Source organism: Poeciliopsis prolifica, unplaced genomic scaffold (assembly GCF_027474105.1).
Source record: "Poeciliopsis prolifica strain line A6 unplaced genomic scaffold, Auburn_PproV2 SCAFFOLD107, whole genome shotgun sequence".
NCBI lineage: Eukaryota > Metazoa > Chordata > Actinopteri > Cyprinodontiformes > Poeciliidae > Poeciliopsis > Poeciliopsis prolifica.
Genome location: NW_026562482.1, coordinates 186,550 through 326,562, shown reverse-complemented (window position 1 = coordinate 326,562; position 140,013 = coordinate 186,550). Strand labels below are relative to the sequence as shown.

Below are 140,013 nucleotides of genomic sequence, written 5' to 3'. Positions count from 1 at the left end.
AACTTTTGTGGTGACTTTCACTGTGTGGCAATTTAAAATAAGTTTCAGATAAATATTCTCTTTCGGTTTTCTAAATGTTAGAAAGATTCTTTGACCCACAGGGAACTTTAGGAAACTTCATATGAAGTTTAAACAGAGTTTAAAATCCAGGGAACATTCTCTGAAGGTCGAATGTTTTCTTCACAATCAGAAATGTTTCAGTGAATGTTTTCTGAAGGTTGATTGAAAGTTAATTTCTACTTTCATGTGGTATTTTTATGTTATTAATAACTGTTTTAAGTGATTTTAAATGGAGATTTTGTGTGAATTGCATGTTTCTGTGAATGTTGTCAAAGTTAACTTTCTTCTACTGACAATCAGGGAACCTTCTGGGAACGCTTACACAGATTCACAAAACATTCATTCACCTCAGCTGATGAATGAATGTTTATTTCAACACCTGATCAGTTCAACAGGAATAGAACTGTTAGCATGTTTAACAGTAGAGCTGTTAGCATATTTAACAGTAGAACTGTTAGCATGTTTAACAGTAGAGCTGTTAGCATGTTTAATATTAGATCTGTTAGCATGTTTTAACAGTAGAGCTGTTAGCATGTTTAACGGTAGAGCTGTTAGCATGTTTAACAGTAGAGCTGTTGGCATGTTTAACGGTAGAGCTGTTAGCATGTTTAACAGTAGAGCTGTTAGCATGTTTAACAGTAGAGCTGTTGGCATGTTTAACGGTAGAGCTGTTAGCATGTTTAACGGTAGAGCTGTTAGCATGTTTAACAGTAGAGCTGTTAGCATGTTTAACAGTAGAGCTGTTAGCATGTTTTAACGGTAGAGCTGTTAGCATGTTTAACAGTAGAGCTGTTAGCATGTTCAACGGTAGAGCTGTTAGCATGTTTAACAGTAGAGCTGTTTAGCTTGTTTAACAGTAGAGCTGTTAGCATGTTTAACGGTAGAGCTGTTAGCATGTTTAACGGTAGAGCTGTTAGCATGTTTAACAGTAAGCTGTTAGCATGTTCAACAGTAGAGCTGTTAGCATGTTTAACAGTAGAGCTGTTAGCTTGTTTAACAGTAGAGCTCTTAGCATGTTTAACGGTAGAGCTGTTAGCATGTTTAACGGTAGAGCTGTTAGCATGTTTAATATTAGAGCTGTTAGCATGTTTAATATTATATCTGTTAGCATGTTTTAACAGTAGAGCTGTTAGCATGTTTAATATTAGAGCTGTTTAGCATGTTTTAATATTAGATCTGTTAGCATGTTTAACAGTAGAGCTGTTAGCATGTTTAACGGTAGAGCTGTTAGCATGTTTAACGGTAGAACAGTTAGCATGTTTAACAGTCACAGGTCTCCTTGTCTCCAGTGGAAGGCTGTCATGGTGAGACCGTGTCACCTGGTGAAACCCGTCTCTGCCACCCCGGTGGCCGGCAGGTACCTGAGCCACCAGAGGGGGCTGCCGAGCCTGCCGGTACCCCCGCTGCAGCAGACCTGCGAGCGCTACATCTCGGCCCTGGAGCCCATCGTGGAGGCGGAGGAGCTGAGGCGGACCCGGCGGCTGGTCCAGCAGTTCCAGGAGGCCGGCGGCGTCGGGGAGCGGCTGCAGAAAGGCCTGGAGAGACGGGCGAGGGACACAGAGAACTGGGTACGTTCAACGCTCAGACAGACGGCTGTTAAACCGCTGCATCATTAGATTCTCCTTATAGAGCTGAACTCAAACTGGAACAGTTTCCACATATTTAATTTGGTGGATTTCATTTGACATGTCTGAGTAGAAAAAAAAGTTTCTACATTTAAAACACAGAAATTAGTTCCAGGCCTGTTTTAAAATGATTCAGTCCAAATTATTCCTAATACAACACATCTTTGTGATTATCTGATTTAAAGTTAATGCAAACTCAGTTTTTGTATGTTTTTATTCTTCTATTTGAGCCTCTACTACTTATAGAAACAAAGCACAGAAAAAAATATTCCGTCGTCTCTCTGCAAGAAGCTCATGTTATTTGGTGCCTGGTGAACGGGCCATTTGAAAAACCTCCCTGTTGTTTGAGTCACACTTTGCCGTTACCGAGCAACCACAGTGGGGTTCTGCCTGTTACCTAGCAACCTCAGTAGAGTTCTGCATGTTACCTAGCAACCCCAAAACCTTTGGTCAGCTTCATGTTCTGTACAATGGCTGCTGTAAAAGACAAGAGTTTTGTTATTGACTTATATCCAGAAACCTCTTGCTGCAATCTGGTCGGTTGTGCAGGAGGCTCTACTAATGCTTTTCAAAGATGTACAGGTTTTAAATGCATGTGCGTCGCAGCGATTTTCACGTGTGAGTGTAAACCCTGAGTTGGGGGCGTGGCCAACAGCAGATTATCTGGATTTTTAAACTCATGAACTTCTTTCCTTAATCTTCACGTTTTTTCATCCTGCAAAGACCTTGAAAGTCCTTGAATTGCTTTGCTTCCTGCACGTTTTTCCACCTTCCTGTGGTTCTGCTCGCAGCTCTCCCAGTGGTGGGTCCAGGTGGCCTACCTGGAGTACCGGCTGCCGGTGGTGGTCCACTCCAGTCCAGGCCTGGTTCTGCCCAGGATGGACTTCAGGGACAAACAAGGACAGATCAGGTGAACAAACAAACGTTTCTACTGATCCTGGTGGTGTTGGGCTGAATTGACCTTTAGTACCTGAAATGATTTACTTCTCAGAGAATCAACCTTTGGTTTGTTCCTCGTTCCGTTTGTTTTAGCCAGTTTGTTCTGTTTGTCTCTGTCTTTCTTGCCCATTTTCTTCTCAGAGTTTAAAATGTTCCTCTAGTCCTGATGAGTCTGGATGGGAGTAAAAACTCAAACTGACCTGTAGTTTTATTTCCAGGCTTGAACTCCGACCCCAGAATGACCTCTGTCTCTCTCTCCAGGTTTGCTTCCAAACTGATCGCTGGAGTTTTAGACTTCAAGACGATGATCGATAAGTGAGTCCTGCAGCCGTTTTTGTCTGATTTCTGGTCATCAGATGAGTTTGAAGGTTTTCCCAGTGTTTGATGTGTCAACTGGTTGGTTTCCAGTGAGACTCTCCCAGTGGAGTTCCTGGGCGGGAAGCCGCTGTGTATGAACCAGTTACTACGAGGTTCTGTCGTCCTGCCGGATCCCCGGCGTCAGCAGAGACTCTGTGGTGAACCACGCCAGGACGCCCAGCCCCCCCCAAACACATCACCGTGGTCCACAACTTCCAGGTGAGGATCGCTGCTGGGAACACTGGAAAGCTGCTGGGAACACTGGAAAACCTGCTGGGAACACTGGGAAAGCTGCTGGGAACACTGGGAAAACTGCTGGAACACTGGGAAAACTGCTGGGGGTGATGGAGGAGATGCACTTTGACTCAAAGTTCAAATCATTCTAGTTTTAGATAGAAACTCTGCCACCTGCTGGCGTTAGCTGGTATTTGGTTTGTGGACATTTGAGGTGAAAAGCAGGAAAACCTGAGAGTCTGTTGCTATGACAACAGCAGCAGGTCTTTAGTGATCTCCATCTGACAGAAGGCCGGCTTTGTAACCGTCTTTATGTGGTTCTGAAGGTTCAGGTCAGAGTTCATGATCTCTAGTTTCTAGCTGTAGTCACTGCAGCTCTAGATCTATATATAGATCTAGAGTTATAGATCCAGATCTATAACTCTGGATCTAGTTATAGATCTAGAGTTTATAGATCTAGATGATGGTTCCTCTTCAGTAACTTTAGTTTCTGTTCAGAATCTGGATCCAGACCTGCTGCTCCTTTGTTTCTGCTCATGTTAAATCTCTGTTCCTCCCAGTTCTTCCAGCTGGACGTCTACCACAGCGATGGGACGCCGCTGACCCCAGACCAGCTCTGTGTTCAGCTGGAGAAGATCTGCAGAGCTTCACCGGATCCCGGCGCTGAGCCCGTCGGTATCCTGACCACCCAGCATCGAGACGCCTGGGCAAATCCTACCTCAACCTCATCAGAGGTCAGGCAGAGAGGAGAGACTAACTCCTCTGCAGCTGTGTCTTTCTCAAAGGGACAGAAAAGGTTTTCTGTAATCTGCTGTAGTGCTCAACATCCACCACCAGAGGGCAGCGACGCTGCAGAGAATTACAGGTTGAGATGTTTAGAAATCAGCTAATTAAACCTGGAACATGTTAGTTTGTTTTAATAGATGTTGTGTCATCAGAACCAGCACTGATGGACTGGTTTCTACTGGTTTCTACTGGTTTCTACTGGTTTCTACTGGTTTCTACTGGTGAACTGGTGTAGACCAGGAGTCTTCCTGATGCGTTCTCCTCTCCGGCTCAGACCCGACCAACGAAGCGTCGGTGTCGTCGATCCAGAGGAGCATCTTCACGTTGTGCCTGGATGGATCCACATCTGGAGCATCTGGAGATCAGAGCCGCAGCGCTGCAGCCGTCCAGATGCTGCACGGCGGCGGCAGCCGGGCCCACAGCGCCAACCGCTGGTTCGACAAGACGCTGCAGGTGACCCCCGCGACCCCAAGGCTCCGGATCGCACACCGGCCGACCACAACGTTCTTTCACACAAATTCACACAAAATCAACAGAGCCCTTATTTTGTCATGCTGTTGCATAAATTATTTTTTTTTTCAAATTTTTAGCAAAAATGGTGAAAAACACTGGATTTAAGCGTAAAATTCAGATTTACCTTCACAAATGATCACAGATGTACCAAGCAAACAGTTTCTCTGCAAAATATCTCAAAATTCTAAAGTAGCACAAAAAGTCTGATTTTAATTCCAGAAACATAAAACGATGTTTTATTGATTCTGACAGAAACATGATGATTTTCCCTGAAATCATTTTCCTCTGAATTTCTGCTGATCTGTTTGTGTTTTTGTTTTTCAATATGTTAAAAAATGACAGCATGAAGCCTGAAGTCAGAGCTTAGTTTAACCAGAGCCGTCTGCAGTTTTAAAAGGGTTTTTAAGTGGAATGAAGTTTAGTTTTGCTCTGTTTCTGGCGTTCAGTTCGTCGTGGGAGAAGACGGGACCTGCGGGGCGAACTACGAGCACGCGCCGGCTGAGGGCCCGCCCATCGTGGCGCTGATCGACCACGTGTCGAGTTCACGTCAGTAGACTGAGTATCTGCCACTGATGCCTGATCTGGAATTATTCTCAGTATCAGAACCGATGCAGATATTGATATGTGATCAGCTCATTAATGCTGGTGGAAACGGAACATAAACCTGAATCAAAATGATAATCCAGATCATTTTCTACCATAATCTGAGGATAATCCAGTAATCTGCAGTTAATCTTCAGCTTTGTGTCGTTTGGACAGGAGGAAACCGGAGACGTCTTCGTCTCCTGCAGCGTCTCTTCCTGTCCCTCGTAAACTTCACTTCAACGTCTCACCGGAGGTGAAGAGGGACATCGAGGCGGCCAAGGTCAGCATGGACAGGTGAGAGCAGCAGCCTGGTTCTGTTCTGACCCGGTTCTGATCCGGTCCCAGTCCTCTGAGCCTCTGTCCCTCCACAGCCTGGCCCAGGACCTGGACATGCGGGTCTCTGTGTTCGGACACTTTGGGAAAAACGTGCCTAAGTCCCACAGGATGAGTCCGGACGCGTTCATCCAGGTCGGCCTGCAGCTCGCCTTCTACAGGTCAGAGGTCACAGCTGGACGTTGACGCTGCTGCACCAACCGAAGCACACTTTACTCTGTGGCACGATGCTTTCTGGGAACTTCTGCACTTTCCTGAGTCTTCAGGTTTTCCTGGATATTTAAGGAGCTTCTGAAACTTCCTGGTTATTTAACATGAAAGATCTTTTCGTTTCACATGGAAACAAACGTTTCCTCCAGACGACTGCAGGAGGAAATGCAGGTCACTTTAACATCTAACTTAGCAGGAAGTAAAGAGGCTGATGGTTTATTAATCCAAACCGAACCTGAACGCCTCATAAGTGACTTCTGGATCCTAAAGGAGTTTTTTTACAAACACTTTAGAGTTCAAAGGTCAGTTTACTGAAATTTTGCTGCCCAAAGTTTCTTCACATCTAACAAAATTGGTGTCAAAAATGTGTGCAGAAAAAATCTTTTGTGTTGCTTCTGCTTTCAAGACACTGATGATGAAAACTTTACGAATTTATTTAAACTGACTGCAGCAAAAACGTTTGGCACTGATTTTCACTCGCAGTTCAGAACGTGGTCGTCTAGTTTTTCCCTCCATGTTGTTTTATATTTCCCAGAATGCACTGAGGTTTGTCCTGCTTCCTGTTTTAACAGGAAGTACCGGCGCTGCTGCGCTACGTATGAGCGCCTCTCTGCGGATGTTCCGACTGGGCCGCACCGATACGATCCGATCGGCCTCGAACGCCTCGGCTTCCTTCGTTAAGGCCTTCGACGACCCCAGCAGGTCCAGACCCGGTTCTGCTGCTTTCAACGTGAAGCTTGGATATTTGAGTAGTTTTTAATTTGATTAAATGTTGTTTTTGAGCTCAGAACCTGGAGAAAGTGGATTTGATGGCGAAAGCTGTGACAGCCCACAGATCGTACACCAGCATGGTGAGAGGAAGAACAAACTGTTTTATCTTTATGGTGATGATGACATATTCTGTCCTTATGTTCTAACATAACGACAGAAATCTGATCTATTTCAGCGTTTCTAAACCTTCCCGTTTGAAACGAGTTTCTTCTGGACGCCACTGAGTGACGTTTATTTCACTAAACGAATCAATTCAAAGATTCTTTATCGATCCAACAGATGAACTTTATGCTGCTGTGACTCATATTAATTCAGGTTCTTCAGAGAGTTAATGTAGATGCTGTTTGATCTCCTGTAGCAGTCTGTGCTACAGATCTGAAGAAGCCTCTGACTGAAGAATGCTCAGGCTTACCAGTAATTTCCTTTATTTTTCACATTATCAATAATGATGTGAAAAGTGTAACAATGGGGAGAAATAGAAAAAGTTTTTCACATTATTAGTTTGATCCTTAAAAACAAGAAGTTTGACTTTCCTGATGATCCGGACCCATTATTACCGAACTCGGCCCGGTTCCTCTCAGCTGGGCCTCCGTGTTTAGATGTTTGTGTTTTTGATCAGGCGATCAGCGGGCAGGCCATCGACAGACACCTGCTGGGCCTGAAGCTGCAGGCGGCCGAGGAGAAGCTTCCCGTCCCCGACATCTTCACAGATCCTGCCTACGCTAAAGCTCTGCACTACCGACTGTCCACCAGCCAGGTACCACTGGACCGGGTCCAGGACCGGGCCGGGTCCAGAACCGGACCGGGTCCAGGACCAAACCGGGTCCAGGACCGGGCCGGGTCCAGGACCGGACCGGATCCAGGACCGGACCGGGTCCAGGACCGGGCCGGGTCCAGGACCGGGCCGGGTCCAGAACCGGACCGGGTCCAGGACCGGCCGGGTCTGGGACCGGGCCGGGTCCAGGACCGGACTGGGTCCAGGACCGGATCTAAGCCCGACTCTTTAACCAATGATGCTAACAATAAATTATCCCAGAAATTACTGCGGTAAACGATAATATTGTTGCTTTCAAGTAATACAATGTAAAGCTTTACATTTTAATTAACGTTTAACACTAAAACTGGAAAACATTTTAAATATGCAAAACCGAGACAAAATGAATCATAAAGTTTCTGTAAATGAAACTATCCTTCAGATTTAAAGTCCTGCTCTGCCGATGACTTTAAATCTGTTGGTGTTTGATGCCTTTATTATTTTCAACTGAAACACTGAATTCCACATCACATCTACATGTTGAGGTTTTCAAAGTCAAGCTAGCATAACTGAGCTACTTCCCTCTATCCTTTTTTAATTAAATGTTTTTCCTGACCTTCTCTTCTTGCCTTCGTCTCAATAATTAGTAGAAGCACTGCATCCATTTTATATCAGGTGTACCTTTAAGCTTTAGCGCCTTATTTTGATAACTTAGCAGCTAACATCAATGCTAATCACCGTTAGCGAGCCGCTAAAGCAGGAAGCTGGGGGCGGGATCTTGACGTGACGTCATGCTGTAACCCAAACCTCTCCTGGTTCTGGTTCCTTCTCAGGTCCCGTCTAAGACGGACTGCGTGATGTGCTTCGGGCCGGTGGTGACCGACGGGTACGGCGTCTGCTACAACCCCATGGACGACCACATCAACTTCGCCGTGTCGGCGTTCAACAGCTGCGGAGAGACGGACGCCGGCGGCCTGGCGGCGGCCGTGGAGGACGCTCTGCTGGACATGAAGGTTCTGCTGGACCGGACCCCCAGGCCCAAACTGTGACGGCTTCCTCAACCTGCAGGGGGCGCCGCTCTTATCAACACTCTGCACTTTAAGATCCTTTGACTCTGATTATCACATGAAGATGATTCTGATGAAATATCAGCTGCAAACATTTAAATTTGCCAGAAATAACAATTAGTTGATTTATTTCCTGAATTATTCAAAATGTTTGATAGGAATCGTTCAAGTGCTGCAAAATCAATCAGATGAAGTGAATAATCAATCATTTGAGGTAAAAAGGCCTTAAACATTTCACTGCATCTGTTTTTATATTTTCTGTTTCACATAATTTTGTTTAAAGAGTCAGAATGTCTGTTCACCTAAAGCCAGTTTGTCCAACATGTTCATAAACAGTTTGTGAAAAGTTACAGTCAAAAAGTAACAGCAATGATTTGGATTATTTAGTTATTGGAGGAAATTAATGTGTTCATTTTCAGTGATGTTTTCACCTTAATATTTATTCACTTATAAATTCCACAGTTTCAAACTAAATATTTATCAAAGTGTGAACTACATATTTAGTTTGTAAACTATGCAGTCAGTGAGCTAAGTCTCTAGTTAACTTAGCTTAACTGCATGTTTAGGTTGTAAACAAGATATATTAGCATAGCTTAGCATTAGCATGTAGCCTTCAGGTAGTTCAATATTTAGCTCCAAATATTTGGAAACTAAATATTGATTTGGCAAGATAAATATTGGTTAGCTATTTTATTAGAGATGAATATTTATCTAAATATTGACATAAATAAATAGGTAACTAAGATTTGCCTAGTAACTACTTACTATGGAGCTAACATTTTAAAATGAGTGAATAAAATGATGACAATGAGTATAAAAACTTTTTTTTCCTCTCATAAAATAATCCAAATTATTGTTTATTTTTGGTTGGCTTCATATAAAGATTTGTAGAAAAATGTTGAGTTGACAGTTTTCTGATCCAGTCTTGCAGTGTTAAGGGAAACTCGACATCATGACCTCTGACCTCTGGGTTTCCTTTAGAGCCAGGGAGGAGGTTCTGCCTCAGATTGGACCGGTTCCTGTCCAGAAACCAGCAGCTTGTTGGAAGAGAGATCTGAAGTAAAACTGGGTCCAGTTGTTGTTCCTCAGTTTGTATCAGAGTTTAGATCAGCTGCTAATCATGAAGGTTTCTGTTCTTTTTATCAAATGTTTCCTGGTTTACAGCAGCGGCCATGTTGTCTTCCTGCTGTCAGCTGCATGAAGACGTTCATTTGACAATTTACTGATCATTTGTGGGTCAGTTTGTTTTATTTTACCTGAAGTAAATTAATTCAACATGAAGCTTGTGTGTGCTAAAGTGATGTATAAATGGACTTTTTACCCTAAAAATAAATACAGAATTTCATTGTTACTCATTTATATTTTATCTGTATTTGAACTTCAAGTTTTTAATCCCTGTTGATGATAAACTTAAAAAAGTTTCTACAACAATGAGAGGAGATAAATAATTTTTCATGTGAAAAACAAAATATATTATTTTTTTGTCAAAATCATATTTAAAGAAAAGAAAAAACTAAATATATGTTGTTGAAATACAGATTTCTGCTTTCATTCATGTCAGTTTAGGTCCTCCATAATTATTTTTTTTTCTAAGACAACAATTTAGTGGAAAATAATAAACACCATAAAGAAGGAAATACAAGCTCATTAAATGCAGCAATAATGACATTTTTTCCTTCAGTGAGTGAAAGTCCAAACGACGCTTGGTGAACGTCAAGTCCGAACATCAAACGTTCTTTTCATAAAGTCTGAATTTCCGTATTAAATATATTTTTGAATGGTGTGGGGTTCATATTCTAATTTCAACGGTCTCGTTTTCATTACATGCAAGTGGAAAACCAAAAAGGTTTCCAATCTGCGTGTGATAGATCTATACAGTGTTTCTCAAGTTCCTGAAACAATTTAAAATATTTGAAAGTAATGCAATAAAAACAGATAATTTATTTCAGAAAAATAAAAATCAAATAGAGATGATTTAGATAACTAATGTTAATAAATCTGCTTTAAAAATATATATAAATGTTTGAGTTTATTTTATTTCGTGTTATCTTCCTGTCCAGTGGGTGGCGGCATTGCACTAACAGAGTTGGTCTAATACAAGAAGAAGAAGCTTGGCGCCATAATCCACCCTGCTGGAGGATTTTAGCATAGCAAGGCCCAGTCCGCCTGGATGTTTGCTCTGAGGAGCGCGACCAAGGTGATTTACCTGAAAACAAGTTTATTATTTCCCCGATGAAGTTAGTAGAGTCGCTTTTTGTGCTTGATAACCGGCCCGATCTCGACGTTTTGTTTGGCTGCTGGACTCACTGCAACATCTGAGAAACAAAAATGGCGCCAGGAATCAGCAGCATTGAGGATGGACTAGCCTGGTAAACAACACCGCCATGTTTCTCTTTCTACCTGTGTTGCAATGTTCTTTGTACCTCAACGAGTCTTTGTGTATTGTTTGTTTAATAATAATAATAATATATAAAATAAAATAAAAAACACTGCCATGTTTCTACACTTTGCTTCGGTAATTCGTGTGAACCTTTTAAAAGCTGCTATATGGCTAACGTTTGGCCATTTACACTGAAGAAATGACTCAAACAGTTTATAACTTGGCTTTTTGTTCAGTTTTATCATGATTTTATTCTCTTTTCTGCCTGAAACATTGAAGGACTAATTTTGGTCATTCCATGTTTCCACACTGTAATTTATGTTTGTTTGAATTGTGATTTCTTTGCATGTTGCTGGATGGGTCGACAGTGACATCTGGTGGACATTTAGTGTCACATAAAATCCAACATCCCAACACAGATTAAAGCTACAGCAGCTTCACTAAATCATAATTTAACCAATAATTTATTATGTAGCTGAAATTTGGTTAGCATTCATTGTTCAGCAGTTTAAAGCAATAAACATTTTAATTCTACAAAATGAACTGAAACATAAATTGTCTGACTGACAGGAGTAAAAGTGTTTCCCTTCCTGCAGTGGTTAATTTAACTTCATCTGATGGCGTCTTTATGAGACAGCAAGTAAAATCCTCCCTGATTCGCTTTGAGGAGCAGAAAATATCAGATTGTTTTTCAGCAAAGAGCCTGAATATGACCAGCGAGTCGTTTTACTGATGGTTCATTTTTCTTTAATGAGAGAAACCATAAAATCATCATCATCACTCTGATACATTTCCTGTCTTTCACTTCTTCAGCCAACTCAACACTAAAGCCACTGCGCGCACACACACACACACACACACACACACACACACACACATCTATGAACACAAACTGAATGCACAATCTTTTTCATTTGTTTAAAGTTTAAAATAATGAGTTTTTGAATCAGGGCTGTTGGAAGCTTTTGCAGTTCTGGGGGTTTTGGCCTCATATTGAAGTTAATAACTCAGATCTAAAAAGTTTGGATCTAAAAATTCAATTAAACCCAGATTAAATTAAAACTGAATCTGTATTGTAGGTTGTGGTGATGTGATGTCTGAGTTATTGGCGCAGTGAAGAACCATCAGAACCATGACCCAGATGGATCATGGGGGGTTCTGGTTCTGCCGGGTTTAAAAATTCAGAATATAATTCAGTAAATATTGTTTTGCTGTGAATTATTGATCTGATTAATTTGGGTTTTGTAATAATATTACTGAAACACTGAGTCACTGATCAGATCATCTAATAAAGTGTATTTTAAATTACATCATCAGAAATATATCAATATACATGTATTTATAAATTAAACCTAAAAGTAAATAAAATAAAATGATTAATGTAAAATGTCACTTTTATGAACATAATGACAAAAAACTAATGTAGTCAGATCTGACATTCCAAATACTGTCGATATAAAACTTATAAATACTTACAGAAGGTTCTGTGTGTATATTTCTATATATTTCTACGTCTCAGTTTGCAGTGCTTTTAGTAAAAATAACATTTAACCAAATCTTCTTGATCTAGAAATATAAGATAACTCTTACATGTAATTATTTTACCCAAAAACAGAAGAAGTGAAACTTTCTCATAAAGACAGGATTTTATTTCTGTTATCCTGAGTGGAGAAACTTTCTGACGTTTCCTCAGTGAAGCAGTGATTCTGCTAAATCAAACCGTTTCGTTGTAACAAATGAAAACATGCAGCAGGAAACCATCAAGTCTCCAGTATAAATCTATCTGATGATGGATTTTCCCAGCAGGCTGTGAAGGAGTCGGCTGGGCTGTAATCCGACCCGTTTGCTCTGGTTCTGAGGATCCGATCGGGTTCATGACTCACTTTCTTCTTCTGCTGATGGAATAAAGTTGCCAGCCGCTCTGGGAAACCAGCATCAAGCTAATCAGAGAAACGTGGATTCATTTCCACATGGAAACCAAGCAGAAGTTTAAACTTCTCCACTTTTCATCCAGTTTGTTTTACTGGGATTTTATGGGACAAACCAGCAGGAAGTGGCCCCTTTTACTCTGATGCCTCTAAATAAAACCCCATTGCTGAACTGTAGCTGAATTGGGGAAGATTATTAGTAAATAATAGTTATTTTAGTGACATTAACCAAACACTTAAGAGATAAAAAGTGTTTCTTCTGGAGGCTGAATTTGAAGGTTTTTATTTAATAGTAATATTCAGACTCCTTGTTTTCATCTCCAGGTTTATTCATGTTTTCCATAAACTATGAAGTTGCCAGAGGATTTTGCAGCCTGGTTATTAAACATTGATATGAAGGTACCTGCAGCTGATCTGATGCATAAATCAGGTTTTATTTGACGTGGAAACGTCCTGAGTGGTTCTGCTTTCAGCTTCCTGAACTGGATCCTTCAGTCGGAGGAAACTTGTAACTTCCTGCTTGGAGGAAACTTGTTGCATCATGAATCTGACTGGTTCTGGTTCTGATCCAAACCGCTGCTGGTTTTCTGTGGAATCAGATGTTCAGATTCTGGAGCATTAAACCTGCTGCTGTTGTTTTAGTTTCAGTCTGAATCATTTCCCGTCGCTCGGTTCTGCAGGTCCAATCCGGCCGCTCTGACTAACTGTTCCAGGAATGCAGCGGCTGCATTTCCTGCTTTGAACTCCTCATGGATTTCACAACTGCAACGAACTTCCAGGGTTTGATTGGCTACTGGGAGGAACACAACACTCACTGGATCCGCCTGCGCGGCTCGGTTCTGCCTGCTAACGGGTCAGAACCACAGCTGGAAGTTTCCCTCTGACAGCTGAATCTCTGCGGATCGTCCCGGTTACGGATCGACAGCATCTGGGAGCAAATCAGGATTAAAATGATCCGGTTCTGGTTTCTGCTGCTGGTTCTGATCCAGCTGAGTCAACAGAACCAAACCGGTGAGTTTCCCCGTCGCTCTGGATTGAAGGCAGAACGTGTTTAATGTTTTCACTGCTTTGAAAGGGAATCGACCGTCAGATCAGAAAAATCATTTATTTAGAAACGGATTCAATCGTTTCTACTGCTGATTATTAAAATGTTAAACATTTATTTATTTGTAAAACATATTTTTTGTATTTGTGCTGGAATTATAAAATTACTACTTTACTCACTAATATTATGACTTTTCTTATTATTTCAACTTTAGTGTCATATGAGTTTTTCTCAGATTTTTGCTTTATTCTAATGACATGGTGATTTTTTTTCTCATATTGTTATAATTTTATTCTTGTATTATTGTGGCTTCATCATAATTTCATTTTTTCACATCCTGGCTTTTTTTCTTTGTGGTTTTGTGAATATTTGTGGCTCGTTGTCCAGATTAAATCCAAGTTAGAGGTTTGAACTCAGCAGGTTTTCCCCAGTGCACTAAAGCCTGGCGGGTCACCAGCCTGGCGGGTCACCAGCCTGGCGGGTCACCAGGCTTTAGTTGTGCTCCCACCAGGCTGAGCTTTGTTTATTTATTCAAGTCTTTTTAAAATGTTGGCATTTTAAGACTTTATAGTTTTCCAATAATACATAATTATCAAGTGATATTTCCTGTCAACATTTTCTAACTCAAAAACCCAGCGGCCCGTCACCCGACCTGCCGGAGGTCAGCGGGTCACCGACTCGGCTCCAAACGCTGCTCAGTAAAAATGTTGATTCTTCAGTGGAGATCAAAACCTTGAGCTCTGGAGCGTTTCCTGTCCTTCCTCAGGTGTTTCTCAATGCGGGCCTCAGAACCTGACCGTCAGCCGATCGGACCAGACGGTTCTGGTTGAGTGGCAAGACGACGCGTCCTGCTCGGCTCTGAACGACCCGATTCTCTACAACGTGACGGTTCTGGTTGAGAACCAGGAAGTTCACTCGGTGAGTCTGACCCGACTGGGTTGATGAAGGCCCGTTGGGCCTGCTGCCTCTGACCCGCTGGGCAAACCTTTCAGGACGGAGTCTGGGTGGCGCCGGGCCTCATCGGGTCGACCCACTCCTGGAAGTGGACGTCTCCGCTGCCGATGGACTGCGCTGCTCACACCTTCAGGCTGAGAGCCCAAATCAACAACCAGACCAGCCGGCTGGACCAGGAACGGACTCTGCCGGGTCAGTACCTCAGAACCCAACAGTCCTTGTCAAATCAATACTAGAACTGATAGTTAAATTATCGACGCCATCATCAGCGTAAATAAGCAAACGTTCCAGGTACTGGATCGGCTCCGACCAGCCGGGTCCGTCTGGGTTTCGGCTGTTTTACAGTTTTCTGGTAGTTGGAGCATAGAAGCTGAATGCTGCCTCTCTGTGTTTGGTTCTGGTTCTGGATGCAGAGCAGAACCAGAGGGCCTGAGAGGGCTGGAGGGTTGCTATGGCAACAGCAGCAGGTCCTGAAAATGTTCTTCAGCTGATAGAGGTCAGAGGTCAGCCTGACCTCTGGTTCCTGGCAGATCTGTAGCTCTAGATCTGACTCAGACTCTGCGCTGACTGGTGGTCCGGTGACGTCACAAGGTTGCCATGGTAACTCATGACCTGATCCGCCGTGAGCCTGTAGGAAATGGACAGGAGGGTCCCGGGGCTCAGCCTTGCGGTACTCCGTATGGGCCTCCTGTGGTTTTACCCCGATCTTCTCTTCTGCAGACAAAAACACCTTCAGAGGAAACGTCTTCCCCCAGGACGCGCTGATGGAGGCTGGCAGCTTGGCCACCTTCTGCTGCATCGTCCCGGACGGTCAGTTCGACCAAATGCATCTGGATGGACAAGGCAACATCACCAAGATCAGCGAGCAGAGATACAGCCTGACTGTGCGGCTGGAACCCGTCATGGAAGATGTCCTCTGTAAAACCAAATCAGGAACAGAGTACGGAGCTGCCGTTTACATCGGCTGTAAGTAAGAAATGGCGTTCCCTTGAGTTCCCTCCGTTTGGTGAGAAAGCTCAGACTGGTTTCTGTGCGTTCCCTGAATCAGACCCGCCGGGAGACAAAGACCTGGAGTGTGAAACTCGGGATCTGGAGTCAGTGGAATGCTTTTGGAACGAAGGAAGAGACACGATGGTGAAATTCATGAATCCGACAAGTTATCAGCTGGATGGAAGGTAAAAGGAAATGATGTCAGTAGAACAATGGAGGGTCAAAGGTTAGCGCTGACCTTCAGTCAGCAACTGCACATCAGTCTGGGAAGGGTTACATCCTGACCAGCTGAGGACTGAAAGATTATTCTCCAAGAGGAAAACATCTCAGTCAGGATCAGTTAGCAGGTTAAAGGTCATGACCCTGAACCAGTATGGCTGCATAGTAGTGCTGAAGGAGAAAGCTTCTTCTCTCTAGAAACAGTATTGACCTTTCAGTCTCTGAGTCAACCAGAGACCGGCTTGCTAGCATGTTTGTCTAATATCTAACTGGCTAAATAACATGCTAATATGTTAGCCTGGATTTCTGTTCCTTTATAGATATAAAAAGTTATAAAAGTTAGTCTGTCTCACTGACTAATTGGTATTTTAGCAGATTTGAGAATGAAGAATTAGCAATTTAGCATCTGACAAGCTGTGTACTATGCTAATATGTTAGCATAAAATCAAGTTTGTGAAATAGCATGTCAGCAAGTCTACAAATGCAATAATCCCACAAAAACATGAAACAATGAAAATGATCCCAAAAACAGCAGCAAATGTGCAGCAGGATGACTGTGATGGCCCAGTCAAAGTCCAGACCTAAACCTTGTTTTGGTCTTGCAGGTCATGTGTCACCGGTTCGGAGTTTAGATGCTCTAAAAAGGAAAGGATTGGAGGCGGAGAGAGGAACTGGACTCTGACAGCTCAGAACGCTCTTGGAAAGGTGGAGCTGCACGACTCTGCAGATCTGACCAGAAGAGGTGCAGCTAGCCGCCGCTACCAGCTCAAACTTAAAACCAGCCGGCTAACGGTCTCTGTGTGTTTCAGTTCGCATGTTTGCTCCACATGATCTCGCCGTTGGTGACGTTAAAGCCAGGAGTGTGAGGCTGAGCTGGAGCTGGACGGTGCAGCAGTACCACAACCTGAACCTGAGCTGCCAGACCAACGTCTCAGACGGATCCGTACGTTTACAGGAAAGAGACGTCAGACAGTAAAAACATTACGTTTAATCTCTGATGTATCAACACAGATCAAATCGCAGATCAGACATGGAGTTGGACTGAAGACGGCAGTTTTAACTGATCTGAGACCAAACTGGAAATATGAGGTGAAGGTTCGGTGTGGAACAGCTCAACATTTCTGGAGGTGGAGCGACTGGAGCAGCGTTTCCTTCCACACTGAGGTGATGGTGAGTTTCTGAAGAAGACACAGAACTCAGCGATGAGTGTGAACAGTGAGTCACTGACCTGTGGGCTCTGCAGTTCCTGATGCTCTGGATGTGTGGATGCAGAAGAAGGGAAGCCAGACTGTGATAGTGTGGAAGGTGAGTCTTCAGCTTCTGCAGAGTGAAGATCTGCTAACGTTACGGTTTCAGACGCTCATGCTAACCCTGTTTCATCAATGTGAAGATTAGAAACGGCAACATTCAAAATAAATTCCTCAACTTTACTAAACTTCCCATGCTCTCTTGAGATGATTCTTTTAACGTTTCTGAGATGGAAACATCTCAGAAACACGTAGTCCTGACTTGGCTCACAGTGCCTTACCAGAGGCACGAAGCCCAGAGAAACGTCCAGATCGGTTTGGGAGATTCTTTGTTTCCCTGAGATGTTTGGTCCTTGCTAGTTAACCTCCACTTCCTGTTTATTGCAGGCATGTGCAGCAATCTTCGTCTGATGAAAAAACACGTCATTGTAGATTAAAACAACCAGAAGAGCCGCCTGCGTCTCATTCAGGCGTTGGAGCGACAAGCCCCGCCTACGTGGGGCGGCTACGTCTGCGGCGCTTTGGGGAAATTGTAGTCGGACATTTGGCAGAAGGATTATGGATTCGACATGTTTAAACACAACTATTAATGAACTGTGGTGGAGAAAACAAAGCATCCCCTCCGACCACTTCCTGTCGTCTTCTTCTGCGTTTCCACCAGTAGAAACATCTGATTTTTGATCATGTGACCCGTGAAAGTGGTTCTGAGAAACACTTTCTCAGGACCATATGTCACGCTGACAACAACTTTTTATCAAAGAACTTGATTTTTGTCAGTTTTCATTCAACAGATTTGCTTTCACAGCTTCAATTTGCGCAACTTTATTGTGAAAGGAAACTTTGCTGGACGACTTCCTGTTTCTGAGCGCATGACAGTCGATCGCTTTCATGTCGGTGTGTTTCTGGAAGCTGCTGGTTGTAGTCTGACTGCACTGCGGCTGTTTCTGCAGAAGCTTCTGGCCCATCAGAGCCACGGAGACGTCACCGGATATGAAGTAACCTGGACCAGAACCAGCGGCTCGGATCAGCTCCACAAGGAGGAAGTCAACGCCAGCGTTCATGAGTTCACTTTGAACGGGGAGGGTCCTGTCGTCACGGTAACAGCGAAGAACCAGCATGGCCGCTCCCCGCCGTCGACCGTCGCCGTCCCCGCCGCCGGTCCAGGTACGATGGAGCTGAGTCGGTGTTTTTATAGAGATGGCTGAGATCCGGGCTCTGAGACGCGCTGACCGTCTGACCAGTAGAGAAACACTCAGTTATTTTTACAATCATGACTCAAGTTTCTAAATCTCCGCTCTGCGTTTGTTCTCTGACTCAGACATTCTCTGTAAGCTTTAAAAGTTGCTTAGATCAACAGTTCTCCAGGCTCAAAGCTTTTGAAGGTTATTTTTCTCACACTTTGGTGATTTTTCCCCTGATCTTCAGTCATAGAGACGGCTTCAGGTTTGGTCTTTCAGTCCAGGCTGACAATCACAGCTTGAGACCCAAACAGCGGTTGCTGGGTTTGTCAGGAAGGCAGAAGTCCAGTTGGTTTCCAGATCCAGATGAAACCTTTCAGATTTCAGTCGTTCGGCTGTAACTGCTGGCTCCTCCTGATGATCAGAAAGTTCTGGGCCGTTCGTTTGTTTGTTCCTTTGGTCAGACCAGAACTTCCTCTTCTCCACATCTGACCTCCAGTGTCTCTGTTTTCAGTTGAAACCAGTATGAACCTGACCTGCTTCACTGGGAGTGATGGGGGACTCGACCTGTCCTGGTTCCACCGTCCAGAAGCTATCTGTGGCTACATCGTGGACTGGTTTCCAGCATTAGAGGGTGATCCTGTTGACTGGGTAAAGCTGCCTCCCAGTCAGGACAGAGTCAGGATAAAACCCAGTGAGATCCAGTCCATGATCCAGTAAAGTCCTCAGCTGGTCTGTCCGTCCCGTTGACATGTCCTCTGGTTCGTCCTCAGAGAACGACGCAGCTGGGCGCAGATACTTGGTTTCCATCTACGCCTGCACCAGCGGCGCTCCGCTGCTCCTGCAGAGGATGGACGTCTTCTTCACAGAGAAACGTGAGGCGTTAGCGGCTAGCAACGTTTAGCAGCGGCTAGCAGCAGCTAGCAGCGTTAGCAGCGGCTAGCAGCGATAGCATAGACGTCATTCCCTGACGCTTCACTGTCCTCTCAGTTCCAGAAAGCCAACCGAAGCTCTTTCAGTCTCTGTTCTACACTCGGCACGGCTCTGATGTGGAGATCTACTGGGATCCACTTCCTCTCAGAGAGCAGCCTGCTTGTATCCATGGATACGTCCTGCTGTATTACTCTGAAAACGGTGGTAAACGCATCAGCGTGACCTCAGGTAACGCTCGCTGTGAGGCGTCAGGTTCACTCTGAGCTGCTCCTGAAGGCTGATTTTATAAATCTGAGTTTTTTTTCATGTTCTGGTTCAGAAAACCCAGCGGACTCCAGGCTGACCGCCAGCAACCTGCAGAGCGGCTCCTACACCTTCATCGTGGCGGCGCTGACCGCGGGCGGAGCATACGGCAACACCACCTTGCAGGTTGTGTTGAACGACCAGGGTACGCCACTTCCTCCCACTGCAGCGCAAAACAAGCGGCCATGACGGTTTCCATGGTTTCTGTTTAGTCGGAAAACTGGCAGAGATGCTGCAGTAGGGGATACGATGCTGCAGTAGGGGGTACGATGCTGCAGTAGGGGATACGATGCTGCAGTAGGGGGTACGATGCTGCAGTAGGGGATACGATGCTGCAGTAGGGGATACGATGCTGCAGTAGGGGGTACGATGCTGCAGTGGGGGGTACGATGCTGCAGTGGGGGATACGATGCTGCAGTAGGGGATACGATGCTGCAGTGGGGGATACGATGCTGCAGTGGGGGATACGATGCTGCAGTAGGGGGTACGATGCTGCAGTAGGGGATACGATGCTGCAGTGGGGATACGATGCTGCAGTAGGGGATACGATGCTGCAGTAGGGGATACGATGCTGCAGTAGGGGATACGATGCTGCAGTAGGGGATACGATGCTGCAGTAGGGGATACGATGCTGCAGTAGGGGATACGATGCTGCAGTGGGGGTACGATGCTGCAGTGGGGGGTACGATGCTGCAGTAGGGGATACGATGCTGCAGTGGGGGATACGATGCTGCAGTAGGGGATACGATGCTGCAGTAGGGGATACGATGCTGCAGTGGGGGATACGATGCTGCAGTGGGGGGTACGATGCTGCAGTAGGGGGTACGATGCTGCAGTAGGGGATACGATGCTGCAGTAGGGGATACGATGCTGCAGTAGGGGGTACGATGCTGCAGTAGGGGATACGATGCTGCAGTAGGGGATACGATGCTGCAGTAGGGGGTACGATGCTGCAGTAGGGGATACGATGCTGCAGTGGGGGGTACGATGCTGCAGTGGGGGGTACGATGCTGCAGTAGGGGGTACGATGCTGCAGTAGGGGGTACGATGCTGCAGTAGGGGATACGATGCTGCAGTGGGGGATACGATGCTGCAGTAGGGGATACGATGCTGCAGTAGGGGATACGATGCTGCAGTGGGGGATACGATGCTGCAGTGGGGGATACGATGCTGCAGTAGGGGATACGATGCTGCAGTAGGGGATACGATGCTGCAGTGGGGGATACGATGCTGCAGTGGGGGGTACGATGCTGCAGTAGGGGGTACGATGCTGCAGTAGGGGATACGATGCTGCAGTGGGGGATACGATGCTGCAGTAGGGGATACGATGCTGCAGTAGGGGATACGATGCTGCAGTGGGGGATACGATGCTGCAGTGGGGGGTACGATGCTGCAGTAGGGGATACGATGCTGCAGTAGGGGATACGATGCTGCAGTAGGGGATACGATGCTGCAGTGGGGGATACGATGCTGCAGTGGGGGGTACGATGCTGCAGTAGGGGGTACGATGCTGCAGTGGGGGGTACGATGCTGCAGTGGGGGGTACGATGCTGCAGTGGGGAATATGATGCTGCAGTGGGGGTACGATGCTGCAGTGGGGGGTACGATGCTGCAGTAGGGGATACGATGCTGCAGTGGGGGATACGATGCTGCAGTAGGGGATACGATGCTGCAGTAGGGGATACGATGCTGCAGTGGGGGATACGATGCTGCAGTGGGGGGTACGATGCTGCAGTAGGGGATACGATGCTGCAGTGGGGGATACGATGCTGCAGTGGGGGGTACGATGCTGCAGTAGGGGGTACGATGCTGCAGTAGGGGTACGATGCTGCAGTAGGGGATACGATGCTGCAGTGGGGGATACGATGCTGCAGTAGGGGATACGATGCTGCAGTAGGGGTACGATGCTGCAGTGGGGGATACGATGCTGCAGTGGGGGATACGATGCTGCAGTAGGGGATACGATGCTGCAGTAGGGGATACGATGCTGCTGCAGTGGGGGATACGATGCTGCAGTGGGGGTACGATGCTGCAGTAGGGGGTACGATGCTGCAGTAGGGGATACGATGCTGCAGGGGGATACGATGCTGCAGTGGGGGGTACGATGCTGCAGTAGGGGTACGATGCTGCAGTAGGGGGTATGATGCTGCAGTGGGGGGTACGATGCTGCAGTAGGGGGGTACGATGCTGCAGTAGGGGGTATGATGCTGCAGTGGGGGTACAATGCTGCAGTAGGGGGTATGATGCTGCAGTAGGGGGTACGATGCTGCAGTAGGGGGTATGATGCTGCAGTAGGGGATACGATGCTGCAGTAGGGGGTATGATGCTGCAGTAGTATGATGCTGCAGGGGATACGATGCTGCAGTAGGGGGTAAGATGCTGCAGCCAGGCGCCAAGAGATTACATTATAACTAATATTCATATTTGAAATTCATCCATTTTGTTTTTCAAAGATCTTCTATTGTCCCTCATGATGCATCACCAGTCCTGGCAGTAAAACATTTTCTCTGTTAGGAGTTTTTAACTTTGGCTTTAAAAACAAAACTGAGATTAAAATATTCACTTCCAGGCTGAAGAAGAAACAAAATCATTTCTAAATAAACTTTCAGTTCAGGGGAATAAATTATAAGCATTGAGACGCGTCAGATTGTTTATCTTCATGTTTGTATCAAATAAACAATGAAAGGAAGGACTTGGGGTCAAAGTTCAGATGCTAATCCGCTGTAAAACACAATTCTTTGTTGCCACGGTTACACATCAAGACAACTGTCTGACAGTGAAAATTATTAATATTAGAACCAGAGGCAAGAATTAAAGATTCAAGCAGGAAGACGAAGCTTCACGCTGCAGTCAGACGGTTTCACATTTAATGAAAACTGATTGATCCGGATCATTTTTACTGTTTTTCTGAAATGTTTTTCTCCTGCAGACGATTTGAGCAACATCTTCATCTCCCTGGGCGCCGTTTTCATCCTCCTCTTCCTCATCACAGTCCTGGGCTACAGACACTGGGCCTGGTGAGAGACCGGACCCGGACAGAACCAAACAACCCATCGTTTCGTCTCTGACTTTGTCTCTCTGACCCAACAGCATCAAGGAGAAGTTTTACCCTGAGATCCCGAAGCCCAACATGGCCGACTGGTTCACTTCGCCTGTGAGTTCAGACTGAAAGTTCCATAAAATACGGAACATTCCTCATTTTTTAAATAACTTTGCAAAATGAATCTACTGTAAACATCTCAGAATATTTCTGTCTACATGTTAAATACTGAAAATAAAACATTAAAATGAATGATCTAGTTTTGCTGTGAAGTGATGAAGACGTCTCGATGTCTCCCAGGTCAAGAGCGTTGACCCTTACCTTCAGTCAGGCCTGGGTTGCCATGGCGAGGACAACATGGCCGTCCCAGAGCTGATCCTCAAACCTGCAGAGCCGCTGAACAACAACAACACCGACCAGGAAGACATGGCTCTGATTCCACCGGCTCCGCCCCTCTACAGGAACAACCCGGCCCTGCAGAGCCCCCGCGCCGCCTCCACCGTGTTCCCCAACCTGACGTACAACCTGCCGGCGCCGGGGCCGGAGTCAGGGCCAGAGTTGAGGCCGGCAGAGAGGCCAAGCAACTACCACCCCCAGACCATGGCTGAGGTGTTTGGTCAGAACCAGGCGCCCAGAAACCCTTCATCTGTGTTTCAGAGTACATCTGGACGACCCAATGAGCCAAACATGAAGACTGAATCAGGTGAATCAAATCTGATCCAAACATCAGAACTTCAAAATAAAACCCCTGCAGTTTGTCACAGGATGACAACAATCACCAACATTACTGTCCAAGCATGTGGCGACAGGAGAGAGGAACAACAGAATCACTAAACTAGGAATGAAAACAACAAAATGTTACTGGGAGAAACAACAAGTGAGAGAATCAGGAAAAAATAACAAACAGTCAAATTTATCACTGAAATCTGAAAATGAGGGCAGCTAACGTCACACCGTATGTAGCTTGCAAGCTAGTATGTAGCTATATGCTAGTATGTAGCCTCCAAGCTAGTAGCATATATGCTAGTATGTAGCCTCCGAGCTAGTATGTAGCATATATGCTAGTATGTAGCCTCCAAGGTAGTATGTAGCATATATGCTAGTATGTAGCATATATGCTAGTATGTAGCCTCCAAGCTAGTATGTAGCATACATGCTAGTTTCCTTCCAATTACATTTCTAAATGACATTTGAAACCATCCTGAATATGAAAAACTTTAAATGTTTTCTGAAATGTTCAGTCAACATTTTAAGCGGTTCTGATTCTGAGACATGTTCTGATGTTTTAAATGTCTGGCAGCTGGAGGACTTGGACTAGGACTTGGACTCGTTTTTCTGCTGTTCTTTTAAAGCAGCTTAAATTCAACAACCGTCAAAGTTGAAATGTTTGTAGATATTAAATCTGTAAATTATTTTTGCTGTAAATAAATCCTGCTGGTTTTTACTGAGCAGCTGTGATGACGCAGAGTGAACAGCAGGGGGCACCAGAGCTACAGAAAGTTTTATTTTCTTTATTCTTTTTTATGTTTTGGCGAATAAACACTGAAGCAGCTTTAAGTTTTTGTGGAATTTAAAAAAATTATTAAACAAACTGATTATAAAATGATTGAATTTAACAGTTTTTTGTGTTTGTATTTTTCAGAAATAAATAGTTTGTGTTTCTGACTGTAAACCTGAATAAAGTCAAAAATGATCATAAATCACAACTAAATCATATTTGTTTCTTGTTTCTGGAGTGAGAAGCAAAATATGGATTAATTTTTACCCAACTAACGTAAAAATACATTCAGCTCATAATTCACAATGATCTTTGAGTTTTTTTAAGTGACCCTTATTTGATACTTAATTGACAGGAATGTGGGTGATGAGGGAAGGTCAAAGGTCGCCAGGCCGGGAATCGAACCTGTGACTGAATTACAATCAAAAAATTTGCTTCAAGGTGATTTATGATATTTTGATCTTTGATAAAATGTAAGAAAAACAACAAAGAGATAAAAAGTTTATTTTGATGTGAATCTGTTTTAACATCGTCTGGTTTTCATTATGAAGGTTCTGGTTCTGGTTCTGGTTCTGGTTCTGGTTCTGAGCCCATGGAAAAAGGTTTTCTCTTTTTTTTGTCTACTTCAGACAGTTTTTATGACGCGTAACCGTGGCAACGAGGTTTTTTTGTACAACTAGGAGCGGCTAGTTAGCCTCTAAAAATCTAGATTAATACTTGAACTTTGACCCCAAATCCCAGAGCAGAAGGGTCATGGATGTAGAGCAGGAGGAAATCTTCGCCATCGTATCCCGACTCCAGCATCTCTGAACCAACAGGATGTAAACAGGAGCAGCAAAAGCAAAGGAGCTGGATTAGCAGCAGATGGCTGGATGCTAAGCTGCTAGCATGTCAGCGTTAGCCTTCAGTCAGAGGCCTCTTCAGATTCTTTGCAAGACTGACTGCTACTGGAGATCTCAACAACTCTGAGAGAAAACTGATATTTTATTTGGCTTCTTTTGGAATGAATAAATTATTTTAAGTTAAATTATTTAGAAGCAGAAAATAGAAACATGTTCAGAACTTTCTGGGTTTTAATGAAATGTTTGTAGATTTGGGGAGAAAATAGCAGAACTCGACTCGACTGACGGGTTTTCACAACAAACTGGATCCAAAGGAAGCTCCTTATCTTCATCCTCATCCTCCTCTTCATCCTCATATCTTCATCCTCATCTTCATCCTCATATCCTCCTCTTCCTCTGAGCAGCATTCGGTTTTCCCTCCTGGTTCCCCTCCAGCGTTCTGCAGCGTTCTGCAGCGTTTTGCAGCGTTTTGCAGCGTTCTGCAGCGTTTTGCAGCGTTCTGCAGCGTTTTGCAGCGTTCTGCAGCGTTTTGCAGCGTTCTGCAGCGTTCTGCAGCATTCTGCAGCGTTTTGCAGCGTTCTGCTCGTCCTCCAGATGGAAACCTCTGTGTTTGGATGTTTGCTCTTTGACGTCGTTGCCGAAGCGAAGCCTGAACTCTCCTGGTGTCCCGAGCCGCTCGACGTCAGCGCCTGCTGGCTGCAGTGATGTCAGCGCCGCTAATGACTTCCAGATGTTAGAGGAAAACCAAGCGGTCAGAATCCGAAGCATCTTCACTCCTGGAAACGGCTCTAATAACGAAGATGGAAAAATGAGGCTTAGAGGAAAAATAAATCAGAAATTCTGATTTTAATGCAATTAAAGTTGAAACTGAGATAAACTGAAAGCAAAATGAGCTCATTTTGAGTCTGAAGGAGCTGCAGAGAGCCGCAGCTCAGGTGGAGGAAAGTCTGCAGAAATTAGTTTGATGAAAGAAAGAAAAATTTTTCTTAAATGCAAAAAGTGGAGCATTCCCAGCAGGGTGGTGGCAGCATCATGCTGAGGGACGGGGAAGCCAGTGGAGCCTAAATCCAGAACAAACCTAGAAGAAAACCTGCAGTAAGAAATGATCGAAATCATTTTCATTATAAAATCAAATCTATTTTTAAACTATTAGTAAATATGCTATAAAATAACTAAATGAATTTTTATCTGATGCTCCAATTTCTGATTAACTGCTTTATAAAGCTAACGTAGCTAGCATTGTAAAATGGCTGTCGAGTCATCCGTCCTTAAGAACTAAAATCAGCCGGATGATGTTCAGCATTTATGCTAAATTATAAAAAGGTTTCTGTAGCATCGCCCAGAAGCTAACTGTTCAGGAGTCATCAACTCCTGACTGATTAGAAGCAGGTTCATTTGGTAGAGCGGCCTAGTCAAAGTCCAGACCTAATGTTAACTCTATGAATGTTTCAGTGTGTTTATAAAAACATTGTTAAAATACCAAAACAGTTTAGTTGACTTTCCTCAGTCATCTGTCCTTAGACTGGCTGTGAGGCCACGGTGTGTGTGTGTGTGTGTGTGTGTGTGTGTGTGTGTGTGTGTGTGTGTGTGTGTTCTGCTGCTCCACCTATAGTTACAGTAATTACTGTGACAGAAACAAACACAACCGTCTGTTTTCAGACTTCATTCTGTGAAGCTCATCATTTAGTGACAGACAGGATCAGATTCTGGTCCAGACCCGGTTCTGTCCGGTTTGACCCGGTTCTGTCCGGTTTGTCCCAGTTCTGCCCGGTTTGACTCGGTTCTGTCCGGTTTGACCCAGTTCTGTCCGGTTTGACCGGTTCTGTCCGGTTTGACCCGGTTCAGAGGAGTTTCCAGAACTGAAGAGGAACTCCAGTCCGTTTCTCGAGGAAGTCCGGTTCTGGTATGAACTTTGACCTGTTCACAGTTCGGCTGAAGAGAACACTGGTTCCAAGATGGACTTCAGTGCAAGGCATTCTGGGTAAATCCAACCAAAGCTAACATGTTAGCCTAGCGCTAGCGCTAGCGCTAGCAGCTGGGAGACTAAAGATCACTAAACTCTGACGCCTCCATCTTGTTTCATCTGGTGAAACAGGAAGTTGCTCTCAGTGTCTTCAGAGGTTTTAGTGTCGTTTCCTGCAGTGGTTGTTGGTGCAGCGCCCCCACAGGCCAGGAGGGGAACAGGCTGGTCAGAGCGTTTGGACCATGATAAAAGGTTCTGGTGGACCAGAACCAGCAGGTGATTCTTTGCTCTTCCTCCAGACTCTCAGACCTCGATTCATGAATAAAATCTAAAATATTCATTTGAAAAGAGACGTTTGGACTGAGCAGCAGTCTGGTTCTGGTCCAGAAGGTTCTGGTTCGGTTCTAACTTCATCTGTGTCTCTTAAAGCTGAAGTCATTTCTTCTTCCACCACACTTTTTCCCTCCACTCAACTTTCCGCTGCAATGCGTGAACGCTCCGTCTGCGGCTCCCCAGCAGAACCAAAGCAGAACCAAAGCAGAACTTCTGGGTTTTAATAAACCAGTCGGACCATTAAAATGATTCTGATGATATTTTAGTTAATTTTCAGGCTGAGAGAGAAAATCTGACATTTAACCTGAACTTCACTATAAATGTGTAAATGAGGAGAAAACATCATGGTGAGTCACTGTGTGTGTGTGTGTGTGTGTGTGTGTGTGTGTGTGTGTGTGTGTGTGTGTGTGTGTGTGTGTGTGTGTGTGTGTGTTCAGTCTGACTCTGACTCACCCCGCTCTCTCTCTCTCTCTCTTCCAGATTATCAAACATTATTCCTCCTCTCCTCTCGTCTCTCTCGTCTCTCCGGGTTTTTCCGCTCCGGTACCGGTTCGGAGGTTCTGCAGGTGAGTCCGGATGATGTGTCGGTTCCTCTGAACTTCACGGAACTTGATCCGGTTTTTAACGCAGAGCCTCGCAGGTTGACTTGAATCCAGGTTTGTTTTTTGTTTCGCTGCTTTTGTTTCATGGTTTCAGCAGAAACTGAAACATTCAACAGATTTATTCATTTATTTCGTTTTTCTCTTGTATTTAATGCAGAAACATTTTTAAATGTGGTTTCAGTGACTCGTTCATTCATCATGTTTTCTGTATTAAGTCTGATGATCAAACTAAAACTCTTTATTTGAAATAGAAAGGAAATGAAACAAACGTGGTTTAGAAAGAGTTCGGTTCGGACCGACAGCGTTCAGCTGCTGTTGCCTCATCTGTCCGCCAGAGGGCGCCGCTCAGTAATGATGGCCTTTAAATGGCGGTAAAAACTGTTTATTGTCTTTATTATCAAAATGATTCATTAGAGATTTAATTGTTTCAAACTGCAACATTTTGACTTTTTATCCTTTTTCTAACTTCAGTTTGTTTTATTTTATGTGGCAGAAAATAATCATGAATCAAAGGAAAATAAATTCTGAAAAGTGTGGAGTGCATTTATATTTAGTCAGCACCAAACTTCTGAATCTTTAGTTTAAAACATTTCCATCTCAGTCAGGCTTGAGGCAGAACATCAGCTGTAAAATCTTTCTACAGATTCAGGTCCAGACTTTGACTAGACCGTTAGAAGATCTTTTTTTTTTTTTTTTTTTTTTTACAGATCAGCTACCTCCACGCTAAACGTTTAATGTTTTAAAGTAGATTTTATTTGGGGGCATCAGAGTAAAGGCTGAGTATAAATGCATGTCACATGATGGTTCTGACGGTTCTGTTGATTCTGATGGTTCTGTTGGTTCTGACGGTTCTGATGGTTCTGTTGGTTCTGACGGTTCTGATGGTTCTGTTGGTTCTGTTGATGATGGTTCTGATGGTTCTGATGGTTCTGTTGATGATGGTTCTGTTGGTTCTGTTGATGATGGTTCTGTTGATGATGGTTCTGATGGATCTGTTGGTTCTGTTGGTTCTGACGGTTCTGATGGTTCTGTTGGTTCTGTTGATGATGGTTCTGATGGATCTGTTGGTTCTGTTGGTTCTGATGGTTCTGTTGGTTCTGTTGATGATGGTTCTGTTGGTTCTGTTGGTTCTGATGGTTCTGATGGTTCTGTTGGTTCTGATGGTTCTGATGGTTCTGTTGGTTCTGATGGTTCTGTTGGTTCTGATGGTTCTGATGGTTCTGTTGGTTCTGATGGTTCTGTTGGTTCTGATGGTTCTGTTGGTGATGGTTCTGTTGGTTCTGATGGTTCTGATGGTTCTGATGGTTCTGTTGATGTTGGTTCTGATGGTTCTGTTGATGTTGGTTCTGATGGTTCTGATGGTTCTGTTGGTTCTGATGGTTCTGTTGGTTCTGTTGGTTCTGATGGTTCTGTTGATGTTGGTTCTGATGGTTCTGATGGTTCTGTTGGTTCTGATGGTTCTGATGGTTCTGTTGGTTCTGTTGGTTCTGATGGTTCTGATGGTTCTGTTGGTTCTGATGGTTCTTGTGGTTCTGTTGGTTCTGTTGGTTCTGATGGTTCTGATGGTTCTGATGGTTCTGTTGGTTCTGATGGTTCTGATGGTTCTGTTGGTTCTGATGGTTCTGATGGTTGTTGGTTCTGTTGGTTCTGATGTTCTGTTGGTTCTGTGGTTGATGGTTCTGGGTTCTGATGGTTCTGTTGGTTCTGTGGTTCTGATGGTTCTGATGGTTCTGACGGTTCTGTTGGTTCTGATGGTTCTGTTGATGTTGGTTCTGATGGTTCTGTTGGTTCTGATGGTTCTGATGGTTCTGTTGGTTCTGATGGTTCTGTTGTTTCTGTTGGTTCTGTTGGTTCTGATGGTTCTGTTGGTTCTGGTTCTGATGGTTCTGTTGATGTTGTTCTGATGGTTCTGTTGGTTCTGATGGTTCTGATGGTTCTGACGGTTCTGTTGGTTCTGATGGTTCTGTTGATGTTGGTTCTGATGGTTCTGATGGTTCGTTGGTTCTGTTGGTTCTGATGGTTCTGACGGTTCTGTTGGTTCTGTTTCCTCTGCAGCTCACCGTCAGTGGATCTGCTGAGACGTTCAGGATAATCGGATTATGCGGCTTTCCCCTTTGACCTCTGCCTGTCCGTGACGGTTGCCATGGAGACTCCGTTCTACCACGATGACGCGCCGGCCGCTTCCGGCTTCGGCCCGATGTCCGAGTTCGAGCGCTACGCGGGCGGGAAGATGCTGATGAGCAAGAAGGCGGCGTCCATGGGCGGCGGCCACCACTTCCTGGGCGGAGCCAACGCCGCGGCCGGAAGGAGCGGTAACCATGGCAACCTGGGCCTCCCGGGCAGCAGCGCCCTGATGGCGTCCGGCTCCTCGTCCGCGGCGGCGGACATGAACCTGCTGAAGCTGGCGTCCCCGGACCTGGAGCACCTGATCATCCAGTCCAATCAGGGCCTGGTGTCCACAAGCCCCGCCCCCGCGCCGCCAACCCCTTCCTGTACCGCGGCCAGGCCACCAACGAGCAGGAAGGCTTCGCCGACGGCTTCGTCAAGGCGCTGGCCGACCTGCACAAGCAGAACCAGCTGGTGGCGGCGGACACGCGTCCCCGCCGGCGTCCTACCAGAGGAACCTGATGTCCGGCGGACGTGCCCGTCTACACCAACCTGGGCAGCTACCCCCCGGGGCAGATGCCCTACGCCGGGGGGCATATGGCGTACGGCGGCGGGCCGCAGAGCCGCGGCCCGGACGCCCCTCAGACCGTCCCCGAGGTCCCCCACCCGCCCGGCGACCCCGCGTCCCCGCCGTCCCTGTCCCCCATCGACCTGGAGACGCAGGAGCGAATCAAAGCCGAGCGCAAGAAGCTGCGCAACCGCATCGCCGCGTCCAAGTGCCGCAAGCGGAAGCTGGAGCGCATCTCCCGCCTGGAGGAGAAGGTGAAGGTCCTGAAGAACCAGAACTCGGACCTGGCCTCCACCGCCGCCATGCTGCGCCAGCAGGTGGCGCAACTCAAGCACAAGGTCATGAGCCACGTCACCAACGGCTGCCAGATCGCCGTGGCGGCCGCAGCCGCCAAGTCCGCCAGCGAGGACTCCAGCTGCTGAGCGACCACACCTGGACAGGTGAGGAACCGTCGGCCAATCGGATTGCAGCGGAGGCGGAGCCAGACGGAGAAACGCTTCCGGTTTGGGAATCTCCAAAAGCCGTTTCCGGGATTCATCCGACCCGTTTCCGGCTCCAACATTTTAACGGATTAAAGCTGAAGAAACAACATTTAACTTCCATATTTTAACATTGAATTGAAGAATTTCCATCAAACCAGCAGAAACTGAAATTTTCTCTTGATGATATTTTCTTGCAGTTTTGCAGAAACAAACATTCATACGATTCTTTTCTTCTGGCTGCTTCACATTTATGAAACACTTTGATCAGATGTTTTATGGAGGTTTTGGTGGAAAACATGTTTTTTAATCTTCCTACATGAAAATATTCATGTAAATTTATTCAGATGTTTTGTGGCTCAGCTGCTCTGACAGCAGCAGGCAAAATCTTTTTATTCTCATTTCATCCAGAAAATATTTTCTGAGCTGAACTTTGACCGGGAAACGAGTCGATGTGATTTTCTAGATGAACAGAAATGCTTTGAATTAGGATCAAAATTAGTGGAAAATAAAAGCTGTAGAAGGAGAACGCCCCCTGCAGGCGTCAGGCTGGCAGGTTAATAAATATACAATGAATCCAGTTTCGTTTTCAGATTCTCGTCGGTTTTTATAGATTTGAAAGATTTCTGGGCTTCACTGGGTTTAAACTGGAGGTTCAGTTTGATGGATCTTTGGATCGATGCTGAATTTTTCTGTTATGTTTGAAACAAGACTAAACTCTAAGCTCATTGTTGACAGTTTGAAATTAATTATTTGCTTATGTTTTGTCGCTATGATCAGTTTTTGTAATTGTTTCTGAATCCTGCATGGAGATTTCTACGACATTTAAATAACCTGTTCCTCCAGTTTTATATGGTTTCATAAAAATTCACAAATTTAACTGATCCTGCAACAAAATTATGACTTTATTGCAAATTTCCTACAAAAATAGTCAAAAGCATTGTGTGTAAATGATGCTACCTCCCACCTGCAGGGGGCAGTAGCTCCTACTTCCACTTGATGTTCAGTTTGTGTGATGTCACTAAATTCTGTAATTGATTATTGACTGCAAAACAAAAAATAACTAAAGCAATCATAAAATCCTGGAGGGATATTTAATGATGCTCTGAAAAAAGCACAATTACTTGAATACAAAAATAATAATAGTTTTCCTCCGAGCTTTAATGTAAAACCGTATTTATTCCACTTTTTCACAGCTTAGCGTTAGCGTTAGCATCGTTTACATGAATTATATGGACTCTGTGGCTGAAAACTGATTATCTAGCTGAAATATTTGTAATATTCAGAAATACAAGAGCAGAATGTCGCTCACGTATTTTAAAGAACATTTCCTCTTTTAAAAAGAAGAACTGATGCAGTTCTGGTTTATTTTGGTTTTAATGAAATGTAAATGTCATCTTATTGATATATTCCTGTATTTATGTCTTTAAATCCACATTTTAAACATGTTTAGCTTAAATACAAAAACCTGCATGAAGCTAAATTCAGCGGCTAACTGCAGCTGATACAGAAGTTAACATGACAAAAACTACAGCGGCTAACATGTAGCTATCAGGCAGCAGCTGACATGAAGTTAGCTACAAGCTAACTGGTATATTTGTTTCACCTTTTCCTTGAACCGACTGTTTAAATTGTTTTTATTTTTAAATGTATTTAAAATTAAGAAGAACTTGTCTGACAAGTTTTCCAAACGTTAGCATTTGCATGCTAGCAGTTGGAGAATTGTTATTGGTTTACGTTATAAAACTGAAAAAGACCAAAAATCTGTATGAATCTTAAAAAGTGATTTTAGAGAAAACATAAGAGAATGACTGATGACATGAAAAGGTTGGATGGAGTTTCTGCTTGCAGTAAACAGAAGCAGCTAGCTAGCTGTCAAAGAGCATAAAGGTTTTCTAAATTGGGCAAAACAACCAACCGTTAGCTTAGCATAGAAGAACCGATGCAGCATCTGATTTGACAGAAAATTTAAGTCACTTTTCAAACATTAAGTAGTGAGAAAAAAGACAGAATCAACGTGAATAACATCTTACATGCTAACTAACATGTAGCAACTGTGACTAGCATGTGGCTAGTCACATGGCTTTTTCACACAATAAATTTAGTTTGAGTCTTTTTTGCTTCCTATAAACACCAGCCCTAATATTTACATATGAGACATGTTTGACAGATTCTTGGTTGCAAGTTTCTGACAGAAGCAGCGCGTTAGCATCAACAGCTCGTTAGCATCAACAGCTCGTTAGCATCAACAGCGCGTTAGCATCAACAGCTCGTTAGCATCAACAGCTCGTTAGCATCAACAGCGCGTTAGCATCAACAGCTCGTTAGCATCAACAGCGCGTTAGCATCAACAGCTCGTTAGCATCAACAGCGCGTTAGCATCAACTGTGCGTTAGCATCAATATGTCTGCTTCTGAAGAAAACCAATCAGGAAGCAGAAATTCATGACTGGAATCATTTCAGTGTTTGGTAGCTTCATGTGATGAAATGATTTTTCATACTTTATGTAAATAAAACTCAGTTTGAAGTTGAAGTTTTCTGATGAAGCCGTTTATCACCAAGTTTCAGCCGAATCAACCCTTTACTCTCATGGACTGTTTGGTTCAGATTGTGAGTTATTATAGAAACAATGGAAATCAGTAATGAAACAACATGGAGGATCGGAGAAAAACCTTCCTGCTAACGGGTTGAGCAAATATTTATTTTTAAACTTGAACGAGGCTTTTTACCTCCTGAGGATGATATTTTTGCACAGATGTACAGAACTTGATCAGATTAATGTTTGTATTTATTATGTTTTTATTGTTGATTTCTGCTGTCCTGTGTTTCTGTGATGAAACGTTTAACCCCGTCACGACTGTGTTGTTTCTAAATAAACTTTATTGCTTGTTGATGATAAACTGAGTTAAATAATGTGGTAAATGTCCATGTCTGGATTTTTGTTTAAATTGATGTAAAACTGTGAAATAGTTGGTTTCATGTTGAGAAATGAGGGAAATCTGAAGTTTCCTGATTACAAAACTTTGAGTTCAGTTTTTCTGTAAACTGAGGAAATGAAGGAAACTCCAAACTTCACCGCTGAGCTTTTGATTTATCAAAAAAGAGACAAAACCTGGCAAATTCTAAGTATTATTATACGAAATGTTTTAAATGTTACTAACATGTAGAGGAGAAGAACGCAGCGTTTCTGAACTTTTCATGTCTTTTTTCATGTTTTTTGTTTTTCTCAGCATCAAAAAGAAAAAAGTTTCTCAGAAACGACCAGGAAAAAAATTCTTTTGTTTTTAAGTAAAAAGTTGTTGAATGTTTTAAAAGGAAATTAAAAAGAAAATATTAATGAAGAGTTAAATTTGTCACTGAATCTGTGGGACACCAAACGGACCACAAAAGGCCCGAGCCATGTTGGGCACCGCTGACTGGATGCTTCTGCCTGCTGATTGGCTGCGAGGCGGAAGCGGCGCTACGTCACACGGCGAAACGCTGCGGCGGCGACTCCGTTTGGTTCCTGAGCAGTTTGGTGAAAATGTTTGAAAGGTTAAAGGTCAAGACGGTTTGTGTCTGTGAGCCAAACCGAGTCAGAACCAGAACTTAATAACCGTGTTTAAGGAAATCCTTCGATGACGCCGCCTCTGTGCGGTCGGACAGAAACTGAGCCTGAAGGAGCAACGAGCGGCTCGGCGCCGGTCCGACCCGCTGACGGAGCAGAACCGACCCGTTGTCCAGAAAACCAGCTTCAGTCAGCAGAAATGAAGCTTTAATGATCCAGAATCAATACTAATTAACATGAATCAATACTAATTAACATGAATCAATACTAATTAACATGAATCAATACTAATTAATATGAGTCAATACTAATTAATATGAATCAATACTAATTAATATGAATCAATACTAATTAACATTAATTAGTGTAATTGGACTGGATGCTTCTGCATGTTGATTGGCTGCAAGTCAATTAGTTTATATGAACTAATATTAATATTAATTTACGTTAGTTAAATGTGAATTAGTATTAATTAATATTATTAAACCAAACCTCGGGCCGACATTGATCCCCAGCGTGAATCGATCCACATATCAATACTATTGATAAATCAGATTAGCTAATGAACTGGATCAAGCTTCATCGTCGGCCATCTTTGTTTGTTTGCTCTGCAGGAGATTTTTCTCCAGGTGTTTGTGACTGAAATCAGTTCATTTGATAATTGAGTTGATGAGCGAAGTTCTGCAGAACCTCTGCAGAACCTCTGGTGTTCTGCAGAGGTTCTGCAGAACACCAGAGGTTCTGCAGTCAGAGCGTTCAGGTGTCGGTTCAGGCTTTTCTTGGTCCTGATGTTTCTCTCAACCTGTCAGGTGTTTTTTTTCTCCTTTATTTTCCTACTGAGACGTTTTGGTAGAAAATATTATGTGGCTGTTTTTTCCATATATTCTGCTCCAGATGGAGTGACCCACTTACTGAGAGAGAGAACGGCTCTGTGCCATTTCTGGTGACTAATACCCCCTCCACCCACACCTCCACACACACACACACACACACACACACACACACACACACACACACACACACACACACACACACACACACACACACACACACACACTGCTTGGCGTGTCCTCTCCTCCTCAGTCATGTTGTTTTACTCTGTTTTCTGATGCTGTTTGTTAAAAATAAAGATGTTGTGAAGCGAATGGAGCCGCAGTCAGAAAGGCTCATTGTAGTTTCATTCGACTTTGCAGATGGAAAACCACAAAGCTTTAAAACACAGGACCAGAACGATCCCACCTCGACCCGGAAACTTTTAACCAACCCGAGCAGCAGAGGAGCGGCTTTGTTCGGCCCGCAGCTGGTTCTGGTTCTGGTTCTGGTTCTGGTTCTGGTTCTGTCTGCTCCATGAAGAGACGGCGCTGAGGACAGGTGGACCTGCCGGGTCCCGTCGGGCCTGCAGAGACGCGCTGGACGTGTCCAGCTGCATCCAGCTGCGTCCAGCTGGAACCAAACAGAAACTAAAACCAGAACCAGGAGAAAAACTTCAAACCAAAACTTTCTCATTTTATGAGGAAGTTTCCAGAAACTTGTTGACATGAGAAAGTTTTTCAATAAAACAAAAAGCTTTATCGTAATGAAACATAAAACTTTAACGACAAACGTTCACATTAATGAGACTAAAACTTGTTCAAACTAAAACTTGATGAGAAACATTTTAACGATTTAATGAGATAAAACCTGTTAAAACAAGAAGTTTTTGAAACATTAAGAAGTTTGTGTCATTTAAACAGAAACGTCTTATTAATAATAACACTAAAATGAAAAACTTTCTTGTTTTAATGAGAACGATTTTTGGCAGTTAGATGTTTCCATATTTAATTGTAAAACTTGGACATAAATTCAGGACAATTTTCTTAAGATGCAAAAAGAGAAAATCTCATAAAATTGAGAAATTTCATTTCATTTAATAAGAAATCAACTTTAAAACTTGTTTCAGTTTGATGAGAAACTTTCTCATTAAAATTAGAAATGTGAAAGTTTATCATTTTATTTTAATATGAAACGTTCCGATTCATATTCCGATTGGACGAATTAATGACTCAGATAAAGTTTTATTCTCCTATAAATGGTGAAATATTTGTTGTTCTTTATGGTTTAATGAAAGTAATAAACGTGACCCGGCTCATTTTTCCTCCTATGTCTCCGTTGGAAGCAGCAAAGATGAACTGAACGTTTTCTCATCTGTGGGTCCAGAACCAACATGGCGGTCGGTCCGGTTTCCTGTGAAACTGAACCCAGACCAATATTTAGGTTGAATGTGTCAGGATGGATTAAATATCTTCAGAGGAACAAGCAGAGCCTCAGATAAATCACATTAGTTTCAGCTTCCTGCTCAAACCCGGAGGAAAATCAACTCATTAAATTTCATGAGCCTCACCTGAGGCTCCGCCCCTCGCTGAGCTGGAGAGAACGAGGAAACGTTCAATCCTCACATCCAATCTGCTTCATAGGAACTCATTCAGCACCAGATTATATTTTTAAAAAGATTATTTTCCTTCTTCAACCAACGATTCTCGCAAATAAAGGAGACCAGCAAAAATAATCCTTAAAAACCTTTAAAATCTTAAAAACCTTCAAAACCTTCAAAAACCTTTAAAAACCTTTAAAAACCTTCACAAATCTTTAAAAATCTTCTTCAAAACCTTGAAAAGCCTTAAAAACCTTCACAAACCTTTTCAAACCAGGCCTGCTGCCTGATAATCCAGAAATGTCACAATCCCGTCTGTTAACTGTTGAGCGAAACATTAACAGCAATAATCTGGGTTATTTAGTCATTAAAGCAGAAAATCTTTATTTCTTAAAGTCACATTCATTCATTATAAATGTCACAGTTCCAAATTAGATAGTTAGCAAGCTAATTGTTTAGCTTGATGCTAATTATTTAATGAGTAAAATTTTACTTTCAGGAAAAAAATTGTTAGCTAGAAAGCTAAATATTTAACTAAATCTGTATTGAGCAAAACATTTGCCTGCTAACTGTTTAGTTTTTAGTATTTAGTTCATAAACTAATTAGTTAGCTAATTAAAATTTTTGCTTGCAAGCTAAATGTTTAGCTTTAGCTTGCTAATATTTACCTTCGAACTAAATCAATAGCAAATTATTACATTTGTGAAAAAAATATTTAACTTTCAAAGTAAATATTTGTATATTTAGTATAGTACTATAATATTTTGTTACTAAATACTTAGATGCTAACTTAGCACTATTAGCTACAGCCAACACTTTTACCTCCAGGCTAAATATTTAGCGCATTAAGTCGTCACTTTGACAACTAAATATTTAGTTTGAAAGTGTAACATTAATAATGAATCAACTTCCATTTTTCCTCTGATGAATAAATATCCTGAATTCTTGCTGCCAGTTTTTTGACTTTAGAAACTAAAAGTTTACATTCTGTCTTGATCTGTAATTTTATTAAATAATCTTACATTTTATAAAGTTTACAGAAACATCTGAAAACATATTTTTATCTCCATCTTTAAAACAGGAGCAGAAAGAAGAGCAGAAAGAAGAGCAGCAGCTGCAGCTCTGATCTCTTTCAGCATCAGCTGATCACCTTTCTGACTAAATCCAGCCTCACATGTGGAGAAGAAACGTTTCAACATCCATGGTGAAGGTGGAGAAACGGATGAAGGATGGATGAAGGATGGATGAAGGATGGATGAAGGATGGATGGATGATGGATGAAGGATGGATGGATGGATGGATGAAGGATGGATGGATGATGGATGGATGAAGGATGGATGATGGATGGATGAAGGATGGATGAAGGATGGATGGATGATGGATGGATGAAGGATGGATGATGGATGGATGATGGATGGATGATGGATGGATGGATGGATGGATGATGGATTGATGATGGATGATGGATGATGGATGGATGGATGATGGATGGATGATGGATGGATGAAGGATGGATGAAGGATGATGGATGGATGGATGATGGATGGATGATGGATGATGGATGGATGGATGGATGGATGAAGGATGGATGAAGGATGGATGAAGGATGGATGGATGATGGATGGATGATGGATGAAGGATGATGGATGGATGGATGATGGATGGATGATGGATGATGATGGATGGATGATGGATGGATGATGGATGATGGATGGATGGATGATGGATGATGGATGGATGATGGATGGATGAAGGATGGATGAAGGATGATGGATGATGGATGAAGGATGGATGAAGGATGATGGATGGATGGATGATGGATGATGGATGGATGAAGGATGGATGAAGGATGGATGAAGGATGATGGATGGATGGATGATGGATGGATGATGGATGGATGATGGATGATGGATGGATGGATGATGGATGGATGAAGGATGGATGATGGATGGATGGATGATGGATGGATGAAGGATGGATGAAGGATGGATGAAGGATGGATGGATGATGGATGGATGATGGATGGATGATGGATGATGGATGGATGGATGATGGATGGATGATGGATGGATGAAGGATGGATGAAGGATGATGGATGGATGGATGATGGATGGATGAAGGATGGATGATGGATGGATGGATGGATGATGGATGGATGATGGATGGATGATGGATGGATGGATGGATGATGGATGGATGAAGGATGGATGATGGATGGATGATGGATGGATGAAGGATGGCTGAAGGATGGATGAAGGATGGATGAAGGATGGATGATGGATGGATGAAGGATGGATGAAGGATGGATGATGGATGGATGAAGGATGGATGAAGAATGGATGATGGATGGATGGATGATGGATGGATGGATGATGGATGGATGAAGGATGGATGAAGGATGGATGAAGGATGGATGAAGGATGGATGATGGATGGATGAAGGATGGATGAAGGATGGATGATGGATGGATGAAGGATGGATGAAGAATGGATGATGGATGGATGAAGGATGGCTGAAGGATGGATGAAGGATGGATGAAGGATGGATGATGGATGGATGAAGGATGGATGAAGGATGGATGATGGATGATGGATGGATGGATGATGGAGGAATGTATTATAGTCTCTAAAGTTGTTTAAGGGTGACTCAGATGCTCCGCCCACAGAAACGCTGACTCACCATAAACCGTCAAGTACTCAGAGAGCATGACTGTGTGTGTGTGTGTGTGTGTGTGTGTGTGTGTGTGTGTGTGTGTGTGTGTGTGTGTGTGGTGTGTGTGTGTGTGTGTGTGTGTGTGTGTGTGATGTACCTGCTTTAAATGTCAGTAAAGTGAGAATCTGACTCTTTCTCGCGACGGTTTTTCTTCTGATCAGACTCACAGAGTCTTTCCTCCCTGGAAACAAACTCGGCCACCTCGACTCTTCCCGTCCTGTTCCAGATAAACTACGTTTCCCAGAAGGCCTTTGGGTTGTTTGGGACTGAGCCGAGTCTCACAGATAAATAAAAGTTTATTTCTGGATGCAGTGGAAACGATGAGATGAAGGCAGACAAGAAAAATCTACCAGCATCAGGCAAAACCATCATCCAACCACCATCCAACCACCATCCATCCTCCATCCAACCACCATCCAACCACCATCCAACCACCATCCAACCACCATCCATCCTCCATCCAACCATCCAACCACCATCCAACCATCATCCAACCATCATCCATCCTCCATCCAACCACCATTCAACCACCATCCAACCACCATCCAACCACCATCCATCCTCCATCCAACCATCCAACCACCATCCAACCATCATCCAACCACCATCCATCCTCCATCCAACCACCATCCAACCACCATCCAACCACCATCCAACCACCATCCATCCACCATCCAACCACCATCCAACCACCATCCAACCACCATCCAACCACCATCCATCCTCCATCCAACCACCATCCATCCACCATCCAACCACCATCCAACCACCATCCAACCACCATCCAACCACCATCCAACCACCATCCATCCACCATCCATCCATCATCCAACCACCACTGTCTTCATGGCTAACAATAAGCTAACACAAGGCTAATGATAAGCTAACACAAGGCTAAATGATAAGCTAACACAAGGCTAATGATAAGCTAACACAAGGCTAATGATAAGCTAACACAAGGCTAAATGATAAGCTAACACAAGGCTAATGATAAGCTAATACAAGGCAAATTCAGGCGTCTTCATCCTGGTCAGAGCGGCTCACTTAAACCAAAGCAACCAGTAACTCAGATCCATAAAATGACTGACGTCTGAACTGTGGGTGAAATCAGGCTGCAGCTGAGTGAACTTTAGCTACTCTGACAGAGAAACAAACTTTGTGACCCGGTTCCTGACCCAGACTGGACTCTGCTCCGTCTGTCCTGCATGTAGTCATCATTTGATTCTGTTTGTGTCTAATGAGCTCAGACTGCGGTTACATAAAGACGCGGCGCTGACCAGTCAGAGCTGCACATCATCAGCAACGTTTCGATGGTTCATCATGTTTCCTATTTCTATTTCAGGCCCTGAAGGCATCAGTAATGATAACATAAACACCATTTATTAGAAACAATAATAATGTAAAGGCTGTTTTGGACAAACTTCATCAGAACCATGTGAAATGATCAAGTTGTTTATAATTGTTCATCTCAACATGTTTATATGAATATTATTCTTTAATTTATAGAAAAATGTGAAACAATCTTTTGCTTCTTTTAAGGAGATATTTATCCAGTTAGCAGCTGAAAAACTCAAATTTGGGACAATATATGATATTTTTTTGTTTTGTTTCCATTTCATGTTTTGATTTTGTTTAAAAATGACAAAATCCAACAGAAATGAAAATTAATAAACGTTTTGTTTCCAGATCAGTTTTCATGTTTTGTTTTTCTAAGATGCTAAATGTTTCATCAGCTACAAAGACACAAATGAAGGAGATTAAATTATAATCTGTATTCTAGGATAGGATGAGCCGGCCGGGCGGCCGGGCGTCTGTCGCTCTTCCTCCTCCTCTTCCTCTCGGTCTTTGCGTTTCGCTCTCAGTAGCTTCAGAACCTCCAGGCTGTTTCTGCTGGATGTCCGTCTGTATTAAACCAGAAACCAGATCAGAAAAACCCTGAAGGCTCCAGCTGGAAATATTAATGAGATAAAAACTGAATTTACTGGATTCGACTCATGAAACCTGATGAAGGTTTGTTTCATTCAGACTGAAAGCGTCACCGTTAGCAACCCCTCTTCTGTTCACTGATTGGTTACGATGAGATCCATCCTGAGGGGAAATGAGACTCAATCAGGCTGGTTGTCAGTTTCAAAGATTAAAACCTGCAAACGATTCAAAAATCTCAGGAACAGAAACAGACAGACTGGTGGCCCTGGTAAGGCACAGAGATCATCTTCCATCATTTCTTATGTTTGCAGATTATTGGAGAGAAAGTTTCAGCTTCATCATAAAACTCAGGAAGTTAGATGATAAAACCTGAAACATTGTCATTTCAAAAATGTTTTCCTGTTTCTTCCAGAAACGTTTTTGTTTAGTGAGAAACTTTATTCCTGAATTTACACAAAATGTTTTCTCTCTGATTTTACCAGAAGCTTTTATTAAACATTCAGTACAAAAGTCACAGTTTTACTCTCATGTTTCATTTCCTCATCAAAGTTTTGAAAGATTCATGAAACATTTACAGGTTTTATTACCAAAGTGATGATATTTATAATAAGTTAACTCTCTCTCTCACACACACACACACACACACACACACACACACACACACACACACACACACACACACACACACACACACACACACACACACACCCTGCCTGCTTAATGAGGGTTAATGAACGGAGGATCCTGACTGGTTCACTGGTTTCTGCCTCGACTTTCCTCATGCTGATGAACAGCTCACATGCAGCCCGGTGTGTGTGTGTGTGTGTGTGTGTGTGTGTGTGTGTGTGTCATCAGCCAGTGTAGCCGGCAGGAGAAGGCAGCTGTCTGACCACATCTACACACACTGCAGGAGAAGGTGCTCACACACACACACACACCACACACACACACACACACACACACACACGCGCACACACACACACACACACACACACAAACACACACACACACACACACACACACACACACACACCGGGCTGCATGTGGACTGTCTGTGTGATGCTGTGTTATCACTCTGATCCTCTGCACTGTAAAAATGATGCGTTGTTCTCAAGCTGCTGATTCTGCAGTGTTTTAAAGCCACCAGAGGAATTCTGGGTAAAAATAAACGACGTTTTTGTTTCAAAGTTTTTTACCAGTTTTTACTTCATTGTTGCTCTTTCATCAGATGAATTAGTTACTAAATGAACGATTATCCCATTAAGTCGATTAATCGATTCGGCTCATGGAAACTGATCTGGAATAAATACATGATGTTGAAGCTGCTGATCTCATTTATTGATCCCAGTTATTAATTATTGTATTAAATCCAGTTTAATGTTTGAATTATTAAAATATGTTTTTCTGAATAAACCCAACAGATTTGGATTTTGTCGACCCGTTTCTGTCCTCTGGTCCAATCAGAGGTTTTCCTGGATAAATCTTTTCACTTCCTGGATGAACCGGAGCGTTGGGCTTTAACTGGTCCGTTCTGGTTTGAGTTCCTGCTGACAGGTTTCTGTCCTGCGGCTGATGAAGACGAGCGGCCCTCCCTCCTGACAGGAACACGTCCACAGTGGGACTAAAATAGTGGGCAACCTGACGGGGCCGCGGCGCGGCGCCGGCCCCTGGACGGCCCGTCAGGATGACGGCTGGCGGTCCGGCGGTGGGCGTCCAATCGGCCTCGTTAACGGCACAAACTGACAGGCCATGAAACCCTGCAGACTATTTATTATCTCCCAGCACCAACAACTGGTTTCCAGTTAGATCCCATCACAACGACTGGACTGGAAAAAACACGTGAGCTGAAAACTGGACAGAGAAGAAAAGATTCAATCACATCAACTTTAGTTTGGAAAACTTCCAACGTTACAGAGAATCTCATGAAATAACATGTTAATAGAAACTGACAACCTGAAGCTGCAAATAATAGCAATAAATAAATATTCTGTCCATACATGAGTAAACTGAAGATGATTTAAATATGAATATATATACACAGTTATAGATAAACAACACATTAATACATCTGCATAGTAATAGCTGCTGTAATTTACATGTTTTAAAACTCAGCAGAGAAAACGTCTCATTATGAAAGGAGATAAAGCAGATAAAAAGATCTGGTATAAATATGTAATAAACAGGTTTTGTGATAAACAGGTTTTGTAATAAACAGGTTTTTTGATGAACAGGTTTTGTAATAAACAGGTTTTTTGATGAACAGGTTTTGTATAGGCCACAGATCCATTCTAACTTTTCTGACATTTAAACTAGTTATGAATTCAGAAGGAAAACTTGTGTTCATGTGTTTCTGCATTATTTAGAGGATTTTTGTACAATGTCTTTAAATCTTCAGGTTTGAGTTTATTAGTTGGTTCATAATATCTCACTTTATTAACACAACAAATGCCTTTTATAGTTATTAAATCTTTTATTTTGAACAATATTCCAACAGATCTATAAAGATCCAGTGGATTATTAGTTGGTTGCATTTCTGAGGTTGAGCTGCAGGTCATGAAGGGCAGCAGAGAGAGAGAGATGCAGCAGCAGCAGCAGAGAGTCGCTGCAGCAGCAGCAGCAGAGAGTCGCTGCAGCAGCAGCAGCAGAGAGCTGCTGCTGCAGCAGCAGCTCTCTGCTGTCATTAGCATTAGCGTCGCTCTCTGCATTACCTCCAGGTCTTACTGGCTGTAATTAATCCTCTAATTCTCTGGTGTTGGTGGAGGAGCCTCTGTCTGCAGCCAATCAGCTGCATGTTTGTGTTTCTGGGCGGAGCTTCAATCTGTTGAAGCAAAAGGAGCTAAAAGTTTAAAAGTTTTTCATTTTTCACCTATTTCTAAACCAAAATGCAAAAAAAAAAAAAAAAAATTATGTAACTTTTTAATGGAGAGTGACTAAATTAAATTGATATCAAAACATGCATGACATGAAGCTTTTTAAGAAAGTAAAATACATTTTCTGATCAGTTAGAATAAATCATTAATTTTTTCTTTGAAAATGATCTAATAATATCTTTTTCTGAAATAATTGTTGAGTAAATCCGACCCTGATGCTTTATTTGCTGCCTGAAGCCCCCAGGAGCAGATCAGAGTCTAATCAACATGATGCTGAAAAGAATCTGCGCTTCCTGCTCGTCGTGGTGAGTCACTGCGCCGCGCGCCGCCCAGCCGCACATGAAAGTGGAATTAGTGCCGGTTAATTCGTCCTGACAGTTGGAAATGTTAAATCCTGCAGGGGCTCAGCTTAGCGCGCCGCGCTCTGCCTAAGTAGGTTAAACACAAACCGGAGTGATCAATCTGGAAACGCTCGACTGAAACTATGGAACCGGCTGGAAACTCCTGGAAACCAGCAGAACCAGCAGAACCAGTGGAACCAGTGACCATCCAGGTCCAGTTGTGTTCTGGCTCAGGAGCTTCTGACTCCAGAACATCCAGTTCTGAGATGAAGAAGAATTTATTTGTCCTCCAATAATTTGGTGAAATAAATTTCAAAGTTCAGATTTTTATGTTTCTCCGTTTTTATTTTCCCTCTTTTAAAGCAGCAGGATGTAACTTTCAGAAAGAACACGTTGTTTACAGATCTGTTCCAAAAACAGCCAATCACAGCCAGGGGCGGGGCTAAGTGCTGTCAATCAACTAATGGCTAATGGAGGACAAACTACTCACTGTCCCAGGAAAACCGTTTATTCGCCATCATCAGTGACTGACAGGGAGCAGCGGCGCACTCAGCCTTGATTGACAGCACTAGGCCCCGCCTCCTGCCTCTCATTGGTTGTTTCTACTTTTCACTGGGAGAAAACAGAGCAGATCAATTTTTCATTGATTATTGTCTCATAGAAAACTGGAGACCATTTAAAAATATTTTTATAAATTACATCCTGAACCTGAAGCAGCAAACAATTTATCAATTATTTCCAAAATAAATTCAAAAGATTCGCATGATTAATATTTTCAAGAGCAAGTTTACAGAAACATTAATCCATTTGATTTGTGGTTGTTGTGCTTCATTATGAATAATTACATTAGAAATCGATTGTCGGGTTGTTTGGGTTTTATCTGGTTTCTGTTTGCTGCAGAGCAAACAGGTTTCCAGCACCGGTTACCACGGCGATGCCTGGCAGGCAAAAAAACAAACCAAAAATCTGCAGGGAAAAATAAAAAACATAATAATTATTAATAAAACCAAACATCCTGTTTTTACAGTGAATCATGAGGAAAAAAAATACTGCAGAAAATCTGACAAATGACAGAAACACATAAATAAATGCAAAATAAAAAGTGATTGTATGCTATGAGGACAATAAATGGAATCAGTAAATGCAGTTTTATTGTTGAAATGAATCCCATTTTGCCTCCTGACCCTCATGAACTCTCTCTCCTCTGTGGATGTAGGCCAGCAGCTGCAGACTCACCATCAGGCTTTATGCTTGTTATTATTATTATTTTTAGCCGGATGCCATTAGTCCACGGCTGCGTGAACGTGCGTGTCGCCTGAACTCTGATCAGATGTGATCAGTTTCCGCTCAGCTTGTTCTGCAGCAACTCAAAGAGGCAGCGGCATAAATTTCTCTGATTTCATGCAGCAGCAGCTGCAGGGAGTTTTTCCTCTCAGTCCGTCTGTCAGGCTGCAGCGGGGCGGCGAGGCGGCAGGCGGCGAGGCGGCGGGCGGCGAGGCGGCGGGCGGCGAGGCGGGGCGCGGCGGCGAGGCGGCAGGCGGCGAGGCGGCGGGCGGCGAGGCGGCAGGCGGCGAGGCGGCAGGCGGCTAGGCGGCGGACGGCGAGGCGGCAGGCGGCGAGGCGGGGCGCGGCGGCAGGCGGCGACGTGGCGGGCGGCGAGGCGGCGAGGCGGCAGGCGGCGGGCGGCAGGCGGCGGGCGGCGAGGCGGCAGGCGGCGAGGCGGCAGGCGGCTAGGCGGCGGACGGCGAGGCGGCAGGCGGCGAGGCGGGGCGCGGCGGCAGGCGGCGACGTGGCGGGCGGCGAGGCGGCGGGCGGCGAGGCGGCAGGCGGCGAGGCGGCGGGCGGCAGGCGGCGAGGCGGCGGGCGGCGAGGCGGCGGGCGGCGAGGCGGCGGGCGGCGAGGCGGGGCGCGGCGAGGCGGCGGGCGGCGAGGCGGCGGGCGGCGAGGCGGCGGGCGGCGAGGCGGCAGGCGGCGGGCGGCGAGGCGGCGGGCGGCGAGGCGGGGCGCGGCGGCGAGGCGGCGAGGCGGCGGGCGCAGGTGGCGAGGTTTCTGGACATTGATCTGCTCAAAAACCGCCAGAATGTAACCGTTACCTAGCAACCCCACCAGAGTTCCGCCCGTTACCTAGCAACCCCACCAGAGTTCCGCCCGTTACCTAGCAACCCCACCAGAGTTCCGCCCGTTACCTAGCAACCCCACCAGAGTTCCGCCCGTTACCTAGCAACCCCACCAGAGTTGGCAGACCGCTGCACCTCTGTGCAGAACAAGATTTGTTCTAAACTATCTAAAATCTGTAAAAGCTTCTGAAGGTCTCTTATTGAGAAAAATTACCAGCAGAATCTCAGCTTCCTGTCAACTTCCTGTCAACTTACTGTCAGCTTCCTGTCAGCAGCTGAAACCTACAGATTCCAGAGCCACCTTCATCTTCATCTTCCTCATCCTCAGCCTGGCTGTTTGCAGATTAATGACAAACCTGAGAAAATGATGAATGTTTGTTTACAGGTTGCCGTTAATCCCGTCTTGATTCGTTCCTCCGTCTGAACCTTCAGATTATCGTTAGCTTCCAGATTTAGCGACGCGCCGTGAGTCACAGAATCTGCTGCGTTTACATGTCTGGATGTTTCAGAGGAAAAACTTTAACAGGAGGAATTTAAAAACGGGGCTCATCACATGCTAATGCTAATGTAGCGTTAGCATAAATGTGTATTGTTATTTCTAGAATATTTTCTGTTTATCAGGATTAAAGTCACTTTATGTACAGGAAACATTTAAAATAGTGATTTTTAAATTATGACACTTTAACAGTAAAATATTTATAATTATATTTTTTTGTTTTATAAGAAAAGAAAAAATATTTGAAATGAAAATGCTAGCTAGTGTTAGCATGGTAGCACAGCCAGCTGCCACAGGAAGTTAGTACAGCAGCAGGTAAACTCGATTCTGATGAATTAATCTAATAATTGTGTTTTTATTGATTAACAGAAATAAAGTTTTGGATCAATAATCTGAAATCTGACTGCAATAAATGGAGGTTTGGTTCTGGACCCGGTTCGACCCAAACCGTCCGGCTGCTGCAGGTTTTCTGGGGCGTTCCCATGACGACAGAATCAGACCCAGACGTGAGTCAGAACCAGAACCGCCCAGCCGGGCCGGGCCGGGCCGGGCCGGGCCGCTCCGACGGCACCGAGGTGGCGGCCTGTTACTGTGTGTCATGGCGACGCCCTTTAACCCCGCAGGACGATGATGTCAGACGGCCTCCGCCCGCCATGCGTCACCATGACGACCAACGACTCACAGTGACGCAGACACTGGTTCTGTCTGCTGCTGGGTCGGTTTGGACCAGAACCAGGAACAGAACCAGGATAAATAGGATTTGTTTTTTTCTTTCCTCTTCAGACAGCAGCAGCAATGCATGCTGGGAGCTGCAGGTATTAATGAGGGTCAGTTGGAGGAGGCGGGGCTTGAGTGACGTCACCTCGGTTACTGGATCACCTGCAGGGGTCACCGTGGGGTCAGGACATGAACCGGACCGGAACCGGTCAGGTGTTCATCAGCCTCCTGATTGGCTGGAGTCACATGTGGATTCAGTTCATCAAACTCTGACAGTTTTTATCAGATGGAACAGAAAACGTTTCTGTTCTTTTCAAATTTTAGGATTTTTATATTACTGTATAAAAATAATAATTTGCCATTTTTTCTTCCAGATTTTGTGAATCCTCCAGCTTTTCCTTCCGTCAGATTTTATCCTCCATTAAAGGAGAAATCTGCAGAATAAATCCAGTTTGTTTGACTCATTTCTGACTCACAGCTCTCTGCTGCCACCTGCTGGTCAGGCGAGCCGCTGAACCCCTGAGGAGGATGATGATGATGAAGTCATCAGGGTGCGCTTCCTTTAAACACAGAAACAGGTAGAACTTTGTAAAGTATTCACACGCAACTGCAACGTTTCAACCAAAATATTTTTAATATTCAAGTAGTGAATGGAAATCTGAAAAGTGTGGTGTGCTGTTTATTCAGCCCCTTTTTAAATAAAAAAAGATTTGGAGGTTTGGTGAGACAGCTGAAGATGTCAGAATGATTCTGAAATCCTGTCTGAATAAAAACCAAAAACTCATCTTCAAATCCTTCATTTATTTACATTATTTTACATAAAGCAGCTGCTGGTTGTGCAGGAGGCCCCACTGCTGCTGATCGTCCACATTCCTGAGGTCCAGACCATCAAACCGTCTGGCTGGTCAGAGGGAACCCTGGTTCTGGTTCTGGTCACTGGACCCCCTTCAGGGTGTGGTAGAGATGTTTGGGTACGACCACGTAGTGGTCGGCGGGCGGCCCCCGCCCGGCCCGCGCCCCCCGCCCCGCCCGCAGCCTCTTGAGCTGCCGCTGCTGCCGGCGGACTTTCTGCTGCGCCGTCTTCAGTTTGCGCCGCAGCAGCTCCAGCTGCTCCTCCAGCTGCTCCATGCGCCGCTTCTGCTGCGCCGAGTCCTCCGCCGTGTAGTTATGGTCGCCGCTCACCGCCGCCGGGTCGCTGCGGCCGTCCGCCGGGCCGCTGCCGTCCACCGGGCCGCTGTGGCCGTCCGCCGGGCCGCTGCCGTCCACCGGGCCGCTGCCGGCCTCCTCCGCTGGCACAGAGTCAGAGGTCACCGGTAGGGAGAGCGGGAAGTCGATCTCTGAGGAGAACGGGTTCTCTAGAGACTCTGACTGCAGGAGAACACCAGACAGACATGATGAGATGGATGATCAGACAGACCACCGGGCCGTGTGACCTCTGACCTTCATGCTGAGGCTGAAGCCGAACAGTGAGGGCACGGCGTTGTCCTTCAGGACCCGGTTGTTGCATTCCCTCTTGAAGCAGTCCTGGGTGAAGTGCTGGGAGCAGATGTTGCTGTACTTGGTGGGCTTGAAGTTGCTCCGCCTCATCGCCGCCACCCACTTCCTGCAGACGTCCGGCCGCGCCAGAGGAAACCTGAGCAGGCCCAAACAGGAAGGGCGGCCATGTTGGTCACTGACTGTCACTGTTTTAACTCCCAGAAATGTTTATGGGGAAGTTGTTAATTATTCCAAAAGAAAGATAAATAATGTTTGTTTCTCACAAAATATTTCTCTCATTTTGACTTTCTTAAACATTCATGTGTCATTAACACTCTGGAAATGTTCATTAATAAAAATAATCCTCAAATATAAGACTTGTAAGCCTAATAATTGTCCATGTAGTGTAAAATAACCATATTTTCATCTTTTATGAATAAATAAATACTTTGTGCGTCATAAACTGCATTTTAAGCCGACTTTAACGTTTGAAGTGCTGCTGTTTTCAGCCCCATTGAGGTGTTTTTAAATATCTAAATGGTAAATGTCTCGATGTTATTACTGTCACATGGAGTAAATCTATTCAATAGTAAACAACATATTTCCGATTTAATCGGACCGAGTAGCACAGATTTGATTAAAAGTGGCCCAGTATCTTAAAATAAGGTAAAATAAATTAATTTAAATAAATCTGTAGGTCATCTATACTGAGTTTTACGGCTCAGTGTAAAAATAAACAAAAAAACTAACTTGGGATGCGTTTACGCCGCGTAAATTACATGCTCTAAGCGATTTACCGATAACGTTATCAAATTCAATCAACCATGATCAACAGCTTTAACTTTTTAAGAGCTCAGAAAAAAATTAACTAAACAACATGATCAAAGCTTGAAGCGTCCTGTAGTTTTCTGATTACTGACTCGCCATTTATATATGAGTTATTTAGATTACGAGGTGTAATTGAACACATCGTGAAGTTGCCGCCTCCACTACATCCCTACCGTAATAAGCCATGCAGAAGCGCGATAATATTTAAGTGTTTCTATTGGCTATAGCGATAGCAGCTAAAGAGTCCCGGCGCTCAGCCCTGGTTCCGGTCCACTTACTTGTGGAACGAGATGTCCTTGTCTTTGTGGTACCGGTTCTTACAGCCGTACGCTGAGCACGTCTGGACCATGTTTCAGCCCAAACAGCAGCTGCTCCTCCCGGGCTGAACTTCGCTGCTCTCCCCCTTCACTAAGCAGCCAAGGCTTCACCGCCAGTAACAAAGATGGCGGGCAAGCTCCAGTCACGTGACCTCCGTTCTTACATGTGATTGACGGAGGCTTCTCCATACAAAACAAGGACTTTTTGAAGCTTTTTTTTATTACTTTAATAAATATTTTATCCACACTGAAGCCAAATGTTACTAATTTATTTATCATTTCTGTGAGATAATTTATGACAAATTTTAGCCAACAAAAAAAAAATAAACAAATATTTTCTAACAAGGAAACGTTTTTTAAATTCAATTCAGAAGAAATGTATTTATTCCAAAGAGAAATTAAGTTTACTGACTCACATCCTGCAAGTATCTTATAGAGTCTATGTGGAAGTTGCTGCTGTGGGCAGGAAGCAGCTCCAGAAGCAGTCAGTGTTGCATCAGTCCGAAAAAGCAGTGATTTTTTTTCAATAAAAACAGAGTGGTGTGTTTTGGTGTGAAGCGTTTTTTATTAAGCAACAGAAACACTGAAAACCAGAGTAAACTTGCTGACAACCTGCGTAGAAACTGTTTCAGTGAGTTTGTCCCTACGAGCTTCCGTAGACGGACTCCAGCTGTGAAGAATCTCCAAACTGGAACATCAGAAACTGAGAAGGAAAATCGAGGAGTACGGGACGTGATTTGTCCAGTTTTTAAATGAGCTCACAAACGCAGCGCTGCAAAAACCAACAGAAAGGTACAGAGTATTTCTGATGTATTTACATTAGTTATTAAAGCTGATATGACATTAGAAGCTTTAGAAGCAGCAGAACCAAATGGGATCCAACTCATTTTCTTTAAGTACTTTTAGGGTTCTTCCTTAAATGACTCAGTTCTGTTCTTTTTAAAATATTCTTTCTTTACTTCCTGCAGCTGATCGGATCTGATCTGCCGTCCTGCAGGTCGGTTTGACCCGGAAGATTCACTAAAATCTTACAAACTTTTATATTCCACCTTTAAAACACGACAGAAGACGCTCACATCTCACCTTTAAGAGTTTTTCTCAGTTGGTTCCAGTCAGAAACACAAAATGGAGCTTGAAACTGCAATGTGACACTTGACCTGCAGGGGCGACGCCGCGAGACCCGCAGGGGGCGACGCCGCGCGACCCGCAGGGGGCGACGCCGCGCGACCCTTTAGGAAACTGAAGCAACGTTTCCATAATTATGTCTGAAGAAAGTCTAACGATGGGAAGCGATACCGTCACAGTGTCAGTGATGATGAGGAGGCTTCAGGGTTAAAGGTCATAGGAAGACCAGTGATGAAAAGCTCAAAATAAATGCTGACTAATGATAAAAACCCAGGTCAGCTGGTCATTCACAGCTGCAACAAACATCTGTTCATGTGGCTGACTGACAGCCGGCTGAGGCTCAAACCTTCTGTGATGTCATCAATGATTCACTCTAACTCCTCCCACCTTAAACAACTCATCCTGATTGGATGGGAGTGTCAATCAGGAAGTCGTTAGCATAACCCAGAAATTAATCTGTCCGAACAACTCTGGGGTCATGACCTCTTGACCCCAGAGGGCCAGAAACCCCTCTGCAAATAAAAACTGAACCCAAATGTGTCAAAATACGGGTACCGAGGTTCTGCAGAACTGGACCGGGCTAAAACACTGTTTGACCAGAACCGAGACAGAAACCTGCAGAGCTGCAGTTTGATTAAAGGAACAGGAAGTTGGGTTTATGTACACATGACCCGGTCAGACAGAACCAGGCCCGGTTCTGGTTCCAGGTCCAGTTCTGCGATTCTGGACCAAATGAGTCCAAAAAGCCGGGAAAGTGTTTCCTAAAGTGGTCAGAACCCTGAAACGGTTCTGGAGTCTCGGTCCATCCCCTGGGGGACAGGACTCTGTAACGCAAAGCATCATGGGAAGTGTAGTCACGGCGATCAAGCTCCACCACTGAGCCGCTCAGCCCTCCGACCCAGATCGGTCCTGTTCCAATCAGACGTTCATCAGAACCGACTTGTTCAACATCCTCTTCCTGACTGGGTCCGTTTCCATAGCAACCGTCGTGAAGGTCGACTCCAGGAGAAAAACAGTGAAGAAGAAAATCAGTTTGAGTTTTTGGTTCCGACGTTCGGACCCGGGACCGGCTACTCCTTCTCATCCTCTTCGTCCTCCTCCTCTTCCTCGTCCTTCGTCCGTCGTCTTCGCCCTTCTGCTCCGTGTCGTCCATGTCTGTCCCCGCCGTTCTTTTCCCCGCCGTTCTTTTCCCCGCCGTTCTTTTCCCCGCCGTTCTTTTCCCCGCCGTTCTTTTCCCCGCCGTTCTTGTCTCCATCATTTTTCTCCTCGCCGTCTTTGGACTCGTCCTCGTCGTCAGAACCCTGAAAACACAGAAGGTTTCCGGTCAGAACCGGTTCCTGACCCAGTTCTAGTTCTAGATGTCTGATCTTCATTAATATAACGCCTACTGCCCCCTGCTGGTAAGGAGGCATAAGGCTCCATCAGAACTCAGTTGTTTACGTCACAACTGAGAGCAAAACTTTAAACTTATCATAATTTATAATAAATACAAAATGGCAAATATGGACGGATGGATCTTTGGATCCGATCTCTCCGTCCAGTTAACATGGCCGCCTCACAGTGAGGACTAAGGAAGCCTGATTAGGTCTCAACCAGTTTCCATGGCAACCATCTATGAGTCCTACCATCACAAACGTCAACAGTTTGTTGAGCTGGTGGACTGCAACGGGACCTGGCGGTTGCTGCAGCCCGGTGGTGGCAGCATGGTGCTGTGGTACCTGCTTGACGCGGCTCCGCCTCCTGTTGGGGACGCGGGCCTTCATCCTCCGGGACAGCGCCAGCAGCTTGTTGTGCCGCTGCCTCCGCTTCTCCTTCTCCGCCTCCTCCTTCCGCTTCTCCTCCGTCTGCTCCGAGTCCGACTCCTCCTGCCTCTGCAGCCGGCTCCTCTTCCGCGGCTGGCTGCTCCTCCGCGGCTGGCTGCGGCCCTCCTCCTCCTCCTCCTCTCCGGGGCTGGAGGAAGAGGAGCTGTCATCGCCGCCCAGGAAGGAGCGCTTCCTGCGGCTCACCGAGCGGCTGTCGTCGCTGGAGCTCCCGCCGGACTCGCTCCAGTCCCGGTCCGCCTGCTCGCTGTCCTCCTCCGGGGAGCTCTGGAAGTCCGACTGGGACCCGGAGGAGGAGGAGGAGAACGAGCCTTCATCGCTGTCGTCCAGGATGGAGGCGGGAAGGCCGATCTGGCGCTTCTTGGAGGCGGCCACCTTGGTCTTCCTCATGGAGGCGAACATTTTCCGCTTGTAGAGGCTCTCCATGTCCGCTGCTGCTGCCGGGGCTCAGCCACGAAAACCCGAAAACTAACAAAAGCAGCAAAAACAACAAAAACAGCAAAAACAGCGCCGGGGTCAAAACAAGCTACAGTCTGCGCATCAAAACATCTGGAGAAATAAACAACATGGCGCCCAGATTAACCTCCAGGAACGATTATTCCCACTTTTCTTCTCCTAATCCTTCTTCTGTAATCCTGACACCGTGAATTTTCTCCTTAATCCTCGGTTTTTTCTCAGATTTTCGCCCCGCGGAGCTGCTTTTACCTGGATTATTGTTGTAGCTTCTGATCTTCTTCTCCCGCTGGATTTCTGCTGCGCGGAACAGCAGCGCCCCCTCAGGCCAGTCTGGGAAACTACAGAACCGTCCCAGCAGCGCCCCCTCAGGCCAGTCTGGGAAACTACAGAACCGACAGCTCTGAAAGTGGTTCCGTTCAGGCCCAAGTTCACATGCACATGTTCAGTATTACTACTGTTGGCAACATTTACCCAGTTAATGAGATTATTAAAATAATATAACATCTAATTACATTATTGAAAAAGAAAAACAAATAAATGAGTTCGGAGTTTTGCAGGTTTTTTGGATACTTTGGAGATGAAAATATGTGCTTTAGATTTCTGGAGGGGTTCATAAGAGTTTATTAAAATGTTATTTTAAATACAACATAAAAGTTTACACTTTGTATAAGCATTGTACAAAAAACTTGTTTTTGAATAATCTGGAACAATGAATAAATATTTCTTAGCAAGAGGAAACTTCTATGCAGTTTCTATACAATAGCATTTCAAGCCTGAACAATAAGATTCAATCAGTTTGGATGAAAACAAGAAAACAGTTCAGTACATTTCTTTGTGTTTGAAAGGTAATAATGTTCCAAAACTGGAGTTTTTTATGGTTAAACCAGATTAAAGTTATAAGTTGATAATAGCTGCATGTGCAACATAAACATGGAAACAATTGATCATTTATTATTGGTTCTGTCTGCAGGAAGCCACTAAATCATTCTACAAACATAGATGTTGACTATATGAGTATAAAAATGGAAACATTTAAACTTTTTAAACTAATAAATGTTGCTGTTTTTTCTAGAAAATGTATTTTATTGAAATTTGCTCTTTTCTTCAAACTACCATCGTTTGGTAAAAACTTCACTTCTTTCATATCAGATTAAATTACTTGTAACACATTAATTTAACAGTTTTTGGAGTTTTTTTAACACCATCAGTAAAAGTTTATGGTTTTATTCACAGGATGAGTTGAAGCAAAACATGTTAGATTGAAATGAATAAATATTGGAGCCGATTTAATCACTTTTACTTCCTTCCTGAACCTCAGGAAAAGGTTGTGAATGTTTTTGGTGCTTGTTTATTAAATATTAATTTATTTTCTTATTAGTGCAAACATTCTTCTCTCTATATATTCTCTTTCTGTTTGTCTGCGTTCCCTCTGCTTCTGTTGCAATAATAAATGATTTCTAGTTTCTGTACATCAGTTTATTGACAGTCATTTGACCTGAAGGATGATCTGAACTGTTTTTATTTCATTTTATCAAACATCTTTATCTATTCCACCTTGATGTTTACACTGATGCCAGTAAAACAACCAGGAAATGGAGAACAGCTTCCAGTATCTATGCAGTGAAAATGATTCATCAGGCTTTTTCTTCCTGATTTATTATAAACTGGGATTAAATTTATTGCTCTCATAATTGACTCTGTGACCTTGGAGATTAAACTTTACCTCGTTGTTTACTTCAGATCTGCACTGACCTCGTTTGGGTTTTTTGATGACAGAAGTGTCTTGTCAACTTGTTTTGAGTTGAACTCTCTCCTGAGCAGACATTAATAGCCATCTGTTTGGCTATTGATCTTAAACATGATGTTCAAACTTTGTCTGAATATTCACCACACCACTCAGGCAGCTGCAGCTCCACATGCTGCACAAGGCGCCTTTTCTCCCTGCTTGTGAGCCTCCAGGCCCCCAAAATGTCTCTGCACGCCCCTGGATCCATGTACAATGTTCTGATTTGATGAGGCACCTGGACAGGTGAGCAAACATTATCCAGGTTTGACTTCATGTTATAAAATAATGATTTTTATAGAAAACAAAGACTGGATGTTTAGCAGCAGTTAATGTTTCATTGAAGGTTTTGTTTTGTCAACATGATAAAGTGTCAAGGCTTTCTCTGAACACAGCAACAATAAAGTAATAAAGTAAAATGAGGGGCGAGTGAGACTCCTCCTCTGCTCTGGTCTTCATAAGGAGGAACCAGAGCAGAAGGAGCTCAGATCTCTGATCACCTGTACAGGTAAAACTTCTTCTTCTTTGTCATTTCATTGACTTTTCTCTTCCTTAGTTTCCAGAACGGCTTTGCTGTTGTTGCTTTTTGATGCGTTAGCCTGCTTCGTGTTGTTAACACAGGTCCATCCTGATGGAGTAGTTTAGTGAAGTTTCTTCTATCAGAAGCAACTCAAAGCCTGATGATAATCTGAAGTTGTGTTGTGTCTGCAGCTTGCTGAGTCATGGCCTCCAGCCTCCCTCTCATCGTTCTGCTGCTCTGCTGTGTGGGCCTGGCTCACTCATACCTGAGGGTCTACGACCTCAGGGCCCGAAATCTGAAGCCTGACAAGTACAGCAAACCAGACGGCTTCGTGAAACTCTTCTATGGATCCAGAAATATGGGTCAAACGCCTGTTGTGCAGGGTAATCGAGATCCTTCATGGCCACAGAGCTTTACTTACTACGGTGCCACAGCGGGAGGCCGACTGATAGTCAGAGTTTATGACAAGGACGTTTTCTCCGATGATTATCTTGGAGGCTGCTCAGTTGCAATCAAGAGAGGAAGCTACAGCGGCAGCTGCAATCTGAACACTGGAGGAACCTTGTATTTACGCTACAGCTTCAGCTGAGTTGGGTGTTGCTGTCCTGCTTCATTGTGTCTGACAGAAATAAGTTTTACATCACTGCATATGTTTAGGAAACATGAATGATAGTATCAGATTCCAGCTCAATTATGAAAACTGACAGGATAAAAATGTTCAAATGTCTGAGCTGAAAGTAAGAAATAAACTTATTCAACCAAAATGCATTGAGTCTGGCATTTTTTCCTTGTTAGAGATGAAATAGAAAATATTTCCAGGAACATTAATGAACCTGATTCAGATATGACTGTTTATTTGGCTGCTTTTAAACTTTCAGTTGAATAAAGTTTGACACCTGGTTGGAAGTTTTATTATCGACTTAAGAATTCTTCAAAGTTACGTTTATACCTAAGCTTTTATTTTGAAGGGCATAAAGACCATGCAGCAGTTCCTTTTCTTCTCCTCCTGTTTCCTGTTACATCACATTAACCAGAAATGTTAACAGCTGATGCTAATGCTTTAGCAGAAATTAGCATTAGTTTATGCTAAATTCTGTGTTGATGCAGCACTTTAGCATTAGCTTCTGCTGAATGTCTTATTAGCCTAGCACTTTAGCATCAGTGGAGCTGACCTTCACTTCACCGACACAGTGAAGGTCAGCTCCACTGATGCTAAAATGCTAGGCTAACAAGACATTGAACTGAATCTCAGATTTTGCCTCTGAGCCTCAACAGGCGAATGAACCAAACTGAAGACGGGCGTTTGGGTGAAACTTTAAGTCAGACTTTAATGCTGATTGAAACAAAAATAGACGTTAGACAACATTACTAACTGCACTGATCCGTTTACGTCGGCCTTTGACCCCGATGCCTTCAGGGTCACGACTTTTGTGCCAGGAGCGTGCTGAGTTTGATCTTCCCGTCCATGGAGGCCGTGAGGCAGGTACCGCAGTCGACCGCGGAGCACCAATCCACCGTCACCACCGGAGCTTTGTGTCCGCCCAGCGACAGCACCCGATCCAGCGCCGGCTCCCCATTGGTCAGCTGGAGGAGGAGGAGCAAAGAGTCAGAGTCCCTCCCTCCGTCAGGTGGGGCTCCGGCGGGAGTCCAACCCGGGTTGGGCTCCGGCGGGACTCACCTTTAGCTAAAAACCCCATTAGCATGTTTGAAAGAGCATTACAACAAAACTAACACAAATAAAGCAACTTTTGTTTCACACCTGCCACTGATTCTACCATTCAAACCTTTAGCTAGGCTAGCGCTTACAAAGACGCTACAAAGGAGCAGAAGGACTGATGATGAGGAAGGTGATGAAGGGTACGCACTCGGTAGATGAGGCCCCCGGAGCTGGAGCAGGTCAGGACGTGTTGGCCCTCAGAGTCGAAGGCAAACAGTCTTCCTCTGGGAACCTGAACCTGTAGATCAGACAGCACAGTTATGCTAATCCGCTAATAGCACAGCTCATTTTCTGCTTAGCGCGTTAGCGTTAGCGAAGCTAATGTTTATGATTATCAGTTTGTGGTTAGCACAGCTAACTGTTAAGCAAGAGATCAATGAGACTCGCCTGTTTGTAGCCGCTGTAGCCCGACAGGACGAAGGGCCCGGTGGCGTCCTGAGGCAGAACCTGCTCCGACTGCTTCACCCCGCAGCGGTGGATGTTCCACTGGATCAACTGAACACAAACACACCGACTTCAGTCCAGGAGCGGTGGAACCAGCAGTGGAACCAGCAGCAGTGGAACCAGCAGTGGAACCAGCAGCAGTGGAACCAGCAGTGGAACCAGCAGTGGAACCAGCAGCAGTGGAACCAGCAGTGGAACCAGCAGCAGTGGAACCACAGCAGTGGAACCAGCAGTGGAACCAGCAGCAGTGGAACCAGCAGCAGTGGAACCAGCAGCAGTGGAACCAGCAGTGGAACCAGCAGTGGAACCAGCGCGGTGCCTGCGCTCACCTTCCTGTCCTCCCCGACGCTGAAAACCGTGTTTTCGTCGTAGCTGAAGTCCACGCTGTACACCTCTCCGTCATGAGCCCTCCAGCTCATGGCGCTCTCGTAGCGCTGCATGTCTGCAGCGGGAGCAGACGCACCAATCAGTTCCACCAAACATAACTATAGACTGCTGACCGAGTCATTTCCAACACCAACCGAACAGCCTGATGACGCCGTCAGCGGCGCCCGTCACCAGCAGGTTCCCGTTGTGGTTGAAGGCGGTGCAGTTGATGGCTACTGGTTCTGGTTCTAGAGAGAACTGGAGCTGGGAGACAGACAGGATGAAATCGACAACATGGAATTATTTTCAAAGGTTAAATGTTCTCCAGGCATCAGAAGACAAACTGGGTCTCAGTTAAAACAAACTTTTAATTCATGATGTGAACAGTTCTGAGCTAACTGCCTGATCCCTGATATGTTGCTAAGCTAGTTAGCTCCCCACCTGCTGTTTGACGGTCTTGGTGTCCCACAGCAGTAGCTGACCGGAGACCGGGATGGGAAGCCGAGGAGCAAATCGACGCTTCCAAGCGGCTGAGAGCTGCAGCCGAGCAGACGAACGACGAACCGCTGGGGCTGCAGGCTAACGACAAAATACTGACACACAAAATACAAAGTTATCAAAATAAATTCACTCCTCTGGGACAAAGCAGTCCAACTTCTGGACCATGTGGTCCATTTTGACATGAGGTAAATATGTTTAGATTGACTAAAAACAAATGAAAGCAGCTGGTTTACCGTGGATGAGTCTCATCGATGTTCATCTCATAGAGATTCTTCTTGGCTTCTGTGTCGTAGAGTCGCACCGTCCCAACGCCGCTGCCTAACAACAACTGACACACAAACATTCAGTCTCCAGGTTCAGCCTGTGCTAAAGCATCGATCCGTCCTGCGGGCCGTTTCAAGAGGATTTCCAGAGAAGTAAAGTCCTACCAGTCTGTCTGGTTTGGTGGCCCACTCCAGGGACAGGAGAGGAGACTTGGACATGATGGTGGCTTTGGTCTGCATCATGGGGTTGAAGGACCAAACCTTCAGAGGGAGGAGAGAGTTTCTTACAGTTAGTTTGATTTTTCAAAGGTTAGAAGACGATAACATGAAAATAAATGAACCTTTATGACGCCGTCTACGTCCAAACTGGCAACCCGGCGCCCGGAGCTGTCCACCCTGCAGACAGGAAGCCGGTTTGAGTTCAGGTGGAAAGTCTGACGGCGTTCAGGTGTGACTCTGTACCTGCAGTGCATGATGGAGGAGTGATGCTCGCCGTATTCCTCCTGGCTCAGTTTGATGAAGGGCTGCTCCACCTGCAGGCCTCCGTCCTCCGCCGGCTCCATCGCGCTCCTCGCTGCCATCGCGTCCACGTCGTCCGCTCTGCTCTCCGCAGCCTGAGGGAAACGTAAAGCTGAGCTGAAGCTCCTCAGACTCAGAGCGCCGGCCAGGTGAGGCGCACCTGAGGGGACGGCCTGGAGAAAAGCTCCTTCCTCTCCTTCTCGTGCTCCTGGATCCTCCTGTGTCGGCTGTTCTGGTTCGGAGGCTGGGAACTGGGAGCCTCGCTGGACGACGACTGGCTGGAGGCGACTTTCACCTCCTTGGACTGGAACGAGTCTTTACACTTTACAGCCTGAAAATAAATGAGATGTTTCAATGAGAAATAATGAGGAAAAACTAAACCTGTTTTGGTTCAACTCAGTTTTACAGGGAGAATCAGAACCAAACTAAAACCACAGTTTAAAACTTGTGTTGAAGTTTTATTATTCTTCAAGTAATTAGATGTTTACATTCATGCTCTTATTTTGAAGATGCAGCAGTTCCATTTCCCTCTCTTCATGTTCCCAACTTTTTTTCACAATAACTTTATTTTAAAAAATAAACATACACAAACAAAATAAAACACCAATGTTGTATTTTGCCCCTAAACAAGATATAAGGACATAATAGAGCGATTACAATAAAGTCAAAATTAAATTAGCACTTTAGCGTTAGCTTCAACAAATACCAAGTTGAGGTACAATGCATTAGCATTAGCTTCCATTAAATAAGTTGTTGGTGTAGCGCTTTAGCATTAATGGACCAAATCAATCAGTGTTTTAGGGTTAGCACAGCTAACCTTTTTGTTAGCGCTGCCCAAAATGTACCAAAGGAACAACTGAGGTTCCAGGAAGTCAGTCATCAGGATCCAAGAGTTCAGCCGAATGTAAACTGGGCTGAACCTGCTCACTGAGGCAGACAGATGAGCAAACCAATCACCTGATTGGCTGATCAAACCCCTGCTGTCACCTGATTGGCTGGCAGCTCCTTCTTGCCCAGCACCACCTGGTTCGGGGACCCTGAGCTGGGCGGCGGCGCCTTCATGGGGGCCCGTTTGGCCTGTGGCAGCAGCGTGGAGAAGAAGTTCCTGGAGGGCGTGGCGGCGGCGCTGACGACTCGCTGACTCGACACCAAGTCCCTGCGACACACAAGAGTTCAACAAACACAGATGAACTGGTTCAAACCGAGTCCAAACTGAACTGATTGACACGGTAAAAGATTCACCTGGTTTGACAGAAACACCTAAAAATGTTTTATTTGGTCTTAATGACATTGGATTAATTTATCTAAATCATATTTTTATCTTTATAAAAATGTTATTTAACACAGTTTCTCTGATAGTTAATTGATTGGTGCATTTATAGTTAAACTGTGATGGATTCCAATGTCCAGCAGAGACTTTAACAATAACAATAATAATAATAATAATAATAATAGAAAACAAAAACAAGTGGTTGACGGACTGGAAGCGTTGCATTCTGGGAGCAGAACTGGATCTTCCTCGGTTCTGGACGGTTTCTGTGGTCCACTCCAAAGAATCAGACCCGTCAAAAATACAATTTATTCAGGATTCATGTGTTTCCTGCTAAATATTACATTTTATATCATGAATATATTAAATATCATATTTTATATCTAAATAAGAAGTGTTTATGGAACAGGACTGAAATCGATGCCATCCTTTGTTTTGCTTTTCAGTCGGAGATTTTCCTTTTCTTTACAGAAAATCATCTTCACTGCAAACTGATTTCTACAAATGGATCGTAGACAAAGATAACAATTCATCAGGTGAATTGTTTATTTGGCAACATCATCACAGCACACAGTTTAAACTCTAACAGCAGAAATAAATAAGCATCAACAGCAAATCAGGTCAAAACACTGCACATATAAATAAATGTTTATAACACAGAACTGATCAAGTGCATGAAGAAAATCCACCAAAAAGTGATTTAAAGTGTTTTAAATTATAAAGACATGAATCAAGAAAACAAACATTATCTGTCGACATGCAGACATCAGTTCACCCTTAGGACCGCGTTTGTTTCTCAGAACACCTTTTCAACAATCTTCAAACTGAAACGTTAATCTTTACTCAGATGGTTTCGGCTCGATTTGATGCTTGCCAGGCCAACAGTAAATGTAACGGAGCATAACAGCTGCGGCCATTTTGATGTGAATCATTTCATGGCGATGCCTGTAAACATAAGCTAGCGCCGCAGCTCTGAGTCAGAACGGACAGGAAGTTCTGCACAACATGGCGGACGGTCGATGAGGCTAAGTAATGCAGCTAGCTGAAGGAGAGCGCAGCTAGCAAACAGCCAAAATCATGAACATTTAGTCAGGACAAATCAGGAATAAAAAAATGGACAATTAAAAAGGTTCTGATTGAAATAAAACCAGATATATAAATGTTTTAAACCGAATGAGTTAGAATGTTTGATTTACAGGCGCTAATCAATGCTAAAGCTATTTTGGCTCGATAACAAAAATGTTACTAAAATTAGTAATTATTATTGAAGGTATAACTTTCCTTGCTAATATTAGTCATTTTAAAATATTCCTCAAATAATTTGTGAGTAGCAAATAAAGCAATGCTAACAGTGCTAACATTAACACCAAAGCTAAATGCTAGCAATGTTAGCACAACAGCAAGATGCTAAATGCCTGCAACTAAAACCACCAGTTGAAAACATTAGCAATGAAGCAAAATGCTAACACTGGTAATGTAGCAAGGTGATAACATTAGCAAGATAACACTGGCTGTGAAAACAATAGCAGTGAAGCTAATTGCTAACACCAAATAAAATAAACTGTTAACATTAGAAGTAGAACTAAACTGTTGAAATCAATATAAAGCTAAGAGCTAACAACAATAGTGCTGAAAAATATTGCATAGATCAAGTATCTCAGATCTAAAGAAACCTTTAGTACTTTGTTCTTTTCCAGAACATCTCTAGCTACATGCCAGGTGTGTTTTCTGTATTTAGTCTCTTTAACAAACTTCAAAACAACAAAAATCCACTTACAGCCCACAGTGAGTAAATGAGGTCATGAGACAGTTATATATGAGATACATTAGCATTAAAGCTAAGCAACATTCGCTCAACTGCAAAATGCTAACAAAATGATATCAACCAAAATTAGCACTGCACAAAATGCTAAAGCATCAGGAAGACTTTAGCACTAATAGCAAAAGCTGCCAGTATTCACCAAAGACTCAATTCTAACCAAATACAAAATATATGACTCAAATGTCAAACGATTGCATTAAATATTAAACATAACAATCTAATGACGAAGAAGAAAACTTCTATATTAGCAGGAAACTAAATGCTACAATTAGCATCAATTAGCACTGATGCTAAAAGCTGTCAGCATAAATAACAAAACCAGACATTAAATGTAAATATTAAACTTAAATCATTAAAACAAAAGCACTGAGTCTGAATTCTGAGCATTAATTTTAAATGATAAAGAATTAACACTGAAGTTAAATCCTGAGAACATTAGCATTAATTAAAGGTAGCACTGATGATGAAGCTAAAACTGTTAGCTTCATCATTGTTGGCTGTTAGCACCGAAGCTAACAGCAACAATGGCTGTTAGCTTGCTACATTACTGCTACATTAGCTTCAGTGGCTGTTAGCACTGAAGCTAACAGCCAACAATTTTACCACAAAACCAAAAACCCAACACTGAAACAAAATGCTAAAAACATTAGCATTGAAGCTAGAGATGACCAATATTAGCAACAGCAACAACTAGCTTAACTTAATATCAGATAATACAACTGATAAGTTGATGTAACATCAGACATGTAGGAACCACTTTGGGTCAGTAAAATCTGCGCTGTTGGCCGTTTCTCAGCTCGTGTAACAAAATATCACTAAATGTCTTGAATTCTGACTAAAAACAGGCAGAAAGGCAGTAATCAAGCTCCGGTCAGTCATCAGTAAAGAGATGATAGAGGCTCACAGCTCAGTGTCTCCCAGCCGGTCCATGTTCTGGACGTACGGCGGCAGCTTGTGCTGCACCGCCTCGTCTCCGTCCTTCTGGTCCCGGCTCTCGGTCTGCAGGGCGAACAGCTGGAGGAAAAACAATGAAACACAGCATCAGCTGAAGCGTCGCGGCGTCAGAGACCAAACTGCTGGTGAAAAGGTGAAGCCTGCTCAGGCCTAGTCAAAGTCCAGCCTTGACTGAAACGCTGCTCAGAAACCTCAATGAACTGAAGCAGCGCTGGGAATGACAGCAGATCAAACCCAGGTAGAGACCGACTGATCAGCCTGATCCACTGGATCTCTGGCTGCCTGCAGATTCAGAAACACTTCCTCTTCTCACCACTTGGCGGAGCTGTTCGTTCTCCTCAGCCAGACTGGTCATCCTCTGGACCTCGGAGTCGAAGCTCAGCAGAACCGGCTGAGGTGGAGCCCAGTTAAGGAACCAACAGATCCACCTGCAACATGTGATTCAGTTATCAATAAAGCAACATGTCGGTTCGGCTGCAAGGCGACTGAAATAAAATCCACAATTATTCTCACAACATTTGATTTCTTTCTAAGAAATAGCAGAAAATATTCTCAAAAAGCGTATTTTATTCCAGTTATTGATTCTGTGAGTTGTATGATGGGCCTGCTCTGAATCTATTGTTTAATGACAAGATTTCAGCAGAACAAAGTCTTAAAATTACAATAAACTGTTTAAAGAAGAAAAAGATAATTAATATTTTGATTTTATGTTGGAGTTTTTATATAATTACAACTTAATTCTTCTAATATTACGACTTTCTTCATTTATTTCACTTTATTCTTGATAACATTATGATTTAAGTTTTGAAAAAATGTTGCAAGAACCAATTAATCCGACAATAAATCAAAAACTTTCATTCTGATGATTTTGAAACACACTGATCAATGTGATTTTGGTTTCTGTTGTGTGTGGTTCTGTTTACTTGCTCTGTTATCGATATGTTGATCATTTCTGGAACAATTTATCGTCCAGCAGAAATGATTATTAAATGATGATTATTATTTTGGCTCTGAACTCAAGATCCAAAATAAATAAAAGTGGCTAAATATGCCTGTAAAACAAGATGGCCACCCTGGACGCTCTGACTCCAGACTATTGGGAAACAAAAATGAAATGTTTTTCTATTCACCAGAATTTGAACAAATTCTCATTTTCACATCGACCTTCGAAACAAAAGAGGAAAATGAGATGAATCCGTCAGATCGCCTCATCGCCCTGTGAAGGATATGCATGCACTGGAACAGGACTGACAGGAAGTTGTGCAGCGACACCAGGAAGGTGTCGGCCCACTGGCGGGAGAAGTACGGCCCGAAGGCCGGGTTCTGGTCCGGGGTCGGGATGAAGGGCAGGATGAACCAGTCGCGCCACTCGGCCTGACCCTGCAGCTCCAACGCCTGCTTCTGGAAGAACTCCTGCGTCTTCTCCAGGTTTCCTTTCTGCACAGGTTGGAAACGGGTCAGAACCAGAAACGGGTCAGAACCAGAAACGGGTCAGAATCAAAAACGGGTCAGAATCAGAAACGGGTCAGAAACGGGTCAGAATCAAAAACGGGTCAGAACCAGAAACGGGTCAGAATCAGAAACGGGTCAGAATCAGAAACGGGTCAGAAACGGGTCAGAATCAAAAACGGGTCAGAATCAGAAACGGGTCAGAATCAGAAACGGGTCAGAATCAAAAACGGGTCAGAATCAGAAACGGGTCAGAAACGGGTCAGAATCAGAAACGGGTCAGAATCAAAAACGGGTCAGAATCAGAAACGGGTCAGAATCAAAAACGGGTCAGAATCAGAAACGGGTCAGAAACGGGTCAGAATCAGAAACGGGTCAGAATCAAAAACGGGTCAGAATCAGAAACGGGTCAGAATCAGAAACGGGTCAGAACCAGAAACGGGTCAGAACCAGAAACGGGTCAGCTACGTGCACCGAGTCATGAAACCGACGCAGAAATCACACAAAGTCTCAGAAAAACTGTTTCCATATTAATCGTCAACGATGACATTTCACAGGTTTCACAGTGTGAGGAATAGCTGAGCTATGCTAGCTTGACTATGAAACTTTAGCATGTGAATGTGCTGCAGGTTGGTGTGTTTCAGTTGAGGTAACTCTAACATAAGGCGACTGAAGAGACGTTTGTTATAGACGTTCACTTATCAGAATCAACCCTGAAAACTAAAAGAACCTGAAACTGTAACGGACTGAAGGTTCTGTTTTGGTGCTTGAGAATGTTTTAGTGTTTTTGGTTCACATCCAGGTTGATCAGAAACGCTGCTGCTGTGGCCAGTAGCCATGAAAACGGGACGTTGCGTCCAGTACAGTCGACACAAAGCGTTATTTCACGTTTCCTGCCGTATCTCCCGTCTGTCGTGGCGCGCTGCACGGAACGTAACTTTACAGAACCTGATAAGAAACGAGGCGTTACGTGATCGGGTCCTGCTGGGCAGAACAGTCCGGGTCCGACTCGATGCACCCAGCGCCGTCCGGACCGGTGACAGGCAGCCGGTTCTGGATCAGGTACCAGACCTGGACGGTGTTGATGACGTAGTAGCGGTACAGGCTGGTTCTCAGCTTGTTGACGGTGGACCGGTACACGTCCTCCAGCCGGCAGAACAGGCGCCGGTCCAGATACAGCCAGTACTCCTTCAGCCCGGCCAGGTCGAAGTTCTGCACCAGCTGCTGCAGCTGCTCAATGATCCGGTCCACCTGAGGACAGAGGAACCGTCAGAGCGGGTCAGAGCGGGTCAGACCGGGTCAGACCGGGTCAGAGCGGGTCAGACCGGGTCAGAGTCAGAGCGGTCAGACGGGTCAGAGCGGGTCAGAACGGGTCAGAGCGGGTCAGAGCGGGTCAGAGCGGGTCAGAGCGGGTCAGAGCGGGTCAGAGCGGGTCAGAGCGGGTCAGACCGGGTCAGAGCGGGTCAGAGCGGGTCAGAGCGGGTCAGACCGGATCAGAGCGGGTCAGAGCGGGTCAGAGCAGGTCAGAGCGGGTCAGAGCGGGTCAGACCGGATCAGAGCGGGTCAGAGCAGGTCAGAGCGGGTCAGAGCGGGTCAGAGCAGGTCAGAGCGGGTCAGAGCGGGTCAGACCGGGTCAGAGCGGGTCAGACCGGGTCAGAGCAGGTCAGAGCGGGTCAGAGCAGGTCAGAGCGGGTCAGAGCGGGTCAGACCGGGTCAGAGCGGGTCAGACCGGGTCAGAGCAGGTCAGAGCGGGTCAGAGCGGGTCAGACCGGATCAGAGCGGGTCAGAGCAGGTCAGAGCGGGTCAGAGCGGGTCAGACCGGGTCAGAGCGGGTCAGAGCGGGTCAGGGCGGGTCAGACCGGGTCAGAGCGGGTCAGAGCGGGTCAGACCGGGTCAGAGCGGGTCAGAGCGGGTCAGACCGGATCAGAGCAGAGGTCAGAGCGGGTCAGAGCGGGTCAGTCAGACCGGGTCAGAGCGGGTCAGAGCAGGTCAGAGCGGGTCAGAGCGGGTCAGACCGGGTCAGAGGGTCAGACCGGGTCAGACCGGATCAGAGCGGGTCAGACCGGGTCAGACCGGGTCAGAGCGGGTCAGAGCGGGTCAGAGCGGGTCAGGACCGGGTCAGAGCGGGTCAGAGCGGGTCAGAGCGGGTCAGACCGGGTCAGAGCGCAGGTCCAGTCCGGTTCAACGCACCCGGAAGCCTTTCTCCTTGTCTGCCTTGATGTCGCTGTCCAGCTGCTTCAGAGTGTTGGTGAAGCCTCGGTACAGCAAATACTCCCGGACGTGTTTGTCTGTCCGTTCCACCGCAGAACCCATCCCGACCAGAACTGAGACCGAACAGGAAGTGACCAAACAGGAAGTGACGCTCCGCTTGAGTGGAAACATCAACAACAAAAACTGTCAAATCATCAACTAAACACATCTGTTAGGTTTAGTTGTTTCTTTCTTTCAAGCAGAAACATCCTGGGAATCGTTTAAAGACGATTTATCGTCATGATTCTGGATGATAAATCGTTATCGCGATAAATGGTGATTTGTTTTGAGACTATTTTAAACTAATATAACACAAGAACACAAAGATCAATAAACTTTAAATTCTGATAACTCAAAACATTTTAAATGTATAAAACAACAGAAACAACAAATAAAATGAATTATGAGTCTCTGCAAACAAAATGATCCTTCAATAAAAGAAGCAAGTTGAAACTGAAGACTTTTTTTTGGTAGAAACAGAAACGACAAATAATGCAAAAGGAAATTATTGAGCTCATTTTCATTTATATTTACATTTATTGAGTTATTGATTATTTCAACAAGCCTTAGTAGGTTTATATTTGCAATTTCTAGTCCTGGGAATTCTGAATCAATTCACAAATTGATTTCTATATTGCATTATGAGTTCACCGACCACCGGATGCATTTTCAATCATTTTTAGATATTTTCTTATTTAAGAAAAAGCTAAATATTTAAGCTAAGCTAACACTGCTACAGAATTTATGATCAAATCTATTTTTGTTTAAATATAAATAAACTGATTAAATCTGAGTCAGTAAATGTTCTAATTGTTTGCAGTTTTCCTTGTTTCAGTCACATTTAAACAGAATCTTTCAACTGTTTCAATAGAAAAATGGTTTGTGAATTAAAAAATGTTCCATCTCTCCTCATTACACCACCTCCACCATGCTTTATAATCTTAAAAAAAATTTTATTTCTCAGTGTTCTTTAATTTTCCTTTGAACTTTTCATCTCATTTTCAAGGGAATAAAACTTTTCTATCTAATAAAGTGGAAACGGTTCAGTCCTCCAGCCAGGCAGTTTAAAGAACCAGTTAGCTTAAAGAACCTGGGTTCGCCGGTTCTGAAGGTTCTGTAACGGTTCCGGAACCATCTGCCACCCAAACGGAACTTTAAATTAAGCGTTTGTTCCGCTGCAGTTAACACGAGTGACCGTAAACAGACCGACCTGAACAGGTGAGTGTTAATATTTCCTCCGTTAACAGTGAAAGGCAGGAATTTCTGTTTGTTCTGGACCGGAAACCGCCGTTAAAGCTCACACCGAACCGGAACCAGAACCGGCAAATGTTCTGATTTTAGCAGTTAATCCTCCGCAGAGCAGTAACATGTTAAACTCATGTTTTACAATCAATACAAACCAAAAAAGTATATTTACAACCGAGAGGGACGAGCTTCCTGCTGATTCCTTCCGGCTGATAGTCATGTGAGGAAGTCACGTGACCAGAGCCAGGTGGAAACAGCGCCCTCTGCCGGCCAGCCAGTAAAACGATCCAAGTATTATAACGGGATTATTTCCTTTTCTTTGGTTTTATTTAATTGTACAAATTTATGAAATTCTAGAAACAAAACAAATAAATATAAAAGTACTTTATTGTAACAACACAATTAACTCATACAGTAATAAAACTAAAATTACTTCAAACAAGGTAGTTACAGTTGAGGAATAGTTTATATAAAAACAGAAATAACAGGTTATTTTTTAAATTAATTTATCAAACTTTAGAGGAGGAAAAATACTCTGTCCTAAACGCATACTAATAAAAAAACATGATAATATATATGTATTTTACTGGTGGAACATTTAAAAAGAAATATTTATACTTTAAAAAGTTTTTTCTTATTTAATTGTCTTACTGTGACCAGAATCTGTTGTCTGTGAATCTGGTTTTTTGTTTTGGATATTGGATGATAAATGTCTTCCATCTCTCTCTCCAAGGTTATTTCTTCACCTTCAACACTAAATTATTGCAGAAATATATTGCAGCTAATCACGGTAAAAATATTACAACATCATCGAGAACACGTCTTATGAAACCTTTCATTGAACTTTTGAGGCGGAAGCTTTTCGTGTTGGATGAATTTGAACTCACCGGAAGATGCCAGCCTGGTTCCGACCCGGTTCCGACCCGGTTTCTACCGGGCAGCCCGGAAACCCGAACCGGTGGTCGTCATGGTGACAGAATAAACAGTTAACTGCTTTAATATGAAATATTTGGACTTTATTCATTTAGATTAAAATCAAATTATTACCATTTATTAATATTCAGTAATCACAAAAGAAGCACTTCTTTTTTAGATAATGTGATTATTTAAACATTAAGCAGTAAGTTGCTTAATGTTTAAATGTCAAACCTTAAAATATTAATAAATAATGAATATAAAGACAAAAACAGTTCATCAGATTTTAATGGAGGAATTTAAAGTTTTCAGTTAAACTCATAAAGTTTCATCATTTAAACATCTCTTTTCCCTTTGGGATCAATAAATTGATTTTGATTCAAACTTTAATTTGAAATGCGCCGACGCGTTGCCACGGTAACGGAGAAAAAAGATGGCTTCCGAGGCGAGCTGTTGCCATAGCGACGCGTAAACAAGAAGGAGAAGGACAGAAAATGTCCACGAAGAAAAGAGACACAGTGGAGGAGCTGGACGCCTCCAAGGAGGAGGCGGAGGAAGAGCAGGCGGAGGAGGATGAAGAGGAGGAAGAGGAGGCTCCATCCTCAGCCTCTTCGCCTCGACCGAACCCAGAAGACCCGCTGCTCCAGAACATCCCGGAGTCTGTGGACGACTTCCTGCGGAACTTCCTCCGCAGACTGGGCCTGACCCGGACCCTGAGTCGCTTCGAGCTGGAGTGGCACGGCCTGGCCCGGGGCGGCGGCGGCGGCATCTTCGTCCCGGACGCGCTGACCCACCGCCAGGCGCTGCTGGAGCAGCTGGACGCCGTCCGCGGCGACGCCGAGCTGCTGCGGAAGCAGGTGCTGGAGGCGGCGCAGAGCCTGCTGCGCATGCAGCGGGAGAGTGACCACCACCGGCAGCAGCACCGGCGGCTCACCGAGCAGAAGCACGTCCTGATGGAGACCTGCAAGCAGCTGCAGGGATACATGCAGGACTCCGAGGCGGCGCTGCAGCGGCTGCGGGACAAACACGAAGTGGCTCTGCGGACCAAGACGCTCATCGGGCTGCAGAAGGAGCGAGCCCAGAGGCTTCCGGAACCGGAGCCGGAGAAACCCAGCAGGAAGCCTCCATCCAGCAGGAAGCCTCCATCCAGCAGCCCGGGCGGAGCCCCGGAGCCCCGCGGGCCGCCGGCCGGACCGGAGGCTCCGGAGAAGAGCAGCTTCCAGCTGTTCTGCTGCTTCCGGGCGCACCAGCTGCCCATCAGCGGCATCGCGCCGCATCCCGGCAGGCCGCTGCTGGCCTCGGCCAGCGACGACCGCACCTGGAGGCTGTGGGACCTGCCGCGCAGCGGGGAGAAGGTAGGCCGGCTCTGGACGCGGTACATGTGGAACAATGCGGACTTTCCATTAATGTCAAAAATGTTATTTTTTGTTGACATTTTAATTACTGTTACAAAATATTCAAATTAAAATTGAAATCAAGAAAAAAAAAAGGCTCATAAAACAAACTCAGATTCATCGCCATGATGAGATGGATGTTACTACTGACGAAAACAACAAAGAAGAGAAACCAGGAAGTATTTGGATGATTTATTTTTGTTTTTTACACCTGAGCTTTCTCAGCATCACATCTCTTACTCTGAAGGTTCTGTTTATAAACGGCACTGGCGGGCCGGATTTGGCCCCTGGGCCTCCAGTTTGACACCAAAGCTGTGGCAGTGATGCTGTGAATGTTGACGTCAGGTTGCCCGGATGCTGCTGATAGGGGAGGGCCACTCTGATTGGCTGTCAGGCTGCAGCTTCCACCCTGATGGATCCAGACTGGCAACAACCAGCGGAGACAAGACGGTGAGTTTCCATCACACCGGATCCACTTCCGGTTACCGTCAAGGGAATTAGCATATTAGCATATTAGCTAAACATTCAGTTTGGTGATAAATGTCTATCTTATCTAAATATGTAGCTTAAATGTAAACACTTAACTTACTTAGTTTGACAACTAAATATTTAGTTTGAATCTCTCCCACATCCTTCAACACATTTGTTTGTTTTAGTTTAATTTAATGGATTTCCCAGATCTGGCAGGAAACATTTCCTTCCTGTCTCCTGGTTTCCTGTCTCCCTGTCTCCTGGTTTCCTGTCTCCTGGTTTCCTGTCTCCTGGTTTCTTGTCTCCTGGTTTCTTGTCTCCTGGTTTCCTGTCTCCTGGTTTGTTGTCTCCGGGTTTCCTGTCTCCTGGTTTCCTGTCTCCCTGTTCCTGGTTTTGTCTCCTGGTTTCCTGTCTCCTGGTTTCTTGTCTCCTGGTTTCTTGTCTCCTGGTTTCCTGTCTCCTGGTTTCCTGTCTCCTGGTTTCTTGTCTCCTGGTTTCTTGTCTCCTGGTTTCCTGTCTCCTGGTTTCTTGTCTCCTGGTTTCCTGTCTCCTGGTTTCTTGTCTCCTGGTTTCCTGTCTCCCTGTCTCCTGGTTTCTTGTCTCCTGGTTTCCTGTCTCCCTGTCTCCTGGTTTCTTGTCTCCTGGTTTCTTGTCTCCTGGTTTCCTGTCTCCTGGTTTCTTGTCTCCTGGTTTCCTGTCTCCTGGTTTCTTGTCTCCTGGTTTCTTGTCTCCTGGTTTCCTGTCTCCTGACTGCAGGCTCTGGTTTGTGCTGCAGGTCCGGCTCTGGGACTTCTCTGTGGGTCGCTGCGTGCTGCTGCTGTCCGGCCACAGCCAGCCCACCTGGGGCAGCTCCTTCCACTCCGGCGGCCATGTTCTGGTGTCCTGCTCCGCCGACGGGACGGCCCGGCTGTGGGACGCCAGCCGCGGCTGCTGCAGGTGATCCTGCGGCGCCACGGCGCCTCGGTGAACAGCGTGGCCTTCCTGCCGTGCTCCGACCTGCTGCTGACCTCCTCCGCCGACAAGACGGTGATGGTTTGGGACGGGGGCGCTGGGCGTGAGCACCGCCACGTTCCGCGGACACCGCCACCCCTGCAACCACGCCGCCTTCAGCCCCGCCGCGAACGCCGTGGCGTCCTGCGACTCCAGGGGCGCCGTCCACCTGTGGGACACCCGGAAGCCGACGGCGCCGACGGGCATCGTGGACGCCGGGCCGCACGCCGCCAACCAGCTGGCCTTTAACCAATCGGGAAAGCTGCTGGCAGTTGCTAGCGGCGACTGTTTGGTGCGGCTGGTGGAGGCGGAGTCGTGCGGCGTTAGCGCCCTGACGGGACACAGGAGGAGCGTCCAGAGCGTGACCTTTGACCTCCAGGGTCAGACTCTGATGTCGGCCGGTAGCGACGGACTGATCAACGTCTGGCTCTGATGTTTGGACCCGTCAGAACCGACCTGCAGGACCAAGTGCCAGAGAATAAACTTTATGCAGCACTGGAGCACTTCCTGCCGCCGGAGGAAACAGGAAGTGAACGCCGAGTTCCTCTAATAAAGATTCAGATTTACTGAAACGTTTTTATTTGAGTCCGAGGTTCAGAACATCAGCAGAACCGGGCCGGCCCATCTGCTTCAGGACGAGTCCTGCCGGGAGGAGGAGGAGTCCGTCCGTCTTCCTCTCTGACCCGGATCCTCCACCAGCATCTTCAGGCGGTTCAGGTACAGCCCGACTCTGAAAACAGGAAGTGACAAGCAGGAAGTGACAACCAGAAAATTCACCTTGATGAGCAATTTATTAGAAATGAAACTGGATTAAGTGCAATTACAGAAAACAACAATCAAGATGTTTTATTTTATCCTAAAACAAAAAAATCCCACATCATGATGCTGCCACCACCTTGCATCACTGTTAGTAATCAGAGCTGCATTAAAGCTGATGAACACAGTTTTAGAGACAAGTTTATCTGCAGAACTCAGGTGCTTAGTTTTGGATTTTAAAACCCTCAGCATGATGCTGCCACCACCGTGCCGCACTACAGAGGCAGGCTCCATTCCCCCTCATATTAACCAACGTTCCTATTGTCCTGTTGCTCCTTGGTTCCTAAATTGTCTAAAAATGTGAAGAAGCAACACATTTTGCTAAATTTATGAAGAATGGCACATGCAGATTTGACAACTTTTTGTATTTTTTATGGAATAATTCCAACATTGTAAACACAACAACACATCAAATCCTGTTTGGATTCGAGTTAAACGGTTTGAAGTCTGACCTCTTTAACGATGGACTTCCTGGGAAACTCTGCAGCTCTGGATCAACATCGACTTCCTGCAACACAGATCAGCTCCTGCTTTAGCAACTGGACCAGCAGGGGGCGACAAATCACAGAAACACCAGGAACTGAACTGGATACATGTTAGCAATAGAGGTCAGTTTAACCACAACTCTGGTCGCATGTATGGAGGACCAATCCTGGCAAAACTCACATGATGAATGAATAGCTGGAGGAAGCAATTCAACTGTCAAATATCGCATCCAAAGAATATTAAAAGAAGAATTTCACAATTTATATGATTATACAGAGTGACATATATTTATAATTTTCAACAGTAATATTTCATATTTGTATTAATTACTTTTTTCAAATTTTTTCCATATTGTGAATATATTTAATAAAAATGTAGAACTTTCCTATTTTATTTCATAACATTTTTCATGTTTTCCACATTTTGTATTTAAATTTCTTTTATCAATATATCATAGAAAACAAAAATGATAACTAAATAGAAACAATGTGATAAAATGTGAGTAAAAGTGAAAAATCATGTGTAAATTAGAGCAAAATAAATAAAAAACGTAAAAATTAAATTGTGACGGCTGGGAATCCTTCAGAGAGGAGTGTCGAAAGGTCAGAGTTCAATAATCGGGTCGTCATTCTGCAGAACTTATTTTGCTACGTTCAGATAAAACGGGTTCTGCTGAAGCTCCACCTGCTTCTCCGGCGTCCTCTGCCCGTCGGCGTCGATCCGCTGCCTCTGCAGCTCCGCCTCCACGGCCTGCAGCCGGAACAGCATCTGCTTCATGGCCTCCACCGGGCCGGGCTGCGTGCAGCTCTCCTTTTCATGGTAACCGCCGCTCAAAACCTGACAGCGCCAATTCAGTGATTGGATTATATTTTGAAGTGCGATTGTGAGAAATATTAGCAAATAAAGTGAAGATAAAGAGATTAAATATTTTGTGTTTATTCAACTGATTTAGCATCTTAGCTTCCGATAAACTCATCAGTGTTATAATAATCAGAACTGGAGCATTGAGGGCGATCAGTAACGCCCGTCAGGGCAAGAGTTACCTCCTCGTCCAGCAGAGTCTGATCCGAATCCAGCTCTGTGGTTCCGGAGGTTCTGCAGGTTCATCAAAGTTTGAGTCACTGAGGGAAATCTGAACGGGCCAATCATGTCAGGAAATGGATCTTACAGCGAGGCGGAGGGACAGCGAAGAGGCGGGGAGAGCAGCAGGTCCTCAGTGCCGACAGGACTCACTGAAAGACACAAACCAGCTCAGAGCTAATGGAAAGCTAGCTGCGCTAGCCCCAAACGCTGTCCCTAAAATGCTATATCAACAGGCATTTAGCCGAAGCTAATACCAGCTGGCAATATAAACATGGTGTTTATCAGAGGCTAACGTAGCTAAACTGATATAGTGTCACATCAGCGATAGTGTATGCTAATGCTAATGTGCTATATGAAGCTGGAACATAAAAGGCTACATTTGTTTCCCACCACTTGTCATTGCTACATGTGCTACAGCATACACCATCGCCCCCTACTGGTTGGCATTTCACTCCAACAAACATCAGGGTCTCTGAAGCTGCAGCTCTGAGTTTAGCAGGAGGTCAGAGGTCAAGGTCCGACATGAACTGAGTGTTTGTTGGACGTATCTAACAAAAACTGAAGAATTCTTTAAGAAATTTATCTTAAACTGAAATAAATTTATTTCTTTATTGTTTCTCTGCAATTAACTTCAGAAGGATTGTTTTGAACTTCATGTCTTACTGAGTCATGAGTCTCTGGACTCACCTTTCCCTCCAGAACCTTCTGCTCCTCCAGAACCTTCTGCTCCTCTAGAACCTCCTGCTCCTCCAGAACCTTCTGCTCCTCCAGAACCTCCTGCTCCTCCAGAACCTTCTGCTCCTCCAGAACCTCCTGCTCCTCCAGAACCTTCTGCTCCTCCAGAACCTCCGGCTCCTCCAGAACCTCCTGCTCCTCCAGAACCTTCTGCTCCTCCAGAACCTCCGGCTCCTCCAGAACCTTCTGCTCCTCCAGAACCTCCGGCTCCTCCAGAACCTTCTGCTCCTCCAGAACCTCCGGCTCCTCCAGAACTCAGGGCGTCCAGAACCTGATCGGCCTTCTGGATCAGAGACTCGATCCTGTTGTCTGGACGGGTTGAGCATCACATTAGCCTCAGTGTGTTTGCTGCCGACTGGATCGGCTGTGTTCGTACCTCTGAACGGCGCCGCCAGGCTGCCGGACCCGTTCCCCTCGGCGGTGAGGGCGGAGATGTGTTCGGCCAGCTGCAGCCGCAGCTCCCTGAGCGTCTGCTCACCTTCAGCCTGAACCACACCCTGAAAACAGAAACACGTTTTCATCCTCCGTGATCCTCAGGATGTCAAAACCTGCATCGCTCCCGATACTGAAAGACAATCTAGATCTGGTATTGTCACAATGTTCTTTATGTCATGATATTGGTATTTGAGTCATTTTAATCACAACTGAAGGAAACTTTGATTATTAAAACCGAGAAAACTTGGCGCTGCCCCTTTAAGGCAGATCGGCTGTTGGATCGGGAACAGCCCATAATAAACCTCAGATTTTGTCGGTGGTGAAAAAAGCGGATCTGTGCATCCCTACACAGAATGAAGCTGAACTCTGACCTTTGACCTCCCTCTCAGCTGTGCTGGCGCTGCGTTCAGCTCTCCGTCCGTCTCCAGGTCCAACACCCAGGACGGAGCTGTCCCTCTGGCCGCTCCAGGCGGCGCGTCGCCTGGGAATCGACAGACATCCAGCTGCAGTCAGACCAGACCGAGCCAGCGCAGAGACAGGAAGTGACCTGCGGCGTACCGCGCTCCTCCCAGGGCGGCGGCTCGGCGGCGCGGAGGACCCAGCTGGGGTAGGTCAGGTCCGGCAGGCTGCCGACCTCGGAGCAGCCCAGCGCCGACTTGTTGCTGGTCAGCCAGCGAGGAAGATGCAGATCTGCAGCTCTGTGTGCAGACTGAGGAGGCCGGGGTTAAAGGACCAGAGGGAGGTTCAGGTACTACAACAGGTCAGTAAACCAAACCACCTACAGCAGGAATGTCAGCAGACTGGCTGAGTCTGTCCGTCTGCAGCCTCCCTCTCGACCTGCAGGAGGAAACATTCAAACGATTCAGACCGTCGGACCGAAACTGACCTGGCAGAACAAACGGCTCCAACTGGGCTCAGCAGCAGAGGAAACTGTTGACTCAGAATTCACTACGAACAAAACAGACTCTTTACTCCAGGTTTTCATTTTAGCACAAATGGGAGTAAAAGAGTGATTCCTGAATAATCCTCACTTTACACATAAACAGCAGAATTTTACAGTAATAAACAGATTTTTTATTTCTAGCTGCAATACGTTTTTCATGCTTTCCTGGAATTCATGCTAATGCGCATCTGAAGAGAGCGGTTTGGATATTTGATAAAAATGAAGCAGGAATGCAGCGATATAAAAGGTACCTTAATTCGGCCCAGTTTATCGAGCGGATAAAGAACGGACTGATATCGAGCAATACCGATAATTTAATCCTCAGCTTCAGTTGATTCATGTAGTGAAGATTTGTAGTTTTTCTGTTTTGCAGAATCCAAACAGACTTCACGAACCTGGAGGTCCTATCAGAAAAACGGATCTGTTTCTGGTTCTGGTACCGGTCTGGGCCCAGGTGCAGGTGTTGGTGAGCAACATGGCTGCTGCTGCGTCTGGATCCGGCGCAGGGCGGTACCGCTTCAGAACCCCGGGAGCGGGACAGGACGCCTGACGTCAGACAGAGAGACACAGACGGCTCCTTTAACGTAACGTTTATCACAAACTGACGACAAACATCTGAGCAAGGCGTGAGTCCTGGTGCGTTCAAGGACCTCGAATGAAGGCAGACGTGCGAGTGACGGGCATCGAGCCGTCGCAGGGGATGGACAGCAGCTCCTCTGTGGTCATGGAGTCGCGGTTGAGGCGGTGATGGAGGGAGCTGACGGGGAGGCTGAGGAAGTCCAGCTCCCAGTCGGTCAGACGCTCCCGGAGGACTGCAGCCCACAACCAGATCAGCCAATCAGATCACAGGAAGCTCAGACATCAACATCCATGCAATCCTTTATTTCATGGTTTAGATTTTAAGTTAATTTACTTTACCTTGAAACTAAAGACTTTTTTACCCCTGACTCATAAGAGATCTCAATAGTGGATGAAAACGTATTTTATGTTTCCATGACGCACCGTCTCTGTTTCTGGCCGCCCTGTGATTGGCCGGCTGGCTGCGTGGCAGAACCAGCGACGCCGTCAGCGACCTGCACTGCCGGCAGCTGCGGTCAAAGTCTGCGATGTAGGCGTCCAGCGCTGCCGACGCCGAATCAAAATCCTGCAGGTGGAAAAAACCCAGACCTCAGTGTTACCTGGCAACAAGCCTCTCATCCTCGCTGCTCTTCATCACCTGGTCTCTGAACCTGAAGGTGGCGCCGCGGCCTGGAGGCTGCAGGCTGCTGCGCAGGTGGCCAGAGCGCGACAGCAGAGACGTCACGGTGGACTCCGGGGACAGACAGTCGCTCCCCAGGCTGCTGGACTCCATCCTGCATCACACAGAAAGACGCTGCTGATTTAATATTTTAAAATGGTTTAATTTCATTTATTTTTATCTTTTTGATGATTATAGATGTGTATCTGTTTTTGCTATGCGTTTTTTAGTGAGTTTGTTCATAACATGTAAATTCTAGTTATGAGTGTTTACATAAGTATTTATTAATAAATAATATTTACACAGAAATGTTTATTTTATATTATCAGGTGTAGAATAAATAAAATAAATGATATAAAATAAATGTTAATATAAATAATATAATATTATACTATTTCAGATTATTTATCATAAATCATATAAATGTAAATAAATAATAATAAATATTAGTTAGAAGAAAAACTTTTCCAAATCAATTTTTTTCCATATAACATTGATTAACCAAATGCTTCCGGTAGGTTGTGTATTGATAAGCTAGAACAGGGTAAAGTATTGACAGTTATAATGTTCATTGTTTATTATTTATTAATTTCTATTAAGTAGAAAAATAACAGAACTACAAAGCTGGTGTAGAAACAAGAGGTCTCACTCCGACATAAACTGCAGGTCTGAATGCTTTGGTCAAAACACATTTGTTCCTCATTCAGTGAAGTTACGGACAGTGGGCAGAGAATCCAGAAATATCACTAAAGTCAAAGTAAAACGTACAGTGTAGCATAACTACTCCTAAAAGTATCTGTATTTAAAAAAAATTGCTGAAGTAAATGCAGCTGGTTCCTCCCTATCTCTGAATGAATCCCTGGAGAATCCAATGTCTGAGTTTATATCCGGCGCCAACGGTCCTAACATGACTTTTAGCGGCTATTTAGTAAAAGAAATCCCTGTTTAAAGTTTAAACCTGAGCTGTAACAGAAGTTGATCAAAAGTGGAGTTTTTACTGGAGAAGCAGAATAAAGATGGCGAACTGAATCTCAGAAGTTTTCTCACCTAAACTCCGCCGAGCTGCGCTGCGAAGAGAACCGGAAGCTGCAAACATGGACGGAAATAAGCCCAAAACATTTTATAGTGGGAAATGTGTTTTATCCATGTTCAGCCGCGGGGTAACGGTAAATCCAGGAGGACTCCCTGATTACAGTCAATATTACTGAGCTAATCAGAAGTCAGTTTGAACCGACAGGTTGCTAACAGGAAGTAGTCAACAGTTAAACGGAAGTGCAGCTGCGGATGACAAAAGCTTAAACACCAAATAGTGTTTTTTCACCCCGATTATTATTATTATATATTATTATTATTATTATTATTATTATTATTATTATTATTAGTAGTAGTAGTAGTAGTAGTAGTAGTAGTATTTTCTGGCTTTATTTCACGATATAGTTGCTGTATTTGTTTTCTATAGGCTTGTCTCCTCCATCAGCACAGGATCCACTTAATCTACAGAAAAACAAGATAAAATAAATCTAGAAGTCTCCATCTGTATTATGGGTGTGTTTAGACTGTATTATTGTTGTTGTTTGGATGCTTTTTTAAATTTATTTTTTACTTTAATATCATTGAATTTTACCTGCAAAGTTAATCTACCATAAAACATTTTATTATTATTATTGAGTTAGGATTCAATAAACATTTTTCTCCGTTTTGAACTGGATATGAAAGTGTTTTAAGTGTTTTGTTTCCTGTGTTTTCTCCTGATATTAGATTTTTTTCAATGTTCTAAATAAAATTGTGATGTCATGTTTCAGTTTGTTTTGGTTTTATGAACCTGTGGGCCTCATAAATAAGCCCTGTTTTAATCCCCCCCCCCCGGCGCCCAGTGGTTCAGTCCAACCCCCTCCGGCCTGATGGTACCTTACATAAAGCGGCGCGAACCGCCTGCATGTCTCCATTTTGTCTTTCTTCGACCGCATAACAGTCGATCCGTAAGACTCTCAGCCCCTTCGAGGCTTTTTTGTTGAAGTTTACCTCATAAACAACTACACAGAATGGTAAGAATTGTTGGAAAAGCTTAAGAAGGTATTTTTATCGGAATGTATGCTGATAAAGGAAATTCAGGAGAGGTCAACCGGATTTTTTCCGTGGGACTAAAAGTATCCTTTTAACTGTTCAGAACCGCTGCGACGCGCTTTTGGTTTACAAACCGATATCAGTCGTTAGTTGCCCGGGCTTTTCCTTCAAACATAGGTTTTGAGTGGGATGGTATATCTTCTGGGCGTTATTTGATGTTTTTTTCCGTCAGTCAGTCACTGCGCACTTTCAAACAGATGAAGGAACCGCTAACGGTTTCAGCGCGCGCCGTAAATCCTGAGGGTCACGTGCTCGGGATCAGAGAGACCGTCTGAATACCGCGGCGTCATTTAATTATAACTCTGGGATTTCTCCTTCCGAACCGGGCCTGGTGCTGCTGCTGCTCAGGCTCGGTCGGTTCTGTTAGCACCGCTAACCAGGTTCTACCAGCGCCAACTTGGAGCTGGGCGGGAGGAGGGAACCGCTTCCTCCGGGAGCAGGGGGCGGGGCTACGGAGAGCAACAGCCAATCAAAACGGAATGAGCGCCGTGTTTAAATTTAAGCTGCTGTATTTTCCCGCTTTTTATTTTACTGTTAAATTAAAAACGTGCATTTTATTAAATTATTCCACTCGGCCGCCTATTTCATTGAACCTTAGCAGACTTTCACGAATGTTTAGTTTGTATTTAAATCGTTTCAGAGATTATGAATAAAATATTTGTTGTTGCTTTGATCAGGATTATAAATCTGTCAGTAAGTAAACAGAAGGTTCAAAATCAAAATTAGTGAAAAGAGCTCAATGTCAACAAAGCAGAACTAGGAGGGGACAAAATAGATGAAGATGTAAAAAAAATAAATTATTGAATAAAACATTTTTATTCAAAAGATAATGCATACTGTTGAAGTATAAATTCTGCAGCAGCTCTTTTGCAAATAGAAAGTAAAAATCAGTTTTTATATCATCGCAGCCTTTATCAGCTGGTTTTCTGTTGAGTCCTGTAGTTTAACGTGAAGCTGTTTTTCTGTGCGTTCGCAGCGTGAGTGCATCTCCATCCACGTCGGCCAGGCCGGCGTCCAGATCGGGAACGCCTGCTGGGAGCTGTACTGCCTGGAGCACGGCATCCAGCCGGACGGACAGATGCCCAGCGATAAGACCATCGGTGGGGGAGACGACTCCTTCAACACCTTCTTCAGTGAGACCGGCGCCGGGAAGCACGTCCCCAGGGCCGTGTTCGTGGACCTGGAGCCCACCGTCATCGGTAAATATCAAACTTCATGGCCAAAAGCTCCAGTAACTCCTAGATGAAAAATAGTTTTTTACATGGTGATTGACAGCTTTAAGACACACCCCCAGCTCTGATTGGTTGTCCTAGTTGGCACTGGGAGAAGCAGAGTGGCTCAATTTTCATTTTCACAGATTTTGTCTCATACCTTCATGACATTGTGACTGTTTATTTTATATCTTAAATGAAAGTTACTTGAGGTTTTATTAATGTAAATAAATTGACTCAGGAGTTAATTTTTAATATATTTTTTATAGATGAGGTTCGGACCGGGACGTACCGCCAGCTGTTCCACCCTGAGCAGCTCATCACCGGGAAGGAAGACGCTGCCAACAACTACGCCCGCGGCCACTACACCATCGGCAAGGAGATCATCGACCCGGTTCTGGACCGCATCCGTAAACTGGTGAGTTCAGCTGCATGGTGCTTGAACTAGGCCGGTCGCAACAAAACCTGGATAAGTCTTCAGACTTCTTCCATCTGGAGATTTTATAAATAATTTTATTGTTTTTATGTATTTTAAATTGAGCTCATTTGAATGTTCCATTTATCCATTTTCTCGTGCGTATCCGGGTTCAGGAGGCCCAGACTTCCTCCGGCTCTTCCTGGGAAGCCGAGGCGTTCCTCGGCCAGCCCGGCTTCAATCTTTTTAAATCATCATGCCATTATCATGCGTTACTTGAAGAAGATGTCAAACTTGTGCTCTGATTTACCGTTTTAACATCATTCGTCATTTTGACGGCCTGAAGCAGCAGCTGCGGGTTCTGGCCTGGTTCTGACCCGGTTGTTTCTCCGCAGGCTGACCAGTGCACCGGCCTGCAGGGCTTCCTGGTCTTCCACTCGTTTGGCGGCGGAACCGGCTCCGGCTTCACCTCCCTGCTGATGGAGCGCCTCTCGGTGGATTATGGGAAGAAGTCCAAGCTGGAGTTCTCCATCTATCCGGCGCCCCAGGTGTCCACGGCGGTGGAGCCGTACAACTCCATCCTCACCACCCACACCACCCTGGAGCACTCGGACTGCGCCTTCATGGTGGACAACGAGGCCATCTACGACATCTGCCGCCGCAACCTGGACATCGAGCGCCCCACCTACACCAACCTGAACCGCCTCATCAGCCAGATCGTGTCGTCCATCACGGCGTCGCTGCGCTTCGATGGCGCGCTCAACGTGGACCTGACGGAGTTCCAGACCAACCTGGTGCCGTACCCGCGCATCCACTTCCCCCTGGCCACCTACGCGCCCGTCATCTCGGCCGAGAAGGCCTACCACGAGCAGCTGACGGTGGCCGAGATCACCAACGCCTGCTTCGAGCCCGCCAACCAGATGGTGAAGTGCGACCCGCGCCACGGCAAGTACATGGCCTGCTGCCTGCTGTACCGCGGCGACGTGGTGCCCAAGGACGTCAACGCCGCCATCGCCACCATCAAGACCAAGCGCTCCATCCAGTTCGTGGACTGGTGCCCCACCGGCTTCAAGGTGGGCATCAACTATCAGCCGCCCACCGTGGTGCCGGGCGGAGACCTGGCCAAGGTGCAGCGTGCCGTCTGCATGCTCAGCAACACCACGGCCATCGCCGAGGCCTGGGCGCGCCTCGACCACAAGTTCGACCTGATGTACGCCAAGCGGGCCTTTGTCCACTGGTACGTGGGCGAGGGCATGGAGGAGGGCGAGTTCTCGGAGGCCAGGGAGGACATGGCCGCCCTGGAGAAGGACTACGAGGAGGTGGGGGTCGACTCGGTGGAGGGCGAGGACGAGGAGGGGGAGGAGTACTAGATGTTAGCGCGGTTACCTTAGCGCGGTTAGCGCCGGCCGAAAGACATTCCACATCATGTTCTGATCCGTCGCATAACTCCAGATCATGATGCTTCCTGTTTCCTGTGCAGTTTCAGCTCCGCTTCCTGTTCTGATGATTCCTTTGTTTACTCTCTGCTGTTACACATCATTTCCTTTTAGTTGTTACAATCATGAATGAAACATTTGCTTTAAAATCATGAATAAAACATTTGTGTTTAAAGCGCTCCAGTTTCTGCCTCCATGTCCAGGTTCCACCAAAAACTCACTTATTATAAACTTTAAATAAAATTCCTGAATAAATTCACTGAAGATCAAAAAGCACCAAACACTGACAATGTGTGTTGAAGTGAGACCTCCTGTTTTTACACCAGCTTTGAGCTCAACATGAAAATGTTTCCACTTTATATACATTTAATATCTACAGTAAGTATTTAAGATTTATATTGAATAACTTTTACAAAGGACTAGTGAATTTTTTTCACTTCAGTCTTAAGATCAGAATTTCAATAAACTTAAGTTTAAATCAGTGAAGATAAATTAGAAATTAAGTTGATATTTACATGTGGTTCAGTGACTGTCCAGCATTTGTGCCCCTGAAACAAGTTTATTTTCCAAATGACTTCTTTTCTAGTTTTCCATTTTCTTCTGTTAAGTCAGTGCTTCTCAATTATTTTCCGTTACGCCCCCCCTAGCAAGAAGAAAACTATTCGCGCCCCCCACTCCCCACCGTGACTATCCATCTCTGCATAACATTTTTTCCTTATTAACATTTTTTTCGCTGAAAAAACTCTAGCGGCTTATCGGCGTGATTGGGATGTAACGTATTTAAGTGACGCGCTAATTTATTTGGCTTCATGCTGTCCGCTGCGAGCATTTTTAGACAGCAAACACACCGGTCTTTCCTCTTCTCCAACTGTAGTCACAGTGAAGCCAAGCTAAATACGCTTCGTCGTATTTCCTCTTCTTAGCTTTCGGTTGACTTTCTGTTGTCTCATTATCTTTGTCTCTCCGCTTTTCTTTTCATCCCTGAAAAACTTTTTCATGTTGGGGGTTGTTGAATAACGGAGGCCATAGACAGAACGCAGTCGGAGCTTTTTGTTGACTTAACACTGCTAACCAAGGCAAACCTGTTGTCTTGTAAGTCGTAAAATGTTGCACTGTCGCAAACGTGACAGAAGTAACAATGAGAGCGCCACTGCCGCCTACTGTGCGCAATTACACTTTATACTAGTACGGCCAAAAAAAAGCCTGTTCCCCAGGATCACACGCCCCCCCAGGTATCGCACCGCGCCCCCCAAAGGGGGCCCGCCCCACTATTTGAGAAGCACTGTGTTAAGTGATGTGAATTTTGAACTGGCAGTAATTTGGCCACCCTGGGCTGAAGGACCAGTCCAGCTTCTCGGCCTGCAGCGTCAGCAGCTGCAGGTTCATTTACAGCCAAACAGCAACAACAGAGGTCAGAGTTCTGATCCATCACATCAAATCCTTGTGACAGAATTGACCCATTAATTGTCCAGTAATCTGTGGCAGCAGGATCCCCGGGCAGGGGATCCTGCTGGAGCCTCCTTGCGCCTTTTAATTAGCGCCAAAACGACTCAGACTGCGCCAGTTCCGCTCTGCAGATACTAACGAGTTTATCTGGAAAACATTTATTCCAGATGTAAAATACCGCAGTAAGAAATATTGAAAATAAGAAATATTAGCTTCATGAAATTAAATAAAACATTGAAACAGCGAAATTGCCGCAATGCATTCTGGTAGATGAAGTTCTTGTTTTCTCAAGTGTTTCCAAGTGTAAAATAAAAATCACGTCTTGCTCTGATAAATCACGGAACGTTTTGACAAATAAGCAACTTTCAAATGTCTTTGAGTTTGAACAGAATGAATGTGAAATAATGAAGGAGTAATGTTGCCCTTTTTATGATTATTTAGAAAAAATAACCAAATTGTTCTAAATTGTGCCAGAAACAATTTCTGCAAATTGATGAAACAGACATAATTTCAATATCAGATCGAAATGAATACACGTGTTTAGAAGTTAATTTTTGTACACAATATATAATCCATATGGAAACAGAAAACAGCAATTTGACAATTTGGCGCTGTGGGAGACGGCTGCCTCTCCAGTAGCTCTTCAGTTTTTAGCTCTTTTTTAACTTTTTATGTTGCCTCTTCAACACAGAAGAGGCTGTGTGTGTTTTTTATTTATCCTATGGATAATTCCAAACTTCTCACTTATTCGAGAGAGGAACTGCTGGACTTTAGAACAATGGGACAAGCCGGCATAAGACACAACATTCCGGTGGAGTTGAGGAGGAGACCGAGGGGCTGCAAGGCTGGGGCTAAGCTAAAGGCTAAGCTAGCGGACAACAGGAGCGCTACAAGCCATCGATTCCCACTGTAATCATGGGGAATGTGAACTCGCTGCCGAACAAGATGGATGAGCTGTCTGCACTGAACAACCAGCGGATCTACAGAGAGAGCAGCTTGTTCATCTTTACAGAGACATGGCTGAACCACCTCGTGCCGGACGCTAACGTGGACCTGCCAGGATTCACCGCTGTGAGGGCTGATAGGGACACGAAAGCGAGTGGTAAAAGAAAAGGTGGGGACTCATCATGTATGAACAATAAATGGTGTAACCCAGGACATATCACTGTAAAGACTGTTTGGTGTTGTCGGGACCTCGAGCTACTAGTCGTTAGCTTGCGGCCATACTACCTGCCGAGGGAGTTCAGTCACGTGATCTCCATCTGCGTTTACATCCCACCGAGAGCGGACGCTACCACTGCCTGTGAAAAAATCCACTCTGTCACAGCAAGGCTACAGACAAAACATCCTGACGCTTTTATTATAATCTCTGGGGACTTCAACCATGTGACCTTGGACTCTACTTTGGCCACTTTCCACCAAGCTGTTGACTGCCCCACCAGGAATAACAGGACAATCGACCTCCTGTATGCCAATGTGAGGGATGCATACAGAGCAACACCCCTACCCCACTAGGGAAGTCAGATCACAACATCGTTCACCTACAGCCACTGTACACCCCCCTGGTCCAAAAGCAGCCTACAACAGCTCGCTCCATCAGGAGGTGGTCCCCTGAGATGGAGAGTGCTCTGAGAGACTGTTATAACACCACGGACTGGGATGCACTGTTCAGCCCGCATGGCCAGGACATAGAGGGGCTGACACACTGCCTGACGGACTATCTGAACTTCTGCGCAGATGTGGTATCCCCTGCTAAGACTGTCCGCTGTTACCCTAATAACAAGCCTTGGGTAACGCGGGAAGTCAAAACTGTCCTCAACAAGAAGAAGGTTGCCTTCAGGAGAGGAGACAGGGAGGCCATGAAGGCAGCACAGCAGGAGGTGAAGCAGTGTGTGAGGGAAGCAAAAGACAGCTACAGGAGAAAGGTGGAGCAGAAGCTGAGAGAGAACAACATGAGGGAGGTCTGGGAAGGTGTGAGGACCATCACTGGCCTCAACACAAAGACCAGAGTCGTTGGGGGAACAATGGAGAGGGCAAACCAACTGAACAACTTCTTCAACAGGTTCAACCAGTCTGTGCCCCCCGGACCCCCTCTCTCACTGCAGCCACCTCTCCTTACCACACACCTCCCCACAGACAACAAAACACTGACAACCCCCCCACACCTCAGCACAACCTCGACCCCACATCACCACAGACCAGGTCAGAGAACAGCTGAGGAAGCTCAAGCCCCAGAAGCAGCAGGGCCGGACCAGGTGTGTCCAAGCTGCTGAAGACCTGCGCTGCTGAACTGGGAGAGCCACTACAGCGGATCTTCAACCTCAGCCTGCAGCTAAGGGAAGTGCCCACCCTCTGGAAGACATCCTGCATCGTCCCAGTGCCCAAGAAGAACAGGCCCAGCGAGCTGAATGACTTTCGGCCCGTGGCACTCACTTCACACCTGATGAAGACGTTGGAGCGGCTCTTCCTCGGCCTCCTCAGACCTCAGGTGGAACATGCTCAGGACCTCCTGCAATTCGCCTACCAGGCAGATGTTGGTGTGGAGGATGCCATCCTCTACCTGCTGCACCGGGCCCACTCCCACCTGGATAAGGGCAGTGGCACAGTGAGGATCCTTTTCTTGGACTTCTCCAGTGCCTTCAATACAATCCAGCCCCTTCTGCTCCAGGACAAACTAAATAGCATGGGAGTGGACCAGCACCTGGTCACCATGATCCATAGTTACCTCACCAACAGGCCGCAGTATGTCAGGCTAAAGGACACCGTGTCTGACACTGTGGTCAGCAGCACAGGAGCCCCTCAGGGCACAGTGCTGGCCCCTCTTCTCTTCACCCTGTACTCCTCTGACTTCCACTACAACTCGGAGCTGTGCCACATACAGAAGTATGCTGATGACACAGCCATAGTCGGATGTATCAGGGACGACGGAGAGGAGGAATATCGCTGTCTGGTGAGGGACTTTGCTCTCTGGTGCCACACAAACCACCTAGAACTCAACACCTCTAAGACGAAGGAGCTGGTTTAGACTTTGGGAGGTCCAGACCAAAGCCAAGACCAGTCGTACTGGAGGGAACGGAGGTTGAGGTCGTGGGCTCCTACAAGTACCTCGGGCTGTGGCTGGACAGTAAACTGGATTGGTCAAAACACACCAGCCACCTGTACGGAAGGTGCAGAGCAGGATGTACTTCCTGAGGAGACTGCGGTCCTTTAACATCTGCAGCAAACTGCTGTGGATGTTCTACCAGTCAGTGATCGCCAGTGTCCTCTTCTACACCGTGGTGTGCTGGGGAGGCAGCACATCCAAGAAGGACACGTCCAGACTGGACAAACTGATCAGGCGTGCCGGCTCTGTGGTCGGCATGAAGCTGGACTCTCTGGTGACGGTGGCAGAGGCGAGGACACTGAACAAACTGCTGGACATCATGGACGATAGCAGCCACCCTCTACACGCCGTCATCAGCAGCCAGAGGAGCCTGTTCAGTGACAGACTGCTGCTTCCCAAGTGCCGGACCAATAGATTCAAGAACTCCTTTGTCCCACACGCCTTCAGACTGTACAACTCCTCACTGGGGGGTCGGAGGTGACAGGACAGAGGGAAGAAGGAGTAGTTTTTCTACAAATGTGAACTCCATATTTATCAGGCCAAACCATACAGTGCAATACCATATCACTGGTCAATCTATCCACCAATTGCTATAATTTCCTTTTGTGTTGTATTTATTCTTTGTTTTGTATTTAATTTGTATTTTTTTGTATTTTGTGTATGCTTACTGTGCCACATTTTTGCCTGTGAGCTGCTGGTAACTATAATTTCCTGAGGGAGTCTTCCCAAGGGATCAATAAAGTCAAGTCTAAGTCTAAGAGAATTAAATTAATACATAAAACACAAACAGTTTTTATTGCAGTTTATTTGTCAACTACACACATACATGTCACTTAAAGTCTGTTTTTAACTTCATTCTCAGCTCAGCGATTTCTTTGCATTCTGCTTTCTGATTGGTTATTCAGGCGGAAATACTATTAGGGTAAATCCCGGAACTGTCAACGTTCTGTAGTTTCAGACGTTTTTGAGTCAGGAGTGAGTCATCTTGTGCAACAGACGATCTTCGGGCGTGAGCCTGCTGTAGAAGTGCGATCCGACTGATACGTCACAGTCTGCCGTTGGTCCGGTTCAGCTCCAGTTCAGCTGCTGTGACCCACCGGTTCTCCCCGCGAACACTCGGAACCGAACCTCGTATCCAGTCCGGACCAACCGGGCCGCAGAAACTGTCCGAGCCGGGTTTCACTTTCTGGCCGAGTTGAAGCCGAGAGGAGCCGAACCGGGGAGGGACCGCTGCCGTTAACGTTGGTGACGTCGGTCAGCCTGAGCTCGGCGCGCCGCCTGTTTGTCCGGGACTGAACGGAACCGATCCGGACCGGGAGCCCCGCGCTGATGGAGAGGAAGAAGACGGACTGTCCGGCGCTGCCGCCCGGCTGGAAGAAGGAGGAAGTGATCAGGAAGTCCGGGCTGAGCGCCGGAAAGAGCGACGTTTACTACTACAGGTGATCCATCAGTTCGGAACCAGCCGCTGCTGGCCGAACCGAGCCGCCCTACTCTCAGCAGTGCATTGTGTTTATGGAACCAGCTGTGCGGTTCCAGAAATGTCCCGCTGGGAGTGTTTTTCCACAGAACCAGTTGTTTACTGGAACTGACGGGAAGTACTGGGACTGGGCCGGCCGGTTCCGAGGTTCTGTTGCTTTCACTTCATTCCAGCAACTTCTGCTCTGATCCAGCCTAATCCCGGATTATTTGACCCAGTCCAGGACGGTTCTGCCCAGAATGATTCATTTCTAGAACCGAGCCAACGAGCAGAACTCTGAGAAAGTATTCAGAGTTCTGCTTGAGGACCCGACAGAAAGTATTCACACCCCAGATCAGTAATGAATTCACATTTACCTTCAGGCCCACTCACTGCCTGACCCTGGAGCCGACTGACAGCCTGAAGTAGGCAGGAGCTGGGCCGGACTGGCCCGGAGCAGGGGCCTGGAGCAGGGGCCTGGGACGGGTCGGAGCAGGGACCGGGTCGGGCCGGAGCAGGAACTGGGCCAGGTCGGAGCAGGGGCCCGGGTCGGAGCAGGGGCCCGGGTCGGAGCAGGAACTGGGGGCTGGAGCAGGGGCCGGGTCGGAGCAGGGGCCCGGGTCGGAGCAGGGGCCGGGTCGGAGCAGGGCCGGGTCTGGAGCAGGGGTCGGAGCAGGAACTGGGCCAGGTCGGAGCAGGGGCCGGGTCGGAGCAGGGGCCCGGGTCGGAGCAGGGGCCGGGCTGGAGCAGGGGCCCGGGTCGGAGCAGGGGCCCGGGTCAGAGCAGGGGCCCGGGTCAGAGCAGGGGCCCGGGGTCGGAGCAGGGCCCGGGTCGGAGCAGGGCCCGGGTCGGAGCAGGGGCCCGGGTCGGAGCAGGGGCCGGGCTGGAGCAGGGGCCCGGGTCGGAGCAGGGGCCGGGCTGGAGCAGGGGCCCGGGTCGGAGCAGGGGCCGGGTCGGAGCAGGGGCCGGCCCGGTTTGTGTTCTGGTTTATTATTTACTCTTTGACGTTCTGATTGAACAGGATGAACAAAATTTGGTTTATTAAATGGAGCTGTTAGTCACTGTCAGACATGAACTGTCATAATTAGTGTTTTTTAGCCTTTCATAAGAGAAAAACAGATTGTCATTTATTAATGTCCCAGTTTTAAACTAAATATTGAGCTAGCAAGCTAAATATTTACTTGGAAGCTACAAACTATATAAATATAAATATTTAGCTCAGTATTTAAATCTAATTAGCTTTGAGATTGCTAAGTGTTTGTTTAGCTTTGTGCAAACTAAGTATTCAGTTAACTAACTAAATACTTAGCAAGCTAAATATTTAGTTAATAGCTAAATATTTAACTCAGCACAAGTATTGAGCTCCAGTCTAGCTTTGAACTAAATAAATTTTGAGCTTGCAAAATATTTCATTAGCTCCAAGTTGGCTAAACTCTTAGTACACAAACGGAATGTTTAGCTAGCAGAATTAAATATTGAGCTAATGTGCAAATTTTCTTACTGATAAGTGGAAGTGGATTGTCAAAATAAAAGCAGGGTCTTGAGAACTTGAATGTAAATCCTGGTGGTTAGCATGAATCCGTTCTGTTTGTTGGTAAACGTCTGTATTGCCTCTAAAACGGCTCATCCTTTGATTCTTGATGTTAAATGTTCAGTTAGCATATGTTACAGTTAGCATGCTAAGTATTTATCATGCTAACTGAAACAGCATCTAGAACTGCAGGCCTCACCAGCTCAGTCAAGGTCAGAGGTCATGATTCAACAATAAGATTGAGAGATAATGGGCTCCAGGTCCAGAACCACAGCTGACCCAGAAGAACTCAGGAACCCGACTCACATGTACGACCAAACCCAGATCTCCTCCAGACCCTCTTAAAGGGACAGGCCGTCACGCACGCTGCCATCTAGTGGTAAGGTTTGGTACAACTGCACCTGTTTTCAGTCAGCCTGTTGCTCTGCCCTCAACCAGTCTGGACTTTTCCCATCATGCATCAGCAGTCGGGGTCAGAGGCCTGCAGCTTCTCTGCTGCAGCTTGAGGTCACAGGAAGTGGCTCCCGCTGCAGGGCTGCCTGCGCTGCGGCGAGGCAGCGGCCGCCCGCCGGCGCTTCCTGTTGCTGGGCGCCGCCGCCGCCGGCTCCGCCACTTCCTGAAGGCTGAGTTTCAGGTCGGTTGGGTCGGGTCGGGTCGGGTTGGGTCGGGTCGGGAGGTGATCTCATCAGCTCGTCAGGAAGTCAGTCAGCAACTTACTGGAAGAGCAGCTCCAGTCTGAGCCCAGAGCTCCCAGTGGCTCCCAGTGGAGAGCCCCCACCTCAGCATCCGTTCTCACATCAGGACTTTAACTAGGCCATTAAGGCAGCTGGATTTTTTCTTTTCAGCTGTTGTGGATCTTGGTTCTGTTGACCCATTTAGACTCTGGCTGCAAATAAACATTTTTAATTGAATTTTTCATACAACTTTAGAAACACGATTCGGCTGCACAGTGGTGCAGTCGGTCGCACTGTTTGCCTTCCAGCAAGAAGTTCTGGGTTCGATTCCCAGTGCATGATGTGTCTCTCATCCAGAACGTTGGCTGGAGACCGGGGTCAAGGGTCAGAAACTGGATGGATTGAATAGAAACACGTTAAAGATGCTAATAAATGAGCAATTGGCAGCTCTGGCTCCCGATTAATCAATAATCGATTAAACCTCTCCCGGACCCAATCTGCAGCAGATTAAGACTGACTGGACCCGTCAGAACCTGCGGGTCCTGACCCGTTCTCCCGTCTCCTTCAGTCCGACAGGGAAAAAGTTTCGGAGCAAGCCGCAGCTGGCCCGTTACCTCGGCAACGCCGTGGACCTGGCCTGCTTCGACTTCCGGACCGGAAAGATGATGCCCGGAAAACTGCAGAAAACAAGCAGCGGTTCCGACACGACGCTCAGAACCTGGCCAAGGTAGGGGCGGGCCGTGAGGGGGCGTGGCTGTGGGGGGCGGGGCTGTGGAGGGGGCGGGGCCGTGAGGGGGTGGGGCTGTGAGGGGGGGGGGCCGTGAGGGGGCGGGGCTGTGGGGGGCGGGGCTGTGGAGGGGGCGGGGCCGTGAGGGGGTGGGGCTCTGAGGGGCGGGGCCGTGAGGGGGCGGGGCTGTGGGGGGCGGGGCTGTGGAGGGGGTGGGGCTGAGGGGGCGGGGCCGTGAGGGGGTGGGGCTGTGAGGGGGCGTGGCTGTGAGGGGGCGGGGCCGTGAGGGGGGGTGGGCTGTGAGGGGCGTGGCTGTGAGGGGGTGGGCCGTGAGGGGGCGGGGCTGTGGAGGGGCGGGGAAGAGGGGGTGGGGTTATAAGCGGGTGGGGGTTATAGAGGGGAGGGGCCGTGGGGGGGCGGGGCTGTGGAGGGGCGGGGTTATAAGCGGTGGGGTCATAGAGAGGCGGGGCTTCTGCAGGTTATCAGATGAACTAACAGACGGTTTGGAGAATCTGTTCACATCATGACCCAGGAACTTCCTGCTGTTGCCACGGCGATTAGTTCATGCTGAATGAATGAATGAATGAATGAATGAATGAATGGGACCGGCCCCAACTTGTTTCTGTCTCCCTGCAGGGAGGCAAACCGGACCTGAACACGGCTCTGCCCATCAGACAGACGGCGTCCATCTTCAAACAGCCCGTTACCAAGGTTACCAGTCACCCCGGAAACAAGGTGAAGACGGACCTGCAGCGAGCCGTGGAGCCGCCGAGGCAGGTGAGGGCGGGGCCCGGGTCGCCATGGCAACCAGCTGCCACCAGCGCAGGAGGGCCAATCAGGAATCAGCCCTGAAAAGAGACGACCAATGAGAACAGGATTATTAGGCAGAATTATGACCACCAGAACCAAGCAGAAGTTTCTGGTTCTGATCTCTGGTTCTGGTTCTGGTTCTGGTCCGGCTCACTGCCTGTCTTTGTTCTGCAGCTGTCTGGGAGAAGCGTCTGACGGGTCTGCGGTCGTCAGACATCACAGAGCAGGTTCTGCGCAGCATGGACCTGCCCAAAGGCCTGCAGGGTAAAACCCGAACCTCCAGCAGAACCCGGCCCGACCCCCGACCTCCGACCCCTGACCTCTCCTGTCCGCAGGCATCGGGCCGGACTCCGGCGACGACGTCCTGCTGTCGGCCATCGCCAGCGCCCTGCACATGAGCTCGGCGCCGATCACGGGCCAGACGTCGGCGGCGGCCGAGAAGAACCCGGCCATCTGGCTGAACACGACCCAGCCGCTCTGCAAGACCTTCACCGTGACGGACGAGCAGATCCGGTGAGGAACCGGGTCATCCAGGGACCCTCCAGAACCGTCAAAGCAGGAATCTGTTTGGAATCAAGATTCTTCTGAGACCGGACGATCCGCTGAGGTTCTGATCCGCTGAGGTTCTGATCCGCTGAGGTTCTGATCCGCTGAGGTTCTGAGCCTCTGAGGTTCTGAGCCTCTGAGGTTCTGAGCCTCTGAGTTCTGAGCCTCTGAGGTTCTGATCCGCTGAGGTTCTGATCCGCTGAGGTTCTGATCCGCTGAGGTTCTGATCCCAGAACGAATTTCAGGATTAGGCTGGGAAATGATCAACACAATAAACTCGCTGGGAATTCTGGGAAGTTGAGTCTGTGGAGTTTGAACGTGTTTGAACCTGGAGGTTCGGATCAGAACCAGGCCCAAACTGAAACATGAATGAAAGTTTAATCCTACAGTTTAAAGTGGTTTGTGGAACAACTGGGATGACTCAGCTGGTTCCTCTGGGAATACTGGGATCAGCAGGGATCTGCTGGGTTTGCTGTTCCTGCAGGCAGACAGCAGGGGGCGCTGTGGGAGCAGAATCAGTGAAACCCATCAGTAGATCCTTCACCTGTTCTTCCCAACTCTCTCTCTCTCTCTCTCTCTCCCACCATCCATCTTCCTCTTTCCAGATGCTTCCTCTCCTCCTCCTGTTTTCCTCCATTCATTTCCTCCTCCTTTCCAGAAACATCCTTATCTTCCTCCTCCTCTCCTCTCTCCCTCCAGCAGTATTCCCTCCTCCTCATTTTTTATCTCTTCCCTCCATTAATTTCCCATTCTTTCTCCGTCTCTCCGGCTGAATGTGCCTGTCATCCCAAATTGCTCCCATTCCTCTTCCTCTTTGTGTTTCTTCTTCTTCTTGTGAATTAAAGCAGGAACATTTTGGTCTGTGGTTCTGCTGGTTCTGGTTCTGTTCGCATCAGCCCTCTGGTCCAGTAACACTGAACAGATTCCCCCAAAATGAACGAAGTGACTCTGAGAAAGTCTTGATTCTAACCAACTCCTGAACAGATTCTGGGACTCTGTTCCCTCGTCCTGAACAGATTCTGGACTCTGTTCCCTCGTCCTGAACAGATTCTAGACTCTGTTCCCTCGTCCTGAACAGATTCTGGACTCTGTTCCCTCGTTCTGAACAGATTCTAGACTCTGTTCCCTCGTTCTGAACAGATTCTGGACTCTGTTCCCTCATCCTGAACAGATTCTGGACTCTGTTCCCTCGTCCTGAACAGATTCTGGACTCTGTTCCCTCATCCTGAACAGATTCTGGACTCTGTTCCCTCATCCTGAACAGATTCTGGACTCTGTTCCCTCGTCCTGAACAGATTCTAGACTCTGTTCCCTCGTTCTGAACAGATTCTGGACTCTGTTCCCTCATCCTGAACAGATTCTGGACTCTGTTCCCTCGTCCTGAACAGATTCTGGACTCTGTTCCCTCATCCTGAACAGATTCTGGACTCTGTTCCCTCATCCTGAACAGATTCTGGACTCTGTTCCCTCGTCCTGAACAGATTCTGGACTCTGTTCCCTCGTTCTGAACAGATTCTAGACTCTGTTCCCTCGTTCTGAACAGATTCTGGACTCTGTTCCCTCATCCTGAACAGATTCTGGACTCTGTTCCCTCGTCCTGAACAGATTCTGGACTCTGTTCCCTCATCCTGAACAGATTCTAGACTCTGTTCCCTCATCCTGAACAGATTCTGGACTCTGTTCCCTCGTCCTGAACAGATTCTGGACTCTGTTCCCTCGTTGAACAGATTCATTTCTTTGAAGAAATTCAAACACTGAACTGATTCCTGATCAGAATCTGAACTGATTCTCCACATGTTTGTTAAATAAATCCTGATGATCTGGTTTATGTAGAACCAGAAGGAAACGGTTCTTGATGAGGAAGCAGAAGTTCTGGAGCGGCTCGGTTCTGACCCGGCTCTGTCTTCTGGGCAGGGATCAGGAGCTGAAGGTGTTCCAGGCCCGGCGCAGCCTGGAGGAGGCGCTGACAGCCGACGGCCTGGCCAGAGCCGCCGAAAACTCCCGGGAACTGCTGCAGGGAAAGACGGCCTAAAGACGGACAGGTGAGGCGGGGCCACCTGGTTACCATGGTAACCGCGAGGCAGGGCAGGTGAAGGAGAGAAACAGAAAGAATCCATCAGCCGATCAAAGCAACATCTTAAATGTTCAGTTTGAGAGCAAGACTCCTGAGTTTCACGGCGGCCATCTTGTTTCTTTGGAAGTTGACCATTAATAAGATCACATGACAATGAAATCAGAATAATACAAGAATAAAGTTGTAATCTTACAAGCATTTTTTGGTAAAATTTCATATTTTACAATATTCTGATAATATCTCCGTTCTTCAGCTCTGAGAAGAGATGAATGAAACTTTACTTTCTGTCATAACTGACTTTTTGGAAAAATTCACTAAGAATGTTTATTGAAATGAGACCTGGTATGAAAAACATTTTATTTCTGCTTAGCGTGCTGCGGTGTGTGCTAGCGCGTGCCCTGCGTAAAATCGGGCCTGTTCCGGTCTCTGGCACATGGATCGGTTCTTTAAGACCATAAAACAGTTTAAACTCAATCTGTCAGCAACACATCACCTAGTCAGGATGTTACTGCTGTCAGTGTGTGTGTGTGTGTGTGTGTGTTTTTTTTCTGTGGAGATGTTGATGCAGATTAGCTACATGTTAGCTGCTGTGCTAAAACCGGCTGTGAGAGTGGAGGAGTGATTACAGCCAGCAGCCTGGGTTTGAACCAGAAACGGCCAGCAGGGGGCAGCAAGACGCTGGGGGGAGAGGGAGACACATCAGAGGAAGAAGATGAACAAACATGAGGGATGAACAGCAGATGAACTCCATTTCTGATGTTGGTAACTCAACAGGTCGTTGCTTTAACTGGGAGACATGAACTGGTTTCTTCTGGTTCCATCTCATTGGTTCTGGTTCCGTCTCGTGTCTCTGCTGCAGCAGACGGTTCTGCTCGACTCTGTCCGTCACCTTCAGTTACTGAAGTTTGTCTGAAAACTATAAAAAGTTCCACTGTGAGGAAAATCGTGCCTGAAATCAGCAGAATACCTTCAATAACATCATTAATTAAAGAATTTATAATATTTGATGCAGAAACAGTCTGCCGGGTCCAGTGAGTGGTTCTGTTCGCTGCCCCTCCCCCACCGCTGCTGAACACACTCAGTGATGGACTCTGCATTGTCTCTCTGCGTCTGCAGCAGCGTCTTCAGAATTCAACCTCATAATCCATGACTGTGTCTTAATTACTACTAATAATTAGAAAATTCTGATAATCTGCAGCCTGATCGCGGCCGATGTCACACACACACACACACACACACACACACACACACACACACACACACACACACACACACACACACACACACCAACACACACGCACGCACACACACCAACACACACACACACACACACACACACCACACACACACACACCAACACACACACACACACACACACACCAACACACACACACCACACACACACACACCAACACACACACACACACACCACACACAACACACACACACACACACACCAACACACACACACACCAACACACACACACACACACACACACCAACACACACACACACCAACACACACACACACCAACACACACACACACACACACACACACACACCAACACACACACACACCAACACACACACACACCAACACACACACACACACACACACCAACACACACACACACCAACACACACACACGCACACACACAGCATCTCTGCAGGACTTTGAAGCAGATAGATAATTCTCTGTGCTTCAACATTCTCTAATTAGCAGCAGCTAAAAATCGCCTGAATCAGCTCCTCTGGAAACTCCAGCTAACAGTCAGCCAGTCTGCATCAGATAAAACCAGTCAGGAAACCAGTCAGGAAACCAGTGTGCAGCAGGGAAACATGGATTCCTGATGAGTCCAGGCAGAATCACTGGGATTATTATTTTATTTCCTCACTGATATCTGGACCGGGTCAGAATCTGGTTATCAGACGTTTCCTCTGGTTAAAGTCTGAGACAAACTAGAGACATCAGATAAATTTACCAAACCAGATGTTTCCATAAACAGACAGTGCAGTAAGTTGAGTTTATATTCCTATTGGTTTAAAAAGCATGAGGCGACGGTGGAGAGGAAAACCTCCCCTTTAAGAGCAGAACCAGAACCGGGCTCAGTTCTCTGCTAGAGAACAGTGAGAGTTAAGACCAGGAGAGTGAAAAGGATTTGGTGAAGCAGCATCATGTCAGCTGGTGTCGTCCAGGACAGCCAATCAGAACGCTGCATAACAGCAAATAATGGAAACAGGAGAGTAGTAGAAGAAGAAATGCAGGATGTTTCCCTCAGTGTTTGGTGAAGAGTCTGTTTGTTGTAGTTTGCTGGATTTTCGGCCCGTTTCTCCTGTCAGAACCGTTGTAACCGGGTCACTAACGCCCTGCAGTTTGGTACCAACCTGTGTTGAGAAATGACCAATCAGAAGCTTTGGTAGCCATGACATCATAAACTGGGTCTTCCCTGGTTATTTCTTATTTTCCTTTGACTTGATTTTATTGTTTCTTATATACCTTCATTCTGTTTTTAACTCGATTGATTCCATAGTCAGTAAACTGAGAGGCTCAGTGATGAATGAAAACATCACCACAGGATCAAATGTCTGAAGATTATCGACCTTCTGTCCTTCTGTCCTCAGGGTCTTCCTGTCCGCCATCCTCAGGGTTTCCTCCTCAACCAAATCCAGATTCAAACCCGGCCAGAACCAGGTCCACTTCCTCCAGCCTTCCTCAGGTCCCTCAGCTCAGGAAAAACCGTTTCTACGCCTGGATCCAGAGCAGCTCAGATGGATCCAAACCAGCAACCAAAGCCTTCAACCTGCCTCCCCGGTGGCTCCGCCTCCCCAGTGGCTCCGCCTCCCCAGTGGCGCCTCCGGCCCGCCCGCCTCCCTGGATCCGCCTCCCGGTGGATCCGCCTCCCCGGTGGATATCCGCCCCCTCTCTGGTGGCTCCGCCTCCCCATTGGCTCCGCCTCCCCGGTGGATCCGCCTCCCCGGTGGCTCCGCCTCCCCAGTGGCTCCGCCTCCCCAGTGGCTCCGCCCCCTCTCAGGTGGCTCCGCCTCCTCAGACCGACGCCATGTTGCGTGGGTCCAGCCTGCAGGACAGCTTCATTCTGCTAACTCTCTGAGCTCCTGATTGGAGGAGCTTCACATCTTCAGGGTTTCATTTAATAATTATGAGAATTTACAGACATATCAAACAGAATAATTACTTATTTAAAACAAATTTTTATACCTTCAGAGAGCTATTGTGTATATTTCCTGAACGGGAGTAAATAAAGAGATTATATTCAGAGTTTCTTTGTGGTTCTTCTGATCCGGTTGGGACTTCCTGGAACAAACAGGACGTTTGCACATCTGGACCCTGACAGCCAGAAGATGGTCGAACGGAAGATTTTTAGGTTTCAATTTATCCAAAATTATGCAGAAAGGTCAAATATGAACATAAACCTGTGAAAAGTCTGAAGTTTTGCCTGAATCTGGTGCTTTCTGTTGCTTCTGCTGATGTTGGACCACATTCTGGGTGCTGACCCACAGTTTGGGAACCCCGAGTTTAGAGGAGCCGCGTGACCTCTGAGTCTCTCACACAGTTTTACTCAGAGACTAAATGTGTGTTTGTGCCACCAGAGTGAGCATGTGACCCTGATGACATCACATGTATCTATGCAGAGTGTTTATGTCTCACACTGTCACTAAGGACGGATCTGAGCGTATGGAGCCCCAACAGGGCCAAAAAGGTGCAAGTGTCATGTCTGCACCTTTCACCCCAGTTCAGAATAATCCACTGTAATCCAACTCCAGTCCGTTGTCTAGAACGGGTTTCCCGACCCGGTTCTGTTGGGGAGGTGTGATGGTGAAGTTCTGCTCCAAATCAAACCGAATCAGAAAAAAATGACAAAATAAAACTAGGATTGAAGAAAAACACAAACAAAGGTGATGCATTTTAATTTGACCAAAACAACTGAGGCTATTGGGCTGCAAAATTAAAATCTAGTTAAGCTTTTCCAACAGGGAGTTCCCTGACCTCCTGACCCGGTCCTCCAGAACCGGGCTGATGAACTGTTTCCCATCCAGACTCTGGTTCTGATAACATCAGGCTGCTGCTATTCATTAGCATCAGCTAATGACTTTCTGCTGCCACTTTCTAACCGACTCCAGAGCCAGAACTCCGACTCCCAGCGCCGGCCGTGACCCGCATCATAAACGGAACCAGCATCATAAACGGAACCAGTACACAAACAGAACCAGTACAAACAGAACCAGTACAAACAGAACCAGCATCACAAACAGAACCAGTACAAACGGAACCAGCATCACAAACAGAACCAGTACAAACAGAACCAGCATCACAAACAGAACCAGAACAAAAACAGAACCAGTACAAACAGAACCAGCATCACAAACAGAACCAGTACAAACAGAACCAGCATCACAAACAGAACCAGTACAAACAGAACCAGCATCACAAACAGAACCAGTACAAACGGAACCAGCATCACAAACAGAACCAGTACAAACAGAACCAGCATCACAAACAGAACCAGTACAAACAGAACCAGCATCACAAACGGAACCAGTACAAAAACAGAACCAGTACAAACAGAACCAGTACAAACGGAACCAGCATCACAAACGGAACCAGTACAAACGGAACCAGCATCACAAACAGAACCAGTACAAACAGAACCAGTACAAACAGAACCAGTACAAACGGAACCAGCATCACAAACGGAACCAGTACAAACGGAACCAGTACAAACGGAACCAGCATCACAAACGGAACCAGTACAAACAGAACCAGTACAAACAGAACCAGTACAAACAGAACCAGTACAAACAGAACCAGCATCACATACAGAACCAGTACAAACAGAACCAGTACAAACAGAACCAGTACAAACAGAACCAGTACAAACAGAACCAGCATCACAAACAGAACCAGTACAAACAGAACCAGTACAAACAGAACCGGTGCCTTCCTGTGAGGTTCCCTCCTCACAGAGAACTGCAGGACCTGCTGGATGTAATTTAGCACCTGGAGCCAAAAGGGCCACATCAGAAGCTGTGGCGGGCCACATTTGGCCCCCGAGCCTCGAGTTGGACTCATGTGAGTTGGTTCCTGATCTGGTTTCACTTCCTGTTTGGTTCTTCTTCTGTCCATCTGCTGCCAAACGTCCTCAGTTTCACAGATCTGGAGATTTTACATCTTTCACTTCCTCTTGTTGAAAAAACAGCATTTCCTCCAAACTCCTGCCGGTTTGGACCAGATTAGCCTGTTAGCTCCATGCTAACATGCTAGGGTTAGCATAGCAATCCTGCTGGTTTCTGTCAGGGAGCTTCAATGAGTTTCTTAGTGATTCTAGTTTATTTCTGCTTGTTTCTTTATTTTCTGCTGTCCTGTGTTCTCTCTCGCCCACTGTGCCACTTTCTCTCCCTCACACCTGCAACCCGTCAGCCAATCAGCAGCTCCTGCTTCCACAGTCACTCTGAACATCTGCTGCTAATGCTTCCTAACATTGATCCATAAATCTTCCTTGGATTTATGGTTTTTGTTCTGCTCCCTGTGCTTTTTGTAAGTTTTTCATCATTTTTTAAATTAAATACAAAATCTACTTAATTGCTTCCTCTTTCTTTCTGTATTTGGGTTCAAACATTTATTTCTATGTAACAATTACAAAAATTAGAGAATAATTTATGAAGCAATCTCCATTTTTGGCAAAGATTTCTGTATAAATGCATAAATAACATTTTTTGGTTTTCACTAACAGCATTTGAATGTAAGCAGCCAAAGCATTTTGACTTTTAAACACATGATCATTATTGATCTAATTTAAAGTCTCGTCTGGTTCGCAGACATTTAGCATCCCTGACCAGCTTTGAGGTTGTTACAGGACAATAACGTTAAAACCATAAATTCAGCCACTGTACAGTTCTGACGATGAAAGTAACAAAAATCACACCGACAGGAGGAACAAACCAGCCAGATTTCCTGTTTTTCAACTGTTTATGAGGAAGAAAATTCAAAAACTGAACTAGAAGAAAACTGAAAATAAAAGCTTCTGAGTTGAAGCTAAACAGGAACAAAATGAATTCTTAATGCAAAACTGAAATACAGACATGTGGGCCTCAGATCATCGATAAAAACCAACAAGCAAGATGTCAGGTTAAAAATCAACATTTTAATTTGAACTGAATTGGTGAATATAGAGATTTAATCCATGAAGTTTTGATTTTCATCCGAGTTTCTTCTTCCTGGTTTAAAGAAATGATGAATCCAAGCCGCATCCGTCCAAATATTTACTCACGTCTTGGTTTTTACAGTTGGCCCGCCAGCCCACCCTGCAGACACACAGAGGAAAACATCATCTGCATACAGAGCGATGGAAACCAGCAGATCAGCCGAGGCTGGTCACATGACCTCACCAGGCGGCGATGCCCTGCGGATCCCTGACGACGCGCTTCGCACAGTTGATGGCAACGGAAACATCGTCACTCAGCAGCTCTGGTACAGAAAAACAAAACGCTTCATTTTCCCCAGTTCACAAAGAAAAACCTTCCAGAGAATCACAGGGCAATAATTTAATAACCAAACTTACGTTAGCAGATACATTTCATCTTAAATTTCAGTCAGATATTAATTGTTTTGGTTTATTTTGGTCAAAGTGGATCTCAGCTAACAGAACAAACAGAAAAGGATTAAATATGATTGAACAATTTCGTATTCAGATTGATGGAAAATGATTTTATTGCCTTTAACACCAAACTTCTTTACTTCATCTTTAAAAAGTGATCAAACACCTGGATTAATTTGCTTTTACAAATTATGAGTTTTTAATAAATGTTTTTTTTTGACAAAGAAAATTTCACAAAAAAGTGAAAACTGATTCCAATCAAATGACAAATAAATGAAAGTATATAAATATTAACTCTCTTTAAAAGGTCTGTCCTCATTCAACAAACGTTCAGCACTAGTTAATTTTGTATTAGCGCTTTTGCTAACTGTGCTAACATTTAGCGCACTTAGCTTATTATCAAGAGCTAATTTAGTTTGCTGTCTTGTAAACTTTCAGGTGAATAAAGTTTGATATCTGTAAGACTTTAAGATTTCTTCCAGTAGTTTATATTCATGCTCTTATTTTGAAGTCCGTTTGCGCAGTAGTTGTTTCCTGTCCTCACGGTCTCTCTTTTTCCCCCAGTAACTTTATTTAAAACCAGAAACAGGAACAGAACAAAACACAGACAGCAAACAAAATAGAAATAAATAGAAAATCGAAGGACTTTATGGACCATAGAAATTATGTTGAAATTAAATTGGTGTTTGAAGGTTGTCGTTTTTCAAGAGCAGACAGAATATCAATTGATGTTAGCGCTTTGGCATTAGCTTCCCATAAATACTGTGGTGATATAGCACTTTAGCATTAGCTTCTGCTAAATACCATGTTGGTATAGCATGTTAGCAGAGCTAATGTTTCATGATTAGCGCTTCAGGGTTAGCTAACTATTCAGTTAGCGGCTAGGCTACATATAGGCTAAGCTACACATTAGCCTGGTGTAGCTCATTATGGATAATTGTGAAGCCATATTTTGCTTCATGTTGATTGTTGTGTTGAGTTAAAAGCTGGAGGTTCTTGACCTACGATCACACATGATGTGACAACCGTTGGCGGTTCTGATCCGGGTGTCGTTGCACCACCAGCGGCTGTTGATCTGGAAGATGCCGTAGTCGGTGGATTTGTCCCGGTTGTGGTTCTCTGCCAGAGTGTTGTATCTCGACTCCGAGTAAGTCAGACACATCCCTGAAGACAAAACCAGTTTCATGTTTAACCCCAGCAGAGGGCGCCGTCAGCAGGCAGTGACCGAAGCATCCGACAGCAAGAGACGCAGCGTGTCAAACTGTCCCACAAAGACTCTTCATGGGAAACGGCCATTTGCAAAGTTAGCAGCAATAATTCAGGTTATTTAGTCATAAAAGGGTCAATGTCACAATCATAAATGCCACAGTTTCAATCATACAAAGGAAATATTTATGTCTGAGCTAAATATTTAGTTTTCAAGCTAAATAGTTAGTTTAAAATTAAGTACTTATTGGGCTAAATATTTAGGTTAAAGCTAAATATTCAAACTAAATATTTTTGATCAGATCTAAATAAACTAAATATATAGTTGGTGATCTGAGTATTCAGCCTTAAAGTAAATATTTAGCCAAATGTTTATAAGACATATAATTGTGCAATAACTGCAGTAATTTCATTTACTGAATAATTATTTCAGATTTTCTCCTCTAAACAGATTGTTGACCTTGATATTGTTTAAAAGGGTTTCAGTCTAATCAGTTTATCTTAAAGTATTTAGTAATCAAACCTGGATGAAGTCAGAAATGATCCGGTTTTCTGATCTGTTTGTCAAAATGTGAACAAAAGGAACCAGAATCATGAGTTTGTTGCTCTGTGGACTTACAGTTGGCCAGGCTGACGCCCCAGTATCCGTCCATCCCGTAGCTCTTCATGGTCCGGGCCCACTGGCACCGCTCAAACACTCTGCCGTCCACCAGAACCGCCGCCAGCACCAGAACCACCAGAACCTTCATCGCCTCGTCTAGAATCAACTCGACCTGCAGAAACAGAAGGAAACTCTGTGGTTGCTGCAACTGAACCGCAGGCAACTTTCAATATGACCAACAAGAAGCAACGGAGAATCAGACAAGTTCCCTAAAACATGAAGAGCTTCTGGTTCTGGTTCTGGTTTTACAGCAGATGGTTCCTGTAAGAGGAAACCACCACAACAGATTAGAATAGAATAGAATAGAATAGAATAGAATAGAATAGAATAGATTAGAATAGAATAGAATAGATTAGAATAGAATAGAATAGATTAGAATAGAATAGAATAGAATAGAATAGAATAGAATAGAATAGAATAGAATAGATTAGAATAGAATAGATTAGCTGCAGCTCCTCCTCATCATGATTCTCCTTTTTTTGGTGATTTATTAGAAAAATCACTAAAATGAAGTTTGAAAAGTTCCAGTTTAATTCCTGAACTTTTCCAAATTCTGCTGTAGATTTTTTTAGATTCATTTAAATATTTCTGAGATTTTTTAACTTTTCAGACTAAAACATATCTGTAATTTTTCCTAAAAAATGTTTGAGAATTTTCACCTGAGAAATTTTTTTTTTTAACATTTTTGACTTTTCAAACTAAGAAATTTCCACAATTTTGTATAAAGTTTCAGAGATTAATCTACAAAATGTTGTTTTCTAGTGAATTTTGTCAGAAATTTCCTATTTTTTTTTGGACTTTTTAAAATAGAAATTCACTTCTTTTTGTATGATCAGTGGCCCTAACAGGCTGCCGTAGCTCATAACTTCAGCCTGACATACTTGGTGATCCAGTGGAACCAGTCTGGCAGCAAACTGGGATTTTGTTCAAAACACTTTGAGACCAAAAACACTTTCAAAACTTTATGTATCTAAAGTTATTTAAAGCAAAGATCAGTGAAAAGGTTCCTGCAGAGACTAGTTTTGTTTCTACCTTCAAAACGTTTATTTAAAAATAATTAAAATGTTTTGTGTTTTAGAGTGAGATACGTTACCTGTGGATCCCAGCTGCAGCCACCAGTAAACCTCTAAAACCTAAAACTGTCCGGAGGAAGGGGATGATGATGTCATCAGGCGAGGCCACGCCCACCGGAAGCTGCAGAGGGAAACGGAAACAGCTGACAGACGTTTCTGCAGCAGAGCTCAGCAGCTCTGATATTAATAAAAACAGCTGCTGGTTTCATCATTTCCATCGACTCAAAATGAAAAGTTCTGGGTTTCATCCAACAGAACAGATGACCCGGAGCTGGAGCCCCTCACTCTGCTCTGATACTGGTCACCATCCAGCCACCTCTGACCCTTGACCCCAGTGGGGTCAGGAGCTGCTGCCTCTCCAGCCAACGTTTCGGGCGAGAGGCGGGGTCACCTGCACGTCGTCGGTCTGTCGCAGGGCAGAATCATTAATCATTGGAGTCTCGTCGCCGACAGGAAGAGACAGGAAGCCCCTCAACAAACACCTGGACAGGTGAGGCTCTTCAGTGAGACCTTCCAATAAAAATGCCCCGGCTCATTGGACTGAACCGGTTCTTGGTTCTCATTCTTGGTTCTCGGTTCTCGGTCTGGTTCCACCCGGTGCAGGAGTTTCTGTAAACTGTATTTTCCTTCCATTGGTGGCTCTGAATAAACGATGTTTGTAAAAATATCAGCTGACAGTGAAGCTGAATCTGTCAGTGGTGATGAAACTAAAGTGTTGAAACACATTCAGGTGTTTGTGGTACCAGACGACCCGGTTCTGTTGGGTCCCACTTCTCCCTCAGAAACCTAAAAATCAAGTCCAGTGATTTAACAGGGAGTTTCCATAGCAAGCAGTGACTCATGATGTTTCATTTCAGCCTGAATTTATTTCCTTTCTGACTCGGTTTTTCTCCCACAGTCAACACTGGGAACCAGTTTAACTAACTGGTTAAACAACTATCAAGATCTAAACACCAACATGTATTTTATCCAGAAACTGTCAGAGGTTTGATTCCCTTCCCCACTTCCTGTCCAGGTACAGTTTAACGTTCAGCACTGAAGGTCAAAGGTCAGAAAACAACAAGCAGCCGCCGCTCTGCTTTCAGCCGCAGGAAACTCCACTGATAAGAGCAGCAGAGTTTCTCCCAGCAGGTCCAGTTCCCAGCAAGTCCAGTTCCCAGCAGGTCCAGTTCCCAGCAGGTTCCAGTTCCCACTAGTGTGTCTGAGGAAAGATTTATGTCCCATTAACGACAAATTAATGGATAAATCTGGACAACATGAGAGTTTAATCTTTAAAAAAGTTTCCTTCAGTCCTAGATGATAGATAGATAGATAGATAGATAGATAGATAGATAGATAGATAGATAGATAGATAGATAGATAGATAGATAGATAGATAGATAGATAGATAGATAGATAGATAGATAGATAGATAGATAGATAGATAGATAGATAGATATTATTTCATATTCTGTTTGTTTTATTCTGTTTCCTGTTTTAATAAAGTTATTAGGAGAAAAGCAAAGCATGAGGACAGGAAGCAGAACTACTGCCTGAACAATCTACATGCACTTCAAAATAAGAGCGTAAACTAAAACATGAATTACCTGAAGCAGGTTTATGATGTTAAACTGTATTTCAGTGAATGTTTATAAAACAGCCAGTTAAATTAGCGCTTTAGCATTTATCTGTTAAAATGAGACAGGAAGCTAAGTGTGCTAACATTTTCAAAGTTAGCTAAATGCTAAAAATGACCTTAACCTGAACATAAACATGTTTATGTAACAATCTGAATCGTCTTCTTAACATTTTAAAACGTCACATGTTGAAATATTTGTGTTTGGAGTTTCAGTGAAATCACCTGCAGAGACGAAACCTGGAGGAATCGTCACAAATTCATCACAAATTCATCACAAATTCATCACAAATTCATCACAAATTCATCACAAAGTCGTCACAAATTCATCACAAATTCATCACAAATTCATCACAAATTCATCACAAAGTCATCACAAATCACTGAACCAATGTTCCACCAAAGTTACCAAACATTTGTTCTGGGTTCTGTCTTCTTGCATAACGCTGCAGTTTGTTGGACTTTGCTGCACATCGATCTGTTGCCACACTGAGAAACATTCAGTCACATTCAGGAGTCCAGAGAGAAACTGGGATCAAATCAGAACGTCGTGTTTTTTTGCTCCTTTCATTGTTGAATTTGGACGACTTTCAATCAGATTAGGTCTCAGTTAAAGCAGCCACAGGTGGTCAAGGTGAGCACATCGACAGGAAACCAGGAGATGAAGACGATGAAGACGCTGCTGCTGCTGCTGCTGGCTGCGGCCGATGCTAAAGTCTTTGAGCGCTGTGATTGGGCGCGCACCTTGAAGGCCAATGGCATGGATGGTTACCGCGGCATCAGCCTGGCCAACTGTAAGTACAGAACCATCGACTGTTAGCATCAGTGGGAGTCAGACGTGTCTGTCATGAAGCTGCTTGTTCTCCTTCATCTTCACTCCTTTCATGAAACATTTCCTGGTTTTCAGAGACGTCATCATCAAAACAACTCTGATTGGTTGGCAAATGGATCATTTTTGCTGCAAGTTCAGGTTTAAGAACGACGTAGATGTTGGTTGGTTCTCTCTTTAGTTGGATCTGCAGCAGCAGCTGCTGCAGTCTGGTCAGTTCAGTCGCCTGCAGCACCAGAGAGTCACCAAGAACTGGACCTTAAAGTGAGAATCTCTCTCTGGATGGAGTCTCCATGTTCTTCCTTTGCATTTCTTGGTTTTCTGGTTTCCTGGAGACGTCTAGATGCATCTAGACGCATGTAGATTCCTCCAGGTCGTGTTCAGCTCATTGTTAGTTGAGTTTCCAGTCTCGTCATCGTCCCTTGCTCAACGATCTTTGGCGATAGACTCCAGTTCCCATCCAGGGAGACGGATGATTTTGTTATCCAGTGTTCAGTCTTTACCCAACCGATGCTGAATCTGGTGTTTCCTGATTGTCCGTAGGGGTTTGCCTGACCCAACACGAGTCATCCTTCAACACCAGAGCCACCAACCGCAACACAGACGGCTCCACCGACTACGGCATCTTCCAGATCAACAGCCGCTGGTGGTGCAGAGATGGCGGCGGAGTCTCAGCATCCAACGGATGCGGCATCAGCTGCAGCCGTAAGCGTTGAATCCTCATGTTTTCTCTGGGATAGAAAGTAAAAGCAGAACTTCCAGTTTTGAATCTTCCTCCAGAACTGCAGACAGACGATGTGACCGCGGCGATCACCTGCGCCAAACGCGTCGTCAGGGACCCAACGGGATCGCAGCATGGTGGGTCATGTGATGCAGTGATGGTGAGACTGCTTTACTTTGATTGGACCGTCATTGGTAACAGTGTTTTGGCTTCAGGGTGGCCTGGACGAAACACTGTCAGAACCGAGACCTGAGCAGCTACCTGAGGGGCTGCAGACTCTGACCTGGACCTGAAGACCAGAACAACCTTCATCCTCTGACATTATTTTAGGGATCCTAAAATAACATTTCAATAAAACAAGTACATCCCCACTGACCACTGCATTCACTGACTGATGCATTCACTGACCGCTGCATTCACTGGTGCATTCACTGACTGATGCATTCACTGACCGCTGCATTCACTGGTGCATTCACTGACTGATGCATTCACTGACTGCTGCATTCACTGGTGCATTCACTGACTGATGCATTCACTGACCGCTGCATTCACTGACTGATGCATTCACTGACCGCTGCATTCACTGACCGCTGCATTCACTGACTGATGCATTCACTGACTGATGCATTCACTGACCGCTGCATTCACTGACCGCTGCATTCACTGGTGCATTCACTGACTGATGCATTCACTGACCGCTGCATTCACTGATGCATTCACTGACATTCACTGACTGATGCATTCACTGACTGATGCATTCACTGACTGCTGCATTCACTGACCGCTGCATTCACTGACTGATGCATTCACTGACCGCTGCATTCACTGACTGATGCATTCACTGACATTCACTGACTGATGCATTCACTGACTGATGCATTCACTGACCGCTGCATTCACTGACTGATGCATTCACTGACCGCTGCATTCACTGACTGATGCATTCACTGACCGCTGCATTCACTGACCGCTGCATTCACTGACTGATGCATTCACTGACATTCACTGACTGATGCATTCACTGACTGATGCATTCACTGACCGCTGCATTCACTGACCGCTGCATTCACTGACTGATGCATTCACTGACCGCTGCATTCACTGACCGCTGCATTCACTGACTGATGCATTCACTGACATTCACTGACTGATGCATTCACTGACTGATGCATTCACTGACCGCTGCATTCACTGACTGATGCATTCACTGACTGATGCATTCACTGACTGATGCATTCACTGACCGCTGCATTCACTGACCGCTGCATTCACTGACCGCTGCATTCACTGGTGCATTCACTGACTGATGCATTCACTGACCGCTGCATTCACTGACTGATGCATTCACTGACCGCTGCATTCACTGACTGATGCATTCACTGACCGCTGCATTCACTGACCGCTGCATTCACTGACTGATGCATTCACTGACATTCACTGACTGATGCATTCACTGACTGATGCATTCACTGACCGCTGCATTCACTGACCGCTGCATTCACTGACTGATGCATTCACTGACCGCTGCATTCACTGACCGCTGCATTCACTGACCGCTGCATTCACTGACTGATGCATTCACTGACATTCACTGACTGATGCATTCACTGACTGATGCATTCACTGACCGCTGCATTCACTGACTGATGCATTCACTGACTGATGCATTCACTGACCGCTGCATTCACTGACCGCTGCATTCACTGGTGCATTCACTGACTGATGCATTCACTGACCGCTGCATTCACTGATGCATTCACTGACATTCACTGACTGATGCATTCACTGACTGATGCATTCACTGACTGCTGCATTCACTGACCGCTGCATTCACTGACTGATGCATTCACTGACATTCACTGACTGATGCATTCACTGACTGATGCATTCACTGACTGCTGCATTCACTGACCGCTGCATTCACTGACTGCTGCATTCACTGACTGCTCAGTGTGACTCTACAGACCTTCTGTTAAATTCAAAACATCCTGAATTGTCGGAAAGAAATTGATTTTTTTTCTTCATGTTATTTTCTATTCAATACTAGAAAATCAACCTGAAGGTTTTTTTTTAACCTCCAGCTCAACTTTTCCTCAAGTTTGATTATCAAGATTCACAGGATGCAGCAAAAACCTCAAAATCAGCAAAAACCTCAAATTCAGCAAAAACCTCAAATTCAGAGGGAATTTCAAGTTTATTATTTCCAGATTCATGTCTGGTTTTATGATGAAATGGTTTCTTATGAAACATGAATTTAATAAATTGGAGTTTTTATGATGTTTTTCTCTCATTGAAGGGATGTTGGTTGAACCAATCAGGGATTTAGAAAAGACATGAAAACAAAATGAAAGAATAAATTTTCAAAAATGAATGGATAAATGAATGATCAGAACTGATCATTAATCGTTATAAGCCCCAGCTGATACTTGATATTGATCCAGTTTCGGTGATTGATCCGGTTCGGCTGCACTGAGGCGCTGAGCTCCAGCTGCAGAGTAAAACCTGCTGATTAATCAATCGCTGCTTCTGTCCAATCAGAGGCTCCAGGAGTCAACTTGCCGTATCAATTAGAACCTGGTCTGGTTTTCCTCCTGGTTGCAGCAGCAGCTGCCCGTCTCTGTGGGTCATCGGGGTCATCATGGACCCTGAACTCCACCATGGTCCTGATGAAACGTTCTCCGTTCAGCGAGGCTCCGTCTCGTCTCCAACCTGCAGCAACCTGAAGCTGCCCTGCAAGACGCCATTAATCAAGCGGCCGACTGGAGGCAGCCGGATCAATTCATCTGCAGACTGAGGGACGGATCCATGAGGACCATGTGGGCCGGAGCCGGAGGAGGTTCTGGAAACAGTGATGGAGGAGCGGAGGGGCGGCTCGATGCAGAGCAATACTTTAACCATCCAACAACGACTCATTTCACTGTTTGGACAACATGGATGAATCAAAATGATAAGTTACATTTACTGCAGAAACTGTGGAAAAAATGGACTTTAGGAGTATTTCTGCTGCACTCTACTTCTTACTTTTAGCCCTGCTTTAGCTCTGCTTTAGCACTGGCTTTAGCTCTGCTTTAGCACTGCTTTAGATCTGCTTTAGCACTGGCTTTAGCGCTGCTTTAGCTCTGCTTTAGATCTGCTTTAGCACTGGCTTTAGCGCTGCTTTAGCACTGGCTTTAGCACTGCTTTAGCACTGGCTTTAGCACTGCTTTAGCACTGGCTTTAGCTCTGCTTTAGCGCTGCTTTAGCACTGCTTTAGCGCTGCTTTAGCAGTGGCTTTAGCGCTGCTTTAGCAGTGACTTTAACGCTGCTTTAGTGCTGGTTTTAGCGCTGCTTTAGCACTGGCTTTAGCTCTGCTTTAGTCCTACTTTAGCTCTGCTTTAGTCCTACTTTAGCTCTGCTTTAGCTTTGCTTTAGTCCTACTTTAGCTCTGCTTGAGCGCTGCTTTAGCAGTGGCTTTAACGCTGCTTTAGTGCTGGTTTTAGCGCTGCTTTAGCGCTGCTAAACAGTTAGCAGACTTTGCTGCCTCTAAACAAATTTTAAACAAACTAAAAAGCTGATTACTTCACTGGTTTGGATACATTTCAAAATCTGTGTTGAAGTTTTGGTTTTTGACTTTGGTCAAGATGTTCATGCTTTATTTTGAAGTCTGTTTTTGCAGCAGTTTCATTTCCTCTCATCATGTTCTCATTTTTTGTTCCCCCAATAACTTAAAGCATGAAACGTACAGTAACAGAGTAAAACCTGGGCAGGAGAACAAAGTATGAACTTAAATGCAACATCTGCAGGTCGCGGCACTAAACAGCAGCCATGTTTGTTCACCACTTTTAATTGTTTTGATAGAAAAAGTTTGTCATATCCACCAGAATATCCCTGATCTCCTTACATTGTCCAGGAAATGATGTTTATCCTGTACCCAGAATGCATCACTGCAGCGCCATCCCTTAGCGTTAGCATCAGCAGAAAAACTTAAGGATTCTCGTCGCTCAGCTCAGAAGTAGCTTCCCAGTAAATCTACGTCATGTTGCCATCTGGTTGAGCCTGGATCAGGTCCAGGTCCAGCAGAACCTGTAGATCCGGTTCTGGTCAGAACTCATGAACCTTTTGTCCTGTAGGTAACAGACAAATCCTTCAGAGAGGAAATTGATGGTAGTTTATCAAACAGTCCACCTTAAATCCAGAACCAGGTGATGGACTGAAGCTTCAAAGCTGTGACGCAGGGGAAGCATTTCGGCGGCGCACACCTGTTTTCCCAGGTGTTTCCGGTCTAATCAAAGCCCTGCGCTCTGTGAAGGTTTGATTGATGCCTCTGACTGAAGGCCGTCCACCTCCAGCCCGAACAGAACCGAACCGAACCGAACCGGTTGGTTCTGGTATAAAAACAAGGAGAAAATATCCGATTTCTTCTTGGTGGAAAATGTGAAAAACATTTTGAAAAGCTATTTTTGAAATAGTTAATATTGAAACATTGATCAACATCAATAAATGAAGGTTTTTGGTTTAAATGCTGCCTTGTTTGTTCCAGTTGCACAAGCAGAGACTCTGCTGCTGTTAGACAGCAGAAATATGAGCAACATCAGAAATATGAGCAACAGCAGAAATATGAGCAACAGCAGAAATATGAGCAACATCAGAAATATGAGCAACAGCACATTTATTTCCTGACTGCATCAGGAATGTTATTTTCAGGATGGATTCATGACAAAATAAGAAAGAAATAAACCCACAAAAAGGTGGAGAAAGGTTAGAACATTTGAATGAGAACAAGACAAAGAGTAGAAGAAGAGTGACAGACGGGTGGAGAGAAGGAATGAAAGGCAGGAGATAAAACGAGCCGAGAGGAGCAGAGGAGGAGGAAGAGGAGGAGGAGGAGGAGGAGGGCAGGTTGTTAATTTCAGGGTTGGTATCTCTGAAGCACCAGAACCTCCAGGGTCAACAGGCCTGGTGCTGGACGTCCATATCAAACAGAGCGAGGGCCGAGGGAGGAGGAGGAGGAGGAGGAGGAGGAAGAGGAGGAGGAAGAGGAGGAGGAGGAGGAGAGGAGGAGGAGGAGGAGAGGAGGAGGAGAAGAAGAGGAGGACGAGGAGCAAAAAGTGAGCCGCTCCTGTTGTCCTGGTCCAATTAAATCCCTGCCTCAGATGGAAATGTTTCTATCTCTGTACATTCAGGGCGTGATGCTGCAGCAGCATCACGTCCTGATGCTGCAGCTGCAGCAGCATGTTCCTCCATGTTGGATCAGAAACGGATCCAGGCGAGAGAAGTTTCCATTCGCTCATCGTCGGCTTGAATCTCATGAACTTTGATCCCTTTGATGAATCATTTAAACGATTCTTCCTGCAGGATGGAGCCATGATGGAGGAAAAACGTGAAAAGATTTTCAAACCAAACCCAAACTTTTCATCCAGACTGAGAACCGGCTGAGATTCCTCCATCTGTCTGTGGACACGCGGTTCTGCACAGTGCTGTCATGGTTACGCATCATAATGCTAACCAAGTACTTAGCTTCGAAGAAAATATTCAGTTAGCAAGTTAAAGGATTAGCTTGCTAACTGTTAGCTTGCTAACTATTAGCTCAGAAGGAAGTCAGTGTCTCAATGACTCTGTTGGTTATGAACCTTTTGTTTCATTGATCTTAATATTGTGACTTCAGAAACTAAACATCAGCATGAACAGATATTTTATAATAAATAGATGTTTAATATTAATATTTGAACATTTATCTATAGTATTTAGATGAATTATAAAAATTAACCAACATTTTTTTCTTGTGAGTAAAATATAACAGTGTGAACTAAATGAATGAAATCTGGATGGATGGATGGATGATGGATGGATGGATGGATGGATGGATGGATGGATGGATGGATGGATGATGGATGGATGGATGGATGATGGGTGATGGATGATGGATGGATGGATGAGGGATGACATTTTAATGAACGTATGAACCTTCATCCTGATGAACTCTGACCTCCAGCAGAGAACGTTCCCGGGTTCTGAGTCGGTCCGTTTAGCAGGTGTTTCTGTAAATCCGCTGCCTTCTCGCCCTGCAGTCTCGCTGTGAGTCACTCACAGTGCAACCTGCAACCTGCAGCCTGCAGCCTGGGTTTTATTGTCTAATAGAAACGTGACTCACTTCCTGGTCGGTCGACCAACCGGCTTCTCAGAAAGGCTCCCGGGTTGGCGGTTGCCATGGTGACGGGGCTGGATGCGGGTCGGCTTCAGCAGGTGAAGCTTTTTTTACCTGACAGGTTTTGGATGTGAGGAGTTTGTGCAGGAGCCTCTTCAGGAAAACTTGATTTCATTTCTGCAGATCTTAAAACCACAAAGTTTTTCCACAAAGTTTCTGAGATGAACCCAAAATTCTCAGTTTCTCGGCAGGAATGATTTCTTTCTCCTCTCCTGGCCGTTGATGCTTTGTTCTCATTCGTGTTGCATGTTTTTGCTCCAGACGTTCAATGAGCCTCTGATCCATGAGCCTCCGTCTCTCCTGAACGTCCTGAAGCTTCGCTCAGCCGTCGTTTCAGAATGACAACGAGCCGTTTGCTTAATAAGTTCATTAAAACATCAATTAGTGCTCTGACCTTCATGCTGAGCTGCTGGCGGCGCTGAAGGCAGCAGGACCCGATGAGTCTGCAGCTCAAAGAGCCCAGAAATCAAAGCTCTGAGTTCCTGCAGCTGAGAGGCGGATCTGCTTCATGTGGCTCTGCGTCTCCTGGGAATATAGGAGGAAAAGAAACAGCAGCAGTTTGTTTGTGGTCCAGTTAAACAACAGACTGAAGCTCATTTCAAATCCTCTGCTGGAAAACACGATTTCCTGCCAGCAGCTGAAAAACGGAGAAAACCTTTAATTTATAAAATCCAGGAATGACTATAAATAAATCAAGCAAAGCATCGATCACTGCAGCTGTAGAAACAGAATCAGTTTTTATCTATATTAAAAATATTAGTTTTCTCCAAAAGTTATTCAGAACCACCTCTGGTTGTGGAGCAGATTGGGTCTGACAGCGGTTCTACTGGAACCAGAACCATCTGCTCCACCTCCAGCTGCTGTGGTTCTGACCCAAACCAGCCTGTTCCCCTCCTGGCCTGTGGGGGCGCTGCACCAACAACCACTGCAGGAAACGACACTAAAACCTCTGAAGACGCCGAGAGCAACTTCCTGTTTGACCAGATGGATGATGGATGGAGGCGTCAGAGTTTAGTGATTTCTCTCTGGTCTCCGGATGAAGAGCAGCAGCTCCACGTGTGGAAGAGACTCGGATCACGTTTGGTTGGTCGAGTCACATGAGCTGAAACGCTGAACAAACAGGAAACATGAAAATATCAACAGGAAGAACCGAGAAAACAGTTGAAGGCAGTGAGATCATGAGTTCAGCTTCACTGCCCAGGTCTGTGTGTTACTGTGTGTGTGTGTGTGTGTGTTTACTGTGTGTGTTACTGTGTTACTGTGTGTGTGTGTGTGTTACTGTGTTACTGTGTGTGTGTGTGTGTGTGTGTGTGTGTGTTACTGTGTGTGTGTTACTGTGTTACTGTGTGTGTGTGTGTGTGTGTGTGTGTGTGTGTGTGTTACTGTGTTGGGGTGTGTGTGTGTGTTACTGTGTGTGTTACTGTGTGTGTTACTGTGTGTGTGTGTGTTACTGTGTGTGTGTGTGTTACTGTGTGTGTGTGTGTGTGTTACTGTGTGTGTTACTGTGTGTGTGTGTGTGTTACTGTGTGTGTGTGTGTGTGTGTGTGTTACTGTGTGTGTGTGTGTGTTACTGTGTGTGTGTGTGTGTGTGTTACTGTGTGTGTGTGTGTGTGTGTGTGTGTGTGTTACTGTGTGTGTTACTGTGTGTGTGTGTGTGTTACTGTGTGTGTGTGTGTGTGTGTGTTACTGTGTGTGTTTCTGTGTGTGTGTGTGTTACTGTGTGTGTGTTACTGTGTGTGTGTGTGTTACTGTGTGTGTTACTGTGTGTGTGTGTTACTGTGTGTGTTACTGTGTGTGTGTGTGTGTGTGTGTGTGTGTGTGTGTGTAACGGTGGTTGGGTCTGACAGGCAGCCGGCGCCGGTTCTGTCTCTGTGTCGTTGTTGGGCCGGCGGCCGCCCGGTGCTGGTCCGGCTCACACACACCGAGCCTCAGGTGTGAATCAACAGGTAAAATCCTGTGTCCTGATTGGCTGGCAGGCTGAGCTCTGCTGCATCACCATCACTCAGCAGAAAACCAGCCAAACCAAAACTAAAACACATTTTGAGTAAAAACCTTCAGAAACTTTAACAGAAACTCTGTCTGGTCAGTTTTGGGTTAAAAAAGTTCAGAATCAAATTAGTAAGAGTAAAAAGTTCAGTGTAATAAAAATACTCCTGAAAGTGAAGTTTTTCTAGTAGTAAATGCAACCAGTTGCTGTTTTTAGTTGCCGCGGTGACTCAGTCTGTTTACCTGTCAGGTTAAAGTGTTGGAGGCTGATCGGCCAATCAGAAGCCTCCGTCTCCATCCTGCAGTGGGATGTGAAGCAGCATGAAACACTTTAAACATTCACCTTCCCTCCATCATAACTGCTGTCTTTGACTAATGTAGACGTGTTGTTGGGTCTGCGGCCCGCTGCCCGGGCAAACACTGTGTGTGTGTGTGTGTGTGTGTGTGTGTGTGTGTGTGTGTGTGTGTGTGTGTGTGTGTGTGTGTGTGTGTGTGTGTGTGTGTGTGTGTGTGTGTGTGTGTGTGTGTGTGTGTGTGTGTGTGCGTGTGTGTGTGTGTTAATCTGGAAGAAGTTTGAAATGTTTGAAATGTAATTACAGACTCTGAGAGACGGAGGCTTAAGCTCTCAGAGGTCAGAGCAGCTGCTGCATAAAAATTAACGCCACAATCCAAGAACATAAAACTCATTTTAAAGGGTCAAATTTCACACGGCTGGAGAAATAAATCAGCGGGAAAATCTCCTGAAACCAGTCGCTCATTTCCATTTCTGTAAGCAGAGCAGCAGCAGAGCAGCGTTTTAACTTCCCAGGTGTTTCTCTGCGCCTGGATGAACCTGCTGGGGGAGAAATCAACCTGTTCAATTAAGGCGGCGGGGGGCGGAGCTTATCCCAGCAGGCCGCCGCAGGGAAAACGCTCAGAACCGGCAGGAAGTTTTCCTCCAAAAATAACCGTTTACTTCTGCTCTGCTGCCGCCAGCAGAACCGACTGGTGTTTCTGTTTTGCTATAATTGCACAAAATATCTTTTGCTGTTCAGATTGTTGTTATTCCTGAATATGTTAGAAAACCTCATCACTGTTTCAGCTGCGTGACTCCTCCTCTTTATTTCTTCTTCTGTGGGTTTTGTTGTCACTTGTCCTGCAGGAGAGGTGGCTCCTGTTATTCATCTTTTTAATTTAAACTTATTGATTAGAACAGAGTCTTTGTGTTTTCATCATCCAGCTTTTGAAATAATCTGAGGATGAAACTTTGTGTTGCAAGTTGGTTGATTTTAGTTTATGCTTCAGTTTATCAATTATGGAGATATCTGCTAGTTATAAAAAATCCTCTTAGCATCCAAACCCGCTGCAGGAGGACGGAGAGTTTAATAATCAGTGAGGGAACTAAAGGGAAATGCAAGGCTGAATTCACGTTTCCCAGGAGTTCACGGCTTGTTTCCCAATGAGGGGATAAACGTTGCAGAGCTGTAAATATCATGGCCCATTTTGTTTTCCATTAGTCTGAAAAGCTTTGAGGACGTTCGCTGTTCATCATCTCCAAGGCAAGAAGTCCTCCAGAAATTAGCCTGTCCTGCTTTTACAGGAAGATAAATCTGCAAGTCGTCTGCAAAGCAGTAAATGAAAAGTTCCTCCCAGAAACCAAGGGCAGCAAATACAGAGTTTAAAAATTACACTTTCAAAAATAATCAACTTCTTTAGTCTGTGAAACAAAACTGGGGCTTCATTTTCTAAATCATATTTTCATCATGTTGCAACAGACTGGCAAACAGGTGACCTGGAAACAGGTGACCCACCTCCAGGTGACCCCGCCTCCAGGTGACCCCGCCTCCAGGTGACTCCTCCTCCAGGTGACCCCTCCTCCAGGTGACCCCGCCTCCAGGTGACCCCTCCTCCAGGTGACCCCTCCTCCAGGTGACCCCGCCTCCAGGTGACCCCTCCTCCAGGTGACCCCGCCTCCAGGTGACCCCGCCTCTTGCCCAGAACGTAACTGAAGAGGCAGCAGCTCCTCCTGACCCCACTGGGGTCAAGGGTCAATAGAAAATGGATGAATTTTCCTCATGTCTTAATAATTTTTAAATGTTAATTTTAAAGTAAATATTAAGTTATGAATCTAAATATTTAGTTTATAAACTAAATCTTTAACTCGCTCACCATTTAGTCTGTACATATTTATCCTGAACTTGCTAAATATTTTGTCTACCAACTAAATATTTAACTAAATATTTAACTTCTCCTTCATTTAGCTTGATAACTCAATATCTAGTTTGGAGCTCAAAAAAACTTTCTTTTCTAACTGATTATTGTTTTGCTAGATAAATATCCAGGTTGAAGCAAAATGTTAGTTTGTAAACTAAATATTTAGCTTGGTAACTAAAAACTAAAGAATTCTGTTTTAAACTGGCATAAAATGAACTGCGTTGTTTCTTCTGACAGACTAAATAACTGAAATATTTAAAATTCAGTCACCATAGTGGGTGTAGAACTGAGCCCTGAGGAACACCGACATTCAGAGCTTCTGGGATATTTTAATGTTTAAATAAAACATCTTTCTCTGTAAATCACAGATCAAACTCGTCAATATTCTTCTTTATGGCTGCAGAAATAAGAAATATGTCGTTTCTCGTCATGCAGGTTGGAACCGTGTGGAACTGAGGGCTGGATGCTGAAACTCAGGATTTAATGGGATTACCGTTCTTCTTCTGGAACTGGGAGCTTCTTTCTGCGGCGCGTCATTCCTCCACGATGCTATATTTGTTTTTCAGCTGTTGCCGTGGAGACATGTTTAATTATGTTTAATTAGAGCCGGGGCTCCAGGGTCAGTCGATGGCCCTGGAGGTTTGTTTTGCGGCTGAAACGTTTCTGATGAAGACTCCATCTAATCTTCGCTCGTCGCTCTGAACGTCTCCAGGCTGCGGCGGCGGCTGTTAGCGGGGTTACAAGCGCTCTCATAAATTGTGAGGTTAATGGAAAACACACTGAGAACCTGTGTGTACACCAGGATAATAACCCAGCGGCGTAATGGATGGCTTCACACTGAGTGCTTCTCGCCTCCCTGGGATCCATTTTAATCAGGATAAGAGCAAACTTGGAGGGTATTATCCCACTTATACCCACTCCACTTGCCAATACATTTTTATTAAACTTAACACATCATGTTTTTAATTTATACATAATTTATACTTTCCTGCATAAACATGAAGGGGCTGTAAAGGCATAAACAGCTGCTCGGTGTGAACACAGCTTGGCGCAGCATCGGACCAGAACCCACCGCTTCACAGCCTGAAAACATTTTCTGGGTCAGGCGTTGAACCCGAGACCAGAAGGTGCAAACAAAGGTTAGAAAACACAGACATCCATAATTAATGGTGAAAGGAGCAACAGTGAGTGACTCTGCAGGTCCTTTGAGACGCCAGCAAATCGCTTTAAAAGCCACAACATGGCCACTAATGTTCCTAATTATTCCTTCATTAAAAATAATGTGGACGGACATTTAATGGAGATTTACCTCACAAAGTTAGAAAAATCTAAAAGAAATCATTAAAAACATTTCCGTCACACTTTAGATGGATTTACGATTGTTTAAACATGAAGAATATTAAATGTGGCTTCATCTGTGGTTATGAATGCAGCGACATGTTGAGCTTTATATAATTATAGATGTTGACCAGCGAACAGGACGATGATGGAGGGATGAAGCTCTGAGATTCAGACAATAATTATAAACACCAATAATAACAAATCAATTGTTGTTCAAAAACATATTCAGAATCAATTTCAGTCTTTGAGGAAAAACAAAGGATTTGTAAAAAATCATAAACATCTAAATTATAAATTAACAGCTTGGGTTCAGCGCTGTGACGGTTGCTAGGCGACAGCACATGCGCCGAGATAAGGGCGGGAACAGCCGACCCGGAAGGAGTGACTGGCCCACCGGAAACCCCGCCCCCTCCCCCGTATCATGGCGACGGTAAAATAAATTGAATGTTAAACTAACTTTCAAGGCGGTGACGTCACAAAGACGGTCCTGGTCCGGCGAGGGAAACGAGTTTAAACATTTACTGCGTCATCATGGCGGACAGGAAGCTGCGTCATCATGGCGGACAGGAAGCTGCGTCATCATGGCGGACAGGAAGCTGCGTGGAAAACCTGAAGGGATTTTTTTTTTTTTTTAGAAAACCTGAAGGGATCCACTGGATCCAAAACAAACCCGACCTGGTATCAAGATGGCGGCCGATGACGTCAGCAAAGCGTGAGCTGGTCTCTGAGATGATGTAGGCTACTTCAGCCTTCAGTCATTATTATCTGTTGCTGCTGTTTTTATTGGTTAATTTTCAGGAAGCTGAAGGATATTCAGTGGAAATGCTCAAAATGGCCGCTGCGTTAAAAATGGCCGCTGCATTAAAAATGGCCACTGCATTAAAAATGGCCACTGCATTAAAAATGGCCGCTGCATTAAAAATGGCCGCTGCGTTAAAAATGGCCGCTGCGTTAAAAATGGCCGCTGCGTTAAAAATGGCCACTGCATTAAAAATGGCCACTGCATTAAAAATGGCCGCTGCGTTAAAAATGGCCGCTGCATTAAAAATGGCCGCTGCGTTAAAAATGGCCACTGCATTAAAAATGGCCACTGCATTAAAAATGGCCGCTGCGTTAAAAATGGCCGCTGCATTAAAAATGGCCGCTGCGTTAAAAATGGCCGCTGCATTAAAAATGGCCGCTGCGTTAAAAATGGCCGCTGCGTTAAAAATGGCCACTGCATTAAAAATGGCCACTGCATTAAAAATGGCCGCTGCGTTGAATATGAGCGTCTTCACTGCAGCTGCAGGAGCAGAATCAGATGATTGGTTCACAGTTTCACTCAGCAACTGTTTGGTTCAGGAAACGGGAGTCAATCCCCATAGCAGCCGGTGACTCAGCATCCGTCTCCCAAATCACAGATTCCTGAATCAGACGAGTTCCTGTCATAAATGTTTATTGACAGCAGGCGGGTCGTCAGTAAGGATCGACTTCAATATGCGACGTTTGGTTTGGTGAAACAGTTTTGGTTGAAACATCAAGAGGAGAAGAGAGAGAACGTCCAGCATGATGCTGCCACCGCCGTGCATGATGCTGCACGGCAGTGGCAGCATCATGCTGTGCTGCACAGAATGTGAGGAAAAAACAGTGAAGCAACAAATAAAGACGTCAGACAGACTGAAACCCGTTTGGGTCCAAACATTCTGAGCGGTTCCGTCACAACCCGACTTCACATCTGGAAATGTTTTTCCCGTCCTGCTGTTCTCAGCGTTACAGGAAACACATTTTAGATTCACAAAATGTTCAAAGGCAACTTTAACAAATATTAATACAAATGTTCTGATGTTGGAGAAACTAAAGAATCTAAAATCTTGTTTCTCGTTGTTGCGGCGTTCAGACTGAAAGGAGAAAACATAAAGATCTGCGTTAAATATGAATGCAGAGGTTTTACAGCTGCTGCAGTAAAACCTCCATGTTTAACCAGTCGATAGCAATGAGCTTCATTTGTACAGATACTTCAGCAACAAGGCGGATCAAAGTGCTTCACATCTTAAAAACACAAAATCAAAGCATCAGAAACAGTAAAAGACGAGAACATCATCAAAATTCAATGTTTCATTTGCTTTGGTTCAAGTCGGCAGCCGGTTGAGGCTGCATGAAGGAATCAGCGTTTCGGCTGTTTTACAGGTTTCTGGACGTTCATTTCAGGTTTATGGTGAACATTAACATGATTTTATGGATGAAAACGTTGATGAAATGATGATGTTTGAACGAGTGACTCTGCTGTCTTTCCCTCCTGGTTTCCTGTTTCAACTCTTCAGTCATCAGTCCAACCTGCTCCTGGCAGAGCCGACGCGCCTCCTGCAGAGGGAAACCGGACCGGCGGCTCTGAGACGCTCTGAGACGTTCTGAGACGCTCTGAGACGCTCTGAGACAATCTGAGACGCTCTGAGACGCTCTGAGACGTACTGAGACGTACTGAGACGCTCTGAGACGTACTGAGACGCTCTGAGACGTACTGAGACGCTCTGAGACGTACTGAGACGCTCTGAGATGCTCTGAGACGTTCTGAGACACTCTGAGACGCTCTGAGACACTCTGAGACGTACTGAGACGCTCTGAGATGCTCTGAGACGTACTGAGACGCTCTGAGACGTACTGAGACGCTCTGAGACGTACTGAGACGCTCTGAGATGCTCTGAGACGTTCTGAGACACTCTGAGACGCTCTGAGACACTCTGAGACGTACTGAGACGCTCTGAGATGCTCTGAGACGTACTGAGACGCTCTGAGATGCTCTGAGACGTACTGAGACGCTCTGAGACATTCTGAGACGTTCTGAGACGCTCTGAGACGTTCTGAGACGCTCTGAGACGCTCTGAGACGTTCTGAGACACTCTGAGACGCTCTGAGACGCTCTGAGACGTTCTGAGACGCTCTGAGACGTTCTGAGATGCTCTGAGATGCTCTGAGATGTTCTGAGACACTCTGAGACGCTCTGAGACGTACTGAGACGCTCTGAGATGCTCTGAGATGCTCTGAGACGTTCTGAGACACTCTGAGACGTTCTGAGACGCTCTGAGACGCTCTGAGATGCTCTGAGACGTACTGAGACGCTCTGAGACATTCTGAGACGTTCTGAGACGCTCTGAGACGCTCTGAGACGTTCTGAGACGCTCTGAGACGCTCTGAGACGTTCTGAGACGCTCTGAGACGCTCTGAGACGTTCTGAGACGCTCTGAGACGTTCTGAGACGCTCTGAGACATTCTGAGACGCTCTGAGACATTCTGAGACGTTCTGAGACGCTCTGAGACGTTCTGAGACGCTCTGAGACGTACTGAGACGCTCTGAGATGCTCTGAGACGCTCTGAGACGCTCTGAGACGTTCTGAGATGCTCTGAGACGTTCTGAGACGCTCTGAGACGTTTAGAGCGTCTGTCAACTCAATCATCGATGCGTTTCAACTCAGAGAAACGTCTCACCTGTTTCTCTGTTCCTGCTGACAGGTGAGTTCTGTCAGAATTTCACAAATGATTTAAAGCTCAGCGTTTGTTCTCATCTGTTCAGATTCAGAAGAAAAAAGCTCTTTTGTAAAACTGTTTGCTTCAGGAATATGACTGGAATTTGAATTAAAGATGAAATATATTCAGTTTTATCAATTCTTTAAAGTAAAATCCTTCAGATCTGCAGGAGCTTTGATGATGTTACTGTGAGGCGATTAAAGATTAATAATATCTCACACAGTCGGTTTGTTTTCTATCTGAAATTGTTTGGCATGACAGGAAACATGTTGATGCTGTGATTGTGTGTGTGTGTTTGTGTGTGTGTGTGTGTGTGTGTGTGTGTGTGAGAGTGTGTGTGATTGTGTGTGTGTGTGTGTGTGTGTGTGAGAGTGTGTGATTGTGTGTGTGTGTGTGTGTGTGTGTGTGAGTGTGTGTGTGTGTGTGTGTGTGTGTGAGTGTGTGTGTGTGTGAGTGTGTGTGATTGTGTGTGTGTGTGTGTGTGTGTGAGTGTGTGTGTGTGTGTGTGTGTGTGTGTGTGTGTGTGTGTGTGTGTGTGTGTGTGGGTGTGTGAGTGTGTGAAGATCAGCAGCAACATGGAGGATGAAAGTCAGAGTGAATATTTACATCCAGAGCTGTTCTCACCTTCAGCTGTTAGAATATGATAATAAGTCAAAACATTAGTAAAATAAAACTGAATATTACAGAAAATGGCAGATAAAGAGATAAAAGTGAGCGGATCGCTCTGCTGTTCTTTCAAACTCCTTTCAAAATTCTGATTATGATTTAAAAGATTAAATATTTACTTATTTGTAAAACCAATGTCTAAATAATACTTTATAAGTTCTATGTTGACTGATTTTAATTTTTAATTGTGTTTCAAGTCTCAGTTCTCATAAAGTGACGACTTCATTCTCCCAACATCAGGATTTTATCCTGAAACAAACAGAAAATTGTTTCTGAAGCTTTGAAGGAAGTCAGCAGAACCGTTTGGAGACTCAGTTAACCGGCACTCCGACTCCAGGTTTGAAAGCTCAGTTTGACTAACTCATAAATATGAATGACAAAAACTGCCATTCTAAAAGATTTGCGATTAAATTTCCAACCTATAATTCATGCAGCGTTCAGGAACACGGTTTAATTTTTGCTTCCTGCACGGCAGACATGCAGTGTTTGTGTTTTTCTCATGTTTTATTGCTGTTTTCTGACGTTTTCTCTGCTGAATGTGGGAACAGATACCAAACTCCTCAGTGAGGTGATGAACTCTGGGGTTTTTCCTGCCTCCTGCTGTGATTATTTCATATTAATCCCTGTGAGTTGGATCAATACCTGCAGCCGGAGCTGGATGCGTTTAAATGAAAAAATGTTCATTTAGATGAGGAAAACTCAACACCATCAGCTGGTCCTTCCTCTGTGCAGCGTAACGATAGTTCTGGATGTTTTCCATCAGTAATGAAGTGATGCTGAGCTGCAGGCTGGACGTGACAGCAGAGCCATGATCCGTCTGCCAGCTCCTCTCTGGCTGCTGTCCCAACAAAACAGCCACGCTGCTGCTAAATCCAGCTTCTTCTGCAGCAGACGCAGAGGTCAGAGGTCAGAGGTCGAGGCTTTTTGTGAAGCTGCTCAGCAGGAGGTCAGAAACTGGATCAGGTGTTTCTGATCCAGTTTCTGGACTGTGTGTTGGAAACCAAGAGACGCTGTGATTCATCTCAATCGTTTCTGTTGAGTTACTTTAATTTTACATGTTATAAACTGAACATCCAGACTAAATCAGCATTTGCTTCTTCCTACTCTCATGTGTTATGGTTTGGTTTTTATGTCCCAGTCAAATCACATCCAGTGAAATTTCCGCCCTGCTGGCCGTTTGTAGAGCGTCTCCTGTTTTTTTGAACCGGTGATGAAATTTCATCATTGAAATATAATCATTTCATTCATATGTTGGATTCCAGGCTCTACATATTTCCACCCAAACTTGATTTCTGATTTTACTGACTTTATTTAAAAAGTCGTTACAAATGAAAGATAAGTTTCAAGTCTGTCTTTTATTTCGACCTTCTGTGAATTGACCTGAATTAAAGTCCAAATGATGAAAAGCTGTAAAATGTGATCATCAGACAAGATGGCGGCTTTCAGCAAACAGACAAAAGTTTTCATTAATCAATGAAGTTGATTTCTGTGGGATTGTCATGTTTTGGTTGCGTCAGTCAAAATGGCTGCTTTGGTTTTTCCTCCTGGCAGAACTGAGGTCTTCTTCTGCTGCTGTAAAGCGGCTCTGGCGCATTACCGCCACCTTGTGGCAGCAGCTTGTTGGCGCTTGTTGCTCAGAAGCTGCAGGTTGACAGGAAATGTTGCTCAGGACTGGAGGAGGAGCTGCAGAGGCTGGTTCATGTTTTACTGTTTCATCTTTAAGATGTGATAATCTCTTGGTTTCCAAATGAAGCTGAACGTTGTTGTTGTTGTCGTTGTGATGTAACGGGCTGACGACCTTCTCCAGACTCTTTCAGCTGCCTTGGTGAGGTGTTAATGAGCAAGCACAGGTTGCTGGCTTCACCTCCAGATCAGAGGTGGTTAGAAAGACTCAATCCAAGTTTAGCTTTTTTTCTGGAAACGTTTCACCCAGACGAGACGCTGCAGAGCCGGAGCTGAGCGTGTTATTGGTTCTGGTTGAGAGCAGAGAGATAAAATCAGAGCCTGTTGGACTTTTAAACACGACTCCTTTGCAGGTACTGATTGGTTTAATGAGGTGGAAGCTGGTTTGTTTCTGTAGGAGGGTGAATCTTTCGTTAGACTCTCTGTCTGATGAGCGTTCCTGCAGTAAATGTCAGACATCTCCTCCATATCGAGCCGCCGAGGGAATAATCTGATGAGCTTCCTCTCAGGACGACGGTTCTGAAGGCCTTAATGACCCGCTCCGACTGCATCGGGTCGCTCTGCATGCTGGGAACACCAGCAGGACGTTAATTAACAGGCTGACCGTAACAAACGCTGGACAGGAATCTGTAGGGCAGCGGATGCTCCTCTCTGATTGGCTGAGAGGTTTCAGGAAGTGATTAAAACGAACATCAGCGTCACTCATTCCGAGGGATCGGGTCATTTAAAGGACGACCTCTAACATCTGGCTGGTTCAGTTCATCTTGTTCAAAGTCGCATAAATAACTAAATAAACATGATTACTATTGAACACAACAATAAATAAATAACCCCATGAAATAAAATGAATATTTCCAATCAAAGATCAATTACAGCTCATGTATGTATTATATTTTGTTTACACTTATCTATTTCTTTATTTATTAGTTAATGTTTATTTTATTATATATATTTATTCATTTATCAGTTGCTCCAGAATGACTGTTTATTATTAAAATCGCTCATTTTCTGTTTTTTTATGATTAAACTTCTTCAAAATCTTCAAATATACAAAAAAACATGAAGAGAAAAAACATAAGGAACAGATTAACTGAAACCAACGTTTTGCTCTGTAATGAACTTTAGTTGAAGTCTGAAGCAGCGCCCCCTGCAGGCAGGAGTCACATGAAGCTGATGTTTCTGCTCATTTTGTGGAAAATTTCAAACTTATTTCTGATGATTTTGCACGAGTTTCTGTGATTGTAGAAAAAGTGGAGCGGCGGGTTTATTCACTTCATCATGCCGTTTTATTTCATAAACTTTTATTTTTAACTCGAGACGCAGCAGCTTGTCTCAGGAAGTCTGAGATGTTTTTGTCAGCAGACATTTTAAATCGATTCGATGAATTTTGCCAAATCTGAAACACTCAGAAAAATCCTCTAATGATTGTTTTTTTAATAACCAACAGTTTTGTCTTCAAAACTGCATTTTTGTAGAAATGTGGCTTCAGGATCTGAAGAGCTGATAATTTCAGCCTGAGTTCCTTTGACATCTTCTGGTTATTATGGAGAAAATGAGATTGTCTCCATAATAACCATCCATTTTGTCTTTGAAGCGTCAAACTGAAGCAAATCGAGGTGATAAGATGTTTGCTGTTTGGGCTCTGATGTTAGCTGGAGGTGTCTAAACTGAAGCAGCAGCACGGTCCCTGAATGCATCGCCACATCCTCTCCATTTTTCTCTCCATGTGGGGAGACAAAGTGGAGAAAGTGATAATGTATGAAGCGTCACGTCTCCGTCACCTGCAGCCGTGGAGAAGCTGCTGGAACGACGCAGGTTTGAAGCTCTGTGTGCAAATCAATGCAGTAAATCAGACTCCCAATCACTTTATTAGCAACGCTTCGTTAAAGCAGGAGGAGCGTAAAGAAGCAGGACATGGCTGGGTTATGGACAACGGCGTCCTTCTATTGTCTGAGCAGAAGAAGGATCAATCCGGATCAATCTGGATCAATCTGGATCAATCCGGATCAATCTGGATCAATCTGGATCAATCTGGATCAATCTGGATCAATCTGGATCAATCTGGATCAATCTGGATCAATCCGGATCAATCTGGATCAATCTGGATCAATCTGGATCAATGCGGAGAGCCTCACCTGGCCGAGCTTTGGAGGAAACCCAGAGCTGACGGCTGGAGGGAAACGTCTCCATGTTGGACAGAAACGTCTCCATGTTGGACAGAAACGTCTCCATGTTGGACAGAAACGTCTCCATGTTGGACAGAAACGTCTCCATGTTGGACGAAAACGTCTCCATGTTGGACAGAAACGTCTCCATGTTGGACAGAAACGTCTCCATGTTGGACAGAAACGTCTCCATGTTGGACAGAAACGTCTCCATGTTGGACGAAAACGTCTCCATGTTGGACGGAAACGTCTCCATGTTGGACAGAAACGTCTCCATTAAATTCACACACTGATGGTGCGACGCACATTTTCAACTTTACACAGAAAAGCAACCAAATATTATCACAAATTTTATTAATAAAAGTGAAGAATCCCATCTGATCGTCTCGTTGTCCAGTTTGTGGATTCAGCCTCAGATGGATGAAACCCTGAGACAGTTCATGTCCATGAATAACTTTCATAACATTTCATCTGATATTTATGTGCAGGCTGTGGAGGAGAAGCTGCATAAATTCATCTGCCTGATGTCTGACGGCGTTGTGGGTTTTTCCATTCATCTTGTTCAATAATAATTCAACTGAAAGAGAATTCAGTCCAATTCAAGAAGTTCTTTAAAAACTGATAGAAACGATTTTATTGACACATCAGTCAAAATGGCGGACAGAGAAAGTCTGGTACAAACTCTGGGATTGTTGGATGGAGGTTCAGCTTGGGTCACCAGAACCTTCCAGGACCTTCCAGGACCTTTCAGAACCTTCCAGGACCTTTCAGAATCTTCCAGGACCGCCTGCCTGCGGCTCAGGGCGTCTCCATGGCGCCCCCTGGAGGCTGCAGAGAGCAGCGGCTTCATTGACCGTGTGTGGAGGAACCGGACGGATCCGAGTGATTGGTGGGAGGTAAATGGATCGGACTTCGGTTCTCCTCTGAGGGATTCATTGAAATTCAGTGGCTACATTGTTTATCTGCCTGGGGCCCCTGGGGGCCTCCTGGGCCCCTGGGGGCCTCCTGGTGCCGCTGTTCCCATTAATTCTTATCTGACTGGAAACCAGTTCTGTTTTCATAAACTGGTGTGTCTCTCCATGCGGCAGCAGCAGCGGTTCTGATCCGCTCCGACGGTCTGAACGCTTCATTGTGACGTTAACATTCATGTGTCCTACAAACGGCTCCATGAAGAGCAAACTCCCACTCTGCTCTGCTCTAATGCATGAAGCTGTTTGTCATATGTGGGAGTTTAATTCCTGCACCGTCGGTTTGATGGAAACACGTGCAGCTCCTCCTTACTTTGACTAGGCTCCAGTTTTCACCGGCCTGGTAAATTATTCCAAGCATTTGTGATGAAAACCAGCTGGATTCACTTCCTACAGCAGACGCTTTACTTCCTCTGATTGCTTTTCAACCAGCAGGTTGTTCATAACCGTGAAGTGGATTAAAATGATTCACTGTGAGTGAAACTAAGAGGAGCATCAACTCAGAATCCTGCATTTATTAACAGAAAAGGAATAAAATGTGATGCATTAGTAAAACATCAGTTTGTTTTCATGTCATGTAAAAACCCAAAACTGTTTTAACACCAAATATGTGCAAAAATATTCAAAGTTTAGAATCTATGATCCATTTCTATGAATCACTGATTTGTTCAGTTTCTGCTTGTTTTGTTGTTCAGCAGCTGAAAACAGATGGATTTCATTATTTCTGTCTCTCTCTCCCTCTCTGTTGCTCGCCCGCCTCAGGCCTCCTATTAGCCACACGTCCCGTCGCCGCGGTAATGACTGCAGAAACGCTGAATCCCTTCATTTGCTTTGAGCGCGATTCTCCGCGCTCCCCGACCCGCCGTGCGTCCAGGCTGAGCTCCGCGGCTCCACTCCAGCTGGAAACGGCTAATCTGCCTAATCCGCTCTGATCTGCCGACGCGCTCAGATCACCGCAGATTAGGAAGCACTTGTTGCAGCGAGCGCTGCTGCAGCCGCCGAGCGGAGGCCCTGGCCCGCTGCAGCCGCCGAGCGGAGGCCCTGGCCCGCTGCTGCAGCCGCCGAGCGGAGGCCCTGGCCCGCTGCTGCAGCCGCCGAGCGGAGGCCCTGGCCCGCTGCTGCAGCCGCCGAGCGGAGGCCCTGGCCCGCTGCTGCAGCCGCCGAGCGGAGGCCCTGGCCCGCTGCTGCAGCCGCCGAGCGGAGGCCCTGGCCCGCTGCTGCAGCCGCCGAGCGGAGGCCCTGGCCCGCTGCTGCAGCCGCCGAGCGGAGGCCCTGGCCCGCTGCTGCAGCCGCCGAGCGGAGGCCCTGGCCCGCTGCTGCAGCCGCCGAGCGGAGGCCCTGGCCCGCTGCTGCAGCCGCCGAGCGGAGGCCCTGGCCCGCTGCTGCAGCCGCCGAGCGGAGGCCCTGGCCCGCTGCTGCAGCCGCCGAGCGGAGGCCCTGGCCCGCTGCTGCAGCCGCCGAGCGGAGGCCCTGGCCCGCTGCTGCAGCCGCCGAGCGGAGGCCCTGGCCCGCTGCTGCAGCCGCCGAGCGGAGGCCCTGGCCCGCTGCTGCAGCACGAAGTCAGGAACTCTGCAGGAAGTGATGGACTGCAGCAGGAAGTGATGGACTGCAGCAGGAAGTGATGGACTGCAGCAGGAAGTGATGGACTGCAGCAGGAAGTGTTGGACTGCAGCAGGAAGTGATGGACTGCAGCAGGAAGTGATGGACTGCAGCAGGAAGTGATGGACTGCAGCAGGAAGTGATGGACTGCAGCAGGAAGTGATGGACTGCAGGCTGACAAACAGCAACAGCAAGAAACAAACCAGGAGCCAAAGATCCAGGAATAAAAGCACAGAAGCAATAAACCCCCCCACACACACACACACACACACACACACACACACACACACACACACACACACACACACACTCTGCCAGCTGAAGGAAGCTGACCATTAGTTTCCTCTCCATCACCTGCTGACTGTATTTGTCTCTTTGATTTATCTGCCTCTGCTGATTGAGTGTGTGTGTGTGTGTGTGTGTGTGTGTGTGTGTGTGTGTGTGTGTGTGTGTGTGTGTGTGTGTGTGAAGCCGTTCAGACTCTCCTGATTATGTGGACTGACAGTTGACCTTCAGCTGCTGTTGGTTTCTGTGGGATGATGTCCTGATAATCGTCTCCTCGGTACCAGTGATGGACTCTCTTGCTTTAAGTTCTTCAGTTAATGATTTTTGACATTTAGTGAAGAAAAGCCGCCAGCAGAACCTGCAGCTGTTTGGACTTCAGACGTCTGGATCAATGGTCTTGGTTTCATGAAGCTGCTGCAGCAGCTCCTCTGCTGGCTGCAGCAGCTCCTCCACCAGCTGCAGCAGCTCCTCCACTTGCTGCAGCAGCTCCTCCGCCGGCTGCAGCAGCTCCTCCGCCGGCTGCAGCAGCTCCTCCACCAGCTGCAGCAGCTCCTCCGCCAGCTGCAGCAGCTCCTCCGCCGGCTGCAGCAGCTCCTCCACCAGCTGCAGCAGCTCCTCCGCCAGCTGCAGCAGCTCCTCCGCCGGCTGCAGCAGCTCCTCCACCAGCTGCAGCAGCTCCTCCGCCAGCTGCAGCAGCTCCTCCGCCGGCTGCAGCAGCTCCTTGGTCTACTGTATGAATGTGAGTGGAACCGTTTAAAACGGGATTCATTTGTTCCCGTTTAATTACAGCAGATATTAAACTCAACACCTTTTTGGCCCTTCCAGGCTCCCGTCCTCAGAACCCGTGTGCTCCACTGTTTTAGATCTGGGGTGTCCAAAGTGTGGCTTGGGGGCCGTTTGTGGCCCTTGAACTGCAGGATGTAAGTTTGTAAAATGTTCAGTGCAACAAAGAATGAATCTTTGAATAACTTTTGTAATAAGTGGAGCCTCAGAAAGTTACTGAAAATATGAATTTGCTGCACAAAAATCAGCTTTTATTGTCTTGTTAAAATTAAAGTGATTCAGTTCTTATAAATAATAATCAAGTTGAAAACTAGACGTTTTATTTCAATAAACATGAAAAATTATTTGAAACACTGATCTGGTTTCTGTCACTAATCTGAACACAAGAACTGATTGAATCCGATTTTTCATGTTGCTGATATTATTGATGCTCTAATGGAACAAAAAGTAGAAAATTGATCAAACTGTTATGATTGTGATGATCAAACGTCACTGCAGTGACATCAGGCAGCAACTGGAGCGCCTGACAGATGCTTGCCATGTCAACAAGCTGTGGCTCAGATTCATAGAAGAAGAAGAAATAATCTGGATTAGAGCTTCATGTGTCAGCTGATGCTCTCTCTCCCCTCTGTTGATCGCCCTCCCAGTCCCACTGGGAGTCTCTGCTTCCCAGTCTGTCCACGCGCCTGCGGCCTGCAGCAGCCGCCGTTCGATGAGAACATTCAGCTAAATGTCTGATCGATCGGCGTTGGCAGCTCCGCCGCCGCCGCCGCAGGAATACTGAGGAGCCTCGGCATGCGCAGTGCGCTCCGGCGCTGACGGCCGTCCTGCAGCTGGATTGTCTTTACTTTATTCTGCTTATTAAACATGAACTTTAAAAGCAGATTTAACTCTGATCTGCAGATAAAGATCGAAGTTTAGGGTCAGAAATGTTTTCATCACAACTGATGTTCCTGAGAACTGAATATTTGAATAGTTAATAAACATGAATCAGCTGTTAGTGAGAGGCTCACATGTTCTGTTACTAAATCATAACTAGAAATGTTCAATTGGATCATTTGAACCTGGTGAAGCTGCAACGTTTCCTCTTGAGCAGTGAGAAGTTAATCAATCACTATTCTGAAAATCTATCGATTAATCAGATTCTCACAATCTACAGTTTCATTTCAACCACTTCAGCTTGTTTTGTCCTTTAGAGACACAATAAAAATACAAACAATTTATTAGCAAATAAAAATGAGCATTTTGCAGCCTGACATGCAGTTTTTGGTTCATCTCGGCTCTGAGTCGATATTCTCCGCCTGAAGGATCAATAAGTTATTTGACGACGATATAAATGATTAATCCGATTAATCGTTTCAGCTCTAGTGGCTTCAATCCTGTTTGGTCCTGCAGATTAAACTTCATAAATCTGAGGATTTCTGGCTCTCAGTTGTTCCAACAATAACAGGATCCAGGCTTGGACTTTATTTAACCCTCAGCGTGTAGCTGCAGCCGCGCGGCGTTGAACCTGCAACCCGAATGACTGCTTCTGCCTGGAGCCACTGACTCCTCCTCCTCCTCCTGCTCGTCTTCTTCCTCCTCCTCCTCCTCCTCCTCCTCCCTCCTCCTCCTCCTCCTCCTCCTCCTCCTCCTCCTCCTCCTCCTCCTCCTCCCTCCTCCTCCTCCTCCTCCTCCTCTCTTCCTCCTCCCTCCTCCTCCTCCTCTTCCTCCTCTCCTCCTCCTCTTCCTCCTCCTCCTCCTCTTCCTCCTCCTCCTCTTCCTCCTCCTCCTCCTGCTCCTTCGCTGCTCTTTGTTTTGCAGATATCATCCGACTTCCTGCCGACTCAAGCAGAAGCTTGTTGAGTCCATTTAGCTGCTGTTTGCTATCGGCTGCATTAAGGCTTTATCAGGTGCAGCAACACTGCTAATGAACTGATAACGCCTCGCAGCATCGATTCCAACCAGCCAACTTCATCCAACCCGTCTGGCCGACACGATGACTGCCGACCGGCAGGAAGGAGCTTCACATGCGTGCAGACATGGAGGGCGATCCTGATGAGGGTCATGATTAGGGTCAGGGTTGGGGTCGGGGTTAGGAACAAAGGATTGAGCCTGTCCTCCACTGAAGACAGGGGTGCACGCTCCTTCCTTCCCCCACGTCCCACTGAATCGTGGTTCGGCAGGTGGACGCTCCCTGCGTCTCCTCCCGTACCGGACCACCTGCCAGTCATCTCCTGGCCACATCATTTGTGTTTTATGTTTTTATCTTCTTAAAGACCGTAGCCCACTAGGCTTTATTACTTAGACAATAAAATATGAAATATATGTGTTATGTTTATATATAATAGTTTATGTATTATTATTATTATCTACTAGGTTGTTATTGTGTTTTTGAAAGATTTTTTAATTTTTTAATTTTTTTAGTGATTTATTTGTTTTATGAATTTTTTTATTCTTTTTATATTTTTTAGAAGGATAAAATAAAAGTGAAAAAATGAAATAAAAAATGAATCCAAAAAATAATTGTTCGAAAAAAAAAAAAAAAAAAAATTGTTTTGTCTGTATTTTTTTAAATTCAATGAACTAACGTGTGCCAAAAGCGACGTTTCGACCTCAGTAGGTCTTCTTCAGGCAAGGCACACTAAATAAGGCTCGGTCCAAATGTTGTGGCTCCTGTGGCTACTCAGCATGCAGACATGGAGGGCGATCCTGATGAGGGTCATGATTAGGGTCAGGGTTGGGGTCGGGGTTAGGATTAGGGTCAGGGTTAGGGTCAGGGTTAGGGTCAGGGTTAGGGTCAGGGTTAGGGTCAGGGTCAGGGTTAGGGTTAGAGCCGACGTTCAGCTTACAAAGGATCAAACCCCAGAAAACAAACATTTTCACTTATTTAACTCCAGTCATTATCACAGCTGGATAATAATGGCTAACTCTCTGCTAACACTCTGCTAACTCACTGCTAAGTTGCTGCTAACTCGCCGCTAAGTTGCTGCTAGCTAGCGTTTGACTGTTTTGGATACGTTCAAATGTATCACAGTTAAATGGACAAAGTTTGTACATTTCTGTGGAGTTACAGGTATTAAAATTCATTCATGATGGAACTAAAAAGGTCTTCAAAAGTCTTAAATTCATGGATCCAAAATTAAAGCCTTAAAGGAGCCAGAGAGATGTTTAGAGTTTGTCCCATTTGGCTGTGACTCAGGAAAAAGGCCTTCAGTTGAACTTACTGTTGAGACATTTTCACTCTTCTGTTAAAAATCATTCAGTGGAAGGAAACAACTTCTGATGCAAATGAACGTTTTTCCTGCTAGTTTCTGTCGTCTGCTGAAGAAACTCTTGGTTTGGTTTAAAGTCTGATGAAATGACTCCAGAGTCACGTCACCATTCAGACTTTAACGCTTCACTTTGTGCCTAATGAGCCTCGTTTCAATGGATTTTCTGCATTGTGCTGCAAACAGAATATTTTGCTCGTATTTGCAGAAAAGTTGCAGCATAAACAGTCTGCTGTATTCATCCATATTGAGATGTGCAATAATTCCTGGACATTAATCCAAATCAAACCCTTAATTAAGAACTGCTGAATTCGTTCCTGATTTGAATAAAGAGCCAGAAGCTGATCTTCCTCTGCAGCTTTGTTTGGTCTTCCTGTCTGTGCCTGGATGATAGAGGAAGCTAATTAAAGTGACTCCTCGTGTGCTAACGCTGTCATTCTGAGCACCAACCGATCCAATTAATTAGCCTTTATTAAGGAACTCATTACATTCACACTGCTTTGTGTTTGTTGGAGCGCGGTGACGAGTTGGTGCAGAAGTATTGGAATCGGAAGCCAAACAGGGCAGGTGAGCAGTTACCTGCAGACAGTGGCGTCCGCTGCCCTCACTGCGACCGGACGCCGTCCAACATCAACATCTTCCCGGGTTTCACCTGCAGCTGCTGTGGTTCTGAGTCAACCTGTTCCCCTCCGGCCTGTGGGGGCGCTGCACCAGGAACCACTGAAGGAAACGACACAAAAACCAACGAAGAAGACACAGAGCGCAAACTTCCGTCTTCACCAATTGAAACTAAAATGAATTTTAACGTTTGGAGGATTTGGCTAAAAACCAAATCCTCGTGCTAGCGCTGGGCTAGCATGTTAGAGTTGGTTGTGATTACCCAGAATGCCCTGCGCTCACACATGCATTCAAACCGTACCAGAGTTTCCATCACTGCAGGTTTGTAGGTGACCTGCAGTTAGATTAGCTGAACCGGACCTTCGGACTATCGGACCGGATTTGGGTTGAAGCAGCTCTGATGTGACCTGGTGGGAACAAACCACAGAAGAAGAAAAGCTTCCTGTTGACGGCAGGAAGGCAGGAGGAAATGATTCGGGGACGAATTGGAAGCGGGAGACAATCGAAGGTGTTCTGGTCAGACGAGGCCAACATGAACCCAGGAACAAACTGAACCGCCCGAATCGTTTCAGCTTCAGAAGAGTCTGATCTGATCTGCTCCGATCCGATCTGATCCGATCTGCTCCGATCCGATCTGCTCCGATCTGATCTGATCTGATCCGATCCGATCCGATCCGATCTGATCTGATCCGATGCTTTGAGTTGGATCCTGTCTGGCCGCAGCCTGAACCTCAGAAAACGTTTTCTGTGAATTTCTGTGTCGTTTTCATGAGACGTGTCAGAAGAAGCCAGACGGGAATCTGATGTAAAACCAGCTGAAGTTTCTGCTTTATAAAGCAGGATTTCATTCTCTTCTGTAAGAGAACAAAATGTTAATTTACTAAAGTGAGTTTTTCCTTCTGGTGACGATTCGTTTAAAGTCTGAAACAGTTTATAGTTGATCCACAAACAGCAGCAGATAAAGATTTAATGAACTGACAACGTTTTTATTTCTGACTATAAATGTATGATTTTATTTGTGTTTCACTGAGTCTTTGCTCTGTGGATTATTTCTGTTTTTATTAATTATCGGCTTTATTCATGTAGAAATCTTTCTACCTTTTCAGACTGATCGGTTTCCGTGGATTGATCGTTATCAGCTGTTGAAGTGTCATCGTCTTCATTTGTCTAGAAGCTGCCGCCGGCTCCCAGATGATCACATCGACCTGCTGCTCAACGCATCAGGAGTTTTTATTCCATCTCACCTGAAATGGACTCAACGTTTTCTTCCTTCATAGGAAAAATGGCTCCTAATAGAAATAATGTCCCTTCCTGCTTCATTGCAGCCGGTTCTTTTAGATCATTTCCTCCATGAAGCTCTGAGATGTGGATGACGTTCAGCTCTTCAGGCCAGTTTTGGATGTGAAAGCAGCGTTTGCTCTGTGGATTATTGCCTGCATTGACTTGTGTAAATGAGTCAAAATGTGTCTCATGTTGCTTGTATTCAGTTGATTTTGGTTAAAAACCCTTGCAGGATGCTCTGTGCTCAAACTTTTCATTTCCTTCTAATCATTTTGATGAGAAAATGAGATGTTGATGGACGTCTGCTAAGCTAAGATTTACCTCCATATTGAGTCAGATTAGTTACTAACCTACTAGTCACTAGTAGGTTAGTAACTAGTGATGATGGGTTATGCAGAAAACGTCCCTCCATCATGTAGCCTAGCATGAACTAAACAAACTGGTTAGCATCTGTGTTTGCTTTGAGTCAGGACTAAACTTTGTTTCTGATGTAACAATATAAATTATGTTCAGGCAGATTTGATCGAATTAACAAACAGAAGTTTGGGCCGATTTTTTATCTCAATGCTGTAAACATCTGGAGCATTTATTTCACCGCTGAGTTCCTCAAGCTGACAGCTCTGCTACGCTGCAGCTAGCATAGCCAATCATGCTCTGCTATGCTGCAGCTAGCATAGCCAATCATGCTCTGCTACGCTGCAGCTAGCATAGCCAATCATGCTCTGCTATGCTGCAGCTAGCATAGCCAATCATGCTCTGCTATGCTGCAGCTAGCATAGCCAATCATGCTCTGCTATGCTGCAGCTAGCATAGCCAATCATGAGTGCTAAGGCTAGTTAGCTTAGCCACAGTGAGTTGTTTCTCTGCCATTAGCTCATTTGTGAGCAAGTACAGAGGTTGATCGACAGCGGTAAGCCCCTCCTCCTGGCTCTGATTGGTCCTTAGCTTTTCTCAGGAAGCAGATCGATCTTTTCTCAGATTATCTGTCTCATAACAAACTGGAGACACTTTATAAAAGTTGCAAAGTGCACCTTTAAAATCCAATATGGCTGCTGGTGTTGGCTGACTCAGCAGATGTGTAACTGTTTCCTGTTTGTCAGTAACGTCTCGGTGAAACTCGGCTCTCGTTAAAGATGCAGCTCCAGCTCTTGATGAGTCGTTAGTGAGTGGAGGCTCTGCTGCGCTGTGATTGGCTGAGGGAAGGAAACGAGGAGAGTTGTGGAGTCAACCCAAAGCCTGACCTTTGTTGGTTTCTCCTGGCCTCGTTAAGCAGACTAACAAGAGGCTCCGACTGACACTTCTCCACTTAATGAGAAGAATCTGAACAACAGAGACTGTAGTTGTTTTCCTGTCAGTCAGCCGATCCACGCTCCGCACATTTCACTCAAACTGCTTTTATTTGCTGCTTCTGCCTGTAGGATGAATCTTTACTGCTAATATTTGTTTGGAGGTTGAATGAAATCAGTTCTCCTGATGCTGCTCTGGATGAACTTTGTCTGTGAAAAATATTTATTTTAACGAGTTAAATGAGTTTTGTCTTATTTCAGGTGCATCATACTAAAAATAGACCGAGATCCTGGGTTAGATTTTGTGTTTTTGCACATCTTTATTTTGAACTTTGTGACTTTGCCTCCTGTCAGAGCAACCAGCTCCATCCATCTTCACGCTGTTTCAGATCAATGAAAGCTACAGTGAAATAAAACGTGTTGTTGTGGAGGACATGTTTAATATCAGCCTCAGCACCAGGGAGCTTCTCCAATAAGAGCCGCCATGTTGGCGCGTCGGCTTCACAGCGCAGGCTTTTAATTTCCGTCCGATATTAATATCCGCTCTCAGAGTCTAACGGCCTCATTGCCAGGTTTCATTATCTGCCCTGCGGCGCGCTGCAGATCCGCCGCTGATGAAACACGAGCGGAGAAAATAATCCGACCTGAGCAGCAAAAACACAAAGATGCAGAAGATTTGACTCCTTGGAATAGAGACGTCCAGTTGGAGCTGCAGCTGCATCTGCACTGAAATGATCAAAATACATCAATACAGATTAAAAAAGACATTTTACAGCAGGTCACTCATGTTAGTGTTCAACCGACTGGACAAATCTTCCATCTTAGAAGAATTAGAAACAGATCAAGTTTTTCATCCATGTTCAAACAGAAATATTCTCTGATTTAAAATTGAATTCAGTCAGGATTTAAAACGTCCTGCTGCTGTCAGTGGAGGAACTTATCGATCCTATTGGTCTGTCTGTAGGTTATGTGAGCTGCTTTGCAAATTGCTGTCAGGTTGCAGGAAGGATTTATTTCTGCCAGGCAGAACCAGAACCGCTCAGGTTCTGGTGTGGCTCAGCAGATGCAGGAACCCGAGTCACAGTTTCCCTCAGCGGAGGCTCAGCGGGACTCCATGATCAATTACAACTTATTGTGACGTCACCCAGCAGCGCTCTGTTCACCACAGTAAAGATGGCCGCCGCCACCGCTTCTGGGTCAAGTTAAAGATGAAAGGAAGACAGTTGGGTAGAAACTAGTTACATTTACTTGAATAAGTTCAGTTTTTACTTTCAGGAGCATCTTTGGTACCTTTATACTTTATACTGCAGTGATTATTGTGAAAAAAAGCCTCAGCATTCT

At 45.4% G+C, this 140,013-nt stretch overlaps 10 protein-coding genes and 2 pseudogenes across 15 annotated transcripts; 7 read left to right on the top strand and 5 right to left on the bottom strand.

Moving 5' to 3' along the window:
* LOC129354262 (carnitine O-acetyltransferase-like) overlaps window positions 1-9,585 on the top strand; it is a 10,749-nt pseudogene extending 1,164 nt beyond the window's left edge.
* Window positions 9,586-13,348: 3,763 nt separating this feature from the next.
* LOC129354261 (leukemia inhibitory factor receptor-like) lies at window positions 13,349-23,219 on the top strand. The gene is given in 18 exon segments (XM_055023767.1): window positions 13,349-13,553; window positions 14,354-14,505; window positions 14,580-14,733; window positions 15,262-15,507; window positions 15,590-15,716; window positions 16,356-16,492; window positions 16,560-16,693; window positions 16,762-16,924; window positions 16,994-17,055; window positions 17,948-18,161; window positions 18,690-18,869; window positions 18,949-19,050; window positions 19,166-19,336; window positions 19,428-19,556; window positions 22,341-22,428; window positions 22,502-22,565; window positions 22,752-23,076; window positions 23,079-23,219. Coding segments are annotated over 18 exon segments (2,562 nt in total). The 5' UTR covers window positions 13,349-13,492; the 3' UTR covers window positions 23,132-23,219.
* A 6,541-nt stretch (window positions 23,220-29,760) lies between these two features.
* LOC129354248 (transcription factor JunD-like) lies at window positions 29,761-31,729 on the top strand (annotated as a pseudogene).
* Window positions 31,730-48,762: 17,033 nt separating this feature from the next.
* Window positions 48,763-50,704, bottom strand: LOC129354298 (THAP domain-containing protein 1-like). The gene is made up of 3 exons (XM_055023803.1): window positions 50,561-50,704; window positions 49,419-49,611; window positions 48,763-49,346 (listed from the first exon to the last, which is right to left on the bottom strand). Exons 1-3 carry the CDS (start codon window positions 50,629-50,631, stop codon window positions 48,912-48,914), a joined length of 699 nt encoding a protein of 232 aa, XP_054879778.1. The 5' UTR covers window positions 50,632-50,704; the 3' UTR covers window positions 48,763-48,911.
* A 438-nt stretch (window positions 50,705-51,142) lies between these two features.
* LOC129354297 (sodium/potassium/calcium exchanger 1-like) lies at window positions 51,143-55,800 on the bottom strand. 3 transcript variants are annotated; one of them, XM_055023801.1, is made up of 5 exons: window positions 55,753-55,800; window positions 54,128-54,338; window positions 53,443-54,012; window positions 52,975-53,025; window positions 51,143-52,914 (listed from the first exon to the last, which is right to left on the bottom strand). In XM_055023801.1, the coding sequence occupies exons 3-5, from the start codon at window positions 53,968-53,970 to the stop codon at window positions 52,795-52,797; spliced, it is 699 nt and encodes a 232-aa protein (XP_054879776.1). In that variant the 5' UTR covers window positions 53,971-54,012; window positions 54,128-54,338; window positions 55,753-55,800; the 3' UTR covers window positions 51,143-52,794. The 3 variants fall into 3 exon arrangements, with proteins under 3 accessions (XP_054879776.1, XP_054879775.1, XP_054879777.1); XM_055023800.1 differs by having other exon boundaries at window positions 53,443-54,338; window positions 55,753-55,797; XM_055023802.1 differs by lacking the exon at window positions 55,753-55,800 and having other exon boundaries at window positions 54,250-54,327.
* Window positions 55,801-57,612: 1,812 nt separating this feature from the next.
* LOC129354293 (WD repeat-containing protein 91-like) lies at window positions 57,613-69,303 on the bottom strand. Its single transcript, XM_055023794.1, is given in 18 exon segments — window positions 57,613-57,887; window positions 58,169-58,258; window positions 58,408-58,515; window positions 58,794-58,906; window positions 58,986-59,094; window positions 59,272-59,323; window positions 59,325-59,659; window positions 59,760-59,855; window positions 59,936-59,990; window positions 60,057-60,208; window positions 60,274-60,444; window positions 61,101-61,269; window positions 64,110-64,219; window positions 64,473-64,556; window positions 65,390-65,596; window positions 66,680-66,859; window positions 67,799-67,975; window positions 69,276-69,303. Coding segments are annotated over 17 exon segments (2,319 nt in total). The 5' UTR covers window positions 67,922-67,975; window positions 69,276-69,303; the 3' UTR covers window positions 57,613-57,722.
* Window positions 69,304-70,486: 1,183 nt separating this feature from the next.
* Window positions 70,487-73,331, top strand: LOC129354295 (sperm-associated antigen 16 protein-like). The gene is given in 5 exon segments (XM_055023798.1): window positions 70,487-71,373; window positions 71,758-71,862; window positions 72,659-72,818; window positions 72,821-72,924; window positions 72,926-73,331. Coding segments are annotated over 5 exon segments (1,611 nt in total). The 5' UTR covers window positions 70,487-70,512; the 3' UTR covers window positions 73,307-73,331.
* Window positions 73,332-73,435: 104 nt separating this feature from the next.
* LOC129354294 (translation initiation factor IF-2-like) lies at window positions 73,436-80,895 on the bottom strand. Of its 3 annotated transcripts, XM_055023797.1 has the most exons (16): window positions 79,656-79,862; window positions 78,588-78,723; window positions 78,374-78,515; window positions 78,022-78,183; window positions 77,767-77,917; window positions 77,211-77,265; window positions 76,987-77,137; window positions 76,800-76,909; window positions 76,370-76,490; window positions 76,087-76,302; window positions 75,946-75,978; window positions 75,344-75,407; window positions 75,219-75,270; window positions 74,860-75,012; window positions 74,142-74,197; window positions 73,436-73,603 (listed from the first exon to the last, which is right to left on the bottom strand). In XM_055023797.1, the coding sequence occupies exons 2-16, from the start codon at window positions 78,720-78,722 to the stop codon at window positions 73,504-73,506; spliced, it is 1,701 nt and encodes a 566-aa protein (XP_054879772.1). In that variant the 5' UTR covers window position 78,723; window positions 79,656-79,862; the 3' UTR covers window positions 73,436-73,503. The 3 variants fall into 3 exon arrangements, with proteins under 3 accessions (XP_054879772.1, XP_054879771.1, XP_054879770.1); XM_055023796.1 differs by lacking the exon at window positions 79,656-79,862 and adding an exon at window positions 80,807-80,895 and having other exon boundaries at window positions 75,946-76,302; XM_055023795.1 differs by having other exon boundaries at window positions 75,946-76,302.
* On the top strand, window positions 80,554-83,973 carry LOC129354296 (tubulin alpha-1B chain-like). Its single transcript, XM_055023799.1, has 4 exons — window positions 80,554-80,653; window positions 81,709-81,931; window positions 82,213-82,361; window positions 82,754-83,973. The coding sequence occupies exons 1-4, from the start codon at window positions 80,651-80,653 to the stop codon at window positions 83,726-83,728; spliced, it is 1,350 nt and encodes a 449-aa protein (XP_054879774.1). The 5' UTR covers window positions 80,554-80,650; the 3' UTR covers window positions 83,729-83,973.
* A 5,208-nt stretch (window positions 83,974-89,181) lies between these two features.
* On the top strand, window positions 89,182-99,019 carry LOC129354301 (methyl-CpG-binding domain protein 2-like). Its single transcript, XM_055023807.1, is given in 8 exon segments — window positions 89,182-89,782; window positions 92,573-92,685; window positions 92,688-92,731; window positions 93,368-93,512; window positions 93,719-93,805; window positions 93,877-94,054; window positions 96,002-96,129; window positions 98,786-99,019. Coding segments are annotated over 7 exon segments (795 nt in total). The 5' UTR covers window positions 89,182-89,672; the 3' UTR covers window positions 96,120-96,129; window positions 98,786-99,019.
* A 3,285-nt stretch (window positions 99,020-102,304) lies between these two features.
* On the bottom strand, window positions 102,305-105,839 carry LOC129354299 (lysozyme C-like). Of its 2 annotated transcripts, XM_055023804.1 has the most exons (5): window positions 105,738-105,839; window positions 104,603-104,756; window positions 103,783-103,941; window positions 102,569-102,647; window positions 102,305-102,484 (listed from the first exon to the last, which is right to left on the bottom strand). In XM_055023804.1, the coding sequence occupies exons 2-5, from the start codon at window positions 104,730-104,732 to the stop codon at window positions 102,403-102,405; spliced, it is 450 nt and encodes a 149-aa protein (XP_054879779.1). In that variant the 5' UTR covers window positions 104,733-104,756; window positions 105,738-105,839; the 3' UTR covers window positions 102,305-102,402. The 2 variants fall into 2 exon arrangements, with proteins under 2 accessions (XP_054879779.1, XP_054879780.1); XM_055023805.1 differs by lacking the exon at window positions 105,738-105,839 and having other exon boundaries at window positions 104,603-104,866.
* A 1,996-nt stretch (window positions 105,840-107,835) lies between these two features.
* LOC129354300 (lysozyme C-like) lies at window positions 107,836-109,257 on the top strand. The gene is given in 5 exon segments (XM_055023806.1): window positions 107,836-108,126; window positions 108,705-108,866; window positions 108,942-108,998; window positions 109,001-109,019; window positions 109,098-109,257. Coding segments are annotated over 5 exon segments (438 nt in total). The 5' UTR covers window positions 107,836-107,993; the 3' UTR covers window positions 109,165-109,257.
* Window positions 109,258-140,013: the final 30,756 nt, after the last annotated feature.

Excerpts from the sequence above, each read along its gene's own strand:
- LOC129354298 (XM_055023803.1), bottom strand. The coding sequence starts at position 50,631 with ATGGTCCAGACGTGCTCAGCGTACGGCTGTAAGAACCGGTACCACAAA. Across the intron at positions 49,612-50,560 it reads AAGGACATCTCGTTCCACAA|GTTTCCTCTGGCGCGGCCGG; the intron begins GTAAGTGGACCG and ends GGGCCTGCTCAG. Across the intron at positions 49,347-49,418 it reads GCTTCAGCCTCAGCATGAAG|TCAGAGTCTCTAGAGAACCC; the intron begins GTCAGAGGTCAC and ends GTTCTCCTGCAG.
- LOC129354299 (XM_055023804.1), bottom strand. The coding sequence starts at position 104,732 with ATGAAGGTTCTGGTGGTTCTGGTGCTGGCGGCGGTTCTGGTGGACGGC. Across the intron at positions 102,648-103,782 it reads TTGTCACATCATGTGTGATC|AGCTGCTGAGTGACGATGTT; the intron begins GTAGGTCAAGAA and ends TTTCTGTACCAG. Across the intron at positions 102,485-102,568 it reads CCGCAGGGCATCGCCGCCTG|GGTGGGCTGGCGGGCCAACT; the intron begins GTGAGGTCATGT and ends GTGTGTCTGCAG.
- LOC129354294 (XM_055023796.1), bottom strand. The coding sequence starts at position 78,722 with ATGGAGTCCAGCAGCCTGGGGAGCGACTGTCTGTCCCCGGAGTCCACC. Across the intron at positions 78,184-78,373 it reads GGCGGCCAGAAACAGAGACG|TCCTCCGGGAGCGTCTGACC; the intron begins GTGCGTCATGGA and ends TGTGGGCTGCAG. Across the intron at positions 76,303-76,369 it reads CCTGGCGGCGCCGTTCAGAG|ACAACAGGATCGAGTCTCTG; the intron begins GTACGAACACAG and ends CAACCCGTCCAG.
- LOC129354296 (XM_055023799.1), top strand. Across the intron at positions 81,932-82,212 it reads CCTGGAGCCCACCGTCATCG|ATGAGGTTCGGACCGGGACG; the intron begins GTAAATATCAAA and ends TATTTTTTATAG. Across the intron at positions 82,362-82,753 it reads TGGACCGCATCCGTAAACTG|GCTGACCAGTGCACCGGCCT; the intron begins GTGAGTTCAGCT and ends GTTTCTCCGCAG.
- LOC129354297 (XM_055023801.1), bottom strand. The coding sequence starts at position 53,970 with ATGGAGAGCCTCTACAAGCGGAAAATGTTCGCCTCCATGAGGAAGACC. Across the intron at positions 53,026-53,442 it reads GGCGGAGCCGCGTCAAGCAG|GGTTCTGACGACGAGGACGA; the intron begins GTACCACAGCAC and ends CTGTGTTTTCAG. Across the intron at positions 52,915-52,974 it reads GCGAGGAGAAAAATGATGGA|GAAAAGAACGGCGGGGAAAA; the intron begins GACAAGAACGGC and ends AAGAACGGCGGG.